At 43.2% G+C, this 144,179-nt stretch overlaps 5 protein-coding genes across 10 annotated transcripts; all 5 read right to left on the minus strand.

Moving 5' to 3' along the window:
- Positions 1–17,376: 17,376 nt before the first annotated feature.
- LOC133906234 (cystinosin homolog) lies at positions 17,377–22,562 on the minus strand. The gene is made up of 8 exons (XM_062348072.1): positions 22,184–22,562; positions 20,326–20,458; positions 18,995–19,084; positions 18,788–18,912; positions 18,618–18,660; positions 18,056–18,173; positions 17,913–17,962; positions 17,377–17,783 (listed from the first exon to the last, which is right to left on the minus strand). The coding sequence occupies exons 1-8, from the start codon at positions 22,303–22,305 to the stop codon at positions 17,637–17,639; spliced, it is 828 nt and encodes a 275-aa protein (XP_062204056.1). The 5' UTR covers positions 22,306–22,562; the 3' UTR covers positions 17,377–17,636.
- Positions 22,563–24,338: 1,776 nt separating this feature from the next.
- Positions 24,339–38,935, minus strand: LOC133905763 (uncharacterized). Of its 5 annotated transcripts, none has more exons than XR_009907687.1 (5): positions 38,364–38,935; positions 35,954–36,078; positions 34,328–34,514; positions 32,069–33,215; positions 24,339–24,483 (listed from the first exon to the last, which is right to left on the minus strand). XR_009907687.1 is itself a non-coding variant. In XM_062347525.1 (2 exons), exons 1-2 carry the CDS (start codon positions 38,621–38,623, stop codon positions 24,414–24,416), a joined length of 330 nt encoding a protein of 109 aa, XP_062203509.1. In that variant the 5' UTR covers positions 38,624–38,935; the 3' UTR covers positions 24,339–24,413. The 5 variants fall into 5 exon arrangements, 1 of the variants encoding a protein (XP_062203509.1); XR_009907686.1 differs by having other exon boundaries at positions 32,372–33,215; positions 33,289–34,514; XR_009907685.1 differs by having other exon boundaries at positions 33,289–34,514.
- A 13,865-nt stretch (positions 38,936–52,800) lies between these two features.
- On the minus strand, positions 52,801–69,548 carry LOC133905842 (zinc finger CCCH domain-containing protein 65-like). 2 transcript variants are annotated; one of them, XM_062347617.1, is made up of 10 exons: positions 68,969–69,548; positions 68,668–68,742; positions 61,889–61,939; positions 61,250–61,309; positions 60,760–60,828; positions 60,428–60,487; positions 59,729–59,854; positions 58,874–59,179; positions 53,550–53,825; positions 52,801–53,340 (listed from the first exon to the last, which is right to left on the minus strand). In XM_062347617.1, the coding sequence occupies exons 1-10, from the start codon at positions 69,371–69,373 to the stop codon at positions 53,185–53,187; spliced, it is 1,584 nt and encodes a 527-aa protein (XP_062203601.1). In that variant the 5' UTR covers positions 69,374–69,548; the 3' UTR covers positions 52,801–53,184. The 2 variants fall into 2 exon arrangements, with proteins under 2 accessions (XP_062203601.1, XP_062203600.1); XM_062347616.1 differs by having other exon boundaries at positions 60,428–60,496.
- A 24,707-nt stretch (positions 69,549–94,255) lies between these two features.
- On the minus strand, positions 94,256–95,281 carry LOC133906644 (uncharacterized). The gene is made up of 3 exons (XM_062348596.1): positions 94,860–95,281; positions 94,576–94,788; positions 94,256–94,377 (listed from the first exon to the last, which is right to left on the minus strand). Exons 1-3 carry the CDS (start codon positions 94,959–94,961, stop codon positions 94,345–94,347), a joined length of 348 nt encoding a protein of 115 aa, XP_062204580.1. The 5' UTR covers positions 94,962–95,281; the 3' UTR covers positions 94,256–94,344.
- A 14,140-nt stretch (positions 95,282–109,421) lies between these two features.
- On the minus strand, positions 109,422–124,568 carry LOC133906093 (lysine-specific demethylase JMJ705-like). Its single transcript, XM_062347877.1, has 7 exons — positions 123,507–124,568; positions 122,059–122,137; positions 121,891–121,958; positions 115,198–115,348; positions 113,771–114,462; positions 112,267–112,908; positions 109,422–111,705 (listed from the first exon to the last, which is right to left on the minus strand). Exons 1-7 carry the CDS (start codon positions 124,549–124,551, stop codon positions 109,796–109,798), a joined length of 4,587 nt encoding a protein of 1,528 aa, XP_062203861.1. The 5' UTR covers positions 124,552–124,568; the 3' UTR covers positions 109,422–109,795.
- Positions 124,569–144,179: the final 19,611 nt, after the last annotated feature.

Raw genomic sequence — 144,179 nt, forward strand, 5'->3', positions numbered from 1 at the left:
CCTAATCCATTGATCTTACTAACAAGAATATTCAAACATGAGTACATGTCATTAGCACTTTCATGGGGTAGTTGCTTGATGCCATTAAGCTTAGTAATAAGCCCAAGATATTTCTCATTGTGCACATCCTTTGTGCCTTCTTGTATTTCGATGAGACTATTCCAAATATCATGTGCATTGGTGAGATAATAAACACAATTGAATGCATCAACACATATAGATAATAAAATGATATTGCTTGCCAATGCATCTAATTGCCTTTCCTTATTGGTGATGCTAGGTTTCATCCCTTCCTCGGTGACTCTTCAAACATCTAAGCCTCTAGCTTGCAAATAACAAGACCTTAGAATTTTTAAACACGAGAAATTTGTGCCATCAAAAAGTGGAGCACTATGAGAATCCATCCCAACCCCGGACGTCACAACTCTAGGATTTTAGCCTATCAAGAGTACGAGACTCTAATACCAATTGTGAGGACAGTGACATCCTAAGAGGGAGGTGAATTAGGACACTTAGAACTATTTTGGCTCCAAAAATAACACAAGACAAACCTATATCAATTTCTATCTAAATATGCTTTAGGTTTATCTAGTGTGTCTACTCTACTGATCAAAGCGCTTGCAACCTATCTAAGAAGGTAAATTGCAAGTAAATGTGGAAACGTCAATAAGGTAGAGAGAGCAACTCGGCACAAGGATTTTTTCCTGTGGTATCGATAGCATGAATACCACCCCTAGTCTATGTTAGAGCTCTACAAAGGATATGCTCCCGATCGGCACCCGGTCACGGCCTTTGAGCCACCAAGCCACAAAGACAAGGCCTTCACCTGGATGAGCCACCAAGCCACCAAGGTAAGGTCTCATCACTAGCGTCTCTTTCGATTCCTCGCCATCGTTATCACTTCGGAGCTTAAGCCACAAAGCAAGGGTCTCTGCGTCCCCACACAATCGCCTTGCTGCCGCCACACTAAGTCGGAGGGTTAACAAGCTTGCCGGGGAGTCACCAAGACTCCAAGGTGCTGGCGTACCAAGAGGTACACTGTTGGATCACTCCTTGATCCACACTCTAGGTAGTAATCACCTAGCAACTCGCTCTCTGGGCCTATAAGCACTAATCACTCACTAATCTTGTGCTTAATTGCCTTGGATGATCACTCTAAGCACTTTGGTGGGTTGGATGTCTTCTCAGGTGTACATGAACTTCTCTGGACTCCAGTACCCCCAAATTACTGAGTGGACGGGTATTTATAGCCTCAAACTCGCACACTAGCCGTTAACCCAACGGCTCTAAAAAGTTGTTAACATCGGATGATTCAGTGAGAATGGTAGTACTAACACCGGATCATCTAGTGAATACACTCTCACAAACTAGACATTGGAATCCCACTCAAACCTCTGTGAACATCGGATACTCCGGTGTATACTCCACCTTCATCACTGGACTTTCCGGTGAGTATACCTTAGCCATCCGAGCCAACATCTTCTCTGTGTAAATTGCTCTGATATATTCTCCGATGCACATCACTTCATCACTGGACCATATGGTGCATTATCCTCAGCCAGCCGAGCCAATGCAACCCTCTCTAAAAAATATGCTTCGGTGTACAAATCTTTAGAGCACCGAACCTTCTGGTGAGGTCACTACATTCTCCCCTTTGTCAATAATGCTCTGGTGCAATCCTCAGGTGAGTTCAAATCAATCACCGGACTATCCAGCGGGGTCTTTTTTTTCTTTGTCTTTGCACTGTTCATTGTCCGGTGTATTGTCCGGTGCACTTCTCTTCGTCACCGGACCTTCCAACGTGTTGACCTTCGATCTTCAACCGCTACAACCATCTCTGGTGGAAATGCTCTGGTGTGTATCCTCCTCTGAGCACCGGATCATCCGAGGTCAAATGCCTCTGGATACAATGCTCTAGTGTGTTCAACCATGTGAATACCGGATCATCCGGTGAAGTCATTTCTCCTAGGACTTTTCTAATTCAACCAAGCTTTGTTCCGGCGGCTTCGATGTCTTCTTTATGTATTGCATCCATAAGAGCTACTAACATATATTCTTGACAAACATGTTAGTCAATGACTATGTTGTCATTAATCACCAAAATCATAATCATGACCTAATAGGGCCATTTTCGCTACAACGAACTCACGTATAACTGTATACTTAGGCTAGATAACATCACAACCAAGTTTCACATGGTCGCGAAGGCGCTTAGCACGATGGTCTAACCATCAGGAGTTTGACTCCGGTCTCGCACTGTTTATTCTTTCAGACAACCTCAAGCGTCTATGGACTACAATGGAAGGACGACGTGTTCATCGTTTAAGAACCTGAGGCTTTATAAATCTCTTAAGTAGACATATATGTATAAGTTGTATATTTAGCATGCGTCTTAAGATGTGTGGGTGTGCATGTGTAGAGTGATGTATGTTCAAATGTGCGTTCAGATACTATAATTTGTATCAGTGTTAAGGCTTAAAAAAAGTTTTACATCGTCAGCCCATGTCAAGTTGAACCTTGGCTACTCCAAGATGCAGGCTAAACCAAGTTATGATCAAAAAAAAATTCGATTTAACTGTTCAACATCGTTGCCATTTGCTTGTGTACTAAAAATTGTGACTTATGAAAATTAAGATGTGCTTGCAAGATCGAGCATGCCACCGTGCAAACTGCAGTCTGCACTGTAGTACATTCCTTCTGCAATGCCCTTGCCTGCACAGCTGCAACTGAACACCGTAAACTAGGGGTGTAAAAAAAATTAGTTTAAGTAGGAATGACAATTAAACCTGTTTATCTAATTACTCATAGGTAAATATCCTAATAGGGTCAGATATGGGTCAAATTTCGTACCCATGGGTACGTTCGTAGGCAAAAAAAATACTACCTAACAGTTATATGAGTACGTGTATGGATAAAGCATATTCACACTTGTGACATCCGTTTAACTGTATATTCTCTCTGACATGTGGGACCAATCATCAAAACCCTAATCCCGACTCAGATCCACTCTTCCACATTCCACACTCGACCACCCGCAACCACCCCTCACCACTCAAATCTCGCCCTGCCGCAAGCCCATCACAGCCCGGCTATTGTCATCCCTGCATCGTTGCCTCCCAGCACTGCGCCACTCTATCACCACCGTTGTCGAGCCCTCCCCTTCTCCTCCTCATTGTTGGGCATCTCGACCATCTCTCTATGTGGCAGTCCTTGAACATTTTGCACCTATTTTTATAAAGTTTTGTTTTACAAATTGCATGCTCGTCAAACATGATATCTCATTGTTAGGGTTTACAATTTTTTCATAACCTTCCTTGTAGCCGTAGTCTGGTTGTCATGTTCTAGGTAGAAAATGCTTAGTTCTGCTTACTCATCGGTAGCATAGGAAAAATGGGTTTTAGTTAATAATGTTGATTTTTGGTAAAATGCATAGACTTGGAAAGTAGGGTTTGGGCAAGTTGGCATATTGGTTGGCCTGTAGATATGTTCTAGGCAAGAATGTTGACTTTATTAGATATTGGTTATCTCCTTGTGTGGGATTTTGGCGGTCTTCCCCAGATCAAGTTAAGGACCAGTTCATGAAGTGACCACCCATGAAAATAGTACAACCATAAGCCTAGTATGAGATGGGCCTACCCGAGTAATTTGCTACCCTCTCAACATTGTGGAGGTCATTTGGTGGTATGGGAATGGAAGGGTGTACTTATGGTTGTGGTCATGAGCAGCATGGTCTGCAGAGTGAAAACTAATATATCAGCCATGCTTATGGTCATGAGCAGCATGGACTCCTCACATGATTAGTCAAGTGGTTCATGGGTTGGTTTTGAGTTGGATTTGGTGGATCACAGTGGAGGAAAATGTGATTCAAGTTAGCTTTGTTTAGAGGTGGTTAGAACCTCAGTTGTGGAGCAAGGTGGTCGGAACCTTGGCTCATGTCGTATAGAATCATTCACATAGAAATAGGTCACTTCTATAACTGTTTTATTACTAAAATGACATTTATGCAAACAAACCCCTGAATTAAGGCTATCTTGACTTTTAGCCTCCATGTCATATTTTTTCCACACTTGATGAGTATTCTATATACTCACGCTTGCTCTCTCTCCCTCTCCTGTAATCTTGTTGCTACTTAGAAGGCAAAGCCTACAAGGATTTCCTAGAAGATGGAGCCGAGTTCTAGGCAGATGACTTTTCGGTCGATTGCTTGTGGAGTTGGACTTCATGTTATGTTTATTTTCTGCTGCTTTGTAATCTTTTTTAGACCCTTGAGTCATTGATGTCATTAAGTAACATTGTAATAATGGATGTTGTGTCTGCTACTCACTTGTGATGTCACTACGTGTATGTAACTTAATCATGACATAAATGTAGTTTACATTCGATTTGGTCTTAAAACTGAGTGTGACAGATGTGGTATCAGAGACATATCAATTGTAGGGCGCAAGCCTAGATAGAAATGGTCGCGTATTAAGGATTTAATTTATATACATAAAATATATATTTGTTTATCCTTGTGCTTTATTTCTGTTGTTTTATTTTAATAGAAATTTTTTTACCGATACTCTCCTGTTTTCAACTTGTAGATGGCCCGCACCAGGCAGACTGCCTGCAAGGTCACCAACGGTTACGTTCCTCGTCGTGCCCCTGCCACCTTCGTGCCTACTGCTTCTGCTGGACCCAGTCATGTGGTCATTGTTCCCCAGCATGATGAGAAGAAGTTATACCACTCTATGGGATTGGATGTAAGAAAGGCACCAATGATGCTGGTGGAGATGCTACAACGTCTGGGGTACACCAAGGCATCGGTCTACCATGATCTTTGTTAGCCTCATCCAGGATGTGAGGAGTGGGTTGTTGAGGTATGCATCTACAGTTGTCCAGAAGGCAACGACAACTATGAGATTGAAGGAATCCACAAGGCAATGGCAGTCCAGACAAGCTTCAAAGCAGGGATCCGAGACGCAGCAAGTCAGGCATTGGCTCATGTCTGTGAGCAGCACAGGAGTACCTTGAGGCGGGCTTCCTACGACTACTTTCCCTGTTGGGAGCGTGGAAGCAGGTTCATCAAGGTGAAGTCAACCATGCACGAGGAGAGTGACGTGGTTCATGAGCAGGTACTGCTGGCTACAACACTGCATGAGGACTTGGATGAGGCCCTGGATGAGCTTTAGGACACACACGAGTGCCTTATGGATGCAGAAGAACCGATCAGGGAGTTACAGAAGAGCTTTAATGGGAAATCCAACTCTTCAAACTCTAAAGACCAATACGTTCACTCGCCCTCTCGCAAGAGGCTGCGTTGTAGTGACCTTTCTAGCTCAGAGTCTTCAAGGGACGCTGACCAGTTAGTTGATGAACCAATCGCCAGATCTCGTGCTTAGGATACCACCATGAGATAGTTTTAATAAATCATTTAGAATTGGTTTCCTTGCTATAATAAGTGATGAACTGTTTGAGTGATAAGTTTGCTTAGTTGTGTGTGCTCAATGGGAGCTGTGGGTCACCCTTAGCACCTTGTCCACAGTCGTATCCCCTTTATCATACTTTGAGTTCAATTTAGTTGAATATTTTCCTTCTAATTCTATCTTGTATCCTTATTCAGCTTTATCACTCTTGTTTCTAGCCTCTCATTCCAATCTCCAATAGATAGTGAACACCTACGCCAAGAGGAACGCTGGTAACACCAATGCCAACAACAGCAATAACAACAACAACAACCAATAGTTGTCGAACCCACCTCCACAGGTCAACGTGGGGTAGTTGTTGAAGATGCAGACATAGATTCTGTAGGGCATGGCTTAAACTATAGCAAATATGCAGCAGGCCCCTCTATGGATGCAATCTCCTCCTCCACTGTAGAACTAGTTGGGGGAATTCATGAGGACCAAGCCACATATGTTCTCTCAGGCCGTGGAACCAATGGATGCAAATAATTGGTTAAAGGCTACAGAAAAGAAACTTCGGATAGCTCAATGCAATGACAGAGAAAATGTCTTGTTTGCCTCATATCAACTCTCTAGACTAGCAGCAGATTGGTGGGATGCTTATACCAATGCACATGAAGATCCTAAAGCCATTACTTGGGCAGAGTTTAGAAACAGCTTTTGGACTCATCGTATACCTGCTGGAGCTATGAAGATCAAGAAGAAGGGATTTCATGAGTTAAAGCAAGGATCAATATCTATGAGTGAATATGTGGCCAAATTTACTCAATTATCGATGTATGCCCTAGAAGATGTGGATATAGATGAAAAGAAGCAGGAGCACTTCCTGGAGGGACTGAATGATGAGATTCAATATGCATTGCTTCCTCAGGACTTTGCTAGTTTCCAAGCTATGGTAAATAAAGCATTGGTGGTGGAACACAAACGCTGCTAGATGGAGCACAAGAGGAAGATGTCTTCTCAAGACTAGGGTTTGAGCAGTCACTCTCGTCCCCGTTACAACCCACCTCAGCAAGGACCCATCTTCCGCCAACAGAACCAGAGTAGGCCTCGTATGCAAGCCGCGCATTCGAGCTATCAGGCCCCTTGTCAGGCACCACCACTAGCACCTCAACGGAAGAATGGCAACCAAGTTTCCATCACCGGAAAGACATGTTTCAACTGTGGTGAAGAAGGGCACTTTGCCAACAAGTGTCCGAAGAAGCGCCCAGTTATCACGCAAGGGTAGTATAACAGTAATGGTTTCAATCAAGGTCAAGCTTAGAACCAGGAATGCAATGGAAATCAGGCTCCAGCCCAAGGCAATCGTGCACAACAAAATTTCATGCATGGAAGAGTCAACCACATCACAGCTAAAGAAGCCCAGGACGCTCAGGATGTTGTGCTTGGTATGTTTCTTGTTCAAATCAAGCCCAATCTCAATATTATTTGATTCTAAAGCCTCACATTCTTTTATCACTACACAATATGTTGCAAAGTATAATCTGCTAATTACATCCATGAATCAACTAATGTTTATTAGCTCTCCAGGAGGAGAAATGAGGGTAAAGTATATATGCCCCAAGGTATGTCTGAAAATAAGGGGGTAGACTTTCCAACCAACCTTTAGTTTTGAAATCCAACAGCATAGATGTTATTCTCGGAATGGATTGGTTAGCAAAGTTTAATGGGATGATAGATTGTGCTCAAAGAGTAGTTCAACTGATCAATAAAGAAGGTACCAGTATCGAGTTCGTAGCAACTATCCCATAAACTAGAGAATGTGCACTCAATAATTTGAAGGGTGTTTCTATGGAAGCGATCAATGTGGTGTGCGAGTATCCGGATGTCTTCCCTGATGACTTTCCAAGTATGCCACCAGATTGAGATATTGACTTTATCATTGATCTTGTACATGGAACTACCTCGATATCTAAACAGCCATATAGGATGCCTGCAAATGAATTAGTGGAACTTAAGAAACAAATCCAGGAGTTAGAGGATAAGGGATTTGTGTTCCTGAGTTCGTCACCATGGGGAGCCCAAGTTCTCTTTGTCAAGAAGAAAGATGGAAGTCAAAGAATATGCGTGGATTATAAAGCTCTCAATGAGGTGACCATCAAGAACAAGTATCCGCTACCCAGAATTGAAGATCTATTTGATCAGTTAAAAGGAACATGTGTCTTCTCCAAGATGAATCTTCGTTCAGGTTATCACCAAATAAAGATCCGAGAGTCGAATATACCCAAGACAGCTTTCAGTACTCAATATGGTCTTTATGAGTTCACGGTTATGTCCTTGGGGTTAACCAATGCTCTAGCTTACTTCATGTATCTCATGAACAAAGTATTTATGGAGTACTTGGATAAGTTCATGGTAGTTTTCATCGATGATATCCTCATATTCTCAAAGGATGAATAAGAACATGAAGAACACTTAACGCTTGTTCTATAGAAGCTTAGAGATAACTAGTTATATACCAAGTTTAACAAATGTGAGTTTTGGTTGAAACAAGTCCCTTTCCTTGGCCATGTTATCTCAGCAGGTGGAGCAGCTATAGATCCAAGCAAAGTTAGTGATGTTTTGAATTGGAAGCCACCTCAATCTGTCTCAGAGATCCGGAGTTTTCTTGGATTAGCTGGGTATTATAGCCGATTCATAGAAGGTTTTTCCAAGACAACCAAGCCACTCATGGAGTTGTTATAGAAGGACAAGAAGTTTCAATGGTCCGAAGCATGTCAAGCCAGTTTTGAAGAGTTGAAGAACAGATTGACTACAACCCTGGTACTTATCTTGCCGGATGTTCGTAAGAATTTTGATATCTATTGTGATGCTTCTCAGCAAGGTCTTGAATGTGTTCTTATGCAAGAAGGAAAGTCGTAGCTTATGCGTCAAGGCAATTGTGAAATCATGAGAAGAACTATCCAACTCATGATTTAGAGCTAGCTGCAGTCGTTCATGCTTTGAAGATTGGAGACGTTATCTTGTCGACAATCGATGTGAAATCTATACAGATCACAAGAGCCTGAAATACATCTTCACCCAAGCAGACCTAAATCTAAGGCAGCGCAGATGGCTACAATTGATTAAAGACTATGATGTAGTGATCCACTACCACCCTAGGAAAGCCAATGTAGTCGAAGATGCTTTAAGTCAGAAGGTGTATTGCAATGCTATCATGGTATAAGAATCTCAACCAGCCCTGTACGAAGAGTTCCAGTGACTCAACTTGGGATTTGTCACGGATAAAGGACCTATAGCCATGGAACTTGAGCCTACCTTAAATGAAGATATCCGTAAGGGATAACGGGAAGATGAGAAGATCAAAGAGATCAAGCAGAATATAAAGGAAGGCAAAGCCCCTGGATTTTCCTAAGATGGTCAAGGTATCATATGGTTTGGAAAACACATTTGCGTACCGGATCAAAAAGCGCTTAAGGATATGATTCTGAAGGAGGCCAACGAGTAAGCCTATTCCATCCATCTAGGTTGTACCAAGATGTACCAAAATTTGAAAGCATGCTATTGGTGGTATGACATGAAGCATGATGTTGCATAATATGTAGCTCTGTGTGAGACATGTCAAAGAGTAAAGGCAGAACATTAGAGACTTGCTGGATTACTTCAACCCTTGAAGGTCCCCGAATGGAAATGGGAAGAGATTAGTATGGATTTCATCGTTGGGTTACCCGCACCCACTTTGGCTATGATTCAACATGGGTTGTAGTAGATCCTTTGACAAAGGATGCTCACTTCATCCCAGTCAAGACCACGTATACAAGTGCACGACTAGCAGAGTTGTATATGTCACAGATTACTTGTCTACACAGCGTACCCAAGAAGATCGTGTCAGATCGAGGTACTCAGTTTACTTCACGATTTTGGTAGAAGCTTCATGAGTCCATGGATACGAAGTTAAACTTTAGCTCAGCATATCACCCTAAATCGATGGATAGAAGGAAAGGACAAATCAGATTCTAGAGGATATGTTGATGGCATATGCTCTGAAATATAAACACGGTTGGGATAAGAGTCCTCCATATGTAGAATTCTCTAATAACAACAGTTATCAAGCCAAACTCAAGATGTCTCCATTTAAAGCCATGTATGGTAGAAAGTGAAGAACTCTGTTATATTGGAATGAGACCAGAGAAAGTCAAGTGTTTGGACCAAAAGTATTACAGAATGCAGAAAAGCAAGTCCAAATGATCCAAAAGAATATAAGAATTGCACAATCAAGGCAGAAAAGCTACACTAACAACAGACGTAGAGAACTGACTTTTGAAATTAGAGATTTCATGTATCTCAAAGTCTCACCTATCAGAGGACTTCGAAGGTTCAAAGTCAAGGGAAAGCTAGCACCCAAATATATTAAACTGTTCAAGCGGTTGGACAGAAGAGGAGAAGTGGCCTATCAACTAGAGTTACCACCTCAACTCTCTGATGTACATGATGTCTTTCATATCTCTCAGTTGAAGAAATACCTATGAGTTCCCGAAGAACAGTTGCCTATGGAGGAATTAGATGTTCGAGAAGATCTCATATACTCAGAGCACCCAGTCAAGATTCTTGAAACAACTGAGAGGGTAATAAGGAGAAAAGTGATTCGCATGTGCAAGGTACAGTGCAGTCACCATTCTGAAGATAAAGCTACTTGGGAAAGAGAAGAAGATACTAAGGCAGAATTTCCCCAGCTGTTTGGAGATCATCTTGAATCTCAAGGACAAGATTCATCCTAAGGGGGGTAGGTTTGTCATGCCCATTTTTTATCCTCCCTCTGATCTCTCTCTCTCTGTATTTGTGGGACCTGTGTGTCAGCTTCTTCTTCTCCTCTCCTCCGAATCCCATCCTTTCCTTCTCTGTCGCATCACCTGCATGCGTTAACTCCCATCATCCTTGCACTCGAGTTAAGGAAAGGGAGCACCCATGCAAGCTAACTGACACCCGTGTTCAAGACCATCAAGACAAGATCAATTCGTGAAGGAAAGATGACGAGAGAAAAGGAAACCACACCCTAATTCCTTACCGCCGCATTATAACTCTGCCAGTCTCGTCGATTTTCCCTCCTCCATCTATAAAACCCGAATCAAACCTTCAGTCGAGCCTCCCTTTGATCCACCGCACTCAAAGCCCCTTTCCCCGTCAAGTTCTCCTCACTAGATAGCACTCGTGACGTTGCTAAAGCTCCACTTCAATCTGCTGACATTGTCGAACCTCTCCACACCTCCTCGAAGCTGTCTAAGCCTTCGACATCGTTCTTCGTCCACATATCATCATCCTCGACCACTAGCCGTTGAGTTCCACCACCATCATCGAGCTCCCGATGTCGCCGAACCTTCGCCGTTAAAGCACGACGCCGCCAAACTGTATCGGTCTTCCCCGACTCCATCCAAACCCTCAAACATGCTCGTCCTCGTCACCTGGCCGCACTCTGCCACTCTTTGTCGAGATCGCAATGACCTCTCCATCCTTCTCCAGCCGTCAACCACCGCAGAAGTCGTGGCCATCGCCGCCGAACAGCCAGAGCCGAGGTAGCCCCACTCTTCCACCGTTCGATCTTAGATGTACAATGTAGATTAGATGGTGGATACCCCTTCGCGGTAGATAGATCTCGGTTGTCCGATCGAAGCATGCGGCGTAGATTTAAATAGAATTTGGTTTAGTCAGTGTGCCTCGTTAGCACGCCTCTCATCATTTTTGTCATACATGGTAGTCCAATCAGCATATCAGAGCTGCGTCAGCATGCCTAGACAGCCGCTGACATCAGCGTTGCGCAATAATTCGAGTTCCCTTTAGAAAGATAATTCCCGATAATCTAAATATTCCAAAAATAGGTTTTTATGTTTAGAAAATTTCTAGAAAATAGAAAATGGTTTTTATAAAGGTTTTTTCTTTGTTTTTATTTATGTAAACATTATTTAATATTTTCTAGTGTTAAAATCATTGCAAAATGTTAGAATAAACGTTTTATTTTGGAAAATGATTTAGAAAATATAGATTAATTCTGATAAAATTTTAATTATGTTTTATTTTGTAAAATAAATTCTTTTAACATGTTTTGTTGCTTATAAGTTTTATTTCTAGAAAAATGTAAATAAATTCTATAAAAATGTTTTAATCAGTTTTATGCTATAAAATAATTGTAGAAAATTTTGAACATATTTTAAGCCTTTTAAAAATTAGGTTTAATTCCAAAAATTAGTTTTTATCATTTTTAATTGGTTAAAAATTTGTTTAGTCGTAGTTTTCGCATCGTTGCTCTAATTTGGGCGGTTCTTGCGCCTAAATTTTCCTAAAATCATGCTCTAATTTGTTCTAGTCTTTATTTTATGTGTTTGCTTCATTTAGTGTTTTTCTTAGTGTTGTTTGTTTGCTCGCTTGTAGAAGAGTTTGTCCTGGAGGCGTTCGAGAACATCCAGGATCAAGACTTCAAGGATTTCGAGCAACTCAACAGAGAAGGCAAGAGTCCTTGAACATTTTGCGCTTATTTTAATAAAGTTCTGTTTTGCAAATTGCATGCTCATCAAACATGGTATCTCATTGTTAGGGTTTACTAGTTTTCCATAATCTTCCTTGTAGTCGTAGTTTGGTTGTCATGTCTGTGTACAAAATGCTTAGTTGTGCTTACTCATCGGTAGCATAGGTAAAATGGGTTTTGGTTAATAATGTTGAACTTTGGTAAAATGCTTAGACATGGAAAGTAGGGTATGGGCAAGTTGGCATGTTGGTTGACCTATGGATGTGTTCCAAGTAAGAATATTGGCTTTATCGGATATTGGTTATCTCCTTGTGTGAGATGTTGGCGGTCTTGCCCAGATCATGTTAAGAATCAGTTCGTAGAGCGACCACCCATGAACAATAGTACAACTACCTGGAAGGGTGTACTTTCTGGAACCGTAAGGCGCAAAAGGAGGCTTCTAGGTTGGAGGGTGTACTCAACTTATGTACGACGGTGAAATCTCAGTGGGTTGACACGTGCTGAGAGAGGTGTTGGAAAAGCTTTGCAGTGGAATTCTAGCCGCACACCTCAGAAGGGTGTAAGTGTTTGATCGACAAAAAGGAGGACATATCTTGTGGGTAAAGTGTACGACCTCTGTATAGTGAAAACTGATATATTAGCTATGCTCACGACCATGAGTGGTATGGACTCCTCACATGATTAGTCGGGTGGTTCCATAGTTGGTTTTGAGTTGGATTTGGTGGATCACAATAGTAGGAACTATGATTCAAGTCAGCTTTATTTAGAGTGGTTGGAACCTCAATTGTGGAGCAAGGTGCTCGGAACCTTAGCTCATGTCTTGTAGAATCATTCACATAGAAATAAGTCACTTTTATAACTGTATTATTACTAAAATAACATTATACAAACAAACCCCTGAGTTAAGGTTATCTTGACTTTTGACCTCTATGTCATATTTTTCCCACACTTGCTGAGTATTCTATATACTCACGCTTGCTCTCTCTCCCGTAATCTTGTTGCTGCTCAGAAGGTGAAGACTACGAAGATTTCCCAGGAGATGGAGCTGAGTTCTAGGCGGATGACTTTTCGGTCGATTGCCTGTGGAGTTGGACGTCATGCTAAGCTTATTTTCCCCTGCTTTGTAATCTTGTTTTTACCCTTGGGTCATTGATGTCATTAAGTAACATTGTAATAATGGATTTTGTGTCTACTACTCACTTATGACGTCACTACGTGTATGTAACTTGATCAAGACATACATGTAGTTTACATTCAATTCGGTTTTAAAACCGGGTGTGACAATAAGTTATATTCATATAGCAAATATCTCTAAATGGATTTATACTTTGAGGCACACCTAATAAATTTTATTAGACAACTCAATTCTAGAATCAACATTCTAGAATTTGAGATATAAACTGTTTAGTTTTCTAAATCTTGTTGAGGGGGTTAGGATGCTGGATTGATAATACAAGACCATGCAGTGGTGGATCCAGCCAGCCAAAGGAGCTATGGCGCAATTTAAGAGTTGATCAGAGAAAAATTACCTTAATTAAGCTAATCATCAAGCTGACGGCTGCTCCACAGGAGGTTGAGCTTTTGTCGCATGTAAATTGGGCAGGAATTTGGCATCTGCAACATGTAATTGAATTGAAAAATTCAGAAAAAAAGGAAGAACCCTAATGGCCTAAACTGATTCTAAACATGAACAGAAAATTAGTAATTAGGGGACCTCTTGTTGCCTTGTTGGGAACCTCTTGTACTCCATAGCCAAAATAAGGACCATGCATACAATTTGCTTCATAGCCTGAATAATGCACATATTACTTTCGTCTTCTGCTATTCTAAATCTTTTCTGCTACCTTGATTACTCAACTGAAATGCAGGTGGCAAGTTCACTTAATTCCTCACATTGTTATATTCTGCAAGACGGTGGTTCTTTCTTTACCTGGTTAGGAAGCCTCTCTTCACCAAGCGACCATAATCTACTTGATTGGATGATGATCAAGTTGTGTGTAAGTAGAATACTTCAAGCAAATCCTTCTGTTCATCTCATTGTGATGAATATTCAAAATTGTGGAGTATCCCCCACTTTTGAACTACTAGCCTATCAATGAATAGTTAAAGTTCATGAAAGCATAGTTCTTAATTCGCAATGTTTGGGTTTTAGAAGATAGCTAGATCAAAAATTCTAAAATTCTTAATTGTATCTTCATCTATACTTTTTTAGTTTCCCAGACCTGATAGTACATGAACAGCCAGAGAAGAACTTGAGATGACAAAGATAATAACACTCCTCTGCTGATTCTTTTTACATGCCATGATTTACTTTTGCTTATATTGACGACTAACATTACATTTCCTCTCTTGTAGATTGAACATGTTTCACCATCGACAACACTGGCGTGAGAATCAGATATGGGATAAAAAGACATCAGCTTTTTTAATCCTACAGGATGAACATACTTCTATAACATATATTTTGGATGTGATATATGTTTGAAGTTGTTTCTTAGAACTACTAGACTAATTATTTAGCTGTCATATATGCAATCCCATAACTGTGAATACCTGTGTAAATAACTATATATGCATGGCACTGTAAAACAAATGGTCATCGACCGAATTTAATCATGCATGCGCGCCAACGGCGTGCTTCTTTTCTGGTAGATTACGAAGCTTTATCCGAAGCCCAACCGATGCCTGGGTACGCTAGCTGAAGCTGCTGAGCTCGTGTATCGTTCTCGTTGCCTGCCTGCTCCGAGACTGATTGTGTTTTGTTCCTGTGTTTCCAATTGGGACCGCCTATCCTAATGCCAATCATGTCGTGCACTTGCACCAACTACGATGACGCTACACATCAACTAATCCCTCTGCCCCTCAAGTCTTCCCAAAAACAGCCCTCCGTTTCCCCCAATTCCAGATGTTACCTGCTGTACTTGATCCCCCTTGGCCTTTGCATTGGATGGCAGTGCGGCGGACTGCGGAACTGCAGTTTGGGCTAGGGCGCAAATTAAGGGCGTGTTTAAATTAAGGCCGTGTTTGAATTGTGACCCATATATGCCAAGTTAAATTTTAGTCAGACTGATAATTTGGCCTGCATTTGGTTCCTAGCCAAAATTTCGGCCAACCCAGCTACAGTAAACTAGCACGCGGGCGAGGGAAACGCTGGCCCGTGAAATTTTGGTTGGCCGAGAGCACGTGGCAGCAGCTCAAAGGGTGGCATGGATTTCAAAATTATAGATTAACAAGTTTTAAATTGCTATATCTACTAAACTGTATATCTAAATTACGATCCGTTTGCACCATTATATTCCTTACAATTAAATCTACAAAACAAGATCTTACTTAATATATTTCATAAAAAAATAATACATGGGTTTCATATGTCATACAGTGTTGCCCATAAATTGGCTTGACTACCATCCAAACACCATCCTTTCTCCCCATATTTGGCCCTGCCTAGATTTTGTCACCGCCAAAATTTGGCTTGGGATACGGAGCCTATGAACCAAACAGCCCCTAATTAATCTAAAGGTGTCACCAACTCTTTTAATTTAGTCAATAATTTTTAAAAAAATAATGTTATTGATTGGACTAAAAATGATCGGTAGATATCCTTAGATCAGGGAAGGCAGTCGAGCGTAGCAGGCACGGGTAGTACTCCCCCATACCCATACTTGCCATTTTTTTCACCTGCGAGCATACCTGTGAGCACCTACGGGTGAAGAGCTGAGCACATATCTATCGTCCGCGGGCATACCCATTGTAGCAAACAAGATCCTTTTAGGGAATATATATAATTTTGATGATTAATAACAACATAATCAACAGGACTAACATATTTATCAAGTATATGTTTTAGTAGGTCTCATGGATACTATACATAAAGAAGCCACCGAAGCCAAATTCAAGAAAGATTGAATTAGACAAGTTCAGAGAAGATTGCACTCACCGAATGGTCCGATGCTCAGAAAAGATAACACAACGGATGATCTGATGCTCAGATAAGTATACATATCGGATGTTTTGACACAAAAGAAAAAGTTGAAGAATACACCAGATGGTTTGGTATTGAGGTGATGTACACACCAGAGCATTTTTCATAGATGCATTTTCGTAGCAGAAGAGTTGTATACACTGGATGGTCCGACAATAGAAAAGGAGTGTACATCGGAGGCTTCAGAGCATTTTCTGAAAGATTTCCAGTGAAGAGAGGAGTTGTACACACCAGATGATCTGGTGATCAGAAGATTATACACACCGAACAAATACACAGTGAGATGTGACTCGGTTATCTCAAGTATACACACTGAATAGTCCAGTGATGAAGTTCAAGGTTATATCGGAATATCCGGTGTTTGCAATGAGTTTGAGTGCGGGTCTAATGGCTAGTTCCAACAGCTAATTTCTACTGCTATATACACCAGATTGTACGGTGTTTGTACTGCTGTTAATGTTGGATCATCAGATGTTCACAGTTTGTTTGAGTCGTTGGAGTAATGACTAGTTCGTAGGTTTGAGGCTTTAAATACTCTCACTCGGTTATTTGAGTGGGCTGAAGTTTAGGAAAACTCATAGATACTTGAGAAGACATTCAAGCTACTAAAGTATTTAAAACGATCATCCAAGGCAATTAAACATAAGATTAGAGAGTGATTAATGCTAATAGACATAGAGAGAGTTGTTACTAAGTGTTACTGCCTAAAAAAGTAATCAAGCAGTGATCCTAACTTGTACTGAGAGGTACGTCAACGATTTGGAGTCTTAGTAACTCGCCGGCACCGTGAACCATATTGACTCATACTTGTTGACACTTTGACTTGGTATAGAGTGATAGTAAAAAACCTGTATGGAGACAAGAAAACCATTGTTTTGGTGGCTCAAACTCTGAAGTGAAGATAATAGCAAATGCACAATAAGAGCATATAATTTTAAATGAGCTGGTTAATTGCCAAAAGACCTAAGATGTTTTGCTTAGTTGAAAAAAAAAAGAACTTGATACTTCGTGAATCGGACCACAAAGTTATCCATAAAATGATTTGTAAGAATCGCGAGCCATTTTACATCAATCGCGAGCCATTTTACATCGTAAAATCACATGCATATAGTAAGAATCACAAAGTTATTAGCATCTGAAGCACAGATTAATCATCAACTATCCGGAAATTAGCCATGTCTACTAGCATTGTCGAACATACATAAATTGAGCCGTACCTTGCAAAATTAGCCATGCCATATTTGGTTTCAAATGAAAAAAGAAACGAAACAAACCGTGCCATTTGCGGTTTAAATATCATGACTAGTCATAATCGAAAACAAAATCTATGTCCCAAACAAAACATTTGAACAATTCTAGGTTAAAATATCCCATATGTATTCGATGACCAGAATAAATATCTCTGATGATTTAATAATGATGAGGAACTTCAAGCGAACAACAAAAACTGTAAGGTCCAAGTAAATAGCAAACCTCAAAAGGTACAAAAAAAATTCCTAGCCAATTCCCATATAAAATACCTGTGCAAGTAATCAAACATTTACATATAACGTAAATGTTGCAAGATAAAGACAACAATGTCTGTCGAACTTTTACAGGTATCACGGTAATCCATAAGCAAATATATACAAGAGTTAGTTGGCAATACATGAAATCTGTTTGAACAGATAATCCCAGGACCCTGAAATGATGTAGTTGTGGCTTGTGCCCACAGCGTGTGTGATGCAAATTGTGCAATATGACTACAGCTTTATCATACATTATCTTCATCAGACTTGTCTGAAGGCCTGATAAGAGGAGCTACCCTTTCAGAAATGATAGTATTACCATTCTCATCTCTTTTGACAGGGTACAACACGTAGTGCTGAATTATGAATATAACATCGAAGAAAACAACTTCCTGCAAATAGTAGATTTTTATAAGTCGAATTTAGCAAGCGTGAAACTTTTACTTAGAGAACAACGTGCTGTCAAAAATCAACAGATGACGGAATAATGTTGTTAACATAAAATCAGAAGTCATGCTCACCAATGAAAGAAGTGTTTTCCCGATATTTCCATAGAAATTCACTAGCGTATCTGCAACACAATTTGTTCAGTCAGGAAACAACTGCAGTTTTTATCACAAATCATGCACTAAAAGTCTAAAACCAAAAAGTAAATGCAGCTTACGTTGATCTATAGATTGCACGCCCATCTGACCAAAGTTTAGCACCCCTCCTATAAGATCAAGTAAAATATTTCCAATGCTCCAACCAATTGTACTCTTCCGCCTGAAGTTCATGATGGCCTAAGGCAAATAGAAAGAAGAAGAATAAGCAGCAAATATATCTACAAATTCACAATATGACGAGGTAAACTTCAGTAGTTTCAAGTTAGTTCGTATAATTAGAATAGACTCCAAAACTTCTTTTTTTGTTTTGGGTAGAATCTGAAAAAAAAGGAAAGAAAATGTAGAAAGCTACACTGTTAGCCTGACTTCAAAGTATCAAATGCATAACAGGAACTGCTGCTGACTTTTGTCAGGGGTGTCCATGTTCAGTAAAAACTATGTAGAGTAGTACTCCCTCCGGTCACAAAAGAGTTATCTTTTCAGATACATGAGTGCCAATTATCAGCTATAGATGCATTATGTTGAATTTTGATTTTAGTTGACCTTGTACTCTGTCGTATCAAAGATATCACAAGTTCCCAAATATTGAATAACTAAAGTACTGTTAATAATTATCAGTACCTGAGGAATGTACTTGATTGCTGTCATGCCAACCTGTATTGAACTGAAATTCACATGGCATGAAGGGGAGATGAGTACCACTTTTACCAAGAGGATCAAAATTTAGCTAGCTGCTACCCTAAAGTCAAAGCTAATAGGATTTTCAATTAATGAGGACAAAGAAAACTTACTTGAACACATCAATAAGCCAAAGCCAGTCACTTTTTGACCAAGCAATAATGAGGCAAACAATAGCGGCAGTCCAGACAGTAGCAGAAATTGATATGCAAACTTTGGAGACTTTCTGGGTTCCTCGCTGTATGTTTGAAAATTCAACACAGTAAGGAGCCGGCAAAAGCTAGGAGGTACCTTCATGGTCTTCAAGGTAATAAACTAACCTCATATATGAATACTTGAAATATGGTAAAAGCTGTCAATGCAACCGCATGTAGTGAAAAAGCAACATCATTTGCAGCAACAGGAATCATCTACAAAAAAAAAATGTTAATTGGCTTGTGGAATATAATGATATAGTTGATAGCTATACAGAACAAGACCAAGGATGCACTCGTATGAAGAAAAATGTACTAGTACAACATGAAAATGGACATGGAATTACAGTGTCTGTACTCAAAAGTTAGTGATGTACCTTTGTTTGGCTACCAACTACATTATAACTTTGTTTGGCTACAATTTGTAAGGTTTGGTCTTACAAGTTTTTTAATTTCACTATGCAATTATAAACCCAGTGCTCAGGTGAGAATATCTTTTAAAATATCAACTTCGCATTCCCTTGACATGTATCTGCAGCTTACCGAGTTCAGCATAGTTCCAAGTTCCAACTCATGCCAGTGTACTAATGCTACATCAGTTTATGGTGTCTGGCTGTACTATTATTCAACGTCAGTATGACATGTTAACTCTGTGGTCTGGAGAATCGATCCTATAAATAAAAAAAAGTTGGCACTTGTCTGATGCTGTGATGCATCAGTAGCTTACATGACCCCCAGAACACAAGAACACTACCAACTAGCTTGAAAGAGGAGTTGATCTGCAATCATGCAATAGTATATGGAGTGGCAATCAAATACTGAAAGAACCAAGGACCGAACAACAAAGATACTGGCCACGCGCAGAAGTGCCAGACATGTTGAGATACTGATGGTTTTAAATGCAAAAGAACAACAAGATGGGCCCTGCTGCCCTCCTTGTCACAGCCAAAAGCAAAACACTCATTACATAAGAGTATAGTCCTCCCTCCCTGTACCTCTCCCACCCACATAGGGAACATACATACATAGGAGCATAACAAACCAAGGATAGAAACTATACCATGTAACGCATCAAAAATTAAGCTGGGCCAGTTAGTTGTGTACTTCTGTGGTTGTGTACTATTCTAAAGAAGTGTAAAGAAAATGCCAGGATAATCAGGAGTAAATATGTTTCTTGTACGCACCAACATAGCAGTCCTATTTGGCTTTGAAAATTCTTTGGAATGCAGTCCCATTAAGAAAACTCTATTATTACCAACTTACATTATTAAGTTATTTAAGAATTGCGAAAAAAAAGTCAGGACAAAGATTGTTGACTGTATGTGATGCTAAACTGCAAATAAAATTCTGAACTATAAAATTAGTTACTCATTTCCAATATGAACTATAAAATTCTGAATCTAAATTGTGACATTCATATCTGAATATATACTGTACAAAAAATCAGTGGGACAAACCTCTTTGTCACCATATTTGTCATGATACTGTCTCTGGATGAATGGGCTAAAGAATAGAGCCGTGTTGTATATGAGGTAGGACGAGTGCTTTGTCAAGTTCAACACCAGAAAATCGAAATTCAGGCCCACGACACTGGAATAGATTGAAATCAATTAAACCACAGAACAAGGAATTTCCATTTAAAAGTGCATATTTGGACCACATCAGACTCAATTGTTTGGGACCAAAGCAACAACATGAATCTTTAAACGCATTAGAAACCAAACAGGATAAAAGGTCTGACATTTCATACTGCAAATAAATGATGAATAAGTGTTAAGGTGTAAACTGAGGGAGACATGCCAAAACGCCAATGTTGGGTGAGGAAAACACTGGTAAAACATTTGGCAAAGTTATACTTTTCCATAACTGTACCAGAAAAACAGGATAATGAGAACGCGGACAAACTAAGAACCAAGTTATTAAAACAAAAGAAGCAACATAATCACCGACAAAAGCACACATGTTTTCAGCTCATAATTGAGTAGGATTCAACTGTAACCAAAATGCACACGAATCAAAAACAAGAAAAGAAAGGAAAACAAAGCAAAAGGGAAGAAATGATCACACATGATACAACGTAGATGGAACTAGTTCATCTTCTGCTGTCAATTACATTCTGGCCATATCAGGAATGTTCCAACTGCTATTTAGATACGCTGTGCGACAGAATGCCATATAACATAACCTTTTATAAAGGCAAAATTGGATACGCTACTTCAAAAGATGTCTATTATGTGCCACTAAGAAAGAGAAAATAATATGCCATTCGGAAAGGGCTTTGCTAAGGTTTATGCAACTCTAACCTCGTTGGGGACAACATTTTACCTAGACCACTCTAAAATTTTTGTTTATACTTCAAATTTGAACTCAATCTCGATATTTTCTAGACAGACCATAAGCGGCATTTCAAGCTGCCATGCTAGATAAGTATGTCATAACAGATTCTTTAACACATTCCAGGAAGAGGACCCACCTAGGACCCATTTGGAACACAGGAATGTTCTCGATTCTGGCAAGAAATTAATCATTTCCCTACATAATTCCTGCAAAATTCCTATGACACTTCTGCATTCCAAACAGGCCCATAGTTCAGGAAGAACAGACTCTGTAAATTACACCGTAGGTTATGCTTTCACGCATCTACAAATAAAGGATGCATGAACTTCAGCGTAGTAGCTTCACTAAAAGGACAGTTTCAGACCACAGCAACTTTTGCCGTCAAACTTTTGATCTGACCATATTTGCTTTGACACTAGTGTTCATTTTGGTTGAAGCATGAGGAATGGTTGCTTAAGAGTCATTCGAAGCACAAATGAAGTTTAAGTGCTTAGCTACCATATGTCCTGCAACCCGTAAAAGATTCATCTTATACTATCATCTAACATCCCCCTTCTGTTTCCTTCCCAGAAATTTACATTCACCTCACAATGTAATTGGACTAACATCTGATCGCACCAACAATGGGACCGAGACAATTTCCGGGAATTACTTCCCCACAGCATCAATGGAGAACTGGATACCTGTTTTACTGTGCCTTTCACGATTTCCATCTAGTAGGGCTCAAGTCAACCCATACAAACACCCACTGCTATCTGCAGCTTGCAGAGAAACAACACAGCTGAACGAATCGAGCTTTCGTAAGGTCACTGATTAAAGAAGGGTGAATCACCCCCAAGGCCCCAAATCAAGGCATGCGTGCGCACGGAAAATTGAAGCCCCTCTAGCACAATTAGGAGAAAAGAAAAAGGCTCCTCAACCAGAACCAACCCAAGAAATGGTCCAACAAAAGAGGGGCGGAATCAGGATGGTGCTGACCTCTTGCGCTTGTAGTTGAGGAGGACCTGCGGGTAGAAGCTGAATGACCAGGCCAAGAAGGCGACCCACCCCAGCACCTGGTACAGCACCTCCAGCCCCACCGAGTTCCACGACGACGACATCGCCGCCGGCGCCTAATCCCCTCCCTCCCCTCTCGGTTCGTCTCCTTTTTGTGCCTTGCGATCTCGATCTCTGGAACTCCAATTTTCCCACTGGCTGCTCCGCTCCAATTCTTTCTCTGTCGCGCCCGGATTTTTTTTAGTGCGGGAAAGTGAACCCAAGCCCACCAATCCGGAGGAAATGGAGGCTGGGGAAGAAATGGGTGGCGTTGAAGACTGTCACTCCGGTTTACGGTTTACTTACGGCTCTCTGGACGTACACGGAAGGCATCCCGGCGACGTGCGTCGTCCAGGGAAGGTGGGAAACGGGGTAGTGCCCAGTTGTGCGTTGCGGCGGTTATCGGCAACGGAAGTTAAGTTAAAATTTGATCTGTGACTTAAAAATTTGGTCTTGGTTTGTGGTTAAAATTTAGTCACGTCTTCGAACAACCAAATTATTAGTTAAAATTTTTAACTGACCAAATTTCAGCTTAGTCTTAAACCAAACACTATTTTAACAACTAAAATTTAATACTACACTAATTTAACCTCTAACCAAATTTTAACTTAGCTTATTAAAACCAAAAACCAAACAACCCTATACCACTTCTGAAGCAGCTAAATCGAGAATAATGCGTGACCGCAGCTTGATCGGAACAATTGTTGGGAAGGATTGAGATACTCGTCGAATGCCCATGCTTTGATACGAATAAGCAAGTCATATATTATCATCTTTTTGGCACCAGTATTATCTGATACTCATATTCAATTTTTTTTCCTAAATTAGATATCCTGAATCCGAGTTGTATTTCAACATCTATATCGGATTCTAAGCTGTATTTTGCATATCCAAATTTTCTTTACCAAATTGAACGTCCAAATCCGAATTAGATTATGACACACATCCATATCCAAATAACACTGTTTTGCACTAGCTTGACTTGTGCCACGCCCTCAGTTCTGCCGCTAACCGAGCTTGATTGCATATAGTCACACCTCACTCAACTGCGACGACTAAGGTACTGTTTGGTTGCTTGAATAAAGTTAAACACGTATGAGATGGTTTATTTGGATGGGATGGTATAGGTAGAGTGTTTAGTTGTCTCTACATAATGTTGTATGTTTTTATTTGATTAGTTGTATGGTATGATACAAACTTATACAAGATCAAGTTTGATTAGATGAATGTATGTTGCTATGGTTACCTCCTCCCTATATAGGGTAGCTTTACCTCCCTACCAAAGTCTGCTCAAAATTGACAAATTGTGAGCCAAATCAAACAAAGGGTCTGTCAATTTATTAATGGTTAACAGTTGTATTAGGGCCTAATACACAGTACGATCTGTGAAGCTCTCTTGGCACTGAACTGCATGCAGCTGACACCTTTCCTCAAAATCTTGCTGCCAAATTAGATTGGAACTGCACCATTCATCCAACCTTTCCTCAAAATCTTGCTACCAACAGCTGATTGAAGTGTTGTTTCAGCTTAGAACAAAACCTGAACTCGTGTTCTGCCTTCCAAACCATGCAGCACATAAGCATCAGAACTAAATTGCTTGCAGCCGACATGTTTCTCGAAATCTGGCTGCTAACTACTGACTGGAGCATTGTGTTATGTCAGCTTAGAACAATCAAAGCAGAGCATTACCTCAAAATCACCTATTTGAGACAGTCCACCAAATCCACTCTTACGATCAGGCAATATACATCATAGCAGAGAAGTATCAAACTGACACCTCTGATAATTAACCACATCTGATAAAAGTGTTTGGGTATTACACAACAATCTTGAAGTAACTACAATTAATATTTCAAGCTTACCTGAAACTCTGTAACATCAATCTCTGCACATTCATTACCATGCGGATAGACTAACGCTCAAAGCAACTCTGCTGAAATTGTAACCAAAGCAACTATGCGGATAGACTAACGCATGCACCAAACAGACCAAGCTTAGATTGCTAATTAATGTCTTCAGTCCTCACTGCAGCAAACCACTAGTCCACTAGTAATCTGAATTTATGACCATCTGATGAAGAGACTAATCGAGGACCCCTAGTGATTAATCCAATACTATTGGCACCTGAAGAACTGGGGACAGAATTAACATTGGAGCTAGTTCTTGCTCTTGTTCACTTGAAAGGTCTTGGAGACGATGTCGTCGTGGAGGCAGAAGTGGTCCGGCAATGGCAGTAGCTGTACCTGCGTTGTGAGATCACGTGTTAAAAAATTAGTAAATTAGTGTTATTGTGAAATTAGATGCCAAGTGATTTATAATTTCATTTCATGTGATGATATGCATGCGATGATAACATGTTACTGAATATGCTCGTGATAGCATAATTATTGTTGATATGTATATGATGCTGCTGCTCATGGTAACATGATAATTGTGTATTTGTTTTATGCAACGTACTCGTGTGAGCACCGTCAAATTTGTGAAACTTATACTCGAAGATGTTGGTTTTGTTTATATGCAAGTGCCATTCTGAGGGCGGACGTGATGAGTGATAGTACCGAGACTATGTTCAGAAAGAAATTAAGGAGTGATAGTACCGAGACTATGTTCAGAAAGAAATTAAGGTTAAGATGGTCAGAAGTCACATGAGACATTCAGGCTAAAAAGTGGTGTATGCGAAGATGAGAGATGTATATAGAAGATATATGAGTTATGATATGATGATAGATTATATCATATGACACGCATGGAAGATATGGCATGTGGCGCGAAGAATTGGGTCACGAGTATGGCGCAAAGTTTTTATTCCATTTGCATGCATGCGTGCGCGATGAATAAAGAAAAGAATTAAAAAGGGTTGTACTCTGTTGTTGTGCTATTGTTTGTATGTGGGTGACTTGGCCGTACAGGAGAAAAGTAAAAGTGCATTGTGCACTATGTTCATTGGCTGGCTCAGCATGGTGATTGAGTGAGGTCCAGTGGACAGGCCGGCAAGGAGTTTTTTTTTATTTTTATATTTTTTACCATAAAAATTTATTTAAATATATTTCGGATAAAATAATTTACGAAAATAGACACTACCACCCTCTCATACCTGTGCATAAACAGTACCCCGCGGTGAACAATACTCCAAATTTCAATTTTTTCCATATCTTATCTATTCAAAATAGTAATATTCTGTTGCTATAAAAATCCTAAATTTTTTTGTATATGTTCCATAATCCATGTGCAACCCATTTTAATTGAATTTACCCCAAAATCATGTGTAGAATTTAAACTCAAATTCTCCAAAAAAGTTTACTTTTATAACTTCTAACAATTGTTAGTGCCTCAAATAAATTTCTAAAAATCTGGTAAAATTCACTAATATTCTTCTTATGTGATGTGATAATTTCTAAAATTATTTGTTCTTGTTCGTGATTTATCTAGGAATTAAATTAAACCTAAACATGCATATTTTTCTAACAATCCAAAACCCTTACTTGTAGGCACTTTGGTTTAGCTATAGGCCAAAAAAATTTTCTAGTATGCACTTTAAGAGATGGTAGGTTAAAATCACTCTGTGGATTATAGTTATGAATGTCTACTGGGTAGTGTCCGGCAAATATGAAGGAACACTTACTCTAAAAAGGAAAAGACATTTGAAAATGCCAACACACTCTTTGTAGGATGCATTCTTAGTATTCTTAATGATCACCTTTGCAATGTGTACATGCACATAAGCTATGGGCTGCACTCGATACTAAATTTGGTGTATCAGATGCAGACAGTGAACTGTATATGGTAGAGCAGTATCATGACTACATGATAGCGATAATCATTCTATAGTTGAGCAGGCTTTTGAGATACAGTCCATTGTAAAGGAACTTAGTTTCCTTAAATGTACATTACCCAACATGTCTGTAGCTCGGGGCATCATTGCCAAATTACCTCATTCATAGAGGAATTTTTCTACTACTCTAAAACACAAGAGACAAGAAATTTCTGTTGAGAGTCTAATCGTGTCTCTTGATGTTGAGGAGAAATCTCGGGCTAAGGATGTGCAAGCAAAAGGGGACGAGTTACAGTCTAGCGCCAATGTGATGCAACAACTCTCCCTCATGGCAGGTTCAAAGGGAAACATTCTAAGGCCAAACAAAGAGAAAATTTCAAGAAGAACAAGATGAACACAAATGATAAACCTTGCTTTGTGTGCGGTGAGCTTGGATATTGGGCTAAGAAAGGTTAATCAAGGACAGACTTCAAAGGTTGTTAATGTGACTATTGGTAATACTAGAGATAGAACTATAAGGTATGGTAGTTTACCTACTGTTTTTTCAGTGAGTCAGTTTACCGACTAGTGGGTTGATACTGACGCCAATGTACATATGTGTGTCAATATCTCAATGTTGACTTCTTATTAGACTGCTAGAGATTCTTCTGTTCCAATGGGGAATGAGTCTCTTGTTTCTGTTCATGTTGTTGATACGGTAGATCTGAAGTTTACTTCATGAAAGATCGTGCAACTGAGGAATGTGCAACATGTCTCTTCAATAAATAAGAATCTAGTTAGTGCTTCCCTTCTCTGTAGAGACATTTTAAAGTATTGTTTCAGTCCAATAAAATAGTTGTGTCAAAATATGGATTTTTTATTCGTAAAGTCTATGAGTGTGGCGGTTTGTTTTATTTTTCCCTTTATGATTTCTGCAAGGGGTACTTTACTGGATACCATCACAAAAGTTAGAAAATACCATCGGTGTGAGGATGGCATGTCATCCTCACACCGATGGTATTTTCTAATATGATCACTTTTGCGATAGTATCCACCTAATTTTGCCTTTCTGCAATAAATCTGTGAACCATATTTGTGGCAATGTTAATGGAGATGAGGCTAATAATTGGTAATCATGTTTATGTCACATAAATTTTGGCTGCATGTCTCGGCTTTCTAGATTGAATTTAATTCCAAATTTTTCTTTTGCCAAAGGCTCTAAGTGCCAAAATTATGTGCAATCTAAGCCCTCGTAAGCCTCATAAGGCTGTTGAGGAAAGAAATTTGGCAACATTGGAACTCATACATTCAAATCTTTGTGAAATTAATGGTGTGTTGATGAAGGATGGAAAAAGATATTTCATTACTTTAATTGATGATGCATCTAGATTTCGTTATGTGTATTTGTTGACATCTAAAGATGAGGCTCTAGACTACTTTAAAATTTATAAGGCAGACATTGAAAATCAATTGGAAAGAAAAATCAAAAGACTTAGGTCGAATCATGGAGGAGAGTATTTCTCTAGTGATTTCAACTTATTCTGTAAGGAACATGGAATTATTCACGAGAGAATGCATCCCTATTCGCCACAGTAAAAAGAATAGCTAAAAGGAAGAACCGCACCCTAGCTGACTTGGTTAATTCAATGTTGGACACTGCAGGATTATCTAAGGCATGGTTGGGGAGGCTTTGTTGACTTCATGTCTTGTTCTAAATAGGGTTCCTACTAAAAAAAAGGAGAAAACCCCATATGAAGAATGGGTAGGGAGAAAACTATCACTTTTTATTTGCGCATTTGGGGATGCTTGACAAAAGTCAATGTACCAATAACTAAAAAGCACAAGCTGGGACATAAAACAACGGATTATGTCTTTCTAGGGTATACTCATCGTAGCATTGCTTATAGGTTTTTAGTAGTTAAATCTGAGGTACGTGACATGTTTGTCGATACAATTATAGAGTCTAGATATGCTACTTTCTTTAAGAAAAAATTTCCCATGAAGGATATACATGACATTTCTAGTCAAACCTCTGAGATAATTCATAAACCTATCACGCCACTTGAGCATTCTGAACAAACACATGAGCTAGTTCCTGAGGAGGATGATAGTGAGGCTCCAAGGAGAAGTAAGAGACAAAGGTCAATAAAATCATTTGGTGACTATTTTACTATGTACCTTGTGGATAATACTCTCAAGTCTATTTCAGAAGCATATGCATATCCAAATACAGATTAGTGGAAGGAGGAAGTTAGTAGCGAGATGGATTCTATTCTCACCAATGGGACTTGGGAAATCATAGATCGACCTTATTGTTGTAAACCAGTAGGTTGCAAGTGGGTGTTCAAAAAGAAGCTTAGGTCTGATACTACTATTAAAAAGTATAAAACTCAGCTTATGGCTAAGGGTTATAAAAAAAAGGTGAATATTTCTTTGATACTTATTCACCTTTTGCTAGACTGATCACGATAAGAGTTCTACTTTCCTTGGATGCCTCACATGGTCTTCTCATTCAATCAGATGGACATTAAGGCAGCTTTTTTTAATAGAGAGTTGGATGTGGAAATTTATATCGATCAACCTGATGGGTTTGTAATAGAAGGTTAGGAGGACAATGTATGTAAGCTATTAGAATCTTAATTTGTATGGTCTCATACAAGCTCCTAAGCAATGGCATGAGAAGTTTAATAGAACTTTAATATCTGCAGGCTTTCCAAATAACAAAGCTAATAGATATGTGTATTATTGCCATGGTGGAGGTGAGGGAGTTATTCTGTGCTTGTATATAGATGATATACTGATTTTTGGGACAAATCTTGATGTGATTAATGAGGTTAAGTCATATTTGTGTAAAAAATTTGATATGAAAGATCTAGGAGAGGCTGATGTGATCTTAAACATCAAGTTGATTAGAGGTGAGAATGGGATTACACTTTTGCAGTCATATTATGTGGAAAAAATCTTGAGCCGCTTTGGCTACATCGACAGCAAGATCTCTGCAACACCTTATGATACTAGTTTAATATTTTGAAAAAATAAAAGAATTTCTAGGGGTCAACTAAGATACTCCTAGATAATCAGATCACTCATGTACCTAACTAGTGCTATAAGTCCTAATATATCATTTGTTGTGAGCAAATTGAACCGGTTTAATTCTAACCCGGGTGATGATCATTGTGGTGCGCTTGAACAAGTCTTACGCTACCTACTAGGTACTATGAAGTATAGAATTCACTATACTAGGTACCTATAAGTACTGGAGGGTTATAGTGATTCAAACAAGATATCTAATGTTGATGAGATCGAGGCCACAAGTGAATATGTATTCACTTTTGGTGGTGCTGCTATTTCATGGAGATATTACAAATAGACCATATTGATGTGGTCAATGATAGAAGCAAAACTGTTGAGGTAGAATGGCTACGCGAACTCTTAATGGATTTTCCTGTGGTTGAAAAACTAATGCCAGCTATCCTTATGAATTATGACAATCAAATGGTTATTGTCAAAGTGAACAGTTTTAAGGACAATATGAAATTCTCAAGATACGTAAAGAGACGATTGAAATACATTAGATAACTGAGGAACTATGAAGAGATAGCTTTGGATTATATATCCAAATGACTAAGAATCCAGTAGATCAATTTATAAAGGGACTATCATGGAATGTGATAGATAATGCATCAAATAAGATGGGTATAAGACCCATGTGAGTTATACCATAGTGGTAACCCAACCTATGTGATTGGAGATCTCGTGAATTAAGATCTATGAAATAAGTTATTGGTTATCTGAAGAAGAGTACCACATAACCCACTCGAGTGAAAATGCAATACTCTAGAAATTTGCGATGCGGATTGTCTATTTCCTTAATGTGTTTTGTTGGCTTTAATTAGCGACTATCCTATAAAATATTTTTGAAAGAACACACCTATATGAGCCTGACTATTGATCGCAGTCTATGAAACATAGGTGATATCTAATAAATTCATGAAGAGACTAAGAAGTAGGACTTATATGCTCCACCTGAGGGGTAGTCTATTGGCAGCCTAGTGTCATTTATGATTTTAAGTGAAACTTGTTTACACAAAACTTACAATTTAAGGCATAGTCTATTATCCAAGTTGTGAATCAGTGTAGTTTAATTCTCTAGGTGAATGTTCAACCCTAACAGGTCTCCATCGAAATACTAGTATATCAAATAGTATTGAGAAAAGGTAAATCTACATTGGACTTTTAGATCTAGTGGGGGGTTGTTAGAATATATGGGCTTGGTCTACTATATTTGTGTAATTCCAAATAAATCTCAACGGTCCAACATGTGAAAGGAGGTTGTAGTTCTTTAATCCCACCTTGCAAGTGGATGTGGAGAGAGACCAACTTAAAAGGAATTGTCTCTTTCACCCATATATGGTTAAGAGGACTAGAAGAACACACGCATGCACTTACTCACTTCACATCGTGGGGCCTGGACGAAGGACACTGGCACACGATACCTGCGTGAATGATCGGCTGAAATTGGGTCTAATTTCTTGTATAGGTGCAGCATTCTTTTGCAATTTTATTCTTTTGCTATGTGGGATAATGGTCAACACGATTATATATATAGAAACCAATCGTGGCACGTCTGTGCTGATCAGTTGTCTATATATATTCTTGTTAGCCACCACCACCACGAGAGGATACAACACGTTAGAGTCTTTGCTTTCCCCCCTTCCTCTCTCTGTCGCGTCGCCACAAATAGGTTTTTCTGTCCCACTCCACTGGCATGCGCTGGTAATCAGGAGAGTAGTTCTCCAGAACACATCGTTCTACGGATCATGCATCGGGAGAGAGTGAATAAGGTTTTTGGGAAGCGCTTTGCGCGACTACTCGTGATCTGCTCTTTGTCACCATCAACTGTTCGCGCGATCAGCTTCCTGTTTGTTGTCACCTTCTGTATCATCATCACAGGGGTTTCAGCGCCACTTGCTGCTGATCGGTATGTTCACTATGATTAATCTGATTTTAATCATGTTAAGTACTACTCTGTCGTTCATATTATGAAGTATATTAGATATGACATGTTGTGTTATATAATAATGATGATATATATGTTCTTGTCTATGATTTATCTAGAAATTAAATTAAATCTAAAAGTATATATTTTCCAACACAGTCTTCCCCTTGAATCATGTGTGAAGTTATGGGTAGTCGGTTTGGCCGGTGGCACAGCTAAATATCTTAGAAGTTATTGATATTTAAAGTTTTAAAAGTTTGATCAAAACCTTTGAGAACTGAGCTTACTGATTCTGGCCTTACATTAGCATTTATCATGTACAAATGAGAAGAAAGTGTCCAGTATAATAGCACACAACCAAAAGACGAAACCGAGATGGTCTTCGCAAGTTTGGTACTTGTCGCATGGCGTGCCAGGGATTCCTGTTTCTTCCAACATCCGTTAGCTTTGTGTATTATTGGAGCATCGTGCTTGACATCTACAACTCGAGGTCGATCGTCAGATGTGACTCTATATCATAGCCTCAAGCCCCCAAGAGTGCCGAGTGCCCGTCCCAAGATGTTATTCTTCCGAAGCATCGGTCACAACGCCATAACCACATATTAGTAAGAGAATAACTATTATTAGTAACGGATCACATACTACTCATTTCGAAAATGTCACTAATGATAATTTAATAGTGACAGATGTCTACTCATCACTAATGACAGTTACCAGTGATAGGTCATAGTTGAGGCCCGTCACTAAGGTGTGTCTCATATGCCCTGAGCAGGTTTGTTGCCCGTCACTAATGATGCTCATCGGTGACGGGTGCATTTACCACCCGTTACTAATGACCGAGTCCCAGTGACAGGTTGTAACCTTACCTGTCACTGTGACTTGATCATTAGTGACAGGTGGTAACCGTACCCCATCACTAGGACTCGTATTATTAAAATGCACTCATCGTTGTGACTTGGTCATTAGTCATGGTGGCAAATGAACTTGTTATTATTGATCGTGTCCCAGTAACGAGGTGTGGTTACAACCCATCACTGATGACCTTTTTAGTGACGTGTGATCTCCCAAAGGGATTTACCTGTTTTCTGGCTGCATCCTGAAGCAAAATCAGGATTTGGCAGCCGTCTTCTCTAGCAAACATATCACACCAAGAAATGTATATATGCATCATATCGACCACATCGATATCAGGTAACATATCAAACATATCACAGTAGTATATCTACCATATCGACATCAGATAACACATCAAGATCACTCAAGTTTAAATAATAATGTACATAAGTCGCAAGTGTACATCGAGATAACTAGAAATTACATAAGTCGAAAGGGCAACCACAAATTACACATTAGTGTGCCACCTCCCTACAATAGAACTCACCTTTCGAAGAGATGACTTCTGTCATTATAAACGAGGTGATCAGTCCTCGAATGTTGAAGAGTGCATACTTCTCGATGTTATCGTCCGGTATGCTGAATTCTTGCTAAATAAAAATAGTAATGGAAAAGTATGCAATTAACTTGAGAAAAATCATTTTATTATCGGATATTAAATAAATGAAAGTAGTTATGAAAAGACTATATGCATTATCTTACATCTAGGGATTTCATATCCTTTGCTGCCATGGCTAGCAGCATATGACGCGCAACGTAGAAGCCGTAGGTATTACCCGGTGGTTGTTGGTGGCACTGGAGAGAAAAGAAACCGTCAATTCGAAAGCAAATGATGTAGTAGTAGAGTATTTACAAATTTGTCTGTTGGCACTTACCATGAAGATGGTCTTATGTGTCAGTATACGGGGCTCATTTGGATCACAACGCATATAAATGTCAAAAGCCCTACATGCAAAGAGTGATCCATTAGTCAACATTTGGAAAAAAGTTTGAGAAGTTCAATATGTAACCTAGGCCATGAAGAACTTACTCGTTGAGGATTTGTTTGACCAAGTATAGTCACGTACTCCCAATTCACTGTTACGTCCTACTACTAGTCTTGTTGAATCGAGGTACCAGATTAAGTTCTACTTGGGAGTAATGGCAAGTAAGATCCAATGGCTACCTGTGTTGTTAGCAGCCATTAGGTAGTCCTTCTTTGAAAAGTGGCTCATTGCCCTAGCCACATATCCCAGACAGATTCCCTATCTTTTTTCATCACAGAAATTGTCATAATTTGAGGGTCATTGAATCTGAAGGGCTCCTTCTTCCTCGTTTATTGCACCAAGTGTCTACAGATAAGAAGTTAGTTAGATTGAAGAATAATGAAAATAATTAATGAATGTCTAGCTTGAAAGGGCTTACAATGTAAAGCATCGTAGTAACCCTATATCTAAACCATCAAGGTTGAAGAGATCGTATAAGTCATTGAAGCCCATGAAGAAGTAGTCGTCTCCATTCAAGAAGTGACGATTTTGGTACTGGACGACAACAGAACTCTTCTTTGCTTTACAACCTTGCAGGTAGTAATTACGCAACTCAACACAAGGTTGTCCCACCCTTCACAGTGGATCTGCCATCGGCAAGGGCTTCCCAAGCTAGAATTTTGGTTTATTCTTAGTCCAAATTGCTCCTACCTCGCACTTCCCGGCGCTTGAGACCTTACCAGAGGACTTGGACTTCTTCAGCAGCTGCTTATTGGACCCTGGCTTGGACTTCTTCTTCTTCTTCTTCTCTAGGCTACCCTCAAGTTTCCTAGATAGAGATGGTGGAGTGGGCTCATCTCCAGGCTGAGGTGGGGTAGGAAACTCGGTGCACTTGAATGTCCAAGCAGATCGCTCCTAGATAGTTCGTTGTGCACCAAGATTCCCCTTTCTTTCATTGGATCCTTTGAAAACGAGCTTGATCTAGATTTTGAATCTCATTATTAGGGGGTACTCACAAACCAGTGTCCATGGTATTGGCATGTAAAAAATCCATGAATATCACGACATAACCAGGGCATATCGAGACTGTATATAACACCTGGACCTTTGGATGCACCTGGCCCTTTGCAACCTCAATTTGGTCGCCGCCAAGACTTATGACCAGCGAGCATGGAAAGTTGGCCAAGAAGGCGGTCAAGGCAGCATCTCGAGCTTTTGTGGTGGTGCTCAGCGATATCAACACTTCCTCAAGCTAGGAGGAGAGCTCGAAGGAGGAGGAACCACCCTTGAGAAACAAGAGAACAAGGACTTCACTAGTCTTTACTTCATGGCAGATGACAACGACAATGTTAGGACCCCGAACCTGAGTTCCCCTGTGCCTCCTGTATCAGTCCCTGGATCAAGTAGCTGATACGCACATAATTCAACAAAATGATATCAAATACATACTTTGAATAAAACAAAGCAAAATAAAATACCTGAAAAATAAAAAGATGGTCTGGTGGACAAGAATCCACATCAGACCAGCCAGGCAGAAGAGCCTATAGCACAGTGGAGCGAAACGATGATGCAACCCAATGCCACAGGGACCTCGAGTGCGAACGCAACCTTAGACTTCTTCTCTTTGACTTCAACTGGGTTAAGGCTGATCTCCAACTCAACAAACTGAAAGCAACAAGATTGAGTACGGAAGGTACTCAATAAGTCATATACTACTTCAAGGGGTTGATAGATGCATAATGGATATATCAAGGATAAGACTTTACAGCATAGTTTTAAGCGTAAAGTAGATTTTTATAGAGGTATCCAGTTATATTTTCCACTGTTAACCTTTTAAAATAAATGTAACAAAGCTTTTGAAAACAGTTTTAAAAGTAACAACTGCAGACATCTTCTATTGGTACTGAGTATCACCTCAAGTCCCCAACGTATTAGAAGGTAACCTAGTAACAAAGCTGTCAAAACGGTTTTAAAACCAGAAACAAGGTAACAAGTTATATCTAGAGGTTTTCGGTCCTGGGAGGGGCTATACCTCATTCCGCAGTCCCTTTTATCACATCTGGTATACCTCTAGTACCACACAGCTTCTGGCGGATTGAGCTAAGAACCTCATCACACGAATATCTAGTCCACACACTCACTCATCAAGACGCACGCACTCGGAGTCTAGTCATCAGGGTTACTGCTTTCGCATGTCCATGACCGTGGACACGGCTATTCGAACAGATTTATACTCTGTAGAGGTGGTACGACTTTACCCATGCGATATGCTCAGCCTCCAACCGTTGCAAGCGGAGGAGCGAATCATATCGAGATCCTCCAAACACCTTTCCTGCCGGGTTTTTCTACGTGATCCATCAAGCTCTTCAGGTCTCGTATAGAGGGCAGACCCCCAATGATCAATTGGGGCGGAAACTCCTTCGTGCAGAACCTGAAGACACTTGGCTCAATGTTGCCTCTCATGCCTCTTAGTATTATGCCCAACCCAGTTCGGTGAAAGAAGAGTCAAGTCCTGCCCATTTAGGACGCATGGTTGCACGGGGGTAGCTAAGCATGACGGCGCAATGACTCGGTCCTTAACTGACCAGAGCAGGTATCTTCTAGCAATGAACACCACAAAGGTGACTCAAGCCCCCAGGAGCATCCTCGTCCAAAGTACCACTCCACCTGCCCCCGCCAAAACAGTTTTCACCCATTTTTACACATCTCCCACCATATCCCACACGATGTCAAGGATTTCACAACCATCATGGAATTCATAACCATCAAGGATTCATAGTATATGAGTTAACATTGATAACAGTAAATCTTATCTTCAAGGAGAAATGTTTTAAAAGTGACATCTTCGAGGAGACGTATTCCATACTAAGCATGCTAGATATCAAGGCATCGCCCATCGTTAATATATTTAACAACAGGTATCCCTAGGGTGATATGTATTCTAGATGATGACATGTAAGGCATGGCAGTGTTGATAGGATTAACTACTAGTAGTAGTTTGAAAGAAAACGAAATATATAGCACATGTGATAATAAGTCTGGTTTTAGTTGATCATATATATTATTTGAAAATCATAGGTTCAGTATGATCAAAGAGACAGGACTTGGCTTCCTGAAGGGTCATTTCACGATTGGTCTTGTCTCTTGAGTTTCCCGGGGTTCTTCTTCATCGCTGGATCTTGCCTTCAGTTCCTTCCTCACGTTCTAGCTTAGAACCTCGACTTTGAGCCTACGCATATTAACGACAAAAAGTGCACAATGACTAAGCAAATGACCACCAGAATAAAAACCAAGAAATACCAAAGTGAAAGAAGAATGATTGAGGGAAAACGACAAAAGCTAACCTAGCGAAAAGACGATCGGCAACTCTAAGCAATACGAAGCTAATATACAGAGAATAACAGGATAATCTAGTGAAGCTAGGTTAAGCTGTTAACTTAGTTATTTTATTAACCTAAGAGACAGCCTAAACAAATCACGATTAACTAGGTAAGCGTTTATTAGATTAACTGCCGGAGACGACAATTAGAGATTCTACGTGTAGGTGAGTACACGGGTACCGACATAAACGTATGTGTTACTTATGTCTATATGTATGCGAGCATGTATACATATATATGTAAGTATAACTCTAGACGATTATCTGTGTTTAAGTGTGGAAATTAATTACCTAGTGTTGTTTAATTTCCACACTAATTAAGTTATATTTTATTGCTATCATAAAAGCATGCATATAATTAATTAATTAGATTAATTTATTCTTTGAATCTACTTAATTAATTATCAAAAGGTTATTCAATTAATTAATTATTAACATTTCAATTATTGCATCATATTCTAATGACTAATGTCTATTTATTTATCAGTTACACGGGTTAATTTATCATTAAGTATACTAAGATTAATCATATAGCTTAACGCATGAAATAACAATCCACTCCAATTAAAATAAAAGCAATCTTTAGTTTATTCTAAAAACCATTCTTTAATTAATATGATGATTAAACCTACTCTTAAGCTAGATTAATTAAGATAAGAAATTTATACATGATTATATCCTAATCATATTTATGGAATTATCTAACTCACCTTATTTATTAAAAGACAAAATCTAAATCTAGATTAAACGCCGCGACACGAAATAATTATTGAACGAGAAAACTAAATAAGCTCCAAAAATTATAAGATTTGGCATGGAGTTAGATTATGATTTTAGAGGAATATCGGTGAAAGAATCACCAAAATCAGAGTTGAAACAGATGAGTTACGGACATCAAAAGTTTTGCTGAAATTGGAAATATCTGGAAAAAGAAAAGGGTTTACTGTTTCATAAACTTGATCCACGAGACTGTGAACCGAAGGAGGTTTTGTGTGGGAGTTCACGGTGGACCGGGGAGAGTGGTGCTATTGGTGGGCATGGTCCACGATCGTAGACTCGGTGGATCGGTGGGGAGTTTGACTGGTCGGTCCACCATGGATCGGTGGCATGGACGGGCCGGACCGGCCTGTGGGCCCCACAAGGTGAGGATAAGGCTGAGCTAAGGATAAGGCCGGTCGGGTGGCTCACGGGTGTGTGTTGAGCTCAGAGAGAGAGAGGCGGAGGGGGGAGAAGCGGCGGCGCGGCCGGGAGGAAGTCCGGTCGAGGGAGAGGCCAGCCAGAGGGATGGGGCTCGCAAGAGAGAGAGAGAGCAGAGCGGAGGGGGTTCAGCGCGAAGGAGAGCACCGAAGGGAAGGAGGTGGCCGGAGCGGCGCAAAAGGAGGCGGCGCCAGGAGAGGTGAAGACCGGAGGAAGGGAGCTGGCCGGAGATGGAGGCTAGCTCGCCGGCAGCGGTGGCCTCGGCTTGAGGCCGGGCGGAGAGAAGGGTAGGCTGGCATGGCGCCATGGCGCGGCGTGAGGCTGAACAGAGAGGGGGAGAAAGGAGCAGAGGAGGAGTGCCTACCGTGACAAACGGTGATGGTGCCGTTACGGTAAGTTGCACAGCGGCAGCAGCTCAAGGCGTGAGCAACCGGGAAGAAGCAGCCCGCGGCGGTGTGGCGCACACGGCTGCACGCTTGGCGGTGTAGCGCACTGCTGGGTGGCACGGCACAGCGCACAGCCGAGCGGCGAGACCGGGCGGAGCTCGGCCGGGATGTGTGCCAGTGGCGTGACCCAGCGGAGATGGAGGCTGGAGTGGCGGCGCAACGCCGGTCAGTGCGGTGTGCAGGCAATCTACGCGGTGCGGCCGAGAGAGAAGAAGTGGAGGCTGGCGGACTCCTTGGACGAGCAGCAACGCGGACGGCGGCTAGCGGCAGCTCGGCAAAGGGAGGTCGAAGAGGAAGAGATGGTGTGCGCGGCAACCAGCGGCGCGGCCAAGGCAGTGCCTGGGCGCCTGGGCAAACCGAGCAGCGCAACGCGCACGGCGCGGAAGGAGTAGGCCGACTGGGGCAGCGGCGGGAAAGGTGGCGCGAGCTAGCAGCTGTGCGCAGAGGGCGACGCATCAGGAGAAGAGGAAGGGAGCGCGGAGGGAGGCTCACCAGTGGAGGGGCGCGGTTGGGTCGGTGCGGGACGACACGACGGCGCGGGCCTGAGCGCGGCACGACGCACAGGCGATGAAGCGTGACTGGGCGCAGCACGGCTGGATGGTGCTTGGTCCGGCGGCGCGGAGTGGCGAGCGGCCGAGCGGCTTCGGTGGCGGCACGAAGGAGCAGCAGAGGCCGGCGGCGAGCGGTGATGGTGTTGTTGCTGTGCCATGGTTGTGATGCCTGTGTGTGCGCTCTAGTGTGTATGTATGCATGTATGTGTGTGGAGGAGGGTGCTTGTTTTGTGCGGAAGAGAGGAGCAGAGAGGGGAGCTGCTGTGTTGTGCTTTGTGTGCTCCATATGCATCCAGTGGAAAGACCAGAGGCAGGCCATGGGAGAGGATCAACATGAGAAAGAATAGAGAGAGTGTGTGTGAAAAGATCTAAGGAGAGAGTGTGAGGGCTGGTTTGGCTAGCTGTGAGGGTGAGAGAGATAAGAGGAGATCAGTTGTGAGATATTTGTGTAAATGGATGTATTTGTATTTGTAAAGATTTAATTTGAATAAATTGAATTGAATCGTATTGGTGTAATTCAAAATGAGTTTGAATTAGGAAAGGATTCATGATAATTCGAATAATGGTATTCGAATTTGAATTTGGATTGCATGATGATTCAAATGAATAACTTGAGATTGAATCGATCGGTAGGCAATTCAATTTGGATTTGAATTGAAAGTTGTCATGACATTTGGATTGAGGATTCGAATATGAAATGAAAACTTGAACTTGATTCGAATCGAATGAATTTGCGAAGTGGTTGAACTGGAGATCATTCGAGTACGGAATCGACGAAGATTTGATTGAAACTAGATTTCAATTATTTGGGATTAAATTCAATTAAGAGTGTTTGAATTTGGATCTGAATTATAAATTGAATTTGACATTAATTCCAATAAGGGTGTTTGAAGTAGGAAAATGGTTTGAACCGGAAACCTTGGTATTTGAGAGAGGTTTGAATTCAAAGGAATTGAATTCAAATTGAATTTTAGTTGAAAAGAATCTAAGAAATAGATTTGAATTTGAGAGACATTCAAGTTCATGTCGATCAAAATTAATTGGGGATTATTCAATTGAGTAATTGAATTATAGATTTGGGTTGGATTGGAAGATCAATTTTCACGGATTGATTTGGAAAAGAAAGTTACCGAAGTAACTTAAACAGATTCGAATTTGAGGGATGTTCAAATTCGAATCGCCACTCAAGGAACCATAAGAGCAAAAAAACCACAAATGCATATGATCAATTCAATGCAAGGATTTATTTAGAAATTAACTTGGTGCTATTTGGAATACTTAGCCCAAATAATATATTTGAATATATACATATGAGTATATATACATCAAATACATATTTCTTTGATTTTATACTAGTTTAATAATTAGAAAAAGTTTTAATTTGGAGCAAATTTTGCTATATATTTATATGCAAAAATTCAAGGTGTTACAGACAGCGACCCCAAGCTTGATCCTTTTAAGGTATCACCTTCCTACGATCAGCTTTCTGTTCAGGTCAATACCTTGAATGATGCTCTAGTTAGCTAGGATAGGTTGCTTATGAAAGTTGTTCATGAGTTGAAGAAAGTCAAGTCTAGTTATGTGTGTGTGACAACTGAGTTTGTCTTGTTTAAGTCTAGGGCTAAAGATGAGGAATGTGATAGTTGCTTAGTTGTCATGAGTGAGCTTGTCGAGCTTCAAACTCTGCATGCTCAAGTCACCAGTCGGCTTGAGATTGCTGAGAAAAAGCTCCTTGACGAGGAGTCTAAACCTAATCTCTTAGGCGCTTCCAAGAATTGCCCTTTGCTCACAAAGGATGTTGAGATGAAAGTTAAGCACATAAACAATCTAGAGTCTAGATTAGAGAGTGCTGAGTATTCTAAGGATGTGCAACCAAACTATTCTACCTGCATTATCTTCAAGGACAAGCTCAGCTGAGTTAGTGGGCAAGTGGAAAAGCTCATGGGTGAGAATGAGTATCTCCTTTCTCTTGTGGAGAAGTTCTCAGAGGACAACGACAAAATGGATTTGATCTTGGACAAGACCAATATGTGTGTCGATAAGGCGAGATTAGCTTTATGGTTGGGTTTTGAGAGGGTAGATTACAATATGGATGGAAAGACTATTTTCACCATACCTACTACCCTTAAGATCAAGAAATCCAAGATCAATATCCCACCACAACCCACAAAGAAGAAACCCACATCACAACTCACAAAGAAGAAACCCACACCACAACCCAATAGAGCTCCACAGTCAAAGGTGGAAGTCCCTGTGGGAGAGCTTAGAGTGACTGGCAGTCTAGTTTTTGAGAGATATTACCACTGCACTTACTGTCAGAGAGAGGGTTATTTAGTTAGGTTTTGCTTTCATCGTAGGAGGAATGAGCGTCGTGAGCGGGAGGGGAGTGCTTAGGACATATACCACCCCTCTCTTAGTGTATATGAGCATTTTCCTCGCTCGTACTCATGAGGTTTTGATGCTTCTCAGTCTCCTCCTAGAGGTGGTGCCCGGTGTGGATCTTACTATGATTTATATGGTTTTGGTTCACGTGTAAGAGGCTTTGAGTTGTAGTATTTTGGCGGACTAAGTTTTCTCTATCGTGGCACTCACCCTCAGCGCACTAGTGTTGATTTGCATGCACCTGCTTCTACTACTTCAGGGAGTATGACCTAATACCGAATTCCCAAGAGGTTTTTGTCTAACCCCAGTACTAAGCCATCCACATATTATTCTTCTCATATGTAGGTGGCAGGCGGAGACCTGGAGAACAAGTGGTTCATTGACTCCGGTTATTCACGCCATATGATCGGAGATGCATCATGGTTCTCCAGCCTTACCCCGATAAGACAACATGAGTACATCACTTGTAGGGATAATAGGAAAGGTCGAGTTAAGGCCAAAGGTATGGTAAGAGTGAGTGAGAGTTTCACTCTTAAGGATGTGGCTTTGGTGGAGCATCTGGGATACAACTTGCTTTATGTATCTCAGTTGTTGGATAAGGACTTGGAAGTGCGCTTTAAGCACAATGTTTCTCGAGTTCTTGATTCCTCAGACGTTTTGATTTGTTGGATTCTCTAGTAGGGAGAGTTTTTAGAGCCAATTTTTCAAAGCCTTTTAGTTTTTCTCGATGCTTGATTGTTTAACCCTCTTTTGAGCTTTGGATGTGGCGTAGGAGACTATGGCACATGAGTTTTGATTTATTTTCTCGTTTGAGTGCCCTAAACTTGATCTGAGGATTGCCTAAGCTCAAGTTTGAGAAGAACTTTGTTTGTGCTCCTTGTCGGCATGGCAAGATGGTTTCCGCCTCTCACCCTCCAGTTAATCTGGTAATAACTGAACGACCGGGAGAACTTCTTCATATGGACACTATTGGTACGTGTGTACTCCGTCTTGCAATCTTGACTGCCAGCAAGCTCCATGTGTTCCTTAGAAGCAAAAAATTAAAGTACACACCAGATGGTCCGGCGATGGGCACAGTGAACGCCAGAGCATTTTTTGTAGAGAGATTGCAAATCGGCTCTGGAGGACTTACATGCGTCGGATGGTCCGGCGATGGAAGATGTGAACACCGAAGAATACACTGAACCATTTGTTGCAGAGAGATTGCAAAATGGTTAACTGGTGGAGATGAACATGCTGGATGGTCCCATGATGAGCAATTGTGTACGTCGGACCATTTGTTGAAGAGAGGATTTCAGAAGGCTGGTCTGGCGAGTTGAACACACCTGATGGTCCCGTGCTCAGGAGGTGTGGACACCGGATCATCCAGCGTTCATGATTTTTCTAGGATGTGTCTTAAGCTGAGGATTTTGATTTGGATCTAAATAGAGATGGTTTGGAGATATGTGTTTGCTTGTCTTGTGTTGTGCAGATGAGGGTTGCAACTTGGTGGCTGACGGCGGGATGATCAGGGCCAAGAGGGGTGCTTGGTGCCGGATGATCAAGGAAGCAAGGGTGAACCTAGTTGTGCACGTGGAGGTCAAGCAAAGCATGTGATGATGGATGAAGACGGTGTGTTGATAAAGTCAAGAGAAGGGGATATCGGTGGCCCAAGGGATCGAGAGCAAGAGAGTTACCAGCAGTCAAGATCACAAGACAAAATACACGCATCGACATCGAATCGCTTGCTTGAGGTATAAGCAAGTGGCGGTGAGTGACGCTTTGAGAAAGGTGCAAGGAGGTTTCACAGTTTGGCCTCAAAACCGTGGAAGGGTAGAGTGCATGTGGCATCATCACGAAGCTTGCTTCGAGGCAAAGCTAAGTTAAAAAAAAGTCACGGCCGTTCAATGAACGGAGAAAAAAATGGATCAAAATGCCTCGGTGGTAGGTAGGAGGCTATCAGAAGGAAGGGGTATTTTGGAAACAAGAAAACTTAAGGGATATGCTACCTCCTGAGGCCTATAAATAGAGGGGTAGAGCTGTGTGGGAGGCTTGAGCCAGCCATTTCTGTTTGTATGCTAGGGTTTTAGATGAAAGGAGAGGGGAGTGCTTAGCCTGTGTGTAAGTGAGAGCTTTTGTAAGTGAAACTATCTTGTAATCTGTCCAAAAGAGGATTGACCTTTGCAACAAATGAAGTGGTTGTTTCATCCGATGCTTGTATTCATCTCCTTCTAGTTTCTCTCATATGCTCCCTTGCTTTGTTGCAAGTTTTTCCCTTTTTGGTTGTGATTTTCATTTTGGTTAATGTGCTGAATTTTTTTCCACCTTATGAGGTTGTTCTTCTTATTACTAGAGGCATAAAATTCACATACAAAGTTGTTCTTTAATTCCCCTACTCTAGATCATCAACTTGGAGAATATCTTCTTCCGGTGATCTTTCTTTTGGAGCAAAGTGTTATTCCTTCAAGTTAAAATCTTTTTGTGGCTATGATCCATGGAATGAGTTTCAATGGAATCTAGTGTTCATCTACATCCATAAGAGCCAAGCCTTCTTTGAGAATCTTCTATTGCACTATCTTAAGTTTTTGCTTCTGCTCTTGGTTTTGAGTTCCGTTGGGTGACAAAATAGGAGAAGGCCATCAAACAAATTTGTGAGGCGCCTATTCACCCCCCCCCCTCTAGTCACCATTCTCGGTTCTACAGGTACTCATGTTACTGGATGGATTCATGTCATCTGTGCTCATAGCAAACCTAATATTTCTTAATTCTTCAGCGAACCAACTAAATGTGGAACCAATGGTTCACCACTGAGCTGAGTCTGTAGGGTGTCGTATCGTTGTGTCGTTCTTACAACCCTCATTGAGCCACCGTAGCAATTGGGACTCCTTTTCATTCGTGAACAAACACTTCAAATAGGGAATTATAGGAAAATACCACATCACCTTTCTAGAGGCTCTTTTCTTTTGTTATCTTCCTTCACATCGTCACCATCATTTCTATGCTTGTATCGATGGGTTTAATAAATTGGACATTGATCCAGATCTACATACTCTCCATGAAATAGGACATAATCCTCCTTATATGCATGTATTTTTTCTATTTCTAATCCCAGAGGACAAATTATCTTCTTCACGTTGTAGACGGTCGTGGGCACCTTGTTCCCCTCTGGTAGCATGTCCCTTAGCAAATACAACTATGCTTTGAAACTCCTATCAGACCAATGATGGGTTGCCTTCAATTACAGAAGCGTAAGCACCGCAAATAGCACCGTGTATTTCTCCTTACAACCAAGATAAAATGGTTTCTTCAAGTCTCACACCAGTTTCTGAAATTTGGCAAACTTGACATCACTATACTCATCATGCCCCTCAGCATCGCACACTATTTGGTCCACATTCTCCACCAAATCTACATAATCATCATTGAATCCTAATATGTCTGTGTACCTGAGATAATCATCCATATCGCCAGCTTGCGGGAGACCTTGATCCATACTGTCATCCGGGAGGACCTGATTCATTTCCCCTGTGTTAAGGCCTTCCTTGCCGTGTTTGTTCCAAATGTGATATCTCTTTGAATCCACACCTTAACAAGTGATAGTACACATTGTCAGGTTTTGGGAACTTCTTCTTATTCTTGCAATCATAGCATGGACACCACATTATCGTTTTACCCGACCTTCCATATCCACCACCGCGACACTCATGAAAGGCTTCACCCCGCTCATGTACCCGTTACAAGTACAGTAACTAAGGTACATCCAACTTCAGTCCACCATCTACAAATTGAAAAAATATTCATTTTTAATAGAAATGATAGAGTAGTTAGAATAAGTATAAAATTTATAACTCAATTTAACTAAATTAAGTATGTACGTGTATTCTAGTGAGATTCAAGCCAAAATTAACATCCAAAGGATCCTAGCTAATTTCTACATAGGCAAAGATAGGTCATAATCCCATCCGAGAATATGTGGTCCGAGTAGGTTTCTATACTCTTTTACGGTTCTAGAGAAAATTTCTGCAACACCTTCCCGTTGTTCTCCAAATACATGTCTCGACAATGAGCCAGGAGGGTGTGTATCCGAAGAATAACAGGAAGATGTCATTGAAATTCTTTCTAAAACCATACAAGAGCACAGAAACCTACTACTCGGACCACATATTCTCGAACTGTCCAAAATTCGTGAACAATTCGAGAGCATCTTCTTATAAATATGATGAGTTGCCAAGTCATATGTATAATCAAACACTCCCGAGCGGGAGACGTAGGTTACGCACGTACACTAATTCACTTTTACGAATACAATTAATATAATTGTGTCATATACATATTAAGATTTGAGAGAAGGAGCAAAATTGTTTATTCCAACTCAAACCCTAGAATCCACCATGCATATATGAGCACGAGGAGGAGAGGGGGAGGCAAACCTACAAAGGCCAAGGGACAATCCCAACATCAAATCACCAAGATTTTATTAGTCCTCAACAGAATCGTCAAAAAAAGTCGCTCCTTTACCAAGCAGTCGACAGACAGATGTAGGGATCAGTGACGTCCTAAGAGAGGGGGTGAATTAGGACACTTAAAACTATTTTGGCTCTAAAAACAATACAAGATAAACCTATATCAATTTCTATCCAAATGTGCTCTAAGTTTATCTAGTGTGTCTACTCTACCGATCAAAGCGCTTGCAACCTATCTAAGAAGGTAAATTGCAAGTAAGTAAATGCGAAAACGTAAATAAGGTAGAGAGAGCAAACTCGGCACAAGAATTTTTTTTCACGTTAGAGTTCCACAAAGGATTTGCTCTCGGTCGACACCCGGTCACGGCCTTTGAGCCACCAAGTCACAAAGACAAGGCCTTCACCCGGATGAGCCACCAAGACACCAAGGCAATGTCTCACTACTAGCCTGTCTTTCGGTTCCTCGGCGCCGTGATTACTTCAAAGTTTTAGCCACAAAGGAAAGGGTCTCTATGTCCCCGCACAATCGTCTTGCCATCGCTCCACACCAAGTCGGGGGATCAACAAGCTTGCTAGCGAGTCACCAAGACTCCAAGGTGCTGGCGTACCAAGAGGTACACTGTTGGGTCACTCCTTGAGTCACTCTCTAGGCAGCAATCACATAGAAACTTACTCTCTAGGATTATAAGTACTAATCACTCACTAATCTTGTGATTAATCACCTTTGTTGATCACTTTAGGCACTTTGGTGGCTTGTATGTCTTCTTAGGTGTATATTAACTTCTCTGGACTCCAGCGTACTCAAATGACTGATTAGAGGAGTATTTATAGCTTCAAACTCACGCACTAGCCGTTAACCCAACAGCTCTAAAAAGTTGTTAACACCGAATGATCCGGTGAGAATAATAGTACAAATATCGGATCATCAGGTGAGTACATCCTCAGAAACTAGCTGTTGGAACCCCACTCAAACCTCTATGAACACCGGATACTCCGGTGTATACTCAACCTTCACCACCAGACTTTTCGGTGAGTATACCTTAGGCATCCGAAACAACATCTTCTTTGTGTAAATTGCTTCGGTGTATTCTCCGGTGCACATCACTTCATCACCGGACCATCTGATGCGTTATCCTCAGCCAGCCGAGCCAATGCAACCCTCTTTGGAAAATATGCTCCGATGTACAAATCTTCAGAGCACCGGACCTTCCGGTGAGGTCACTGCATTCTCCCCTTTGTCAACAATGCTCTGGTGCATTCCTCCAGTGTGTTCAAATCAATCGTCGAATTGTCCGATGGGGTCTTCTGCTTCTTTTTCATCTTTGCACAGTTTATTTTCCGATTTATTGTCCGGTGTTGCCTTGCTTCATCACCGGACTATTCGATGAGGCTTTCATGCCTCTGTCCCCCTTTGACAGAGATGCTCTGATGAGTGCAAATACCCTGAGCACCGAACCATCCGGTGTAGTCATTTCTCCTGTGACTTTTTCAATTTAACCAAACTTTGTCCCAGCTTCGATGGCTTCTTCATGTATTGCATCCATGAGACATACTAACATATATTCTTGATAAATATGTTAGTCCCAATGACTATGTTGTCATTAATCATCAAAATCACAATCATAGCCTAATAGGGCCATTTTCGCTACAACAGACACTATCTAGTCATGCTGCTCGGCGTAGAAAATAACATTAAACATCACTCATTAGTGATGGGTGATAAGGATACCAGTCACTAATGACTTTCACATTAGTGACGGGTGATAAGGAACGCGTCAATAATGACATTGGTCGGGAGGTTATCTCGACCAGTAACAGCACATTAGTAACAGGCAACAACTACAACCCGTCACTAATGACTTTCACATTAGTGATAAGTTATAGTTGTCACCCATAACTAATAAGGAGGTCACATCATTAGTGACGGGTTTTGAGGTGACCTGTCACTACTAATCTTGAACAGACAATTGAAATTTTCAGAAGAGAACGACTTTTAGAAAAGAGGCATGCAAGAGTACTTCAACAGAACTGAACTTCGGTCCCATTCAATAGATCGCATTTAACAAACTAGAGTATTTATCAAATTAAACTAGAGTACTTAACCCTAACTATATAGCAAAATACTTCTCACCGCGCACGCAAAATACTTCTCACCGCAGCATCGCAAAGAACATCCTATCCTAACTAAAGTCCTACCACCGTCATTGCCTGTTGCGCCTACATCATCGACGTCTAGAAGTCATCATCGAGGCCTGTGTCATTGTTGTCGTTGTCGAAGTCTTCCCATGCATCCCACTCGTCGTCATCATCCTCCTCTAGCTCCTCCTCCTCCTTCTCCTCCTCGTCCTCCTTCTCTGCCTCCTCCTCCTCCAAACACCGCCTCTTTAGAGCTGGCTCATCGAGGAAGTGCTCCCAATCAAGGTCGGAGGCCTCTGATCCGCCAGAGCTAGCGGAAAACACCCCATTGTCCGACAACTTCAGCGCTGCATCTACCTCATCATCGGATGAAGGTGGAGTGGGAGGGATAAGCGGAGTTGGCAGTGGCGATAAAGTCCGTGGAGTGGCCAGAAATAGTGATGGCGTCAGAGTTTCCATGGCTAGGACAAGAGTGAGTAGAGTGAAGTGGTTGAGGGCACGCAAAAGTAAGTAGTGAGCCATTAATTAGTAACCGGTGTTCTTATCACATTAGTAACAGGTCTTCTCACAACCCATCACTAATGATGAGGCTATATTTTAATGACGTGTGCTCTCTCTACCCGTCACTAATGATGTAGGCTTTGAGGTGACCCGTCACTAATATCTTTAGTGATAGGTCGTTCTCTCGCCGTCACTAATGACTCCTCATTAATGACGAGTTTTGGTTGAATCTTAGCTCGAGCCACATATTAGTGATAGGTCATCACTTAACCTATCACTAATAGTACATTAGTAATGGGTTTTGATCGGCTCACTAAAGACATGTCTCTTTTGATGGTTTCTTACCTAGTGTGTTCAAGCATGTTAGCAACCCTGGCTAGGTTTGGCAGCTGCATTTTACACTCGGGAATATCACACACGCCAAAGTAGGCACACCGTACACACAAACAGTTGCAGAGGCCAGAGATAAACCCGTCAGTTGGAGAAATAGGATTTGAACTATAGTTGACAGATTTATGCACTCATCACTTCATCAACCGAGTATAGTACGAAACTGAGACAACGAACCCCAGCTGGTTGCATGCACATTGGTTACATGAAACTGAGAGAGCATGTACTTAAGGAGCGGCGAAAGATATCACTATATCATTCTCCCCTTAATTAGAGTTTAGAAATCATGTTTCATTATATTATTTTCTTCTTAATTAGAATTTAGAAAATGATATATAGCACTATATCATTTTCTCCCTAATTAGAATTTAGCTCGCGCCTAAACGAAGCAAGGGCCAGACAGCAGAGAACAATGAAGAGGGAGATTTTTGTCGAGCATAGGTAGCTGAGGACTTTGGATCGATAACCGAGCTCCACCATGCTTCACGCGAAGCCTGCACCAACAAGAAAACGTGTGCGCTCTAGCAACGGATCGATTCAGCTCCATATATATATCTTGCAGGAGAAACACCAGACCAAGAAAACACTCCTGGATACCATACTTACGGAGAAAAATAAATGCGCAGCTAGATCAGGCTACACGCGAGACCCATACGAATACTAGTCGTCCTAGGATGGATACGTATGGTACATTCAGGCAAATGCCATTGCTAGGATGTGGATTCCTGTGGCATGCCTTTCCCTGTTTCCTTTTTCTTCTGTACGTATTTCCACAAACAGAAATTAACACCATTATACTCTAATACCTCATTTTATATATTCAGGTCGGTTTTGTTAGATACAGCACATGTGTGCACGGTATCAATAACAAGCCAGATGAATCTTGTAAAGAGAATCAAAATAAGAAGGCTTCAGACCTGAAGAAGGAAAGTAGATGGGAGGTGCAAAAGTGAACCTGGATGGTTCCTTTGTCGAACAAACCGGAGAGGCAGGTATTGGGCAATTGCCAGAAATCATAGACCGAAGGTTCTGCTGTCATCCTGGAGGGCCTTGTTCCATTGCGGTAGCATTGCCGAGGCAGAGTTGTTGGCGTGTGTCACGGGCTTAAGGTTGGTACAACAGTGGGTGCATATGCCAATGGTTTTTTTAGAGAGACTGCGCGAGGATGGTGGCTGCTTTGAACAAAAAAGAAGAGGATCACTCAGAGATTGACTTACAAATAAGACAGGCAAAGGAACTTTAGGGGCTTTTGTGGTTGATATACTTTAGAAGCAATTATAGGGATGATTGTATCATATCTAAATTTATGTACTTTTAAATAATGTGTTATTTTATTTTATGGATAACTATTATTTATATTGATTGATAAGTATGTGATTTGTTCGTGAAGCTCTTTATTTATATTGTGATGTTATTCTGAGTGATCCCTGCTCTCAAATTATTATGTGCGACAATGATGATTCATAGACTAGTATATATATTGATTGATTATCACGTTTCACGGATAATAGGTATAGAGATATCAAATCAATAATTTAGACACAGGTTAGAGAACATGGTGTTAGATAAACCCACTTTGAGATACTTATGGGATTGTTATATGATGTGTTGTAAGTTGCAATCTTAAATGGTATACTGCATATGATGTGTCATCAGTTGTAATATCAAATGGTATACATACAGGATGCTTAGACCTAATGTCGTCATTAATTTCTACAATGTGTAATGACACATTTTATGGCTACCAAACATCACTTCGTAACTGAGTAGTCATAAAAGTAGTTTTTTTATTTATCATGAAAAATATCATCGGGTGTGAGCGATCAAGATAGAATTTGCCCTTCCTATATAACGGGAGAGATACCTTTAGGACCCTCATTGTGGTTGGATTAGAAAGTGCATAGTCGTGCCAATGTAATTAAAGATTTAATCACGAGTTTAATAATCCAATATAAGATTAAGTGAATGGTCAAACTATCACATAGATGATATGTGTCTCGTCTTGAGTTTGACTGGTATCATGAGGTAAAGGGATCGGCGCATGTGTATATCAAGATTCAGTCGATACGATCTTTATGTATACTCGAGAGTCAATATATCTTGCTAGGGACAGATGTCGATTTCGATTTGGAAAAGGATTTCCGAGTCGTGTCATTTATACGTGAACCTAACGGATCACACACTTAGTAGGTTGGAACATTATGTACGGATTGGATCTGTTAGTGGGTTTAATTGGATTGTGATCCATGAGGTAGTAGAGTTATAATGAGTTACTAACGTAAACCTATTAGTGGGCTCTATATAAGGGGAGGCGTGAGGTGAGAGCGTGAATAGTTTAGCCACTCCAAACCCTAGCCGCGTCCCCTCCACCCGACCTCACGAAACTCGCGCGCACGGTGTTAGAACACCGGCGCATGACGTTCCACTACAAGACGTGTGAATATCGTAGAGACGCTACTATAATTACAACACTGATTGGCTTGATGACTTAGAACTCAAAGCTATAGCTAATTTGACTTCCGATCGTATTCAACTCAGAAGTCAAAACATACCAAACTAGAAAGTCAATCGTCTATATCTACTCAAGTAGGAGATCGCGTAGAAATGATGATCAGCCTAGTGAGTTCGGCTAGTTTCTCTACATCGGCATGAATGATATTAGACTAGTTTATTCCAGTTCTTCTTTCGCTGTATTGCGTATCTCTAGTGGTAACGATCTATGATTCCCTACTCGCATAGTTTTTTGATTAAACACGATAAAAAAATTTATTTTATGTTAACATAATCTACCTGTTCCCGAACAACTTTTGCAAGAAATGGAGGTCGTCGTAGAGAGGTCAACGTTGTAGCGCATGGACTTAATCAATTAGCTAGGAGGAAGTCTGGCTGCAGCAAATGCCCACTTGTATTGGCCCAGCTAGTGAACAATGATTGTAATCCTCTATCCTTGTTAATGAAACTCTCTTTTACCTCGAAGTAAAAAGAATCAAAATAACAGCGATGAATCGTCTGACAAGAAGAAATTACAGATTTTTGTAAAACGAAAGCAATTATGCATGGCCTCGGAATAGCGACGGGCTTTCGTCTCTCACAACCTCTAGAACTTTTATGAGCCGCAGACTATTGCTTTCTTTTTTCTTTTCGGAAAAGAGAGTTTTATTAATTTTCATCGTTACATCAATATAATATAAACATAAGAGTTTATCCTTAGCCTCTGTATAACTACGATACATACAACCACAATTTTAGCAACAGCAAACCAAAACATGAGACCCAAAACTAATATCAATCTAGCAAGAAAGAAATACATCTCCTCAACTGAGGTAAAATCGACCTCTCAAAAAAAACTAAGGTAAAACGATCAAGCTTGGATCCGGAGTCTAAACTGTTATCCAAACTTAGTAAAAAGCTCTCTAGCCGTCCGCTCCAATTGCATACATGACGCAATAACTATCCCGCGATACTCTTACCGATATAATACAGACCACGTACAGAGTCAATATGTACTAGCAAAGATAATATGTAAATGAGACACATATTTCTTCTTATTAAAGACAATATTATTTTTGTATAGATATAGTGACCAACAAAATGTGATTGTTGCCGCTAAAATATAGCCTTTTAAGTATTTATTAAAACCCCAAAGCCAGTTCTCCAATATGTTTTGAACACTTCTACCTAAACTATTAATCATGTAGAATGTACGAAACGGCAAATAAAAAAAGTGATGCTTATTTGTCCATGCTTATCACCATGATATTATCTTTCACTTAATTATCTTTCGTTAATAGAACATCCTTGTTTAAATAACAATGAAAGAATTTCATTTTTTAGAGGAAATTTTAATTTTCACATTTGACTATTCTAGAATTGCTTTCTGCACAAGAATTTAAACAATTCAGCTCTAAAGAATAACCCAAACTCGAAAAACTAACAAACCAAACACTAAGCTTGTACTAGTTCTTAAAGTCGAGGAACAAGCTTTTATGTAATTCAACCACAAGGATGAAATTAATCCGAGAGAATCAAACAACTAAAATTAGAGTTTTTCAAAAAGCAAATGCTATCAAGATAGTCAAACATCAAAGTTCTAAAATAGCAAAAGAAAAAAAGGAGCAAGATCACAGTGTTCGCAAATTCATGGCTAAATCCACTGTATATGAGTACGGCCAGAAAAAAAAATCCCAATTCATAATTAGCCACCGAAAAAGTCTGCCCCACTCTCTATGCCACCCTAATTTCAATTTCTTTCACTCCATGAAATTTGAAATTCAGGTGGCAGGGAGTAAAAGGCCAACTTATTCGATAGCTAATCATGAAACCAGATTATTCGATGACAAATAATCGATTTACCTCCAATTTCTTTCAGTAATTTGTTAAAAATTTTAAAGGTAACCTAGTTTTGGCCCATTAGTTCAACCAACAGCTAGCGCCAGGAATGTCGGATGAACCTTGGCCAGAACTAGCAGTCTAGCAGTTGGTGTATGTGCACTACTGTCACTGTCATCAAAACGTACGCACAAGAAATTTTCCTGCACAAATTCAGTTTATTATCACAACCATGCTATTATAAAATCCCCGAAAATCCATGACTAACCCACCAAACTTGTAGTACGAAGCTTGTTATGCAACCAAAACATGTACTACGAAGCAGCGAGGATTTTAAGTCCAACGGCAGTTATGTACGAACTGTAACTGCTGTACAGCGTCAAGGTTCAGTACTGCTACAGGTTTGATTGGTTTAATGAATACCATCGGCAATGTACCCAGCTTCATGCAACTTCGTTGCAGCTTGCGAGCCGGATCTCTACCGTCAACCACGTGCAGCTTTTCAGCTACGCTATTTTACAAGTCGAAGTTATTAGAGCATCGCGGCGACCTCCGAAAAATCGCTCATCTCATGCCTGCTTGCTAAACGGCAAAGTTTCCTGGAGTGGGGTATTGGCCAGGGAGAGGCGGTCCGGCTGCCGATACAGGAGGACCGAAATTGAAGGGGTGGTTGAACATGCAAGCTGGCCCATACTTGCAAACACCGAAGCGGCCATAGTATGTGCACACAGGTTGATCCTGTAAGAAAATAACAATGGAAAGGAAAAAAAATGCTTAGCAAACCAGTGGCGACGAGCTTAAACATTTCGTTCAGGAATAGTATGCATGTTACGTGGTCAACCAAAAGGCAACTCCCCAAAAAAAGTGATGTGATGTTCCCAAAACATATGGAAGCCATATCTTCTTTTCTCTCATAAGTCAAATAAACTGATTGGATCGGAACTTACTGGTTTGATAGGCAAGCCGAGAGGGCTAAGACCTCCTGTTAGTGGTGCAGGCAGCCGCGACCTTGGATGGTGAAATCTGCATTTCATCCTGTATTTGCAGAAACCACTTCTAACAAAATGCTGACACTCAGGTTGGCCAGGTCTCTCTGGATATTCATCAGAAGGCAGTTGCTGATGTCCCGGTATATCTGCTACCTTGTACATCGGATGATTCATATGAGCAGCAGGAAAATGCTGAAAAGGAACTCCAGGAGGGTAATATGGACTCAAAGTAACCTGAAAACAATGTTTGCATATCGAAAAGTTATCCAAGAGAAGGCATCAATATTAAGCATAGTGGAAAATTATTCAATGCACTTAGTGACAGAAATTGGGGAACTGAAACTGAAACAGAATACAGAATCACATTTTTCAGCGATCTCAACCAGAACATATCTATTGATGTCATGTGTGGCATCCAGTACCGTCGTAAGTGGCTGCAGGCACAGGAGAATGCAGCTCTCGATCAACCATGATCTCTTATCTTTAGGAATTGTTTTCCTAGTTTCCCCTTCAGTTAGTTTGGTTTGTTAGTTTGGTTAGTTTCCCTTCAGTTGGTTTGGTTTGTTAGTTTGGTTAGTTTCCCTTCAGTTGGTTTGGTTTGTTAGTTTGGTTAGTTTCCCTTCAGTTGGTTTGGTTTGTTAGTTTGGTTAGTTTCCCTTCAGTTGGTTTGGTTTGTTAGTTTGGTAGCATCGGAGGTTAGTTTGTTGCTCACATATTGTAATTGGCTGGCTGTAAGAGCCGATGGGCATTGGGATTAATGCAAGCAAGAAATCAATCTGTTATCTCATCCCCTTTCTCTACTCTCTCATCTCCCTGATGGCTTGACACCGCCTCCGCGTCAACACCCCAACCACGGGCAGGAAACCGGCCAAAGATCGGCCAGCGACCTCCCACAGCTATGCAATCCAGTCACTACCTCACAGTCGTGACAACTTGGTATCAGAGACCATGGGATCTGGGACTGCGCAGGACCAGTTCAAGAAGCTCCTGGCCGAGCAGGAGGATTTGCTGTGCAAAGAATTCCAAAGCAACTTCAACGACGTCAACGACAACTTGGTCGGTGCCACAAAGGCCCTAGGCGACGTCACCAAGACGATGGCCGATGTCATGGACTGGCTGACAAAGCTCGAGAGGTCAAAAGGGGTGCATGCACCACCACTTACGAGTGATTCCGTGGCGTCCGCCGCTAACCCTGACACAACACAGGAGGACACCATTTCGTCCAAGCCCAACGTTGGCATGTAGGCACCACTGGCGGCACCCCCTGCCGCAAAGGGTTCCCCAGCATGCCTCCTTGCCGGATCGGTTATCTTGCAGCACGATGGTATCTTGCGCCATGGCGCGGATCTCGTGCCCAAGAAACCGTTCATCACGCTATCATCCACCACCGGGGGCAACCTTGATGACGACAAGGCGGGCGCAAGCAGCGGAGTTGCGGGCGGTGTACCACGGTTCTTAAAGCTGGACTTTCCGCACTGAGGGGAAGACCGACCCGCTGCCATGGCTCAATAGATGTGAGCAATTCTTTCGCAACCAAAAGACAGAGAAGTCCAAAGTGTGGCTCGCCACCTACCACATGGAGCGATGCACACCTCTGGTATGCTCATCTGGAGCGCTCCCGCGGTGAACCGCCATGGGCAGAGTTCCACACCCTCTACAATACCCGTTTCGCCCATCCGTAGCAACTCGTTGGGTGAACTGCACCATCTTCGCCAAACAAGCTCGGTAGAAGACTACCATAGCTGATTCCTTGTCCTCCTTAGCCGCGCTAACCCTATGAGCAATTGTTCACGTCAGGGCTAGCTGAGGACATTCGCGTCGACATCTGATTCCTTGTCCTCCTTAGCCGCGCTAACCCTATGAGCAATTGTTCACGTCAGGGCTAGCTAAGGACATTCGCGTCGACATCGAGCTTCAAGACCTGCAAGACCTCAAGATGACCATGAGTTTAACCAAGGCATACGAGAAGGTGGCGTGTTCTGGCAATGCCTCGCGCAGCAAAGCTGCACGCGTGTTCCTGACACCTCGAGACTCGTCCTCTACGCCTGCGACAAACTCCTCCATTGTCGCAGGGCACCGGTACAGATGGGGTCGCTTCCCGTCAAATTCATCGCCTCACGCAATCAGAAATGGCAAATCTCCAGCACAATGGCCTCTGTTTCAACTGCGACGAAAAATTCATTCGCAACCACAAGTGCACTCACCTCTTCTTCATCGAGTACGATGACACCATGACGAACGACCATGACTTGGGAGACAAGACAACTCCCACGACGATCCGTGTATCTTCTTGTACGCAGTGACTGGCGTGCATACAGCGGACACGGTACGCTTTAAGGTCTGTGTCCAGGGGCACGAACTGGTCATCGCACAATTTTATCCAGGAAGACATTGCAATGCGCCTTGAGTCCCACTTGGAGCTAACGGCAATCCCATAGGATGCTTGGGCGCGTGTCCTACTCTAGACATGATAGTCGGCTCTGAGCCGTTCCAGCTAGAGTGTTATGCGCTGGCCCTTAGCGGATACGATCTCATCCTCGGCACATACCATTCTATGGGACTTCACGAAGCTCACAATGTCGTGCTCCATAAATGGGTGGTGCGTCACCTGGCACGATGAGCAAGGCCCTTCGTCACCGGTCTGCACGGTGGTTCACGACGACAATCTACTGGACAGGCTGCTCGACTCCTTCACGGATCTCTTCGGAGAGCCAAGTGGTCTACCGCCAGCACGAGCGCACAACCACCGTATCCACTTGGCAACCGGTGCTCAGCCTGTGGCGGTGCGACCCTACCGTTACCCCCAGCTCCAAAAGGATGAACTCAAGCGGCAATGCGTCGAGATGCTCGAGCAAGGCATCATCCGCCTGAGCACCTCCACGTTCTCTCTGGTTCTGCTGGTCAAGAAGCGCGACGGCACATAGAGGTTCTACGTCGACTATCGCGCCCTCAACGTGATCACGATCAAGGACAAGTTCCCCATCCTTGTGGTGGAGGAGCTCCTCGACGAGTTACATGGCGCGTGCTACTTCACCAAGCTCAACCTCCGCTCCGGGTATCACTAGGTGCGAATGCACGCCGCTAATGTAGAGAAGACATTGTTCCACACGCATCAGGGACACTATGAGCTCCCCGTCATGCCATTTGACCTGGCGAAAGCACCGGCAACTTTCCAAGCACTAATGAACGACATCGTCAACGATACCTGCGTCATTTTGTACTTGTATTTTTTTATGATATCCTCATATACAGTTCTTCGTGGGCGGATCACCTTCGTCATGTGCGCGCAGTCTTGGAAGCGTTTCGTCAACACAAGCTCATACTCGAGATCTAAGTGCTCTTTTGGAGTACCCACAGCCTCCTACCTCGGCCACGTGGTGTCAGCTGAGGGTGTCACCATGGATAGCCAGAAGGTGCAAGCGGTCAGTGAGTGGCCAGTACCCCATTCGATGCGCGCCGCTCGCGGGTTTCTCGACCTCACCGGATACCACAGACGCTTCATCAAGGGCTATGGCACCATTGTCGCCCCTTTGACACGCTTGCTGAAGAAGGAAGGCTTAGAGTTGACGAATGACACCACCCACACATTCACGAAGCTCAAGCAGGCTCTTTTGTCACCGCCAATGCTACAACTTCTAGATTCCAGGCGAACCTTCATCGTGGAATGCGACATCTCTGGTTCAGGGATGGGCGTGGCCCTGCATCAAGGAAGTGGGCTGGTCGCTTTCTTCAGCAAGGTGATGGCTCCTCATCATGTCGGTCTGGCTATCTATGAGCACGAGCTCATAGCACTGGCGCAAACAGTGAAGCACTAGAGGTCGTATCTTTGGGGACATACTTTTGTTGTGCGCACAAATCATTACAGCCTAAAGTTCCTCCTCGACCAGCATCTCTCGACCATCCCCCAACACCGGTGGATCAGCAAGTTGATGGGCTTCGATTTCTCCGTCGAGTACAAGGCCAACAGCACCAACATAGTCGCAGACGCATTGTCTCGCCATGACACAAATATCGTGTCCACCTGTGTCGTGTCTATTCCGACATTTGAAATTTGGGACGAGCTCCGACGGGAGCTGGATCAGTCCGCATATATCCAGTGGTTGAAGGACGATGTCGTGGCCGCTCGTAAAGGGCCGCAATGGGAAGTCCGCAACGAGCTCGTCACGGTTGGGCACCACATCTTCGTTTCGGCCGTGCCTTCCACGCTTTCGATGCTCCTGGCGCAAGTGCAATCCACCGGGCATGAGGGCGTGCAACGCACTCCATCGGCTCCGTGCAGACTTCCATATTCCTAATGATAAGGCACTGGTGCAAGACTATGTGCGTGATTACGCGGTGTGCCAACGTAACAAGACAAACCATCTGCACCCAGTAGTCTTGCTTCAGCCACAGCCCATGTCGGCACAAATCTGGAGCGACATCGCTATGGACTTCGTTAAAGGACTGCCCCACGTCAACAACAAATCCGTCATTTTGGCGGTGGTGGATCGTCTGTCCAAGGCGACGCACTTCATTTCCCTCAGTCATCCGTACACAGCAACATCGGTGACTAGGGCATTCTAGTTTCCATTCAGTTGGTTTGGTTTGTTGGTTTTGTTAGTTTCCCCTCAATTGGTTTGGTTTGTTAGTTTGTTAGCATCAGAGGTTAGCTTGTTGCTCACATATTGTAATTGGCCAGCTATAAGAGCCGATGGACATTGGGATTAATGCAAGCAAGAAATCAATCTGTTATCTCATCCCCTTTCTCTACTCTTTCATCTCCCTGCTGGCTTGACGCCTCCTCGACGTTAACACCCCAACCACGGGTAGGATACCGGCCAAAGATTGGCCGGCAACCTCCCACAGCTATCCAATCCGATCACTGCCACACGATCGTATATTTACTATCTTCACTGAAAGCTAATCAAAACTACTAAATAGATAACAGGAGTTAGCATGCATTAATTTTCTCTATTGGCATAATCCTAACAATTCAATATAAGTTAATATAAATACAAATGGCTGCACTCTTTTTGAGTTCATGTAACATAATTAGCAGTTGAACTGAAAAAAACACCAAATGGAATAAATATCATACAAAACTATGTTAACCAATTTCGGTCAAAACCAGTGTACTTTTCCCAACCCAAGAAGTTGTAGTACTCAAAAACAGCTGCGAACACACACCAGCAAAATAGACTACATGTTCAGTTTTCACTCCACCAAAAAGCAAGTTTAGGACAACAAAATAAATTCATGGCAACCACTGAAGTGAAAGAAATATTTTATAAGAGTATATTTACCTGGTGATACCCACTCCAGTCAGGAGACGGATACATTCCTTGAGGTGGAATTATTCCTGCACTGTACGATTGTGCTGGGGCTAGAAAAGGAACATGCTGCTCATTCAATGCTCTCTGGTCGGGCCATATTGGAATACTTGGCTGAGAGGGCCCTTGGATATTTTGCTGTGATGTATCCCCATTCTCATGGTCCAACGCCGGTTCTTTAGAAGGCTGTACGTTAGAAGGATCTGGATGGTGAAACTTGCAGTTAGTGGCATATTTGCAGCTCCCAGTGCGCATATAGTATGGGCACTCCTTTGCCCCCTGCAAGATTATAGTCACCAGATTATCATTTCAAAATCTTAATTAAGAAATATCAAATGCTTGGTAACAAAAAGACATTTCTGCGACTTCTCAAACGGAATTTAAGAAACGACTGTCAATACATAGGGAAATATCAAGCGCACACCAGTTATTCTTTTAATTTCAACTTCAAAACTAATTGGTTCAGAAGCAAGAAATAAAATATGTTCACTGCGAATAGTATATTTTGTCCTTTACTTTCTATTTCCTTTTCTACTTGATTTACCATTTGTCATAACTTTATCTATGTATACCTTTCAAAATGGATTGAACCTTAACTTTTTAACTTTCATACCAAGGTAAACTAGGTTGAGAAGTGCATCCACAATTTTTTTCAGAACTTTCATGTTAATTTGGTGCCTGAATTGATGATCTTTTTATGATTGCACCTAGATAGTATTTTGCACTTCACAGTAGTATGCTAGAGTGTGAGAACATAACATAAACCAGGGAACTTTACGAGACATGAATGGATGAGGATACAAGCTGTATAACTAATGAAAGACTTACTGGGCGCAGTGGAAGACCAAGAAAGTTCAGCTCAACCTTTTCAACCTCTGTTTTCCCTTCTTTTCCCTCGCGGTGAAGGTATTTGCACACTTTCCCAAATTTGCATCCTCCTGGTGTTGAATAATACTGGAAGATACATTATGTTAAAGGACACACAGGATAAAAACATCCTTGTCATTGAAGATCTAATCCCTAACTCGTACCATAAATTTAACACTAAGATATGTGTGCATGAGTTTGTGCTGTGTGTTACTATCAACCGATTATGGTGCTCAGAAGAAACTAACTTGGCAAATAATGGGACAGAATTACTCAATTAGAAAAGCATTCATTGAGGTCCACATAACTGCAAATAATGTACACAACAAGGAAACTTCTGAAAGCCATGGTAGCTACGCCGGTGGGGGGACTATGCCAGCCTGAGACAAGAGTTGTTTTTTCAGACAGGCATCTAGTTTATTTGATCCCAGTTGCAAACATGGGTCGAGACAGCAGACACCAGTTGGCTCATGACTTCAGGGAGCTGGTCCTCAGCCCAAATACCAATTAAGTGAGCATTAACATGTGTTATTATGGAACTAACAAATCAATTTAGAAGAAAAAATGTTCAAAAAAATACAGAGTCAAAAGCTCAGTGCAGGTTGATCACAGAAAAGTCAATCAACAACTTATCAACATGGTGAAAAATCACAAACAAACCTTGCATTCCTCCTGGGTACTACCTTCTGAAACGGTTTCCTTTCTTTTATCTTTGGCACCCTTCAGAATCTCAAAAGTCGGAAAAAACACAAAGAATAATCAGCTAACAATAAAATAAGGCTTCACATAACACACAAATCATTGAAAAGATTATCAAGTTATGCAATCCTCCATGAGGACAGGATGATCACGAATGTATCTTATCATGCTAGCATGGTAAATATATAATTTTGTTGGCAGTTGCTTGAAGTTTCAAAAACTTGCATGTCCCTCTGTGTGAACTGTGGACGATCAAGACAAAGCCAAAGGGCTTTGATATATTAATTCCTTACCTTGTGATTTGTGGAATTCGTCTCATCTAACTTCTTGAAATAAATTCCTTTCTCAGGCTCCTGAGCAATCTGCCAACATAAGATATGAGAATTTAAACTTCAAATATAATTTCATGTACTAAGCAATCTCAAGCATCGTTCACATGACAACAACAACAGCACCAGCAGCCATTGTCCTAAGCAAGTTGGGGTAGGCTAGAGATGAAACCCACAAGATCCAACTAAAAAGATGACGTGAAAACAATAATGATAATAAAGATACTAGTAACTTGATAATCATTCACATGATAAAGCACAAATGTAAACATCAAACATGGACAATCTTTAAAAAGAGGAAGCAGCAGTGTCTATTGAAGTTAGTTATCACAGAAAAAAACTGGCATTTCACTAGTTCAACAGCATGCACAATGTAATCATGCTAATAACAAACCTAACTGACAGAGATAAGACAACTTAAAAATTAAATAACATGCTCAAAGGCGATGCTGACCTCGTATGATGTCTTCCTATGATTTTCTGAGTTTGATGCACTCCCCTTGTCATCAAAACCCTACGGAAAATTTAAAAACAAAATTCAGTACTAGCATTTTACAATTCTACTACGGAAACCAAAAGAATACGTATCAACCTGTACATCAAATAACTAATCCCAAAAATGATGAATCAAGCTGTTTGATTCATGATCAAAATTAATCGCACACAGGGTGGCATCCTATCATTTCAGTTGTAACAGATTACGGAGACATGCCTTTGCAGCTGCTTCAAAGCTTAGTCAAATTCATATAGCATACATTGTTTTGTCGGGTATAGAAAACAACGGATGAAGGTTGTGTTATAAACTTCAAATACCCTTCCTAAGTTCCGCTTAGAGACAACAGATTAACGGGAAAATCCATTAGGAAAATCTATAGGTCAATCGTCCCACTACTCTTCTCCATTTTATACTGTGCCAACTGAAAGGAACCCTATTATAATGGGCCAAGTCAGCCACAAAATACCACATTAGACTGGCATGCAAAAATCAACTGTATATCAATTTGCATGCATCCATCACATTGGCTAGTGATTTATCATCAATTATGTATTATACCTTCACATTGGCATGTACAAACAAGGAAAAATGACTCACCACTGAATCTGCAATATCTGGAACAAGATCTTCATATTCGTCTCTAGGACCCTGATTGAAAAAATAAATAGAAAATTAGAAGCAGCAACCAAAGCTTGCTCAAAGGATTATATGCAACAATGTAGAAATAAATGCAGGTGTTGCTAATTTACAACAAAGAAAAATAATCATCATTCAACCTTACAAAAGTAAACTACAATTTGTGTCTTCAATTATCTTCATGCAGCACTGGTTGTGAAAGGCAAAACAGTAAGCACATTGAATAAGCATAGCACAGTACAAAGATTGAAAGGAAACATACCAACCGGCAACCTATACGATACAACCTAAGCATATGATAGATAAAAACAAGAAATAGAGCTTATATTGCAGTATAGGGGAAGTAGTAATGACCTCTCTTCTTTTCACAGGCAATCGATTATTACAAATTCAGGGATCTTATGTTGCTACTATGATCTTTTAATTTCAAGTGGTTAATCCAGAATTTGTTGGCAATTTTTGAACCAAGTACAAAACGCCCAATTAGTTGGCGATTTGCGGTTGTGCTACGGCGCTGGCGTTGCGGTTGTGCTACGGCGCTGGCGTTGGGGAGATAGCAAGGGCGAAAGTAGCAGGAGGTGGGATTGCGACAGAGAGCAAAGTGGATATCAGAACGAGGGCAGGTTCTTGTTGCCGGCAGAAGGAATGTCCTCAGCCAGCGTCAAGATCGGTCGCCCCCCCTCACAAGGAGCTTTATTCACCGATGCCTAACACAATGTCTACTATGGCCTTTATAAGATCAGGCACTGGGCCACACCTCACAACTAACAAACTGAATAACAAAGAAATCCTAACTCCTTGTGTTGATCGCTTGTCACTGCATCGGTCCTCAGCCACTTCTGGGCGCCATTTGCTTTGGTCGTCTCTTGTACACGCGGCCAACAAAAGCATCGATGACATTCCCCCTCGCCCCGAAACAGCTCGTCCTCGAGCTGAAAGTCCGGGTAGGCCGCCATGAAGGGCTCCAACTGCTCCCAAGTGACATCCATGGATTCCCGACCAACCCATAGAACAAAACTGAACACTTGCAACCGAAGCCACAACCAATCACCAACGTTGAACTCCACATCTCGGTGCCGGCGATCATATTGAAGCTTCATGGCATCCTAAGCTTGGCCGAGGCGTTCGCAAGTATCATCGAGGAACTCATCTCAGGCACGCATCTGTAGTTCAACTGTCGGAACTTGTGTCGCCCCCGATCGAAAAGAGGTGATTGTTGGTGGATCCCGACCGTAGACCTTGAACGGCGTGGTGCGCAATGATGACTGATAGGAAGAGTTGTAGCAGAATTCCGCCCATGGAAGCCATTGCAGCCAAGAACACGGCCGATCACAAGCCAAGAATCACAAGTACATGGTGATGACGTGGTTAGTAGCATCAGATTGTCCAAGGCGATGAAGTGAGTGAACTTCGAAAACCAATCGACAGCAGTCAGAATGATCGACTTGCCGCCAACCTTCGGAAAGCCTTACACAAAGTCCATCGCTATGTCACCCCACACCTCGGATGGCACCGGCAGTGGTTGTAGAAGGACAACCGGATGCAAGTGTTCAGTTTTGTTCCTCTGGCACACCGAACAGCTGTGGACGTGATCGTGGACGAGGCAGCGGGTGTGGCTGTTGAAGAACACAGAGCACAACTAGTGGAGTCTCTCAGAGCCCTCATGCCCCATGTGAGCGTCTTATAGCAGGGTCGGCCGTAAGGCCGAGCCATCGGGAACGAACACTTTGTTGTTGAAGAGCAGGAGATCATCGAACTCAGTCCACCCCTGCGCCGCCAAGCCATCAACCAGAGTAGCACGCACGGTCTGGACCTGGGCATTTGATGCGTACTCGTGACGCAGATCATCAAATACTGAGAACGACGGCCCAAAGAGCGCCATCAGCGCCAGCACACCCTCCTCCCTCCTGGACAGCGCATCGACCGCCGCGTTTTGCTTGCCTGGTTGATACTCCACCGCGAGGTCATAGCCAAACAATTTACCGACCTATGTGTGTTGCGATACCATAAATGATCGCTGATCTAGAATGTATTTGAGGATGTAATGGTCCGTGCGAACTATGAACAATCGACCCCATAAGTATGGCCGCCAGTGTCGCACTGCCTTGACGAGGCCAATGAGCTCACGGTGGCGTGATGTGGCGCAACAGCTCGACTAAAGAAGGCGATTGGGCCATCACCCTGGTGCAGCACGACGCTGAAGCCTACGCCGGATGCATCGCAGTCGACAGTGAAATGCTTGGCGAAGTCTAGAAGGTGCAACACGAGCGTCGTGGTGAGTGCTCGCTTGAGGTCGAGGAAGGCACTTGTGGCGTCGGGCGTCCAGGAGAAGGAATTGCGCTTGAGGAGCGCTGTCAGTGGTGCCCCCTGAATTTGCAGTAGTACCCCGTGAGGCCAAGGATGCCCCGCAGCGCCAGTACTGAGCGTGGCTGCGGCCACGCTTGCACCGCCTCCACCTTCATGTGGCCCATGGCGACGCCGCTAGTAGAGACGACATGGCCCAAGTATGCCACTTGTTTCTCGCCGAAGAAGCATTTGGAGCGTTTCAAGGCCAGGTGGTTGTCACGCAAGACTTGCAGGATGGCTTTGACATGTCTCAGATGATCCGCCCACGAAGAGCTGTATACAAGTATATCATTGAAAAAACGAGGACAAAACGGCATATAAAGGGACAGAGGAGCTTCATTCATCAATGCCTAGAACGTGGTCGGAGCGTTCGTCAGTCCAAAGGGCATGACCAAGAACTCAATGTGGTCATGGTGCGTGCGGAAGGTCGTCTTCTCAACATCATCTGCCCACATGCGTACTTGATGGTACCTGCTGCAGAGGTCCAGCTTGGTGAAGAACTTGGTGCCTTTTAGTTCATCCAGGAGCTCGTCGGCGACTGGAATCAGAAATCAGTCCTTGACGGTTTTCTCGTTCAGCGCCTGTAGTCGACGCAAAATCTCCATGTGTCGTCGTGCTTGCGAACAAGCAGTACGAGAGATGAGAAAGCCGACGTACTTTCACAGATGATGCCTTGATGTAACATGTCGATGCACTGACGTTCAATCTCATCTTTGAGTAGCTGTGGGTCTCGATATGGCTGAACCGCAATTGGCGGCGTACCAGGGAGATGGATGCGGTGATTGTTTCGTCGTGACAGCGGAAGGCCACGAGGCTTGGCAAAGATGTCGGCGTAGTCGGCGAGCAATGCGTCCATGAGATTGTGTATGGCGGTGAGGTTGGCGCTTGGGCTTGGTGTAAAAGTGGTGTTGATCCTGCACCATTTGACAGCATGTTGCCCTCGCCAAAATGCCATGGAGAGGTCCTGAAGTCCCAAAAAATGGGCCTAAGGATGCAGAGCCACGGGACCCTGAGCACGAGGTCGAAGCCGTCCAAGGGTATGATGTAGCAGTCCATGTGGAATAGCTCTCCGTCGGTGTCCACCGACGTCTGTCGACAAACCCCCGAGCTGGCCACACGGTCACTGTTGGCCACCTTAACACGCAGACCAGCTCAATGTCAAACGGGAAGACCCAGGTGGCGCACCACATCGTCATGTATGAACATTTGCGTCGAGCTCGAGTCAACCAATGCTGTCAGTGCAAGACCGCCAATGCACATAGCCAGTTACATTGTGTGCGCCGCTGCAATTCAAGTGAGCGCATGCAAGGAGATTTGCAGATCCTCTGTGGTGTGCACGTCAGCGATCGTGTAGTCATCCTCGATTTCTAGCAAGAACACACCCTTAATGGTGCAGCAGTGTTTCCTGCTGAACTTCTCTATACAATAATAGCAGTCCCTTTAGGCGTTTCTCGGCCATCTCCTCGGCGGAGTCTCTGGAAATGGGCTCGTGGTGCCGCCACGGAGACGGCTTGGGGCACTGTCAGGCGCGCTCTGGCTATGGCTGGGGTCGAGGCAGAACGGTCGATGCCTTGGTTGTCGCCAATTGGGGAGCCGCACGTGGTGTTGGTGTCAAACGTGCGGCCGTGGCCCTGGTGTCCTCTACCGCCACTTGTCACCGATCATAAGCCCGCACGAGGCTCATGGCCATCTAGAGATTAGATGGCCCTTGCAATTCGACATCGATCTTCAAGGGCTCGCCCAAGCCAGCGGTGAAGAGGGCGACTTGATGCTTGGTGGTGAGATCATCGCAGCGGCAGAGCAACACTAGAAATTGTCACTAGTAGTCTTCGATGGAGCCTGTTCGACGCAGCACCTTGAGCTCGCCCAAAGTGTTTGCTCGGATTGGCGGCCGAAACGCGTATTCACGAAGTCAACGAAGCGAGGCCAGGATATGACGCCGAACTCGTGCTCCAATTGGTAGTACCACAGTTGCGCAACGCCATCCGAATGAAAGGAGGCCCACCAAACCTTCTCCATGGTGCGGTTGCCGTGGAAGAACGTTTCACACTTGTTAAGCCATGGTAGGGGATCTTCTTCCCCGTTGAAGTGAGGGAAGGAGAGCTTGGCGTGTCGCGCGGCACCCCTATTGTCGTCGCTGCCGGAAGGTCGACGTCGCGGGCCACCCGAACAAAAGTCATCAACACGTGCATCACTTGCGCTGAGTGCAGTTCATCAGCTACCTTCGGTATCATCTTCTGGCGTAAATGACGACTCACCGTCATCGAGCTCGCCCACCTGGAACTTCTCCGTGCGTGCCAAACGAAGATCATGGCGGTCAAGACGGCTTGTTCATGGATGCCAACTGTGCCAGGATTTGATCAAACTTTGCATTGGTGTCAGCGGCGGCGGCGGAACCAGGATCTGCAGGGCCGGCCATGGTCGGCAGTGACCTAGGCATCTCTGATACCAAGTTGTTACTGCGCTGGCGTTAGGGAGATTGCAAGGGCGAAAGTAGCAAGAGGTGGGATTGCGACAGAGAATGAAGTGGATATCAGAACGAGGGCAGGTTCTTGTCGCCGACCGAAGAAATGTCCTCAGCCAGTGTCAAAATCGGTCAGCCCCCTCACAACGAGCTTTATTCACCGATGCCTAACACAATGTCTACTGTGTCCTTTATAAGATCAGGCACCTGGCCACACCTCACAACTAACTAACTGAATAACAAAGAAATCCTAACTCCTTGTGTTGATTGCTTGCCACTGCATCAGTCCTCAGCCACTTTTGGGCGCCATTGCTTTGGCCGTCTCTGGTACACGCGGTCAACAAAAGCGTCGATGACAGGTTGGTTGAAGAATTAGTATGCTGCATGCTTTAACTTGAGGTGCTGCAGATTCATGAGGTCTCGAACCCTGTTCCCTAGATTCCTATGATGTGAGGATCAGAATACACAAGGTACTTATCAGAAGAACACACAAGGTGCTTATCAGGATACCAAGAAATTTGGGGGAAGACAGCATGGAACAAAGTATTTGGGGAAAAAGCACAGAACAAGACCTAGAAGGCGACCACATGTAGATCCCAGTACTATTAAAGGAGTAATAGTGCAATACCAGAATTGTTACTTTCACAAAGACTAGTAAATGTTATTCAAGAAAAACTAAGCATTGCCCCCTTAAAGCCTATGGAAGCAGAGTGAGTTTGATACAGTAGGGACAACGCAACCAAAACAGCTATTCATCAAGCAGACATCCAAGAAGGTGCTCAACTAGATTACGAAAAGAACAAACAGCTTTTTCTAAGGTGAGATTTATATTTTGAATTACACAAACTTTTCTTCCATATTGTTGTACAGTAGGCACCCCCCCTATTTTGCCATCAAATAGGGGGGGGGGTGTTGTCGAGAGGGAAGCACTGAAAAGACAACAAAACCTTTCATCTACAGAAGTTACTTCAGTGGATGATCTTTTATAACACAACCATGATCCATTGTATAGTGAGATGAGGGACAAGACTAGCCCGTAAATCTTGAGAAAAAAAAAAGTACCTTGTGGAAGAACCTTGTGTTTCTTTGTTCAGTATCATGGACTAGAAGAGCTATTGAGCTAAGCTTGGTCAAGTCATTCAACAGATATATGCACAGATGTCAACCAATTCCATTCGAATATGCCATTTCCGATATAATAAAAGAAAAAAATAAGGTGCACAAGGAACAAAATGCTATCTTATATGTGCCAAATCATATTATTTAAACAATCAAAATTGATGAGAAGATTAACTTGATTGTATATTGCAACTTTAATATGACGATGCACGCAGCAAAAATATTAGGAAGAGTAGCATTTGAACACCATGAAGTATGCACATTTATCATCACCACCAAAAGACACATTCAAGGAACAATGACGCCAAATTAGGAAACTAATCTACTTTTTGAGATCGATTGGGAACTGGATGCACTTGGGAGTAAAAACACCAGAGGATGTGGTACAAGCATATGCATATACTATGTCAGGCACTTATTTACCTCACTAAAGTGATGAACACTCATCAGATGGGTTTAATACTACTTAGTATCCATCAGATGATTGAATGGATGGCAAATCCAATCTCGAGAACATAAAGAAGTTGAAGTGCATCCGGGACATCCCCCCCCCCCCCCAAACTTGTGTTATGGGAACAACTACATGCACATCACACACTCCAATTACTTCCCTAACCAGGTTGTGCATTTACCCACTCATGACAACCTAACCACCAAAATTGCTACATTTGCAAAACAAAACAAAAAACAAGTCTCCTTCACTCCGCCCAACCTCTTCCGTAGTAGCTTCGAGATGCCAAATTTAGACAGACATGCAAGCGCAAAGAACACCAGGCACACATGCAGAAGCAAGCGTAAAAGGGCCAATCACCTGATCATCATCAGGCGAAGATGCTTTATTACTGCTGCTGTTGCTCCCGCTCCCGCTGCCCCCACTCCCTTTCACCTGCACATGCATACAACGAAAGCAACGCGTGGTCACAAACACATGGAGAAAACAAAAAATGCAGCAAAAGCCGCCTCCTTTTCACCCCCTCCGCAAACCACCAAACCCTAACTCACCATCACCAGAACCAGATCAAAACTCCTCCCAGAAAAACCCCCAAAATCACCCCAAAAAAAGTTAGAGCTTGATTACTAGCCCGGCCCAAGTCCAAGCCGCCGCGACCTACCCTATTCTTCTTCTTCCGAGTAGGGTGGTTGAACTTGCACTTGACCCCGAAGCGGCAATTGCCGAACTTGAGGTAGTAGGTGCAGTCCGGCTCCCCGGGTCGCCGCGGGAACCGCGGCCTCGCATCCGCGCCCACCGCCGGCGGCGATGAGAGCGGCGGATGCAGATTCTCGCCGGCGACCTCATCGCAGCCGCCAGCGATGGTGAGGGGGACGGGGCCGTCCTCCCACCCCGACGGCTCCGGGAATCCTCCGCCGCCGGCGACGGCGAGTCCGAGGCCGGCGAGCTGCTTCTCGATCGCCGCCGCCGCCGCATCGGGGTCCCCGGCGCCGGAGGAGGGGGAGACCGAGGCGATCGGGGAGGAGGAGGCGTCGGGAGGCGGGGGCTTGGCATCGGCATCCGCCATTGGAGCCGAGGCGAGAGGAGAGAGAAAGGGAGGGGTAGTGATGGCGACGGTGATGGGGACGAGAGAGAGAGCAAAAGTGGGGAAGCGAAGCAAAGCGAAGCGGAAGTGGGGGGGAACCCTAGAGAGAGACAGCGAGGCGTGCGCGTCGGGGGAGGGGGTAAAGCGGTAGAAGCTGGTAAAAAGAGCAGATCTTTTACAGAGTCCTACATTTCTCAGAAAGGCCCTATATATTCCTTTATTTACATTTATAGGGTACAGAATCTACGAACAATGGCCTTGAAGGATAGTTTTGCGATTCAGATAATACTAGGGTTCTGGGTGTAAGAGTGGGGAGGGACGGGCGGACATGGGTGACTGTTTAGGGGCGCATGTGACGGACGCGCAGTGTGCCTTGACTAACGTGCGACCGCGCTTGGGAAGTTGATGGGCCCCACTGGGCGGTCAGACACGGGGAGACCGGCGGCAGTAGGAGAAGACCAGGAGGAAGCGGGGCTGGGGATGGGTCTCTCCCTCGCTGGGGTCCACCGGTCGGAAGCATCCAAGAAACCGGGGGTAGCAATAATAATATGTTAAAGCTAATTTCCATCGCGCCATATCCTTGTTATCAATTTTCTACTAGTTAATGTTGTATATATATTACGTGCCTAGATATGTATATATATTATGTGTCTAGGTTCTCTAGTTAATGTTGTAACATCTTCAGTTAAAATGTAAGAAATAATAGAGTTATAATCCGTAAAATATAGAGTTACAACTAGATATAAATAAAAAAATTGAATTAAAATTGCGTTATGGATGAGCGTAACTCCTAATAAATTTCTTATCTAATGAATACAACATAAGGAGCACGGTTGTAATCGTAGTATAATCTAAAACGTAACTAATTAATTTCTCGTAATACAATTATGTATTTTTAGACGTGTGGTTATAACTGATCTACATATTAGATTGTAATTGATAGTTATTTAAATTATAATTTGAGAATGACACAATAATAAATTATAATACACCTAGACGTAGGATATATATATCACTCTTGAACTAAAGTACCGAATATGATAATGTGGATGGTGGAATATGGGCACGTAGGGCCTATGAGATAGCAAGGAACTTCTCCCTCGTTTTCTATCACTATGTCACCAGATTTGATGTTAGAGAGGTATAGTATCCATCTCTAACAGAGCCTGTATTTAGTAGTACAGTGTTTAAAAAAGAAACACTCATCCTCTAAATTTGTGAATTACTATAGCACCCATAATACTGATCATAAAGATTGATTGTGTGCTCGAAGGAAGAAAGAGAATAATAAAAGATAGAAAATAAGGTAGTTGATGGAGATAAAAAAATAAATAGTATTATAATAATATTAAGAAATACTATAATAATATTATAGAGAATAAAGTTTTAAAGTATCTATAAAATAATTTAATAAATAAATATTGACAACGGGTGACCAATGAAAGGTGCATGGAGGAGATGGCTCCCCTTCTCAACGTCGTCTCCAATCTTTAGAACTCATTTGAATCTTCTCGAAAATAAGCACATACATAAGACGATGTAGAATCTCAAACAATGATTGTGACGTTGGCAGCTTTGCTAGCTCGTTTAGCTCAAAAGCGCTTCATGGCACCACGCGAAATATGAGATTGCTACCATAAGACCACTTCTAATACTAATTTTTTAAAATATTAATTAAATGTCCATAAAAATGATATTATAAGTAATTTAAAGATGAAATAGAAAGAGTGTGTTTCTTATGAAAGAGAAAAGGTAGTTGTTTGAGTAATCCTAGATGATTGTGAGATAATAAATTGCTTTAGGATACCTTAAGAAACTAGCAGACACATATATGTATCGGAAGCTTATTTATTAACATTAATTTCTTACTCTTTCTTCTTTTAGCATCACCAAAGAAACAAAATATTATGAGTGACCTAACCTTATTGTTCCTCTACTTTGTTGCTGTGGTGGTGGCGTCCTCCTCATTTTAGCAAGATATATATGTATATATATATATGTATGTATGTATATGTATTGGAAGCTTATTTTGTAATATTAATTTTTTACTCTCTACTTTTAGAATGAGTTTTTTTAGTTGGATGCATCTAGGTGACAATCTGTAGAGATAACTTTGCATCTATATGATTGTATCATGTTCTAAACCGTGTCAATTGTCAATGTTATATGATTGGGGTGCATCTTGGACTGCTTGGTGCCAAATATTCTAGAACTACAACCTGATTTTTACCTGTTGAGTGATGAAAATTGAAAACTTTATTACATGTTGATTAGCTGAAATCCTAATGAAGATTCTTACCCACTGATCACCTGATTAGGGTGTATCTTGTATCATGAATGCTTGGATTGTGTCAACGTTATATGATTAACTGAAATCCTAAATTGATTATTACATGTTGAGTTGTGAAAATTGGAAACTACAACCTAATTGTTTTCCTCCTGGTTTATGCTGATATCTAGAATTGGTTACTTGAAACAGTGAGTGCTAAAGAAGTCGTTGATATGCTCATACAATTATAATGAATCCATTCTGAATCAAGTGCCCATTTTTGTTCATTTATCAGATTGGAAATGTCTATTGCGGGTTCAAGTATGTCACATGTTATGGGTGATATTGCTTCTGCTAGTACACAAGCAGCATCATCTTGGCCCTCTAGCTAAGATCCTAATGCCATTGCAGGAGATCCTACACAACCAAGTGAAGGAATTAACGATGTGTTGATAGATGATAGTATTACTGTTGGGAATAAAAAGAAAACTTAAATTTGTTGTATGGGGGGTATGAAAGAGTAAAAATAGTGGACGTTTGAAAAGCTAAGTGTAATTGGTGTAGTAAATTGCTTTTAGCTAGATCAAAAAATAGGACTACATACCTGTGTAACCATCTCAAGGTTTGTAAGTCTCGTCAGGCAAGATATGGCCTAAAACAATCTACTTTGAAATTTTCTTCAAATCAAGATGACACAACTATTGTTGAGAAATATGTCTTTGATCAAGATCTTTGTAAGAAAGAACTTACACTAATGATGTGTGTCCATGAGTAGCCATTATCTATGGTTGATCATGCTGGATTTTGCAATTTTTGTACTGCAATGAGACCATCATTTAAGTTAGTGTCAAGAAACACAATTAGGAAGGATATTTTGGATATGTATGACGTCCAAAAGATCTCAATGCTCGAGTACTTCCGAAAATGTGAATATTGTATTGCCATGACTACGGATATGTGGACATCGAATCATCAAAAGAAATACTACATGGCAGTAACATTGCATTTCCTTGGTGATGATGGGAAGTTAAAAATGTTCTTGTTAGGTAGTAATGAAGATTCTTATGCATAGAATTCCCTTATTTCTTTTGGTCATTCAAATGCGGTAATAATGAAGATTCTTATGCATAGAATTCCCTTATTTCTTTTGGTCATTCTAATGCTTTTGTCGCATTTGATCATTATTATTTTGCAGGTTCATTTATATGCCAACCTCGCATACTAGTGGACTTATTAGTGATGTTGTTCATGAGGTTTTCATGGATTGACAGATTGAGAGGAATGTCAGCAATAACTCTTGGCAACTACACCACCAATGATAATCTTATGGCCAATATGCTTGATAAGTTGCCTATTAGCTTACTTCTTTTAGAAGGTACATTGTTGCATATGTGTAATGCTACACATATCCTAAATCTGATTGTGAAAGACGAATTGGAGGTCATGGAGAAGAGCATTGAGAGGGTTCATGAGAGTGTTGCATATTGGTCAGACACTCCAAAAGGGCATGAAAGATAAATAGCTTCCTAAATGAACATTACATAAAACAATAGAATTGGCTTTGATTGTAAAATTAGATGGAACTCCATTTTTATCATGCATAAGAAGTCTTTGTTCGTCTTGCACAACGCGAAAAGCTATTCACTCCTATTTGTCCAACTAGTTCTGATTGGAAGTTTAGTATATAGCTTTATGATAGATTGAGGTTGTTCTTTGATATAACTGAGCTACTGTCAGGCCTAGTTATGTGACAGCTAACTTTTTTTTTTCCTGAGGCCTATTTATTTGTCTATAAAGACACCGTGAGCTAGTGATGATCCCAAGATAGAAAAAATATCAAAAAAAAGATGAAATTGAAGTTTGAGAAATACTAGACTGATGTTCATGGTCTTATGGCTATTGCTACTATTTTAGATCCTAGGTACAAACATTGTCTCTAGAATGCTCTTTTTGATAGTATTTATGGACCAAAAATTACAGTTAGTAAGTTGCAGAAGTCATAAATTTATTGTACAACTTGATGGCACAATACAAAGACTATGAAGGTTGTTACAACAATACATTGTGCCCATGCTCCTAGTACTAGTGTTGCTTGGAACTTAGGAGATGTTTAAGTCAATAGCATACATGATAAATATATTTTTTCAGAGACAGATGTGTCATCTTCTTATACGCGCATAGAGTTAGTTTTATACTTAGAATCTAGATGGCATTCATTGGTGGCAATATATAGGTCTCAAATTTCCTACTCTATGCAAGATTGATTGAGATATCATGGCTATTCATGTCACCATAGTAGCATCTGAATTAGCCTTTAGTACCGATGGGAAGATAATTAGTCCACATCATAGCAGACTTTCACCAAAAATGGTAGAAGTATTTATGTGTATACAAGCTTGATCTCATGCTGACATGTTAGGTAAATAGTTTACTTGAAGTTCAATATTTTAGTCTTTTTTTCATTTCTTTCGATTACGATAGCACTAACTTTTGCAATATTGAAACTCTATGTTATTAGGCCCTGAGCCCTCCTATATGAATGCATTGATGACCTGTCTAGAGGATGAAGAGTAAGAAATGGCACTGTTCTACTATCAATCATTTATCTTTGTAACTCCCTAATATTTATAACTCATTGTATATTTGATGTTTCACTATTTTAGGACGACATCGAATCTACAATAATTGAATGATCACTTGAGCAGTGATGCTTTTATTGGATATTGTTGGTAACTTGGTATTGTCAATGCTAACCTGCTGCTATTGGAGCCTTGGAGCTGGACAAAGGACAATCCATGCCTTTATAATATGTTCTACTTATTTGGCATGCATGAACTTGTAATAAGTGCTTACTTGTATTGTTACTCAATGATTGTTGGCATGGTGCGTATGCATGAACTTGTAATATTTGAGTGTTGATGTTTGAACTAAACTTTGTGTTGAGTTGACTGTTGAAGTTGAACAATTGAACTTGTAATATCTATCGAAGACTTGAACTGTTGTTAGTGCTGAAATAACACTTGTGCCTACTGTAGTTCCTGCTGAAATTGAAAGGACAATGATGTCATCTAGAGGGGGTGAATAGCGTATTTTTTTTGCAAAATTTCATCCTATTTTAATATTTGGCCGAAACTTATAACAGAAATAAAATAATAGATTTTTCACAAGTGAAAAGTCTAAATATGTTAGGCTCAATTAGTGCACCATCACCTTAAACAAATGTGAAGGTTACAATTATAGGATGACAAAGATTATTCAAATCTAGCAGGATATGCAAGAAACTTGAATCGGATGTTTTGATTTTACTGTTTATCGGATGTTTTGATTTCACTGTTCATCAAATATTTCGATATTGTTCATCGTAACATCAAATCAGTTCAAAATAACATATTTAAATATTATAAAATTAACTCAATGTACATACAAGCAATTAAACCAATGTAATACACAAGAGTAAGAAAATACGAAAATAAATGATTTATTACCGAAGTTAGAATATCCACCAATATCATACGTCTCCATTGAGTAAGCTCGGTCACTCTTGAGTCTGATCTTTTTCAACCATTTTCCTCATAAGGTTGCACACATACATTCTCGTCTCTACTATAGCCAACTCACAATCTTAACTTAAGGAGATCACTGACAATCCACCACCTAGCTGTCTAGGAGACAGTGGTCTCTAAGAGTAACAAACTTCTGAACTTGTGCACGATCAAAGTCGAGTGCTCAAACATACGCAACTAATATGACAAGTGCGAGCAACTCAAGCTCCACACACCTCACTCTATCCTCACTAAGCCACAAATACTTGATTCTCACAAAATTTTGAAATAGATGGGAGAGGAGCACTCAAAGATGGAACATCAAGTTCTAACACCTCTTCTCAGCACCACAAAGCCAGCTAAAAAGCCCCCAACAAGCTAGGAGGACAAGGGGTATTTATACCCCACTCTGAAGAACTAGCAATTAGAAAGATTCTACCTAGATCGGAACATCCGATCTTTCAAATCCCAATGGTCGAGTCTAGGCGAAACTCACTCCCAGATCTGCTAAAAACCACACATCAGAACTTCTGATACTAGGATCGAAACTTTAGATTGAATAAAAAACAGGAACCCGAGAACCCCAAGTTTCTGAAATTGAAGGTTCCGACACATCAAACTTTCAATCTACCCATCGGAACTTTCGACACACCAGAACTTCTGAAAACAACACAACGACACTTTGAAAAATGACGATAACTTTTGATCCCAATGCCCAATTTCGGTGATCTCAGACTCTATGGAAAACGTATTCAGAGGGCTACACATTCCTATTAAATTCATGATCTCAGCCATATTAGATCAAAACTAGAAACATTTCAAAAGCCAATTTGGACACTTTCACCTATTGTACAAAGCTTAATTCCCAAGATTAAACTACGTACCACATGGAACATGCCAAACACAACTAAGGCTTGGCCACAACCACTTTTCGCCACTAAGGCCGACAATAATAAAAGGGTTAAATCTAAAACACCTTTTAGATACCCTAGACTCGTAAACCTCGGACTCATAAAACGAACTAAGCATAGAAAACAACAAATCGAGCAACAATTTCGGCAACCCCTCTTGAAGTACGGCTATCGGTCCTATAATCCGATCTTCCACGAAACTCCTTGAGACTAGTAAAACTAGAAAACATATTCTATTTATACCTTTACCTTAAGCAATCCCATCGGACTTGATGAGCACATCATCCAAGCCATGACGCTTCTCATAGCTCTTAAAGGCTCGTCATCAAGAGAGCTTCTTTAAGTTTCTGGAGATCGAGTGAAGATCAAGATGTACTTCCCCCGCACAATGCATAAAAAACTTCACTCTTCGTGTTATCTTCATTTGGTTCACCACAAAGGTATGAACCGCAAGCATCAAGCATATAAGTTGTCTACTAAGCTTGTCTTAATCTTGCTCTTTCAACTTATCATATTGAATATCTCAATTCAACTCATGCCTTCTTATTGAATCTAACCCCAACTCACTCTTAAGTACAAAGCATATGAGTTAGTCTATAAATCTAATTGACAACTTTCTACCTTAAGTCATTTGATCTTCACAAGTAACTTGGTCCTCACTCTTATTGTAAATCTTCACATAGAACCTAATTCCACTCACTCTCAAGTACATAGCACATGAGTTAGTCCATAAAACTCAATTGAAAATCTCATACATTTAGTTACTTAATCTCCATAAGTAACTTTGCATTCATGGTTATTGTCAATCTTATCGAGCCTCTCCTTCATCTCATGAGCCTCTCCTAGAGCTCAATCATCTTGATGTATCTCTCTTGATTATATGGCATTCCTCACAATGAATCCACACTCAAACTTCAATGCATCACCTATGGAACACCATACTAACAATTTTTAATATAATTATTAGTCCATATGTATTGTCATTAATTATCCAAATCACACTTAGGGGCTAGATAAACCTTCAGAATAACACATGTACTACTGTTGTTAGTGTTGAAATAACACTCGTACTGCTACTATTAGTGCTACTATAAGTGTTGTTGTTAGTCCTAAAATGAGTGTTGTTGTTACTGCTGATTCTGAAATGTGCTAAAATGAGAGTACAAGGCACTGCTGAACTAAACAGGACGGGCACCCGATGAATTTAGGTTCGGGTTTTAGTTTTTTCCCATTTGGTAATCTGGGTTTACGTCAGGTTGACACTAGCGGGTTTTGGGTCAGGCTTGGTTTTGCTCCACTTAAACCTAACCTGACTCATTGCCAGCCCAACTCCACAATAGAGGCTCCCTCTTGCCCTAGATAGTTCCGAGAAACACACTATTCCATCCCTACACCACCAACTGGCCCACACTATGTTGGGAAAATATCTAATTAATTGTCCAGGCATGTCTCATACCATGCTTATGGTTGCATCGTTAACTCAAAATGGTCACTTCACGAACCAATCCTTATGATTTGAGAAAGACTAGCACCAACCCATCTGTGCAACCTGCACTTGTCTCATCCAAACCATTTGCTCAAATCCCTATTCCATGTTGCAAAAAAATATTATTCCACCAATTTTATCATCATTGCATAAGACTGTTATTCGGTAGTTGAAATTATGATTACCACCATCCCATAGCAAAGCTAAGTATGATCTACCCTTCTTTACCCACCAAAATCATGGTAACAAGGATGTTAAAGGAAAACTAAGGCATAACATATCTTGGGATTCTCGACAGTATTATTAGCATGCAATTTTGTAAAACAATATATTTGAAAACATGGGATCTGTTCGTGGATGAACACAGCAAACGGGGATCCTGAGGGACCCCCTTTGGGATTCGGCCGAGGGGCTGATTCTGGATCTACCTCGTACGTGGGGTTAATGCGTATGTATGGGACTTAGGGGGGACGAATGATCGTCGACTAGTAGGAGTAAATGCACCAAAGATTTAGACAGCTTCAGGCCGCACGGAGACGTATTACCCTACTCCTGTATGTCTGGTGTGCTATTAATGCTCTTCGAATGCCTTTCTCTGGATCTCTAGCTCTATGTGTTACAAGGTGCTCCTATTCTATCAGCTGTGTGAAGTCTTGAGCTTCTTGTTGTCTCTTGTTAGCTTGAGCTTGTCTTCGGGTTTTTTTGGTTGGTCTCTACCAAGTGGCTATCCAGTCCCCTTCTACGAAGTGCTCCCCCCCCCCTTTTATCTACTGGGGGGAGGCCCTCCAGGGAGTGCCCATAACGAGGGTATAAGTTCCTGTAAACAATAAATGGAAAACAATCATCATGGGTCTACAGTTGATGTTACAGAGGGTTGAAAATACGCCCCTCGGACGATCCCGTCGGTCTTTACACCCCAACTTAGCAGGTGCAGGGGGGGCCCACCGGCCAGCCTCTGAGTACACTTTTATGCCCGTCTGGTCAGAGTAGATCTAACACGGTCTGATGCAATGGGACGATAGGCGATAAGCCTTGAGCCTATCGAAGATATCTTCGAGCTGTCTGTCTCCATGGGCCCCGTGAAGGGACATGCGATGGGACCCGCCGCATTAATTGTTCCCACGCCTTTCTGCCAGGCGGTGGCAGGGACTGACGTACTCAGTACGACAGGCGTGGGAGGGGAAGTGGTTGGATGTGACTGGCCACGCTCCCCCTTAAATGCAGCATCAGACCTCCCACCAATCGATACCTCATCGTGGAGTCCTTGTGGGGTCCACCGGCAAGGGGTTTCTCGGGTCCTCGGGGAACTCTGGGTACTCGGGGACCAACTGTTCTTGGCTCCGAGCACCCCCTCCCAGGCCTAGCCCTTCTCGGGTCCTCGAGGAACTCTGGGTACTCTGGGACCAACTTTTCATGGCCCTGAGCACCCCCTCTCGGATCTGGCTCTTCTCGGGTCCTCGGGGAACTCTGGGTACTCGGGGACCAACTGTTTTTGGCCCCGAGAACCCCCTCCCGGACTTGGCTCTTCTCGGGTCCTCGGGGAACTCTAGGTACTCGGGGACCAACTGTTCTTGGCCCCGAGCACCCCCTCCCGGACTTTGCTTTCTTGGGGCCCCCTGAGGGATAACGCCATGTGGCACTGCGCTGTCCTGGCCTCGGAACTCGGGGATCCCCGGATCTCATATCACCGACAGGATCAATATGGCCAATGACACAACTTGCCTTCCTAATACTTCGTGGGGTCTTTGATGAAGTCTTGGTCCTATAATCCTTCTACTTCTTCCTCTGGAACTTTGGCATATACTCACAAAAACAAACAAAAAGACAAGCAAATAAATATCAAGAACAAAAAGAACTAAATAGCACACATCAATCAATGAACTAGATAGATTAAGATTTTTTTTGGGGGAACTTTGGTGAAGAAATCGATCGAATCAGAGCTACGATTGAAGATAGGGCTGACGAAAGATTAAAACAGGGCAAAAGGGTTAAAGATAGGAGAAGTTAAGTAAAAAGGAATTTTCTGGAATTTTTCGGAGCGATCTAGGGTTTTTTGGGATTATCTTGCAATTTATTGCAATTATTTTACTAAAGATAAACCATCATTAAGCTATTATCAAATTAATTACTAATTACTAAATTTTATTAAAATTATTTTACTATTGAAAACCTAATTATTGTGTCATCACGATGCTTATTAAGGTCAATCGAAAAATAAAATAAGAAAGAAAAGAAAAGCTAGCTGTCTAATCTACTAGGCAAATGATGGTTGAGGTCTTATATAACGGAAAGGGTATGTTGGATCTATTCGTAACCCTACGATTTAGATTGGACGGATGGGGTCTCACCTGCCTCTTCTCCAGTACTGGCAACAACGATGACGGTCTAGCACGGCGGTACGCTTACCGATAGCTGCCTAATCGACGCTCTGGTGCTCCCCTTGCTCCAACGAGCAATGGACATGATCCCACGGAGACAACGGGCTCGTTTAAGGGAAAACTGGGCAACGAGAAGTTGTGTGGTTCCTTGATGACAATGCGAGGTTTGCAGAGGCTGCAGAATTCGATGTGACGGCTCTCGTGCGGCGGACTCGTGCGAAGGAGTCGTGGAAATGGTCAAGAAGACTGTATGATGGTCTTGCAGAGGTTAGGGCACCTATTTGTAGCCCAAGGAGGGGTAGACGAGTTTCGCTAGGGTTTACTGAATTCCCGGTGGTGGCAGTGTTGTATCCCGAATCGAGCTGTGCGTTTAAACCAGGGATACTTTGAGATAAGCTCGCAATCGGATGAGGAGCCCATCCCGATTATATTGAAACCGCATCTAGACAGTCTTTCCATCGATTTTGCCATAGATTCAGTGGTGGATTTCATTGCTGATTCGGTGTTAGATGTTGAACATGCTGCGCAAGGTTAAAGAAGCTCCTGGCACCTAGGTCCCACTAGCATGGAGAGAAGGGAGGAGAGAGGGGGCTGGCTCATGGAGTGGGTTGCGCCTGAGGAAATTTGCGCATCACTAGGCCTCCTCGTCTTGGCCCTCGGCCTAAGGAGAGTGCGCGTTGCTAGGCAAGTGAAAGAGAATTTTTATTTTTAAAATATTTTATTTTTCAATATTTGCAAAATTACACAATTGTTTCAACAACTTGCAAGAATAGGCTCGCCCGTTCATCGGGCGAGACCTTGTGGGCCCAGCCAATCAAAAGATTAAAAAATATGAAAAAAATGCTATCAGAGCATGTCTCGCCCATCTAGCGGGTGAGACCTTGCTCTCGCCCCCTGGACGGGCGAACGACAAGTCTATCCTAATGCTTCGTGGTGGGTTTGTACGTGTCTATTTCTTTTTTTCATTTAACCTATGATTTTACCTGAAAGTATATGAGTGGTTAAAATTTTTTAAACATTTTTATGAGCAAACTAAAGATCACTAGCAACCCATTTTAATTGATTTGATGCAAAAAGCCTAAGCCAATATTTAATTAAAATTCTTCAAAAAACCTACTTTTATAACTTCTAGCAATTTTTAATACCTTAAATAAATTCCCAAAAGTCAGGATAAATTCACTAATATCTTCTCATGTGATGTAATAATTTATGAAAATATTTCCAACCTGTCGGGGGTAAATCCTTGAAAATGATTCTGGGGTATGCTGGACAGTGGGCGCATGGATGGTTGTCGGAGGATGAACTCCGCAAGCGGGGATCCTGAGGGACCCCCTTTGAGATTCGACCGGGTGGATGATTCTGAATCTACCTCATACATGGATTTAATGCGAATATGTGAGATGTAGGCGGGACGGATGATCGTCTGCTAGTCGGAGTAAATGCTCGAGGGATTTTAGACAGGTTCAGGCCGCACGGAAAATAATACCCTACTCCTGTGTATATGCTATTATTGCTCTTGGGATGCCTCTCTCTGGATCTCTTCTGTTACAAGGTTTTTTGTCTAAGTCTAGGGCTTCGGTCTTCCTTCGAGCTTGGTGAACCTCTGCTCCGCTTCTCAGACTTGTGTGCTGTGTCTCTCGCTTGTTCTTGAGCTTCTAAAACCTGTCCTTCTCCAGAGTGCGCCCCCCTTTAATCCTGTTGGGGGAGGCTTGGCGTGCCCAGAAAGGAGGGTACGAGTTTCCATGAACCATAAATGAAAACAACCATCGTGAGGCTGCAATTTGATGTTACAGGAGGTTGAAAATGCGCCCTCGGCCGGTCCTGTCGCCTATTACGCCAACTTCAGCAAGTGCAGGGGGGCCCATCGGGCAGCCGCCGGGCAACCCCTCATGCAGGTCTGACACAGCAGGGCGGTATGCGATATGCCTCGAGCCCAGCGATGATATCTCCAAGTCGTTTCCCTTATGGGCCCCGCAGGGTGACGTGCGACGGGACCCGTCGCATTAAGTGTCTCCACGCCTTCCTGCCAAGAGGTGGCAGGGACTGACGCACTCAGTACGACAAGTATGGGGAGAGTGGTTGGAAGTGACAGGCCATGCTCCCTCTTAAATGCAGCATCAGACTTCTCAGCAATTGACACCACACCGTTGAGCCCTTGTGAGGTCCACCGGCAAGGGGCTTCTCAGGTCCTCGGGGAACTGTGAGCGCTCGAGGACTACTGTTCATAGCCCTGAGCGCCCTCTCCCGGATATGTCCCTTCTTGATCCTCGGGGAACTCCGGGTATTCGGGGACCACTGTTCGTGGCCCCGAGCACCCCTCCCGGAACTGGCTCTTCTCGGGTCCTCGGGGAACTACGGGTACTCGTGGACCACTGTTCATGGCTCCGAGCACCCCTCCTGGAACTATGTCTCCTTGGGTCCTCGGGGAACTACGGGTACTCGGGGACCACTGTTCATGGCCCCGATCACCCCTCCCGGAACTGGGTCTTCTCGGGCCCCGGGGAGATGGTCCCCGAGGGAAGGCGCCACATGGCATTCTGCTGTCCTGGCCTCGGGACTTGAGGACCCCTGGTTTTCATGTCACTGACAATGGTGTTTTAGGAATCAGATGTGTGTGTGTGTTCGAAGAACTAGGGGACACCAGGAGTTATACAGGTTTGAGCCTCCCAGAAATAATGCATGTGCGTGTTATGAAGGATCTTAGTTGAATTACAGATGATGTCTTTGCCCCTTTCCCTCCTCCTCCTCCTCGTCCCCTTATATATGGCAGGGGGAGGAGAACTTACATATGGGTCCAAACAGAAGACCTATATGCATCCTAATATCTAACCCAAACCATCATTACAGAGGACCAGATATACCCACTTGCTTTGAGGGTCCCATGCAACTTGTGCCGTGCGCCGCCGTGATGGCCTGCAAAGTTCCGCCCCGTAGCAATTAATGCTACGATAAAGGATAATGTCCTTTTGCGTTGACTCCATCTACTTGCCTGGTCGGGCAGCTGATGGTGTCGCATCCATCGTGCGCCATTGTGCTGGCCAGCAAAGTTCTATCCCGCAGCATTTAATGCTATAGTATGGGACAATGCCTTTCTCCGCTGACCCCGTCCACTTTTCTGGTCGGGCTGCCAACAACGTCCCGTTCGTTGTGCGCCACCGTGTCGGTTAGCAAAGTTCTGTCTCACAGCATTTAATCTATGGGATAGGACAATGCCCAACTGCGCCGTCCATAACTTTGTCCATTGATGCATGCGCCTGGGGAAAGAAAACACTTGAGTGATTTATCAGAAAAAGTGTCATGGACAGGTTGCGTCAAATCTGGCCCTGCGACCAGTGAGGCTGCTCGCGGGTATATGCGATTGTGTAGGGAGATTGGTTGTGCGGGTGTTAGACTAGTCGCTATGGCCGCACCCTGGTCGTACGACCGACCAGACTTTGTGTAGTATGCTCATCTAGTTGCTAGGTCTCCTGTGGAGTCTATTTAGCCAGGGTACACCGACAGTAGCACCCATGCCTCCCCATGACTGTGGTCCGACCTGGTCACGCCACTTGGGTCCTGGGCAAATGTAGTTTGCCTAGGGAGTTGTCGTTTGATGTCGTTAGTTCCCGAGGTTTGACTCCGAACTTCGTGTCATGTGGGGAGGCTTAAGTATCCTGAGAGAGAAAGAGGGAGGGTGAGAGAGAGGCATTGATTGCCATTGGACCTGAAGGATTCTTGGTTCTGTCAACGCGCCCCCTCGGGCCTCAAGTGTTTTGAACGCCGGGCCGGTTAGGGTGCCGTTGTGGCTTTTTAAAAGGCAAGAGTTTGATGGCCTTCCGATCCATTCCCTTGTCATTCTTCCTCCCATCAGGTCTTCTAGTGTGTAGAGCCCTTTCGTCTCTATCCTATTTCACGCTCCGCTCTGAAGGGTAGGTGGCCCCTAGGTCACGGTGTACTCCCTTGCTTCATCGCTAGAGGGGCCGATGATCTTGGATGACTCGGTGGAGGTGGAGCCACCTCCGCCTCTGGATTCACGTGTCGAGACGTTTCTGGAGGCGGCTTTTCGTCGCAGAAGCGATCACGAGTTTGGGTCCAGTGCTTGCAAGACTGGAGCCGGCGACCATCAAGCTTCCGCTCTTCCAAGGAAAGCCGCCTTCTGTCGGCCCTTCTTGCTCTCCCGCCCGGGTGGATCCCTCGGCCGAGGTCATCGATATTTCTGATGACGAGGAGGGGATCGATTGGGACCTTCTGGAGAACGAGATCGATGAAGAGGAAGAGTTGAAGATGAAGAGGAAGAGAGTCCTTCAGCGCGTGCTAGGATCGATCATCAGCTCCAGCAAAGCCTCTGCCTCGGCCTCCCTTCCTGGCCCTTATGCAGGTCGTCGCCCGATCCCTAGAGCGGTGAGCTGTCTTTCCAGGGAGGAGTACAAGAGGTTTCTTGACTTGTGCAGAGGTAAGTAAAGGTGAGAGTCCGGCGGGCTCTTTCTGCCAACCTCGCGTAAGTTACTTGAGCAAGGAGGATAGGGCAGGCATGTATCAGGATAGTTGGTCCAATTTGATGTGACTAGTCGGCTTGTAACCCTTCCCTTTTATGAATGGAACATGTTGAGGTTTCATGACGCCTATCTTTATCCCATCCCGCTTGCTAGTTGGATTCTTGGGGCATAGAACGGATCATAGCTCGATAAGCTCGTCGGTGGTGACCAGCACTTAGCCCGAGTGAGGGTGTGTGGCTTGTTGTCTAGTGGATCCCATAATGGTCGTTGAGTGTGGTCGGAGCATTAACCTGTCGGGAGCTCGTTACTGGTCGAGGAATCCTGCAAAACAGTGAGTTTGGTTTCTTTTGTTTTTGAATCTTAGAACTTACATGTCGTATTCCACGCTCGTCCGGAAGGCCCTGCAAAATAGAAAAACTAGCCTGTTTTTGAGCGACCCTACACATAGAACTTGAGCAACAGAGCGATGTTCGAGGAGTTGTGTAATTTTCGGCCGTCCTCCGTGGCTAACCTGATCGCGCCAGGCTGGGTGACATCTACCACCTTGTAGGGCCCTTCCCACTTAGGGGAGAGCTTGTTCTGAACTGCTCTATTCTGAATTTGCATAAGGACGAGGTCACCTACAACCAGTGTTCGTTCTCGCACCTTCCGATCATGGTAGAGTCTGAGGCTTTGCTGATATCGGGCGGCTCAAATTAGAGCATGATCGTGGAACTCTTCAATCACGTTTATGTCATCCTTTGGCAGTGCCACCTGGTCGTCCTTTGAGTAGTTGCTCACTCGAGGCGACTGGAGGGCGATTTCCAAGGGGAGCATGGCCTCCGCGCCAAAGACCAAGAAGAAAGGGGTTTCAGCCATAGGCCGAGTGGGGGTCATTCACAGTGACCAGAGTAATGTGGGGAGTTCGTCCACCCAATGCCTTGAATAGCTTTTAAGTAGGTCAAAGACCCGGGTTTGATCTCTTGTAGTACCATCCCGTTTGCCCTTTCGACCTGTCCATTGGTTTAGGGGTGAGCCACAGACGCAGTGCAAACCTTGGTCCCGATTTCATCACAATAGTCTTGGAAGGCACTATGGTGAATTGAGTTCTGTTATCCATAATTATGCAGTTTGGACTACCAAACCGCACTACCTGCCCTTGTATGAACTTAATCGCTGCTGTGGCGGTGATCCTCCTAACGGGTTCGACCTCGATCCACTTAGTGAATTTGTCAATGGCCATGAACAAGAATTCAAAACCGTCTGGGGATTTAAAGAACGGTCCCACGATATCGAGCCTCTAGACAGCGAAAAGCCAAGAGAGTGGTATGGTTTGCAGTGCCTAAGCTGGTAGGTTGGTATTTCGACTGTGGTATTGACACGACTCGCACCGTTTCACCAGCTCGTAGGCATCCTGGAGGGCAGTGGGCCAATAAATCCTTGCCGAAATGCTTTTCTGACCAGAGTGCGGTACGAAGCGTGTCTACCACATATGCCTTCGTGGATATCAGAGAGCACTGTGCTCCCTTCTTCCTGAGTGATGCATTTCAGTAAAGGGCTGTTGCTCCCTTGGCTGTAGAGGCATCCCTCTTCCAAGGAGTATTTGTGGGCTTGCCATGAGACCTTTTCTGCTGGCACATCATCGTCAGGGGCTGCCCGGTTCTGAAGGTAGTCCGAGATTTGATCCATCTAGGTCGTACCTGAACCGAGCAGGGCAACCACATGATGGCCGCCCCAAGGTCAATGGCACCAAGGGAGGTGTTGCCTCTAAAGGTATTGCCTCGGGTGTTCCGTTTTTTAGCAGAGCATCCCCTTCACCCTGGCCTGAGATAGTGGTGGATGGTCATGAGAGTCTTTCTTCAAAGACTCCGGCCGGGACAGGTTAACGAGAAGAAGCTAGACGGGCCAACTTATAAGCTAGGAAGTTGTCCTTACGAGGGATGTGCTTGACCTCAAAGCCGATGAAGCGTCGCTCTAGTATTCTAACTTCGGCGAGGTATGCCACCATCGTCGGATCAGAGCACTGAAACTCCTTTTTGCACCTGGTTCACGACTAGAAGCGAGTCCCCTATCGCTAACAGTCATTTAATCCCAAGTGTGGAGGTTGCTCGCATTCCGGATAAGGGACCCTCATATTCAACAGTGTTATTAGTTGCGGGAAAATATAATTGAACTATGTACCTGAGGATGTCACCGGTGGGTGAGGTCAGAACCACTCCTACCCCGACTCCCTTTAGTGTGTGCATGGTCCAGTACTCGTTTGTCTCTGGTCACTGTACCTACTCGGACTCGAAGGAAGACCACTCGGCTACAAAATTGGCCAGCACCTGTGACTTGATAGAAGTTCAGTGGACGAACTGGAGGTCCAATCCCCTGAGCTCTACTGCCCATTTTGTCGTTCTTCCTGTCACATCTTTATTATGGAGAATTTCCCTAATTGGGAGCGAGGAAATCACCTTGATTTTGTGAGCCTGAAAGTAGTGTATGAGCTTGTGAGAGGCTATTAGAATGGTGTATAACAGTTTCTGAGCCTGTGGGTACCGTGCCTTCACGTCGTGCAGGACCTCACTGACATAAGACACTGGTCGCTGGAGGCCATCCCTTTTGACGACCAGGACTACGCTTGCGACCTGTGGTGTTAAGGCAACATAGAGCAAGAGCTCCTCGTTGGGCCAAGGCGTGATTAGTTTGTGAGGGAGGAGAGGTACCTTATTAGCTCTTGAAAAACTACTTTTGCCTCTGGCATTCACTGGAAGTGGTCATTTCTTTTAAGGAGTTTGAAGAGCGGCAGTCCCTTTTCTCCTAGCCTCAAAATGAACCTGCTTCGAGCAGCAATGCACCCTGTTAGCCTCTGAACCTCTTTTTTGTTAACCTAGTCAGGGATCGCATCTGGTCGATAGCCTTGATCTTATCAGGGTTTGCCTCTATTCCCCGCTGGGATACAAGGAATCTGAGCAACTTCCCTAACGGTACCCCGAACGTACACTTCTCCGGGTTCAGTTTTATGCGGTACTTCTAGAGATTGTCAAATGTTTCTTGCAAATCCACAATCAGGTCTGTCTTGGTATTGCTTTTGACGACCACATCGTCTACGTATGCATCGACGTTTATTCCGAGCTATGGTTGGAGAACGAGTTGAATACATCGTGGTAAGTGGCACCGGCACTTTTTAAGCCAAAAGGTATTTTTGCATAGCAAAAGACCCTAAAGGGTGTAACAAAAGCTATTTTTTTTCCTCATCTTCCTTATACATACTAATTTGATGGTACCCTGATCGTGCATCTAAGAAACATAACAGATCGTTGCCGGCAGTTGAGTCAACCAGCTGATAGATTCGGGGAAGTGGGAAGAGATCCTTCGTGCATGCTTTGTTGAGGTCGGTGAAGTCGACACACATTCTCCACTTACCATTGTGCTTCCGAACCATGACTAGGTTAGCCAACCATTCTAGGTACTGCACCTCGCGTGTGAAGCCTGCTTTGAGGAGCTTGTCGATTTCCTGACGAAGTGCTTCTTTTCGGTCGGCTGCGAACCAACGTACCTTCTGTTTTACTGGTCGTGCGTCAGGCCGCATAGACAGCTTGTGCTCGATCACACTCTTGGGGGCTCCAGGCATATTAGACGAACTCCATGAAAAGATGTTCGTGTTTGCCCGGAGGAAGGTGATGAGCGCGAGTTCCTATTTGGGGTCCAGGACAACCCCTATCTGGACCGACCTGGTCGGGCTGGTGTCACCCAGGCTCACTGCTTTGAGCTGATAGTCAGGGGTGGCGACGATATGGACTTTTTTCGGTCGCCCACTGGATTCTGTGGTCACAGGCTGCAACCTGGGAGTCAGTTCGACTAGGTCAAGGCTCCTCTGGTCGCAATGCAGGGTTGTCTTGGTGTTTCCAGCGACGGTGATGGCCCCTGTTGGCCCAGGGTTTTGATCGCCTGGTATGCGTAGTGGGCAATGGCCATAAACTGGGCCATCGCTGGTCGGCCTAGGATTGCGTTATACGCCGTCCCGAAGTCGGCCACATCGAAAATGACCCTTTCAGTTCTGAAGTTGTCTAGCGAGCCAAAGGTGACGGGCAACTCGATTTGTCCCAGTGGCTTGGTCAAGGAGCGCGGAGTGATCCTAAAGAAAGGTGGAGACAGCCTCAACGAGCTTCTCGGAATTTGCATGGCGTCTAGTGCATCGGCGAAGAGGAGGTTATCGATCTTCTGCCGTCGACGAGCACGCGGCTCAGGCGGATGTTCTGTACTGTGGGTTCGACCATGATGGGGTAGCGACCAGGGCATCGAACGGACGCGGGGTGGTTGGCAAGGCTGAAAGTGAGCGAGATCTTTGACCACTTCAGGCGTGGGCTTGGGTCTGATGCGGTTTTCCATACCTCCTGGACCACCGACTTGTATTCCCTATTAGATGAATATGTCACGGTGCCTCTGAAGATGTGATGGACCATATGATTGGCCTGTTGGTACCCCAGTGCCGATTGGTCAGGGGCGGCCCTGTCCTTATCGTCATCGTCGTGCTTGTACTTGCGCTCTCCGAGCTCCTGGTCTATGATGTCTCGCACGACCTTGCTTTTAATCAAGTCGTGGGCATCCGTACGGTGGATCAGGTAGTAGCCCCAACCCTTTTCCTGTCCTTTTTTCGAAGTGCCTGTGTGTTAGGATGGTTTGCTCTACCGCCAAGACCTCGGGAGGTCTGGCCTTGCGCTTGCTCTACTTTTCCTTCCGGTCGACCCCTTTGACAGGGGTGGGTCGTTCGGACACAGGTCACGGCCTGCTGCCGATCTGTCGATCCCGAGCATCGGTGGCCTATGCGCACTTATCCACGAGCTCGAAGAGCCCGATTGTGCTTTGGATTACCCAGGTGGCCTACTTCTCGACCATTTTCTGGTCTTTGACCCCACGTTTAAACGCTATAATCACGGATTCTCCCGTGATCCTTAGAATGGTGTTCTGCATTCAGTGAAACACCGGATGAAGTCTCTCAACGACTCTCCTTGTTGCTGTCGGATTTGATATAGATCATCCTCGACCCTTGGTCGAGCATAGGTCCCCTGGAAGTTAATGACGAACTGGTTGTACAGATCCTCCTAGGAGTGAACCAACCCGTGGGGGAGGTTCATCAGCCAACACCGGCCAGAACCGGTCAAGGTAGTAGGGAAATATTTGGCCATGACCTTCTCATGGCCTCCCGCAGCTTGCACCATGGTGGTGTAGATCTACAAGAACTCTTCCGGGTTGGTAGAGCCTTCATACTTCTTGGCTAGGACCGGCTGGAACCTGTCCTGGCAGTGCACTTCACGTAACCTGGCGGATAGGGCGTTACACCCTATCCCTTAACGGGGAGCCACTCGTTGTTGGGCGGCGGCGCGCACTCGGGGTGAGAGACGATGGTCTCGGGGTCCCGGCCAAGGGGTGGAGCCGTCTGATGAGGTGTGCGGCAGGGCTGCTTGCCCTTTTACTGCTCGTGCCGAGCCTTATCCTCCTGCTCTCTAGTGGCCACCTAGCTCTGGATCACGCCTCGGAGGTCACGTTGGAGTAGAGAGTTACGTAGGTCGGAGGGTTGCCTGTCTTGACATGAAGGTGGTCCATGAGTACTCCTCGTGGTTAGGGGAGCACGGGACCTATTCCGTCATGGGCCCTGTTGTGACCCTTGGTGACCATGACCCTCATTGGCCCTTGCGATAGGCGCGGTGCATGTTGACGTGCTCTGGCGCCGGGCGGTCTCGACCAGAAGGGCAAGATCACGTAGCCATGGTGCCACAGGCAAGCCCTCCGGTACAGGTACCAGTGGGTGGAGGTTCCGTATGGTCTTTAGATTCTGCCCCAGCGTTATGGTCTCGTAATCGAGACGTTGGGTGCGGAGCGGCGATAAGTTGTGAGGTGGGGAGCCCCCGGCGTTTAGGCGGTGTGATGGCCTAGGCGATGACACCATCGTAGACTGCCTCAGGACGGTGCTGGAGATGCGGAGGTTTTCTTGAAGCACATGCCTGTCTGGCACCACCTAGTTTCCCTCTAGGCGTAAGGCCGGGAGCTCACCACTGGCGTTTGAGGCGTTCGAGCCTTCAGTGCCTCCCGCTGTATGATCCGCCATGTATACCTCGCTCTGGGTCTCGACGCTCTTGGACTCCAGCTCGGTGACCCAAGCCGGGAGCACTCTGGGTTCATTCGGGTGGTATCCCATGAAGAATACCTCGCGACAGCCAGGGTCCTCGGAACGGGACTCGGCGGTTTCCGTGGATTCGGCCATGGGTGGCTAGGTCAAGTTTTCTTTTTGTCAAATTTGTTGAAACGACGAAACAAGCCCCCTACCTAGCACGCCAAATGTCAGGGGTAAATTCCTGATAATGATTTCAGGGTATGTTGGACAGTGAGCGCATGGACGGTGTTTCAGGAATCGTATGTGTGTGTTCGAAGAACTAGGGGACACCAGGAGGTATACAGTTTCGGGTCTCCCGGAGGATAATAACCCTACGTCCTGTGTGTTATGAAGGATCTCAGTTGAATTACAGATGATGTCTTCGCCCCTCTCCCTCCTCCTCCTTGTCCCCTTATACATGGCAGGGAGGAGGAGAACTTACTTGTGGCTCCAAACTTTAGACCTCTGTTCATCCTAATATATAACTTAAACCATCATTAGAGAGGACTAGGCATGTCCACTTGCTCTGAGAGTCCCATGCAACTTGTGTCGTGCGCCGCTGTGATGGCCTGCAAAGTTCCGCCTCACAGCAATTAATACTACGGGATGAGATAAGGTCCTCTTGCGCTGACTCCATCCACTTGCCTGGTCAGACTATTGATGACGTCCCATCCATCGTGCGCCACTGTGCCGGCTAGCAAAGTTCTATCCCGCAGCATTTAATGCTATGGTACGAGACAATGCATTTCTCCGCCGACCCCGTCCACTTGCCTGGCCAGGCTGCCAACAATGTCCCGTCCGTCGGGCGTCACCGTGCTAGTCAGCAAAGTTCTATCCCGTAACATTTAATGCTACGGGACGGGACAATTCCCAACTGTGTCGTCCATAACTTCATCCACTAATGCAGGTGCCTAGGGAAAGAAAACACTTGAGTGGTTTATCAGAAAAAGTGCTCTGGACAGGTTGCGTCAAATCTGGTCCTGCGACCAGTGGGGCTAGTCGCGGATATATGCGATGGTGTAGGGAGACTGGTCGTGCGGGTGTTAGACTGGTCGCTATGACCGCACCCTGGTCGTTCTACTGATCAGACCTTATGTAGTATGCTCCTCTAGTTGCTATGTCTTCTGCGAAGTCCGTTTAGCTAGGATACCCCTTTACTTAATACACCGATACAACCCTAAGTTATTTGGTGAAAAAGTGAATTCCTTTTAATACTTTATTTATATGTATTTTTATCATTTATGCGATATTCTCTTTTTTAATTCAATTTGAATTCAAGCATGCACAAATTCATCCAAATATTGCATAATTAAGGGGTAAGTTCACTAAAAGATCATCAATGTAATGTGGTATAAACCGATAGATAGTTAAAGTAGATACCTAATAGACATACATTTAGAAAGTATAATCACGAAAGATAATTGATATGTCTTCATAAATCGCAAGTTTGTAATGTAGGATAGAGGTAACTTATACATATAATTTACATAAATAACTAAAAGGACAAAGCTAAATAAAATAACTGAACGGATTTGGATTCAATGCCTAGCTTATAGTTGGATTAAAAAAAATTAAGATAGATATATATCACATAATAAGATGCAAATATAATTACATGAATAAACAGTAAGCTCCTTACTATTGTTCAGAACAATCTCACTACCTACAAACGCTATGTTCTAATCATAGAAAAAGTTTAACTAACAATTTAAAGCTTGTGCGGGCTATTATTATACCAATAGAGGCACACACTCTTGTTCTTTTTTTTCACTGGGAGGGATCAAGTAGTGATGATTTTTTTATGATGATCAAATAAACTAGGATAAGTTTACTAAAAGATTATCATATGAAATGATAAAAATACATATAAATAGAGTATTAAAAGAAACTCATTTTTCACCAGACAACTTAGGGTTAAAAATATTTTTATAAATTATCATATCACATGAGAAGAATATTAGTGTATTTTTTTGATTTTTTGGGAATTTAGTTGAGGAATTAAAAATTTCTACAAGTTATAAAAGTGAGGTTCTTTAGAGAATTTTAATTAAATATTGGCTTAATCTTTTTATCAAATTAATTAAAATAGGTTACCAGTGAGCTTTAACTTACTCATAAAAGCATTTAGAATTTTCAGACCACTTCTGTACTCTCAAATAAAATCATGAATTGAATAAAAAAGAAATAAACATGTACGAACACAACAACGGTACAGTGTGCAAGAGCAAGGTCTTGCCCACTGGACTGGGCAGGTGAGACGTGGTCTGATCATTTTTTTTTTACTTTTTAATCTTCTGATCAACTGGCCTACGAGCGAGATCTTGATCTTGTCCGATGAACAGGTGACAGTAGACTATTTTTTTAATTTATTAACACAGTCGTGTAATTTTCCAAATATTGAAAAAATAAAATATATTAAAAATAAAAATTCAGTGAAAGGAGGGTAGCCGAGGAATGTGGGTCGCGGGGAGTAGAGACGGGATTTATGGATTGAGGTAGTAGCGCGACCCAGCTGAGGAAGGTGGCTCGCGCGTGGCCTTGACATGGGGAAAAGAAATGGTAGCCCAACGCGGGATAGCAGGGGATTGACGCCCCAGGCTAAAATGGGGACGGCGGCTTCAGCCCAAAAAAGAAAGGCTTCAGCCCAAAAAAGAAAGGAAGGCTGGGCCAGCAAAGGGATAATGGTCTGAGTAAGAAAGGAAAGAGGAAGAGAGAGAATGGTTTGGGAGATGGGCTTCGTCCCAAGGGTATTTTCAAGGTTTTCTCTATTTATTCTATTCCTTTTCTTCTATTTTTTTTTCCTTTATGCTGATTAAATAAAACAGAAACTACAATAAAAACCTGGGAAAAAGGCAAACCACTATAGACAATTCTAAACAAAAACTAGCACAACAAATAGAGCACAAGACAACTATTACAATTATATTTATCCTATGGCAATTTCTCAAAATTTAATTCTAGGCTACTTTAATTAATTGGTTTTGAATTCCCTGCATTATTGTTGCCAATTAGTTTTTGCTATTTGTTCTAAAAACTTAATCGGATTGTTGTATTTGCCCTTTTCTAACTACCGCAGGCCTACCTCCCGGTGGCCTAAGTGGCTAAGCCCAATGTAACAATTCCCAACGACCCAAATGCAATGCAGTAAGCCAGCAACACCCCTAGTGGCCCAATGTACAATCCACAATTGCCCAAATGTGCAACTACCTCCTGGTGTACCAACGCCTAAGCACACGCACGAGATGGAGAGCGACGGTACTGAGCATGGCGACGGCACAACCACAACGGGGCGACGCGAGTGTGACCACGCCTATCGAAGTCACTTCACTTCTAAAGGAGCTACAAGTTGCAGAGCTTTTATCCCCTTAAATATATATCGTCAGTTTCTCACCATCAATTCTTCAATGATGTTATTGCTAATTAGTTTTTATTGCTTTAATCATAATTTCTAAATAAAAGACAAATTTCATTCCTTGTATTTAATTTATATGATCTTGTGTCATGTTGTACTTTAATTTCTTTCCTACTGAGTACTTATGCATGAAATGAAAAGAACAATGTGATATTGCGATCAGAAAAGGTGAAAAAAATACTGAAATGATATCTTATTTATTTTACAATCTACGTTTTCATACTAATAAATCGTACAGTACTATTTTTTCTCCAAAGATTATTGAACAATTTTTTTAAGCTAGCTATGTACACACATTGTTAAAATAATGCACCCGCCATTGCTACTTGCTAGGCCAACCATCATCTGCATCCCATCGTGGCCAATCATGTAGCAAGTAAATACAGACTAGTAAACAACTGCAAAAACAAGATACATTGAATTTCGGGATAAATTTAAGAGCTGAAAACAAAAGGAAAGAATACAGGCTAGTATAAGAAAACAACAATAATTGAGGGCAAAGCAAGACATTTTAGAAAAGATAAGAGAGTTTCGAAGCCACCTTGTAGGTGTCAAAAGACTCGAGCCGGAAATCACGGAGGCAATTTGACTCTTACCGTAAGGCCATCCGTCATGCACCTCCCGACAATGCCCCGGCAGTGATGAGCTGACCGGAAGATGACGACGAATTGGCCTGTGAACGATGGGGTTCGCCGACGGCTCACACTGGCCCCGGCTCCCGCTTTGGATCTGGTCTCGAAGCCACCGACGAGGATGGCAAGAGCCTCAATCCCGAGGAGATCGCTTGGGGGATTGATGGGCCGCCTACACTGACAACAAATCGAAAGCCGTTAACAGAACAAGAGATGATCGACGAGTTCTGGGAGAGGATTGGCCTTACGGTAAGGGGTTTCTTGCAGGAATTTGATGAATCGGCCGACAAAGCTGCCGAGGTTGACGCCGCTGCGACGAAGTTCGATGGCGTACTTGGGATCGGGGGCATCAGACAGGCCACTGAAGTAGAGCCGGCACATGCCGGTGGTGGCTCTGGCTGATTTTATAGTGGATAAGGAACTCTCACCGAAAGTTGGAAAGCATGATTAGTCGATTCCGGGTTCAAGCCATTTTGGAAAGCTTCTCCAGCCGGTCACAACCATTGTCATGCAATCCCCGGAATACCAAGGTTTGGAAACCAATCCATCTGATCAAAACTTGGTAAGCCAAAATGAGGAAACAATCACGGGCCTTGATCTTGCTAATTAATTCAGTAAGCGTTGGGCGCCGAGGTGCTCTCCTGTTCCAAATTTTCCCACCTTTTTCCCTTCCTGCTCTCTTCTGTAAAACTTTGTGCAGGTGCTAATGGTGGGACAAGGGTTCGGCATCAGTCAGTTAAACTCAACAGCGCCTAAGGCCCTCGGTACTACGTCGGCTGAGGGCGATGCCAGTGGTCAAGGGCCTGGTGATGGCGGCCAGAGAGAGCTTGCCAGCGGCTGGGCTGGAGTTAGACCGGTTCAACTGCTAGGCCCGGTCGAGCTTCAGGCCGAGCTTTAAAAAACCTGATAGGAAACCCGCAAGCCTGAGTTCAACCCGGGCTAGGTTTCTAAGCCTGAGCCCAGCTTGAAACCCACTACAGGCTGGGTCGGGTCCTGGTTTTTTCGGGTTGGGTCATATTTTCTCAGGTTTTTCAGGCTTTGGATCCGTTTTTGAAGTCTAAGCCTAACTCAAAACCCACTACAGGTTGGAAGAGTCAAGCCAAATCTTAGCCCGTGGACTAATCAGGTTAGGCTATTTCGGGCTGGGTTAGGTCGAGTTGCCGAACCAGGCTACCCATGACTAGGCCTAGCTAGAGTTCAAGGCGACCAGGTTGGCAGCCAAGCTGTGATGCCATGGGAGTTGAGGTCGGGGGCCTTGGTGGAAGGTCTGGTCCTTTGTCTTGGGGGCAATCCCTCTCGACACAAAGCTTCAATCTCCAGATGAATGAGCCAGCCTTCCAGTCGTTTGTGGATGCTAACGTGGTTGGAAACCTTGGCAGCTTTAGAGGTCATGCAGGCCCAGGCGCCACCGCTGGAGGGAAGTTCACCTTTTGTGTTCGCCCCTCCTCATGCCCTAGGGGGGGATGTACTTGTCATTTGGAACCGCTTCATCGGCTTCGGACGGGGACGCAGCAGATCGCCATCCCCTTCGGTGAGCATGGTGGTGGGGAACTGTCACACTCTGTTTTAATGAATAAAATCAGATGCAACTTATACATGTCTAGAATATTTAACACACATAAGAATGTCATAAGTGAAATAATAGAAATAATATCCGTAACTTAAATGTATCTCTGATCTTACAAAGGGACCAATAGGGGTCAAAAAGCAAAGATACTACAACGGAACTAAGCATAGCTTTCATCTTCAACTGGGCGTCTTCATAGGCAATCGACGAAGAACACACTCTAGAATACGACATCTTCCATGAAGTCTTCAATATCTTCCCCGACTGAGCAATATTGTTTGGATATAGTAAGTATAAGTACATGAAATACTCAACAAGTGTATAAAAGCATGACATGAGGTCAATATCAAGAATGGCTAAACTCAAGGGTTTGTTTGCATAAATATCATATATGCTAACGTAAGGGTTATAAAAGCATCTTATTTAACTAGATGATTCATCATATTATTACTAATATCTAGAAACTTCTCTACATGTTTCCTAACTACCAGAAATCCACATCAGGTTCTCAACCCAACCATTTTGATACCCATCGTAGGTAACCAAGGACCAGCCACTATTACCCATTACAGGTAATCAACCATCCAACTGCTACACATCACAGGTAACGAACCATCCAACTGCTACCCATTATAGGTAACAACCATCCAACTGTTATCCATCACAGGTAACAAACCATCAACCAAACCAAAACCAAAACCCAAATCAACTAATCAAGTGAAGGGGCAACGCCACTTCTTAACCGTAAGTACGACTGATATATCAATTTTATACTCTGCAGGGATTGTCCAATTTTACCCACGAGTTGTGATTCCCGTATGCCCATACCATTCCAACACTCACACACTTTCAAGGTGTACGGCTAGATTTCACTACAAGGCCATTACAAAATATTCTCCTAACAGAAATAAGCCCGCTGAGATTTGACCACCATCAAAGAGGCATTGCACCACCCAGAAGCCCCCTCTTGCGCCTTATAGTTCCAGAAAGAATCACTCTTTCCTTCCTACACCATCATTGACTTATACTATGTTGAGGATCTACTAATTAATTGGTCAGGCTATACCTATATAAGCCTCATGGTTGAACTGTAAATCAAGGTTACCCGTTCCACGAACTGGTCCTTAGATACTGAGCAGACATTACCACCAACCATAGTGCTTTCAAGCGCCTGTGCATTCCCGCACCATCCTCATCTAACCTTCAGCTGAACATCCATATGTTCTATATTGCTACAACAATTACCAGTATTCTTATAATAGACTATTAGTCATGTTTAACCAATAACCTAACCATACCCTTGTGCAAGGTTAAGCATAAGCTACCCAATATAACCACTACTAACAACTAGGACGACAAGGGATTTATGGGATTTAGAATTAACAACATACATATTTGAAATAAAGAACACATTTGAAAAATTGGGATTAGAATGTTCAAGGACACTTGCTTCCTTCCAATGTGTTGCTCAGTGTTGTCAAAATCTTGATCTTGAAATCCCTTGAACTATTCGGGAACGCTATCGACTAATCATGGGAACTACATTCAAACAACACAAAGGAAATACTAAGAACATCATACCAAGCATCATCAAAACACTTTAAAGATACTATGGTTGGATAAGTTATGATTTTAGAAAATACACAAGAATTGCCTAAATCGGAGTTAAGATAAAGGAGAATGAATTTTTGGAGATGGATTAGGCTGAAAAGGAAAAGCTGATTTACCACAGTTATCTTCCTATAGCAAAATTTTTTATTATGCAATCATTCTGTCAGGCTTGATAACATCATTGCACAAGGTTCAAAAAGTATAGGGTTGATTAGACTTTGCTGACTAGGCTAAGGAGATGATGTGGCACTGACTTGGCATGCCATGCAAGCGTCGCCTTAGGTTAAATAAGAGGTATGCTGAGGTCTAGTCTCGACCATCCATGATGGATTAAATGGTCGAAGATTGCATTTTTAGGTTAAGGATACTGCGAGCAACTCTGTGTAGCGGTGGCGAAGGCTCAGGATCGTTGAAGATGGTGATCAGACGCATGTCCACTAACATTGACGCTGGGTTTCAGTGGCGTTTAAGCAAAACGAGGGAAGCATGATGTAGAACGCCGAAAGTCTAACTCATATGTATGGTTGGTTTTGGAAGGGGTCTTTCGAGGTAGTGGCGAAACATCGATGAATGCTACTAGGTTTAGAGGTGATCGCGAACAGATGCAGCAATGAAGATGCTCACATTCCCAGAGACTGGCTATGAAATTTAAGAAACCATCTGAAAAGAAACATTCATACTTTCTGTAAACACAATGCTATGGCACAGGATTGGGAATATCATCCCCTGAAAGGAAGATTGATCGGCGAAGATGAGATGGGTGATGGCTACGACAAGCTGTGGTTGGCGACCATGTTCCAGTCGTGTAGTTATACAACTGGTGAGGGGCTCCTAGGTTCCCATATAAGGCTCCATAGAACACGCTGTGACGCAGTTGGTGCATCCATATAGCTTATGGATCGACGGGGAACGTGAATACAAACTGGTGTGCGCACAGAACGCGACCAGACATATTGTTAGGCAATCATCGGTGTCGGTAATTTTGTTAGAGTTTTGATAATCAGAAATATAGTTTTATGGTATTAACATTGGATATATTTTCGGATGTTTCCAGGGATGTTAGATAAATTATATTTTTAGATATATTATGGTGAAGGTCAAATTTGTTATGGTCCTAACGGTGTAGATCTCTCTGGGTTTCAGCATGTCGTTAAGGGACTTAGTAGAGCCAATAAGAGGACTATAGTGGGCGTGTGCAAGTGGCTGATGGGCCATTTCCAACTGGATCCCCAGCAACATGATCTTAAGCTGAGAGCTGTGCTAAGTCGTGCTAATCAGGGCTACTTTTGGGAGCTCGTCCCGATCAATACGACATCTACTTGGAGGCAGTATGTTAATATATCGTGTGACTGTGGTCTCCCTCTGGTTTTGTTAGCTGAGGTGTACCGGAAGGATCGAATAGAGATAAACTCAGCGGAAGCAGTAGCGGGAACAAGTCAGACAGTGGTAGATGAATCAGACCAGGTAAGTGTCGGGGACAAGCAAGATGTTGGGGATGTGCGTGAGATGCAACTGAGTGGTGTAGTCGATGAGGGGGAGCACATCCCTATCATAATTGAAGAGATGGAGATGGAGGATCAATATCTAGAGGAAGCTATTGCCGATGAGGATTCATCCGACGAGGAGGGAAATGCTCCTGTTACTACAACATCAAGCATTACCCCTCAACTGATGTGAAGTATAGCAGGAAGCGAGTATTGCAGAGTGCTTTCTTTGTATTTGCGATAACCATCAAAGTATTTAGGCACTGTCAACCCATCATTTTCTTGGACGGGACGTTCCTCACTGGGAAGTATAAAGGACAGATATTGTCTGCAATTGGGGTCGACGGGAACAACCAAGTCCTGCCACTGGGGTTTGTCTTCGTGGAGAGTGAGAACGATGACAGCTGATATTGGTTCCTTGAACGGGTGAAGCATGCTATTGTTCTGTACCGGCCAGATATTTGTTTGATTTATTATAGACATGCGGGGTTGTTGCAGGCTTTGCTGGATATGCAATATGGGAGTGTTTGATGGTGTGTTACAACAAAGTGGCCCGACTTGAAGAGCAGGTGGTGCATGAGGCATATGTGTGCAAACTTTTACAGAGAATTCAAAAATAAGAACTTGATGAAGCTTTTTAAGAAATTATGCACCTAGAACTAGCAGAAAAAGTTCAATGCCCTATGGACAAGACTAGATGAACTAACCATGAAGCAGACAGGTGAACTAGAAGCCACAGGTGATGAATCAATTGTTCTTGGACCTCTCCCAACAGATACTCCTCAGATAGTAAGGAGGTTAGAGTCAGCTATCAGGAACTTTTTGCAGTGGATACAAAATGAGCTAAAAGAAAAATGGGCTTTGATGTACAACAGTGGTGGGGCAACGTATGGGATAATGACAACTAATCTTGCTGAGGTATACAACTGGGTCATGCGAGGTATGAGGTCCCTCCCACTTGTTGGAATTGTAGAAGGTATTATGCATGAGACTTACAGATATTTTATTGATCGCTACGCAGCTGCTTGGAAGGCAATGTAAGATAACCGTATGCTATATGGATCGATGCTATGTGAGTACATGGAGGAGGCCACAAAGAAGGCACATATGCACCGCACTAATCAGGAGGGAACTGTGGAGCACATGTTCAGTGTCTTGTGCCGTGATAAGGGTCGTAGGGGTGGCAGACATGAGCGGCATGTGCAAGAGTGCGTGCTTAGGATTGGAACATGCATCTGTACGTGCTAGAAGCCACAATTGCTAAACATGCCATGTACACACGTTATAGCTGCATATGCGGAGCACAATATGCTTCCCAGGCAATTTGTTTCTAAGTACTTTACGAAGGATCATATACTAAACATATCGAACCATGAGCTGTATGGCTACAACATTGTTGATACATTTACAAGTAATCCAGGTCCCTCACGAATTTATGTGCCAGACTTCGAAAGGATGAAGAACACACCAGGACGTCGACAAACTTGGCGGATTCGAAATGATATGGATGAATCCGAGGCGGTTCCAAGGGTGAAGTGATGCAGCAAATGCAACGAAACATGTCACACATACAAGTACTATCCGAAAAATGTACCTGTTGTGTAGGTGGGGGGTATGACCGTGGTTAAGTGTGAATGTATTTAGCGTATCTCGATGTTATATTTGTAAGGTATTCGTCTTAGTTAGCTACATTGCATTTGGACGTTACATTTGCACCTGATTGTGTACCTACATGTTGTAATATATTTATGTAACTTTGTGTACGTGTATGTTATAAGCTGTTCATGTAACTATGTGTATATTTTCATGTAACAGACTGTTTATATTATTCATGTGTATGTAGTTGCAATATATATTTGGTTTCAATACAGATATGACGCACTCACCGACCCTTGAGCTTCTTGACCTGCAATGGATAAAAAGCACCGCAACTTCTTGTCTACCGTTCACCAGATGAAGTTAGGGGTTTTCTAACCACGTGGCCCTGGGGAGCTACTTACGATCGACGATCGTTGGAAGCACCGGTATGTTGCTAGTTAGCTACGTATGTGCCAATTTATTTATTTATTGCATACCCTACATTCACATTATATTCCCAATGGTGCAGGTTGGTAGTATCTGGACTCCTACCGCTGTGTCGTTTGGTGGAGGCTCGAGCGATAGAGAACCCTGAGGTAGTGGAGAGACGATTCTATTTTGACTGCTCGCTGATCGCTGCACTGGTTGACCAATGGAGACCTGAGACCCATACTTTCCACATCCCCTGTGGTGAGATGGCTCCGACGTTGCAGGACATAGCCTACCTGTTAGGCTTACCTTGTGTCGGAGCTGCCGTTGGAGTCGTCGACATGGATGAATATTGGATGAACTTCATGCATCAGCGGACTGACGACGCACCCGCCTACGTGCCCGAGTTCCTATCGGATCTACGAGGGCCCATGAAGAAGTGGATCCTACAGTTCTAGGTATCTTCCCAATTATTTTATGATTTTAAAATAGTTTACTCATCATCATTTGAATTACTTGTAGCTTGTATACATGCACCCGGATGCCAGCTTGTACTCGGTCTCGAGGCACTTGGAGACCTACCTGCTTTGGTTGTTTGGTTGGGTTATGTTCACCAGCGGTAAAGGCCACCTGGTGTCGAGGATCCTTACTCCGTAGGCGAGGTGGATAGCAAATGCGGAACTCGATGATGTCCCACAGTTGAGCTGGACCTTTGCTGTCCTTGCTACAAAGTATCGAGCCTTGTGCGACGCGTGCACGAAGAAGGAGCCACTAGCCACATTTGCTGGGTGCCCACTACTGTTGTAGTTGTGGTCTTATGAGCGGTTCGCGATAGGTCAGCCTATTGTGGACCAGTCCCCTTACCCTGAGAAATGGTATGGCGAGCCCGAGGAGGACGGGCCCACCATGGCCTCGCTGTGGTTTCAACGCCGGGTACGTACACAATATATTAATGCTTTATTTGTCACATGTTTTAGTTATGGATTCTTACTATGTTTCTCCACAGCCACACTGGGCGCATGAGTAGGCCCATAGCGTGTACGAGCTTTTTAGGTTGTAGTTCGACCGTCTTCGTCCAGACGACATGGTCTGGACCCCTATAGCTACTTGTTCTTCCAAGCCCGTGCGCGTTTTGGTCTGTCTCCGTTGTGTAGTCGCGATGAGGAGTACTGGCTTACGAATAAGCCGCTCATCTTCGACATCTACGTCGAGGAGTACTCACCTCACCGCGTCATGAGGCAATTTAGACGCTTCCAGGATTTCCCCCTCGTCAACGTTCGCACGGTTCTAGGCCATGTCCACATGTAACTAAAATCAAGTAAATAATCCATAGCATTTGTCACTTTAACAGTCTATTTAACGTGGTTGACTTGCAGGTATACAGGAAAGGGACAACCGGGTAGCAACCTCTGAGCAAATCGCTTGGTGCCATACATCTCAGCATGGTCCCATGCCCTTGAGGATGTCGTGGAGGAGGCTCGTCCTTTTGACAAGCCAAGCTTCGAGGAGTACCTGCGGTGGTACGTCTCGCGTACACGTACACGTGTCACCTACACCCCAGAGACTATCCGGCAACACGTCACATCGACTACGAAGGCCTACCCGGGCCATTGGGACGAGGATGCTGCATTAGCAGTATGTGTAATTAACATCTCATTTATTTATCATATAATCCCATAAGAACGACTATAAACTGAAATTCTCATTTCTTGTTTGTTTTAATAGGCCGATATCATTTAAGATATCCATAGGGATGCGGCCACAACCATGGACCACCTTAGGCAAGGGATGCAGCTAAGTGCGGCGGATGTAGCGGGGTTTGTCAAACGGGTTTTTGACAAGACCACGCGGGCCCTAAAGCTTACCTCTTGCCGATCCACTGCAGACGTCGCCAGCGCTCTTGCCATGTCGAGTGGGGTCCATACAGAGTAGTCCAGGAGGTCTGATGTGCAACGGCGTCCACTGGGACCGGCACCCACACGACCACCTGGACCACGCGCTACATGCCCGGACACAATAGGTACGGATATTTCATACGCATTGTGTTTAGAGATATTCTTTTGTTATTGATGCATTAATTTCAAACAAATATTATGTGCACCTACGCACGTCTCGATGCTACCGCCTAGACCAAGCCCGATGCTGACACCCTCACCGCTTGCAGGCCTCTCAGGTAATGGGTGACACTAAATTGTCATATTCAACATATTCAATAGCATATCTAATATATTCTACAGGTTACTACGGTGATGAAGCTGGGCCGTCTTCAGCTGCACCTCAACTGGTCGCACCTCCACCGTTCGTCCCCTACTACGGCACGCACGCCTGGCCATCTACTACTGCGCCTGCATACCATATAGGTACAATATTGCAATTTATATAAATACTTTCATTTGCACATTTTCTGTATCTAATAAATTCATCTATTCATAGGCCCCTCCAGTCAGTACACATGGACGACGGTGGAACCTTCGCAGTCGTCATAACCGAGTCAGGAGGATGAGCCTAGGCCAGACCCCCTGTTCGACCTTGTGAGAGACTTCTTCAGGGCCACACTGGACTACCATGTTGTCGCGCAGTCCCAGCTGCCAGTGCTCCACTTCGGACACAGCACACCCAGGAGGAAGCTTCGACACCTTTGATCCCTACTAGGCCTACCAGGCAGGTTGGTCCACCAGACGCCCTGACCTATTCTAGGGGGCACGTGAGGACGAACCAGCGGTAGCGGTTCTGGGACCGTGATGGTGGGACCGGTCGACGGTAGCGAGGGAGACAACAGTAGGATTGTACCTTTGCTTTTGTAACTTACATGTCTGTTTCATGATGCATCTTCGATTAGCAAACTATTCTTACATATTTGGACGTGTCTACTCTCTGTCGTCTACTTACCATGTCATAACTACATTTTTTATTCCAACGTGACCACACGCTACATTCTATCATCATCGGCTTTGTATGAACCGTTCACGACAGAGCTAGCAAAGCATTTCTTACAAAGCTACTTATACACGAAGTGACCGCTCGAAACCTCTATCGGGAGTCTAGCTTTAGACACAAAGTGACCACACGACTCAGCTTTAACCATGAAATGACAACACCTCTGTCCTGACGTAATCTGTAGACACGAAATGACAACACATGTATCTTGACACATTTGTAATGTCTTCCTCAGCTCCACCAAACCCACCCAAAAAACATTGAGGGATTTTCATCCCCTATGGGGCGAACCACCGATGTGCTTCTATGGCGACCTTTGTAGGCTTCGTGAGTCACAGGATATCTCCTACACTTATAGCCCACACTTCTTCATATGTGCCAACTACCAATACGACAAGCCTCAATATGGACCGTATGAGTACCCACCGGTATAGCGACATAGAATAGTCATGTGGCACTTTTCATATCTTGTTCCTGATTTCACGCACTACTCTACTAATCTCTCATCTTGGTGTATTTATCCAGTCTAGTCTACCTATTTGTGACTTCATTGAATGGCTCGACATTAAGCAAAATAAAGACCAGAAGCGGTGGGTCGACATGAGCATACGGTGGAGGAGGGAAGCGTATGCACACCGGGAATACGAGCAACAGCAGGAGGAACTACAACTGAAGCGGCAGGAAGAGGAGCACACGAGGAAGGCAGCGCAGGACCATACCGCGGCTCAAGTCCGCGAAGCTGAGAGGGCAAGGAAGTGAGAGAGGGTTCGTCGCGCTAAGATAGCTGACCCCGATGCCCCGAGAAAGGATAAATATCCTAGGTGCACTCAGTAGAAAGCATCTAATATAACATGTTATATTTTCACTCACTAAGGCATGTTAGGATTAGCAGTAGTATGCTATTAGGTAGATCTTTAGGTGTACCGTACATGCCACTATTTTTTGTCATCGTGTCTTCATGGTTAGGGTCCCATGTAATGTTTGCCACCATATGTCCTATGTAATGTTTGTCACTATTTGTAACCTCCGTGTCGGGTAATATGCTAAGAGTGTTTCACATCTATAATTGTTCATAAAATTAGATTTTATATCCTCCTAACAATATGTCACTAAAAAAATTATTGATACAATTTTACATCAAATACATAAACAAATATCGACAAATTTACAACGATCCACAATTTCCATAATATCACTACTCCATGATGCCCTATTGACCGCTTTTTGACCATTTTAATCCGAAATTTGCAGCATATCAATTTCAAATATTTTTCACCGAACGAATGTGCACTATTTTTCAGATTGAGCTATACAAACGTTAAATTAAAAAAAACAAATAAATTTCACCAAAGCCGGATAGAGTCTAAGCCTACCCGCCCTCTGAGAGGGCAGTTAGGGCGGCAGGGGTCCCACCCGCCCTCTGAGAGGGTGGTAAGGGGCCATGGCCATCTTTACCGCCCTCTGAAAGGGCTGCAGCAGCTCTTTTAGAGGGCGGTATGCGTCTATTTCGGAAAATTTTGTCACCAAGAGTCTATTTATTTAAATATTTAATAGAAAAAATATAAAAATATAAAAACTTGTATATCGGTGGTTGCTGGGTTTAGTGATTTCGGCCCGTGAGGAAATGTAACAGGAGTGAGCTGTAAGACCATCTCCAACCATATTTCCTTCATTTTGTTCCCTTTCCGATTCCCTTTCCTGTTCTCATTCCCTTTATTTTTTCTCATCTCCAACAACTTCCCTTCGAGGGGAATTGCGAAGGGAAAGGAGAGAGAATCCTGTCCTGAAGGGAATGACCCTGGGATCCCGTCGTGAAGGGAAACCGTTGGAGCGCTAAAGAGAACGAAAATCCATTCACGACGAAATTTTTGTCCTCGAAGTGAAACCGTTGCGCGTAACCTAATATAAGGAGAGGTACTATGAAATTCAAATAGGTAACATTTAATTTTGTTACGAGTCCCGCTACAGAGAGATATAGGGTGATGCTAACCACTGCAAGGAAAAACAAATCTAGCGCGTACGTGACATGGCACCAACAAGGTGAAATTTCTAGCTTTATCTACACTGTGAGCGCTCTTAGATACAAGACACGATTGAAGAGTGAAACCAACTTCTATCACGACTGGATTTTTTAGCGAGGAAATCATTACTCGATTTGACAGTAGAGGATAACAATATAGTATTAAGCAGACCTGATAATGACATCAGATACCATCAGGTTGGTACAGCATAGCATCGTGTCAGCCAGCACCAAAATTTGGTGAAGTGAGCAGCGTCGACGGGTGCATAGAATTCGTGTACATGTCACATGTCAAATAACAACAACAGTTAACTGTGAGGAATAACGATTTGTATTTAATAGTAATCTCTATGAGCAATATATAGAGTATATAAAAAAATATATGATAAAAACTTTAATAATCTAACACATACGTAATGAATAATAACTATTCTTAACACATTCTCAAATACAAAACGTATGAAATATCATTGTATTTGAAAGATATAACACTAAGTAATAAATTTAGATTAATATATTAAAAAATTCTCTTCAAAATTATCGTAGAGTGGAGTCTTGATAATCCTATCGAATCGAGCCAAAAATGTGCTATATGAAGCACACATAGAGTTGTGATGATGACAATAAAAGAGTATCTTTGATCAAGAATCGCAACAAAGCGATAATGAGTAGCAAGACAATAAAAAAAGTTGTCACTAAAGCTACGAAAAGACTTAAATGACACAATTATACCAAATAAAAATAGCAATAGACGACAAACAAAGTCACCACAAAAATTACAAAAAGATCTAAATAGCTAAGTTGCATCTATAATGACCCAAAAAAATCGACTAATTGATGAAAGGATATATATACTCGCATGACATAGACAAACTCAAAGAGAGACTGAAACTTGGATGGATACAACGAAAATGCAAAGACTCTAATACGAGACTAAGACACTAATAAAGCAAGCAGCAGATACTAGTAGCACACAAGCTAATTATATCTTAGAGAAGCTAAGCAGAGGCCTAACAGAAGTAATAGGAGCAGTACCAATGATGTACAGTAGCAGCAGACATCGAGGATATCAGCAACCAAATATCTCTAGTAGGCCTAGAAGCAGAGATCACAACTAGCAATGCACCATCCATTACTAGTGTGCATCGGAGGAAAACACAACACCTCCAAAGCAGCATAAGAGACCTGCACAAGAGGCACACAAGCTGAAACACGATGCCGTGGAATCCCGAAGACGGGTTGATCCGAGGCGCGAGTAGAAGTGGCCTCCAATGAGCTCTTGCAGGTGAAGCCACCAACGATGAAGATTCGGCTGCCGAATTGGAGTAAATGGTGGATCGAAGTGGTGACCCCCAAACTCGAGGTGGTGGCGGCTGTATCCCACAGCGCGGAGCCATGACATCGAACGACGGCTAAACAAAACAGGGCGGCGGCGGCCCGACACTCGGCAAATGTGAAGATCGGTTGGCAGATCAAAGCCTTGGCCTTGCTGAATCCGTCCTGGATGTTGGAGGCGCTGAACAGATCGATAGACTTGTTGGGTAAGTCGGAGAAGTCAATCTCCTACAGCTAGTTACCCAGGAAGTTCACCAGCATGAGCACTCCGACCCCATGCACCGCGACCCTCGCAAAGAGCCTAATGCTAAAGATGAAGATGCGGACGAAGACCACGCCACCCATGAACAGAGTCGTTCTGTGCCCCAAACTGGATCGACGGGTCGATCTAGGCGAGTTGGCGGCCCGAGTCGGGTCGAATCGGGAAGAGACTCTGCTGGACGGGCGGATTCGGCCCCGTCCGCAAATGGCAGGACCCTGGGTGGCACAGATCCGGGGCGAACCCAGCTTGGGCGGCCCGAGTTGACCGAGGCAAGTGGCGGTGGGAGCACACCGAGCCAAGGCGGCAGCCACACGACGCACCAAGCAGGTGGAGGCGGCGGGTGACATGGCGAACAACCACCACAAGCATTGCGGGCGCACGTGCAGAACCTCGGGTGGGAGGGCGAGGTGCGAGAGGTCAGGTGCAGCAGGGATGGGGCCGGCCGATGAAGGTCGACGATCACGGGACCTCAAGGCGCAACAGGGGAGTTGTCGTGGTGGTGGTTGATCCGACAGATACATTTGGAATCCACCAAGATCGAAGTCGACGGTGGTGGCGGCTGCCCGAGCACCGGATTCGGCCAGGTCAGAGGCGCGATAAAGCGATGGTTGGCGAATTTGGCCGGGGCAGAAGCACGGGCGGCGGCCAAGGACGAGCAAAGGAGGGGGTGGGCTTGCGTAGGAGGCGCGGGCCGCACTACGGACGCGAGGACCCGACGTGTGGCCATACGGCTAACTTCCTTGAGATGCACAGATCCACGCAAAAGAAGAGCGTCGGACGCTCAAGCATGGAGAAGAGCTGACCAAACCGAGGAGAGGAGAGAGAGCCGATGGGAAGGAAGTCGACGGGAGCTGGTGGAATCGATCATCAAGACGAGTTGTGGTGTTTAAAAAAGACGTAAATATGAATATCATACTAGAAATAATAACTTTGTTCAATAATAATCTCTCATAGCAATATATAGAGTATATAAAAGAGTACAAGATATGAACTATAGTAACATAATCTATACATAATAGATAATGATTTTATATTCCTAATATTAACAACCTGTATCTGTGTGAATAAACTTTCATATGGAAACAAAATTACAGGAAGCTCATAAAGTATTGTCTAAATCCAAGCACACAAACTGCGGAACTTTTAAGAGATGGCCGAATTTTCAGAATTAAGTTCAAATTAATTAGGATCCTAACCGTTTATCCCAAGATGCCTGGGTGAGCGCCAGAAGACCCGAACCATATGCAAGGAACCAAATACGAGGACAATTCAACTACATTTTGAGCTGGGCATTGCAGCAGATTATCAATACAACATACCATATTCGTCGCGCTCCCACAAAGAATGGGGTACAGGAGACTTCTGTAGTTGCACATGTGATTATTATCATGAAAAACATGTAATTTTACCACAGAAATTGGAAGTTGTGAGGATGAAAATCAAGAGTAATGCACATCAATAACAAAAAATCATCGACATGAGCTTTGAGATCACATCAAACTACAACTTACTTTAGCTGAACCTTCCTACTCTTGCTGAGATAGCATCATTTTTCTTTTTTTTGCCAAACCAAACTAGTGTGAAGCATGAACATAATTCTTACTTCAGGCTGCCATTTATTTTTCATCATTCAAAAGCATTGAACCACAGATTATCACGCATTTTAATGACAAGAGAAGTACACTAAATTTAACCATACCGACAGAAGAAAATTCCCAATTTCTCAGGATGAACGAAAGAGATACAATTGACTTGGAATGACCCCAGTCAACAACAGGTCAGTTGGACCTAAAGCAATAGAAAATCGGCTGTTATGCAGAGGTGGTAAGCAATGAAATGAATTAGATTCCTAATGCGGACAAATTCTGGAACCAATGGAATCTGATGCAATTATCCGATTAGTATCCCCCTTCAAATCATCGTCAGATAAGAAACCTGTACTTGTGCATAGCGGTTAGAAGTTATGTACTGTACTTCTTTTTCTTATCACAGGAATGGCCAGTCTTTCTCTTGTGACGGCTGAAGTCTGACACAAAGCGGAATGTCTGAGTGCAACCAGGTTCCGTGCATGCATATGGTCGCACCCCCGTGTGCACCCTCATGTGCTCTGTCCTCGCCCATGGCCACTTGAATGTCTTCTTGCAGCCCGCAAATGTACAAACGAGTGGCCTTTCATCCAGGTGCACTTTCCGGTGCTGAAGCAGGTATTTATGGCAGAAGAATTTCTTCTTGCATCCTTTTACAGGACAAATGTCTCGCTTGTGCAACAACAAGTCCTGTTGGGTGCTGAAGCTCATGTCGCACCCTTCTATATCACAAGAAAATTTTGCTCCTTTATCTCCATTGCGCAAACCATCACTAACTTGACCATTGCTGGCTTTTCTTTTACGACTTTGCATCTTGCCTTTAGATTTCACTTTAAGATCATCATTTTCTTCTTTTGGAATTCCATCCCGGTTGTCTATCGTGGCTTGATCTGCCGTATTACACCCTTCTATGTCAGAAGGAAATTTTGTTTCTTTATCCTCATTGCGCAAGCCATCACTTGCCTGATTTCTGCTGGCTTTCTTCTTACTACTTTGCATTTTGCCTCTAGATTTTACTTTCACATCATCGGTTTTTTGTTTTGGAATTTCATTCCAGCTGTCTTGCGTGGCTTCATCTCCAATATCTTCATGAAGCAGATCCACATTGTTATCTTCGTTGTGATTTTCTCGAAATTGCCTATTTGCCTTACCATTCTTTTGCTTCTTAGTACTTGCTTTCTTGCCCATCTTTTGCAATTTCTTGTCTACATTCGACAAATCATCACTTGCCTTGCACTTGCTGGATTTTCTCTTACTACCTTGCAATTTGACACAAGATTTCACTTTTACAACATCAAGTCCTTGTTGTGGATTGTTATCCCAGTTGCCTATTATGGTGTTTTCCATGCTACCTATGTCAAGCCCGCAGTCAATGCCATCAGTTTCATCGTGTAGCTCACACAAATTGTTTTTTCTTTTATCATCCTTTCGCCTCTTAGAACTTGATCTTTTGTGCATGTTTCGCAATTCATTTTGAATTTGCCTACCCCAACTTGCTTGGGACAAAGGCTGTTGTTGCTGCTGCTGCTGAGTGTTCAGTGCTTCCTCACTTTTATCTTGCTGCTGCTGAGTGTTCAGTGCTTCCTCACTTTTATCTCCATCTTCATGTTTGTCATGATCATCAAAGTTTCTAGGCTGGTCATGGGTGGCTTCAGATATCATCACAATGCCAGTGTGGTGCAAAGAAGCTTCATCAGAAGCAGTGCATCTCTTCTTTTTGGCTGTAGATTTCTCAACAGAGTCCCCTTCTTTTCTTCCAGATATTCTTTTTGATAAGCTTCGGTTGATCAAGGTAGTAGATCTTGTCGATGGTTCTTCTCGCATTTTGTGAAAGGATTTAGCACTGAACATTGGTCTGCTGTGAGCCATGTCATGATTCTGTTCTTCACGCTCACGAGCTAAAAGCAGATGAACTTGGTTTGACATCCAAACTTTCCCACACCACCATCCAGCCACCCTTTTCTTTGTTGTGCCTGATCGTTGCCCTTCATCATCTGTCAGGCTATCTGGATTTTCTTGACCAAATGCCTTGTAAATGATAGAATTGTATGGTACCTGCTTGCTGTAAAGTGGGGATTTGCTCTGTTTGGCACTGTAATATATATTGATACCCATTTTTACTGCCCAGTCACTGCTTGTGGGTTCAGCATCTTCATCCTGCAGAGCCAACTGAATTCTTCCAATGTCTTCATCTGTTGCTTCTTTGAAAGTGATATCTTTCCAAGCATACTTCATACCAAGTTCTTCTGCTATAACTTTTGCTGCCGATTCTGCTCTAGGGTATTCTGCAAATGCATTGTGAATTACCAATGAAGAAATTTCATTTTGCAAAATATTGCAGGAGTAACCCATATTTCCCACAAACAAAGATAAATTTGACTATTTCAAAACAAGATCTGGAAGCACAGAAATTTTGATGCATTGTCTCCTTGCACCATCATGGTGTCCCTAAAAAAGACCTAAGCTTCAGTCTCATCTGCTGGGTGCTGTTGATCCAAATTCTTTGTTGTAACATGTAAATAATATGTACATACTACATATGCATCTTTTGCAATGATCAAAACAAAACAAAACAACATATAAGTCATAGTAAATAATTTTTTCAATGGAATATCATCCTATATGATTATTTTATATTTTTTGTTCTGTTATTGCTCCACCTTTTGTGCCTAAACTGATGTTTACTACCATATAATTGACAATTTCAATACTTTGTCATAATCATTAATCAGATGTGCCACTAATAATTCAAACAAGTAAACAAGATACTAAGAGAAATACTGAAGGATAAATAACACAGGAAATGCCCAAGGAACTTCGTGGAAATGAGTAAACAATGTAATTACCTGGATGGCACAAAAGCGTGATATTAGCACCACCAATTTGTTGGAGTTGTGTCCATGTCTCCAAAGCATGTTCTAGACAAAACACATGCATTCTGCAAGAATCTTTGTTGTACTTGAGCATGGCCAGCACATCTGGTTCCATTGAGCCTTTAGCTGTGCTCAAACTAGTATCTGAAGAGGCTTTTACACCTGATGCAGTTAGATCATCATCCAAATCAAGATATGCAGACCACTCCTCATAGGAAGTTAGTGGCTCTCCCAGCCCTGCACGATGGCTGATATCTGTTTGCCTACTAGCCTGAGTCATTGGCATACTCTTATTCTCTACTGGTTTCATCAGAGATGCTGTTCTGGCTCCACATTCATCTTCATTCCAGTGCAAATTTATCTTCTGAAGCTGAACCGGTGTTCCTGAAGACTGAATATTTGTGAGTCCGTTTGCTGCATCATTGTTTTCACTGTCATATGATATATTGCCAGGTGCTTCCTCATCCGAATCTGATGAGTCATAAGCAGAAGCCAGAAGCCCAAGGGCAGAAGTGCATCCATGGGGGCAGCTGCTGTATAGCTGTGTACACCGATCAGACACTTGGGCTGAACCTATGCTCTGTATCATATTATCATCTGTTCCAGAAGCATGTCCTGTTGAAAAGACATGACATTTACACCATGGCCTCCAAAGTATGCATAAAGAAAATGAATTAATTATAAGAAAATTCTCTTTTTTATTCGCATTCAGGACATGAGTATTGTAATCAATGAGACATATGATTGATGCCATTTGGACAAAGAAGGTATTAGAACATCATGAAAAACATAATAGAAATATATAACAGTAGAGTCTGGAGCATCGCGGAGGAAAGTGATATTACAACTGGATGAAACTCATTGAAAAGGATAAATACTTCAGAAACAAGTAATACAGTTCACTAAAACATTCATCCTACAATTTGTTACAGAACCGAATGATATTAGGTAGGTTAATTCAGCACTTACTAAAAAGAAAATCGTCTTTAAAATAAGGTGCAGTAGAAATATGCATCAGCCAAACCATTTTAACTTTGAGCAACAATATTTTTATGATTATTTAGACCAGCCATATAAAAATGATATTAGGATTTAGTAGATTTGTCTGGAAATTACTTTAACAATACTCTAATTTTAATAGGTTTTATATCTTCTTTGTTGGTGACTCTTGTTGGGTTTCATCTCTAGTCTACCCTAACTTGCTTGGGATTAAAAGGCTTTGCTGTTGTTGTTGTTATGAATATATTACAATAGAAGCTGGTAGTCAAAGTAATGTCTTAAAGACCGTGTCAATGTCGAAAATGACTCTGAATTCTGAGTTGTGACTAGAGGGGCTACTGAACTAGAAACATTAGCAGATTGATCATCTTTCATAATGCACAAGCGTATACCAAAAAGGCAGTGGAAGCTAGAGAATGCTATAAGGTAAACACGACTTAGGGATTAATAGCAGGAGAAAGATGCAAGTCTTGCTAACCTTGTGGAGGAACTATCTCACGATTTTCTGCTATGCAATTTGAGATGTCATCTGATTTCATAATTTTCCCATGGTTTGCATTTGATGAGATATTCTCTCTCAAAATGACAAACTGAGCTGCTGCTTCTTTAGGTTGAATGATGGCTACACAAGCAAAGCTTAATATGCCACACTGAACACAGGGCAAGCGCCCTTGATCTAAGAGCCCACCTCCTTGATGTGATCTACCTTTTTCAATTACTGCATTCTGAATCTCTGAAGTTGATAAGCAGAAAGCAGTACTATTAACTTTTCCAAATTTTGTTTCATAGAGCTTCCTTCTGTTACATGCAGAGGAAGTGGTTGCACTAGCTGATTGAGACTCACTCATGTTCTCAACCCCTCTTATTTCGTCTATCACATAACCATCAACAAGCATATCTTCAGCTTTTTTCTGGCTAATACTACAAGAACCAGCAATCAAGCCTTGTTTAACAGTATCTTCAGGTGCCATCATCATTGGAAAGGATGGAAGGGGAAATTCAATCTCCGGGATAATTATACAAGAACTCTTACCAAGAAGGATGCTAAGAAAATTGTTGTTTTCGATCACACTCCCAACAAATGTTTCTTTGACCATTATTTCACCTTCATTCTTCTTTTTGTCCCTTAGACGAGAGCTTCTTGGTACACCATGGAAATTCTTAGGTTCTCTATAAAAGGAAATTTTCGTTTCAAAATAAATTCAACTCAAAATTGATATGATAATTCTGGGAATTACACAAACAGAATTGCTATTTGACATCCAGTTAATAGAGGCTGTGCTGTAACTGGTGAGACTAGTTTAATTATACAAAATAACAATGTACATCATGAATTTTTTGAAGTAACAGAAGATGTCTAGTTATTTTGTGTTATCTATATAAAATGTCTAGTTATCTACATAATGTGAGTAAAAGCTTGTTCAATATTGGTTGAGATGGTTTGGACATATCCAACGGAGGCCTCTAGAGTCACCCATGCATAACGGGATACTAAGGCGAACTGATATTGTGAAGAAAAGCAGGGGTCCACCAAACCTAACATGAGAGGAATCTATAAAGAGAGACTTGAAGGAATATAATATTCCCAAATAATTATCCACGGATAGAAGCGTGTGAAAGTTAGCAATCCACGTGTCAGAATCATAACTTATGCATCAATCTCCTTGTACGGTTAATACTTTTTTTTACTAGTACTAGTACCTTTATTATCATTATTGTTTTCATATCATCTTTTTAGTTGGATCCTGTGGGTTTCATCTCTAGCCTACCCTAACTTGCTTGGACAAAGGCTTTGTTGCTGTTGTATATAAAATATATAATGAGGATGCCATCTTGTCCAATATTCTAACACAATCCAAAAGTTCAATAACAACAAATATCGAGATCATATTTACTGCAGCACACCTTGGACGTAATGACAATGCTAGCTCATAAAGCAGCTGATAATGAGACACCATTGGGCCACAATTTGTGGAAGCCCTCCTGATCGCAGCTTCTTTAGCCACTTGCAACCAGTGAGGTGTTGCGATATTTGTTGCTTCTCCACAATTAAATCCTGTGCAAACGGGGTAGTTAAATAAATTAATTGTTCCATTCACAGGAGTGGAGGTCTCTTTACTCCAAAACAAGAACTCATACACTTAACTGTACAGAAGAACACACATCAAAGTGGCATATAAAACACAATAGTGATCTGATAGCTTGAATGGACATGTCATGGGCCTACTTTAGATGGCCCTGAACCCAAGCAGCGTGACCATTGCTGATACCCGGTGGCCGTGCCACAAGGGCAGGGATAGATGAGATATTAGGAACTCTGATATATTTCTTGCTTCATTGAATGAGGAAACTACCGTGACCTTTATATAGGGCCGGCTCTAACAAACAAAGCCAACAAATCCAATCCTAACACCAACTAATTGGTCTAATCCAAACGCTAACTTAGTTCTGAAGTAAATAAACTAACCTAGAGAGCGGCTGTTGCTGTTCGGTGCTACAGTACCCGCGGTGCTACAGTACCGCGGTGAACTAATGGGCCGCCCCATGCCAGGATAACATTAGCTTGATGTTATGGCTGTGGATGGTGGAGCTGGGCTCGACAGGAGGGTGAAGTCTGGCCTCGCCTCCCCGGAGAAGATAGTACAGAAGATAGAATTTAACTTTCTCTTTGCTTGCCTTTATTCAATCCTGCTGTATTTCTTTATAGGGTGAATCGGCTTACAATTCAAATCCAAATCCTAACAATCAAATGCTAACAACTCCTAACAAACTAACTCCTAATGACTTATCTCTAATGGCAAGCAACTAACTACTGGCGGCTGGCTTCGACGCGACTAGCTGAGGCTGCTGGCGTTACGGATTAGGCCTCCGGCTGTAAGTCCTTCCCCACATGACATCTCTCTCCCCCTCGATGATCAGCTTGTCCTTGAGCTGAAAGGTGGGGTAGCGCTGCTAGAATGAAGCCATGTCCTCCCATGAAGCCGCGGAAGCCGGTTGACCCTGCCATTGGACGAAGAGCTGACGAACCCCACGGCAGAGGCGCACCTTCAGAGCTCGTTACGGTAGAGGTATAGTGGCACCATAGTGTATTGGCGGCAATGATGGTGGCGCCGATGGGGGAGAACCAACAAACTTCTTGAGGAGGCCAACGTGAAAGACGTCATGTAGTTTGGTGTGGTTGGAAGTTCCAAGCGGACTACCACCGGGTTGATGTGCTCAATGATTTTGTAGGGACCGTAGAAACGCCGGGGCACCATGTTGGAGTCGCAGCCAAACCCACTCGCCCACCTGGAACGAAACGTCATGGTGACCATGATCATATGCACGTTTGGCGAGTTGTTGTGATTGATGCAAGCAGTAGCGGACGTCCACCAAGAACTCCTCACGTTCTACCGTTGTTTGCGCCATTGCTACCACCCGGATGTCGCTGGGCTCGTTGGAACGGATAGTTGGCGGGTCCCGTCCATAGACCACCCAGAACGGCGTGTTGCGCAGTGCCGAGTGAAACGAGGTGTTGTAGACGTATTCTGCCTAAGGTAGCCATCGAATCCAATTGCGCGGCCGATCCCCTATCATGCAACGGAGATACAAGATAATGACTTTGTTCACTGCTTCGGACTAGCCATTGGCTTGAGGATGGAACGCCATCATCATATGGTGTTTGGAGCATGTTGCCATGAACAAAGCCTTCCAAAATGCTGAGGTGAACACTGGGTCGTGGTCTGAGACGATCAACACTGGAACGCCATGCAGGCGGACAATGTCGACGAAGAAGGCACGGACCACCTCCGCGGCATATGGATGCGCCAGCGGAATAAAATGAGCGTACTTGGAGAAGCGGTCCACCACCAGCAAGTTGACCGATTTGACACCGGCCTTCGGAAAACCCTCAACGAAATCCATGGCAATGTCAGTCCACACATCCATCGGAATCAGTAGTGGCAACAGCAAACCACTTGAATGAAGATGGTCAGTCTTGTGGCAAGGTACTGGTACCTTGCGCAACTTCTAATGTAGTCCTGCACCACAGTGCGCACATTTGGCGTGTGGAAGTCACGGCGTAAGCAGTGCAAGGTTTTTTGGACTCCCTCATGACCGTCATCATGGACTGCGGCGAGGATGTCCAGCAATATTGGTGAGGATGGCGGAACGTAGAGGCGATTCTGATACAGAACGAGACCATCCACCACAAACCATGGTGCTGCCAGACGTCCAACCACTATGTTCTCCCGCAACACCATCAATGCAGGGTTAGTGGAGTTAGCGCGACGCAGATCAGAGAGCAGGTCGAATGAAGGTTCTGAGAGTGTCATGACGGCACCTAGCTCCGCGTCACGTCATGACAGGGTGTCGGTGACAGTGTTCAGGCGTCTTGGTTTATATTCCACCACGAAGTTGAAACCCAATAATTTGTTGACCCAATGATGTTGCGGGATCGTCGCCAGTCGTTGGTCGAGGAGGAATTTGAGACTGTAGTGATCCGTTTTGACGGTGAACAAGCGTCCTCAAAGATATGGCCGCCAATGGCGCACTGTGTTCACGAGGCCAATCAGTTTGCGCTCGTAAGCAGTGAGGGCGCGATGTCGAGGAGCCACTGGTCGACTGAAGAAGGCGATCGGTCCTTGCCCTTGGTGAAGCACGACGCCAAAACCTGATCTAGAGGCATCACATTCTACGATGAATCGGTGAGAAATATTCGGCAGCTAGAGAACTAGCCCTGTTGTCAGCGCTTGTCGGAGGGTTAGCTCCTGTCGCAGAGATCATGAGGGACCTCTTTTTAAAGATTCGGTCGGGGGGATGATTCTGAATATGTTTGCTGGAGAAATAAATGGATGTAAATGCGATGGCAAGTGGGGTGGAATGATTTAATGCTGAAAAGAGTAAATGCGCTGGGAGGATTTTTAGACAGGTTCGGGCCGCACTGCGCGTAACATCCTACTCCTGTGTGGATGCTATAAATACCCTGAGAATGTCTCTCAGGAATGTGCTAGTTACAAGAATGTCTGTCTATCCTAGAGCCTTGAGCTCCTTGTTCTTCGGTTTCTATGTTCGTACGAAGGTGTTCTTTGATCTCTAAGCAAATGCCTGAGAGTTCGAGCGCCCTCTGTTGGTTCTGTGTATGCTTGTCTGAGCTTCAACTTCGACTGACTTTGTCCGTGCCTGCCGGCCGCTTTAAATACCCGCCGGCGGTAGCATGCCCCGAAAGGAAGGGCACGAGTTCCAATGCGCCATAAATGGAAAGGGCGTCATCATGGCCTCTGCGCGAAGTGACGGGGGTTGAAAACGCGCCCCACGTCCGGTCTTCAGTCGTCATGATAGCGCTGGCAACGGGTGCCGCGGAGAGGGCCCATCGGGCAGCCGCAGAGCGGCTTGGCGTGCCCGCCTGGTCTTGTTCGCCTGCCACAGCAGCGCGGCAGACGGAACGCCTCGGGCCTCGCGATGCTATCCCGAGGCGCGCCGGATGGCACGGGATGGGACCCGTGCATTAAATGTCCCCACGCACTTCTGCCAGAGGATGGCAGGGACTGACACTGAGCGTGGCGGGAGCAGTTAGAGGTGACAGGCGTGGCGGGAGCAGTTGGAGGTGACAGGCCACGCGCGCTCTTAAATGTGGCATCGGGCTTTTCACTGGCTGACACCTCATCGCTGGACGCCTGTGGGGGCCACCGACGGAAGACTCCTTGGGCCGTCGGGGAACCGGGTGCTCGGGGGTCACTGTTTACCTCCCCGAGCACTCTCTCCCGAGAACGCTCTCTCTTGGTCCTCGGGGAACCGAGTGCTCGGGGGCCACTGTTTATGGCATGAGCACTCTCTCCCGGACTTGACTGTACGGATCCTCGGGGAACCGAGTAATCGGGGGCCGCTGCTCGCAGCCCCGAGCACTCTCTCCCGGAACTACCTTCCTTGGGTCCTCGGGGTACTCGGGTGCCCGGGGGGCCACTGCTCGCAGCCCCGGGCACACCCCTCCTAGTACTCGGTTCTCCTGGTCGTCGGGGGACTTGGGTGCTCGGGGGTCACTGTTCACCTCCCGAGCCCTCTCTTCCCGGTCACTTAGTCTTCACAGGTCATCGGGGAACCTGAGTACTCAGGGATCATTGACTGTGGCCCCGAGCGCCCTCTCCCGGGACTTAATCTTTTTCACCTCGCGGAGATGACCCCCGCGGGATGGCGTCACGTGGCGGATTGCTGGTCTGGCCTCAGGATTCGGGGACCCCTGGTTCCTGATTCACCGACAGCGCTGTCTTGAGAGCTTGAAACGCCGCATCAGCCTCGGGCGTCCACGAGTACCCCTCCTTCAACAATTGTGTCAAAGGAGTTGCCATCGCTCCAAAACCATGGATGAACTACCTGTAGTACCCCGCGAGGCCAAGGAATCCGCGAACGGCGCGAGCCAATTTGGGGGTAGGCCACTCCGAAACGGCTTGTACCTTGGAGTTGTCCATGGCCACGCTAGAAGCCAACACCACATGGCCTAAGTATGTGACTGATTCCTGGTCGAAGGAGCACTTGGATTTCTTGAGATAGAGTTGGTGCTCGCAGACTACTTCAAAGACTGCTAGGAGATGGCGAGGGCGTGTTGTAACAGAGGCCTAGCCTATGGCGTTCTTCCATCTCTTCTGGAGCAAGTTGTCAAATGGTGCGACTGGCAGCCGAGGTGGCTGCGGCGGGTGCTGCTCTCGTTATCATCGGTGTAGCTGGCGTGGTGGGCTCCTGTGGAGTGCTGGGCGTTGCCACTGTGGATGACGCTGGCAGATGCAAGGCCCAGGATGACGTGGCTCGAAATGAGCGTGACCCCGCCTGGACGGCTTGTTCCCGGCGCTCGAAGGCACCGGCGAGATTCATTGCCACCTCCAAGGTCCGTGGATTCTACATCTGCACGTCGAGGCTCATAGGCTCTTGCAGGCCAACCGAAAAAAGCTGAACATGTTGGCTCTCCGTGAGGGGTCCGGCGCAGGCCAACAGAGCGAAGATGCGTTCGGAGTAGTCCACGACCAAACCCGTGCGGCGACAAGCCGCCAGTTCGCCCAACGGATTAGCACAGAGCGATAGGCCGAAGCACAAGTTGACGAGCTTGGCGAAGCGATTCCAGGACAGTGTGCCCAGCTCACGCTCCACGTGCATGAACTCATTATGTGCTGCGTCCGTCAGATGATACGACGCAAGCCAAACTTTCTCTTCTTCCAGTGTGCATTGGCTGCGGAAAAATTGTTTGCAACGGTTGGTGACTAGAAGTGGGTCGTCGTGGCCATCGTAAGTGGGGAAATCGAGTTTGTGGAAGCAGGGTGGCCGATCCGCAACAGATCGATCGTCACGGTGCGGAGGGAAGGAGCCGCCGGGGCGCCCGTGTTCCAAGCGATTGATCGCGAGGTGATGGGCACGTTGCTGGTGGTCGATGTCGGAGAGCTTGCCCTCAATGGCCTCGAGACGATCTAGCTTAGCCAGGATGGCTTTCATTAGTGCCGACGTGTTGTCAACTTCGTTGGTACCACTTTTGGCCATGGCGGCAGGCGCAGGAGGTACCTGATCCTGATACCAGATGTTATGGTTGTGGATGGTAGAGCTGGGCTCGACGGGAGGGCGAGGTCTGGCCTCACCTCCCCGAAGAAGATAGTACAGAAGATAGAATTTAACTTTCTGTTTGCTTGCCTTTATTCAATCCTGCCATATTCCTTTATAGGGTGAATCGGCTTACAATCCAAATCCAAATCCTATCAATCCAATGCTAACAACTCCTAACAAACTGACTCATAACGACTTATCTCATGGCAAGCAACTAACTAATGGAAGCTGGCTTCAACGCAGCTGGCTGTGGCTCCTGGCGTTCCGGCTTGGGCCTCCGGCTGTAAGTCCTTCCCCACATGACACTTGCAGAAATGAAATAGTAAACCTTACCAATGGATACTCTAGTCACATTTATTTCAACAATTTTGAGTGATTCTCTTTTGTAAAATTGATGTACCGGTCATGATGTGATTTTTTTTAAAAAAAATTATGGGTGCGAAGAGTGTTACCTAGACACAGACATAGGTGTAGAAATCCGACTCGGATTCGGGTGTCCGATTCAGCAAAGAAAATTTAAACACGTGAAAAACAACTCGGAATTTGACACAGGTGTCGGATTTCAACTCGAATTCAGGGTGTCCGATTCGGCAAAAAAAATTTGGACACAGGTGTCCAGGTAACATTAATGAATTAGGTTGTAACACAAGGTTCTCCAACTAGTCAACAACTGGAGAAGACTAGGTTATTTATAATGTGACCCAAGACCAACAGCAAGTTTAGCTGCAAACAGGGAGGCCAGAGGCCCACATTGCAGATATGTGGGGATGTGAGTGGTTTCAATTGCACATTGAAACTACTATTTTCCACTATAATTAACAAAGAGAAGCTATGCACACACATTGTATCATAGATCTTGAATCGCAAGGATAGCATTTCACTTCTTAGGTAAATTGAAAATTACAAACCTTCTTCACAATAATCAATGAAAGGACTGGACCACGCTACACAGACAGGAGCAAACAGATAGATTCTCCAAGGAAGATCGTATTAACCCATAAGTGTGCTATATTAATATGGATATGTTAGATGGCTTACCATGGCTAAAACCAGAATGATAAGCTCCAGGGAACGTGATAACGAATTCTCCAGGGTTTTGAACCAATCTGCTTTGGAGAAGTATATATCAATCATTATATCCAATACTCAAAATAATGGCCAAGAATGGATTTCGCCAATGAAAAAAACTAACAAATGTATTAACACCTGCAGCAAGGAACTCCAGCAGAAAGAAGCACTTCAGGAGACAAGACAGTTGTCTTCTCATTTAGCGTTTGAAAGGCCACTGCATAAGATAAAATAAGCAATCCATTAGCATAATTTTCTCTTCAGAGTTAAGAAAATCAAAGCATTCATATTTAAATTCTACATAACCTAATTCTCAGAAAAAGGAACTAAGAATTATGGCCATCAAGAATATTGGTAATCAGCAATTTGTTTTAAAATGGCGCATACCCACCACAAGTTTGAAGAAGACATATAGGCTATGACATTAGTTACCAGACAGATAGACCGAAAATTGGTACATTTTTCTGACTGGATCAAAACGCCTCAGCCCAAAATAGATATGTTCTTATGTCTAACAAAGAGAAAATGCTCATAATTTCTTAAACCTGTTTAGTTGCCTCACTTAACCTCCTAAATTTTAGCTTAAGTTGGGTAGGGTGCCACTTAGTTTCACCCATCAGTTAAGGACAGGAAAGAATGGCATAGCAGAAGCCTAGGTGATGCAATTCATTGTAAATCCCAGTTTAGCAACTGGAAACAAGCGGCCCAAACATTGTGGCTTGAAGGGGATTAGGGCAATGGAAAGAGAGATCAACTGTAGGTTGGGATTATTTGGGATCAGAAACTTTTGGGTCAACAAAAGATCACTTCATTTTTTATTGACTCTACAGTGCGTAGCATTTTACAAGGCTAAGTTGTCTTGTCCCAAAAGATAAGAACTTTATCTCTAACAAGTCAATTTAAACAAACCAACTATCTGAGATAGGATCCTGAGTCTACCTCAAGTCCTAAGTTTAACTGCCAAATCAAACTGACAAATCAAAACTTGAACAAAATACTTAATACACAATCTAATCTGCTGCTGCTGCTGCCTTGCCCCTGTTCACAAAACAGTTAGATGGCTAGGGAACTAAACAGCACAATAGAAACTAAATTCAGGGACCTCAACATGGTATGCTATGTTAATTTTGTATCACTCTACCAATTCAGTTTTTCGTATTGAATATTCCTATTTTAGCACAGTGCTCCATAAACAACGGTACCGGGTACCCTGACCAAAAAGTTGACTTTTGACTTTGCTGATCACAAAGAAAACCCAAAAGTTCATAAATTTTCACCAAGACATAAATTTTCATAATAAAGGGTATTGATTTCTGCTTGATTTACATGCCATTGTAATGTCAGAATGCCTCGTTTGGAGTTCCTGACATGATAACAATCAGTTCACCTTTTCCCATTGGAATTTCCTTTTTTGGCAGTGCTATCTATACAACGGTACACTAAATAAAAAGTTTTGACTTTGCTTGTAAATAAGAAAGCCCAAAAGACATTTGGAGACTAGTCATGTGGGAATGCTACACATCCACGCAAGAAACCACGGCACAGTAAAAGGAGCAGGGGGAGGAAACAGGGGAAGGCACACTCACTGATGGCGTTGAGGTCGTCGGCGTAGCCGTGCACGCGGACGGCGTCCTCGAAGGCGAGCATGGCGTCGCGGGGCACGCCATACCAGGTCTTGGGCTTGCCAAAGTGGAGGTAGTTGAGGCTGTGCAGCTCGTGGTCCTCCACGTGCCACGCGAACCAGCTGTAGAGCATCGCCACGTACAGCATCGGCGTCGTGACGCCGGCCACGTCCCGGCCCATCGCCCGCAGCAGCGAGCCTCGCGCGCGCGGCGCCAGCCGCATGTTCCACTCCGTCTCTCCGACGTCCCTCGGCGCCGGCGCCGGCGGCAAGGCCGCATTGCCGCCGTTGCCCAGGTACAGGTCCAGTTCCTCCGGCGCGGCGAAGCCGGAGCCTGGCATGTCGTTGCCGTACTCGACGTTGAAAGGCCGCGCGGCGCAAGCACCCCAGAAGAGCGCCTCGAGCTGGAGCGGCGTCGCGTGCTTGGGCGGCGCCGCGTACCTCGGGAGCTCGAAGTCGCGCGCCTTGGCGCGAAAGGCCTCGAGGGTGTAGCGCTCGCCGCTCTCCCAGACGCGCCGGCTTGCGGCGCGGCGGTTCTTGGGGGAGAGGCCCACCTGCTGGAGCCTTGTCGGGAAGGTGGGGCCCCAGGCCGCGTCGCCGGCGGCGGCCGCATTGGCGGTGAAGGAGGCCCTGAGGCGCTCGAGCGTGGCCTCGAACGGCGGCGCCGGGAGCGGGGGCACGATCTTGCAGATGCCGTAGCGGGAGGCCTCGGGCTCGATCTTGAGGATGTAGGCGATGGGGTCGGCGAACTCGGCAGGGGTGGGGCGGTACTCCGGCGCCACGGGAAGGGTGCGCAGCCACTCCGGCGGGTCCACCGCCGGCCGTGACATGGCGGCGGCGAGAAGGAGGAGGAGGTTAGGAGGAGCTTCGTCAGGCGAGGACCATTTGGGAGAGGCGATTTGGGGAATTGACTCTCGCTGCTTGCTTCGTGCTTCCTGCTGCTGCTGCTGCTGCTTCTTCTTTGGGGTAGTGAGAGAGAGAAAGGGGACTGAGGGAGGAGAGAGAGACATGGGAGGAAGAGGGGATGGGGATTTTGTTGGGTTTTTTTTCTTTGAAGGGGTAGAAATGAAATTTCTGGTTTTCTTTTGGAAAATTTTGGACAGGAAAATAGAGAAAGATAGCAAATAGGCGAAAATTTTGGTGCGAACTCCCTGTTGTGTGTAATCGGGCAAACTCCGGATCTGAACAATATGATATGATTCGCATCCAACGGCTCCACGCAAGCCTACCATCCCGCCATGGCTTTTTTGCAGAAACCCCCTCACGTGTTTTTAGCTATTCACGATTTGGCCCTGATTTGAGGCGGCGATGGATTGGACGGCGTTGGGCTCGGGGATGGGCATAGCGACGGAGGCTGGTGCGGCAGGAACAGCCTTGGCAGCCATATGCGTGGCGACGGATATGCCCTGGGCAGCGGGGTGCCTGATCGCGATGGGCTCAGTGAGGACGGGTGTGACGACACCCTGGACGGCATTGGTCATGGTGATGGATTTGATCGCAATGGGCACGGCGATGGAGGCTGGCGCGACAACAATGGCCTCGGCTGCCACAGGCGCGACGGCCTCGGCGGCCACTAGCACGTCGATCGATACACCCTGGGCAGTGACATTGTGGACGACGATGGCCTTGGCAGAGACATGCTCGATGGTGACCCCCTGGACGGCGACGGCCTTGGCAGCGATGACACACTGGGCGTCAACCTTGCCACCGCCAACCTTGCACGAACACCACCTCGGCGACGAACTTGAAGACCACCTTGCCGCATCAATGTCGTTCGCACCCACATTGTCCGAGTCGACGCCAGATGGTTTTCTAATCAAGGATGATGGGTGCAACACTCCACGAAAGCACATAATTCCATCGTGTGTAAGTGCAGTTAACATGAGCATAATTGATCGTAATACGTGTGTCATAATTCCATAATTTGTGATTTGTATATTTAGCGCATTGCTGATCGCAATACGTGTCATATTGTAGGGAGTAACATGTGCACTGGAAGTGCCCGATCACTTCATTCCAGCTATGAGGATGGAGTTTGCTGATGTAAAATCAACTGAGAAGTTTTACAAAGACTATGCCCATGAAGCTGAGTTTCTAGTTCGGATTGGACAACAGAAAAAGGTCAACGGTGACCTAACGTGGAAGCGATTCTATTGCTTGAGAGAAGGATTTCAATGTGAATGTGAGAAAAAGTCAGATGACCACTCCAATTGGTTGATAAGAATAAGAAGAGAAATCACATGAGGACATTGACTAGGTGTGGTTGTGAGGCCATGATTGCCCTAAAACGTACTATGGAGAATAGATACAGGTTTCAGATGTTCCAACATATCCATACACACATACTTGTCTCACCTCGCTCGTGTCACTTGTTAATATCAAATATGCAAGTAAGTGAGAAAGCTAAGGTTGCATTATTTGATTGTCATAAAGCTAGCATCGGAACCTCCTTAGCATATAGATATCTTTGTGTCAGTGAGGGGGGGGGGGGGTTGAGAATGTGGGATGCTTGAAGAAAGACATTTAGAATTATCATAGCAGCCTAAGGAATTTGATAGAGACAAGGAATGCACAGATGTTTGATGACACTCTTGCTAAAAAAAACTCCATCAATTCAGGGTTTTATTTTGACTATGTTGTTGATGAAGAGGGTAAGTTGGTACACATATTTTAGGCAGATACTACTTGCAGGAAGAACTACTCATATTTTGGGGAGTTGATCTCTTTTGATTCTACATACAGCAAAAACGAGTACAACATGAAGTTTACACCATTTACTGGAGTTAACTACCATGGAAGTTGTGTATTATTAGGGGCTGCATTGATTTTGATGAGACAATAGAATCATATATATGGTTGTTCAATACATTCTTAAAAGCAATGGGGGGTTTGCACCCAAACTTATTGTAACACCCTGATTTTTAGCATATAAAAATATAGCAAAATTTACTCTAAATTAATTTTTTTTCTAATTATTAAACTAGTATAAAATCAAAGAAATATATATTTTTATATGTATATACTTATATGTGTGTATTCAAATATATTATTTTGGCTAAGTATTCTAGAGATCACTAAATTAATTTCTAAATTAATCGTTGCAATAATGGATTATATGCAATTTGGTTTAACTGTTTTTATGGTTCTTTGTATGGCGATTTGAATTTGATTGTCTCTCAATTTTGAATCCGTTTAAGTTACTTTCGGTAACTTCCTTTTCCAAGTCAAACAGTGAAAATCAACCTTCCAATCCAACTCAAATCTATAATTCAATAATTCAATTGAATTATCCCCAATTAATTTTGATCGACTCGAATTTAAATGTCTCTCAAATTCGAATCATTGTTCCAAAGTCATGACAAATTTCATATTCAAATACAATTTGAATTACCCGATCCAATTCAAATTCAAGTCATTTATTTGAATCATCCAAATCCGATTCAATTCAAATCACTCAATTTGAATTATTACAAAATAATTTCAAATACAATTTATTCAAATTGAATCTTTATACATCCAGTTTACAAATCCATTTCAATTTGAAATACATCATTTGAATTGTCATTCAAATGCTTTCTCTGACATCTCATCTCTTTCTCTCTCTATCTCTCACACAAACACAGAGCTCCACCAGCTCCATCGCACTCTTTGCTCACTCTCTCTCCCTAGGCAAAAGCCATCGACCACGCCATGTGCAACTCCTCACCATGCCATGCTTCTGGCCCTGATCTTTTCAGCAAAGCAGCACAAAGGAACTTCTCCTCTCCCTCGCTGATCTTTCATCGAGGAGCCCAAAACCAATTTCCTTTCCTCCTCTCCCTTCCCTCATCTGCAAGGCATCCTCCACACCATACATACACACAAGCATACACACGAGCATGCACCATCACACAGTAGAAGCCCAGTCGCCGTTCTGCTCCTCCTCCCCACCTGCACAACCGGACACACACATGCACATCGCTGCCACACCTTACTCCCTCGTTGCTCCAACCGCGCGTAGCCTCCTGCTTAGCTAAGCTGTCGCTCAGCTACGCTGCTATCGATTCCGGTTTGCTGCCGCTAGTCTCCTCCGCACCCATGCATCCTCCGTGCTGCCCGGCTCCGAGCTCCTTGCCCTGGCCTAGCTTCCTCTTCAGCTTGTCCGCAAAGCCACCTCTGGCCTCCATCTGCTCGGTCGTGCCGATCCAACTGCATCGTCGCCATCGCCATCTCGTGCACGTTGTCACCGTCGTCGTTCGTCCTCGGTGAGCCTCTCTCTCCTTTCTCTGGTCCCTGTCGAATCGCCACATTGGCCACGCCATCCTTGTGCCACTGGCCCGAGCCACTGAACGCTCCTCCGTGCCACAGCTGGTCTGCCCAGGCGCGCCATTGCCACACGCGTAGCAGTGAGTGCCACGTAGCCCGGTCGCCCCTTCCCCTCGCATCGCTGGCTTCTGCTGCCCGTGCATTCCATCGGACCGGGCTCCGCCTGGAGGAGACCACACCCAACCATGCCATGCCGCTTGCACACGCGCAGTTGCACCACGCCCTTCCACCGTCGTGCACACCAGTACGTGTCGCACCGCTTGTGCACACTATCCTGAGAGCCACAGACGCATGCCATCTCGCGCACGTCGTCACTCGCTTGTGTGCTGAACGCCTCTTCTCCTTGTGACGACGGGCCACCACTAGTGAGCGACACCAGAATTCACCCCCCTCCTGCCCGCTTCCATTCCGGCCACCTTCTCCCCCGGTCGCTGCGCTCCCTTCCTCTTGTGATGCTCCAGTCTCCTTTGACTGGCTCCCTCTCTCTCCGCCACCGGTGAGCAAGCCTTCCGCTAGCCATCTCCTCCCTCCGGTCTTAACCCCCTTCGATCGCTTCCCTCACTCTAGCACCCACACCTCCCTCTGATCCCCTTCTCTCCTCTCTGAGCCGCTCGGGAAAAGCACCGGTCAGCCTTATCCTCTTCTCCCTCTATCTAGCAAGTGGGCTCCACCACATTTGGTCCATGGCCGATGATCCATGGTGGACCAGCCACCTAGGGCTCCCCCCGGTCCACTGGCCCACGAGCTGAGTTCACTGCGCAGTACTGCTCCAGTCCACAAACATGGTCCACGGTGCACCACCCTCACAGCTCACTTTGGTTTACAAATTCATGCACCAAGTCCACCAAAATAGTGCCACATTTCTTTTTCCATGATTTTATTTCTTATAAATCTTTCGAGCATCATATCTCCTCCGTTTCAACTCCGATTTCAGCGATTCTTTCGCCGATATTCCTCTAAAATCATAATCTATCTCCATACCAATTCTTGTAATTTTTGGAGTTGATTTATTTCTCGTTCGATATTTAATTCATGTTGTGACGTTTAATCTAGATTTAATTTTCATCTTTAGTATATGAAGTTGAGTTAGATAATTCGATAACCATGTTTAGGTCATAATCATAGATTAGTTGCTTATGTTAATCTAGCATAAGTATATGTTTAATCATCATGTTATTTAAAGAATAGTTTTAAAAATAAACTAAATAATTAATCTTTTAATTTAATGTTTGGATATAGATTGTCATTTAATGCTATAGGTTATAGATTAATCTTAGTTTAATTAAAGTAATAAGATTAACCAGTGTATCTGATAAATCCATTGCTACATGTCATTATAATATGATATAATAATATAATGTTGACATTTAATTAATTGAATACCCTTTTAATAATTAATTAATTAGTTTTAAAGAATTGTTTAACCTAGTTAATTAATTTCATGCATGCTTTTGCAATAGCAATAGTTTATAGCTTAATTAGAGTAGCAATTAAGTAACACTAGGTAATTAAGATTAATTGCTTAGATAACCATAATTTAGTGCTATATATTAGAATATTAATCTCGATACTTAAGCACATATAATCGTCTAAAGTTGTACTTGCATATACATGTATACACGCTCACATGCATATAAATGTAAGTATCATACATACGTTTATGTCTGTACACGTGCACTCACCTACACGTAGAAATCCTAATTATCGCCTTCCGGCAGTTAAGCTAATAAATGCTCACCTAATTATTAATGGTTTGTTTAAGATTTCTCTTAAGTTAATAAAACAACTAGGTTATTAGCTTAACCTAGCTTCGCTAAATAATCTTGTTAGTCTTTGTATGTAAGTTTTGCTTAGCTTAGAGTTGCCGATCATCTTCCCGCTAGGTTAGCTTTCGTCATTTTCTCGGTCGTTTTAATTTCGCTTTGGTGTTCCTTTGGTTTTGTTCCAGTGTTCCTTTGTTTAGTCGTTGTACGCTTTTCGTCGTTAATCTACGTAGGCTAAAATTCAAGGTTCTAAACGAGAACGCGAGGAAGGAACTAAAGGTCGCAAGGCCGATGATGAAGAACTCGGGATGCTCGAACGACAAGACCAATCGTGAATTGACCTTCATAAAGGTAAGTCCTAATTCCTTGATCCTATTGAACCTATGTTTGCAATATAATAACATGATAAACTAAAAACATGGCAGTTATATTTGCATGTTATATAAAGATTTCTCTTTAAAATTCTGGTATTAGTTATAACCCATTTACTGAGCCATACTACAACCACTACTCTCAATATTCAAATGATAACCCTAGATTGTTCCCAATACCTGATATAATGATATTGGATGAACCCTTGCTAACTAGTATGCTCAGGACTAGATACGTTGCTCTCTTCGGCGACGTTTGATCTCTCCTCGGAGAGTACTTAATCACTTTTTATTATGATCATATGCTTTGCAAATGAGTGAAATGTGTTGAGGTATTTGATGGTGTGAGTAATGGAAAATGGTGTTGGTGTTAAGAAAAACCATGAAAACCGCTTTGGCGGGGGTGAGTGGGATAGTCCTCTAAAAGATGGAGGCTATCTCATGTGGGTATTCCTTTGGGAAGGATGCTCTTGGGAGGCTTGAGGTGATACTCAGTGCCAATGTTGAAGATGCTTGCTCCGGCCATGTAAGGACCGAATCAATTGTGATTTGTGCAACTATGTGTCTTGTATGGGTAGGACTTGATCTCACACCCCATTAGCTGAGCTCGGTACCCACCTTGGAGGCTGTAGTGCAACGAGAGCCAGGAAAAGACTTATGGAAATCGAAATTGGCTGGTGATATTGAATTGGCCGAATTCGAGCCATTTTCAAAAGGAGGGTGAGGCTTTAGGTCCCTGGTAAGTAAATCCCTGTGGGTGGTTACCATGTGGCAACATGCTCGATGGGTACGGGATCTCGGTATGATTCGCTCCTCTGCTTGAAATTGAACATATCGTGTGGGTAAAGTTGTACAACCTCTGCAAAGTGTAAACCTATTCGAATAGCCGTGTTCGTGGTCATGGATATTCGGAAGTTACAAACTCACAATAGTTAGTTTTGTGGTGTGTACCCCCTTGACGTGTGAGTGGGCAATGTGCCCATGTTTTGTAGGAAGCTGCCTATATGCCATTGGATCTGGTTGGACTAGATGTCAACCAGCTAAAAGATGGGAATTATGGGGAACGAATAACTTTCCCCTAGGGCCAACAACCATTATCAATCAAACCTGGTTTTTGTTCAACTGGTTTAAAACTAAGTGTTACACTTTAATTCACACTGCATATAAAACTAGCTTTGCACTCAAACTATAGCCCTATGGCTTTTATCTTTGGTTACCTCGCTTATGCATCTACTCAACCCTGTGAAGTAGTATTAGAACTTGTTGAGTACCTTCCATACTTAGTCTTGTTACATTCAGATTATTGAGATGGAGATCAACCTCAACCCAGATGACTTAGTCTTGTTACTTTCAGATTATTGAGATGGAGATCAACCTCAACCCAGATGAAGTTGAAGAGAAGCAGTCTAAGGTCGCGTTTGCACCCGAATTGCCTGTGGCGTTGGGTTGTCTGCTTGTTTCGCTTCGCTTTGCTGTAAGCTCTTCTGTCTAGCTGGTCTACCGTGGATCCTTATCCACAAGACCATCTTTTACTCTTTTTAAGTAATTATTTTACTTTATTTTATTCGAAGTATGTATTTGATATCATTCTGGAGAATTCTGTGTGTATCAGCTATTTGATCCAAGGACTAATACAGGAGGCACAGGGGAACCCGATGTCGGGGTCTTGACACTTATCATACCCGATGAAGATGCCAGCATGGAGGCGACCATCACCAACGTGTTCCCAACTACTGTAAATAGATTATGCATGTGGCACATATTGATGAAGTTTCTGGATAGTTCGCCTATGAGGGAGGACAAAGAGTTTTATAAGCATGTGAACCATTGCATATATTCCTCTGAAACAACTAAGTAGTTTGAGTCGGAATGGGCTAAAATGATTGTGGAGTACAGACTGGAAGGCAATGAATGGCTAGCTCACCGGTATCACATTCATGCATCATGGATACCAGCTTACTTCAAAGATACATTCTTGGGTGAAATTTTTAGAACAACTTCTAGGTCAGAGAGTGCTAACTCCTTTTTCAAATGTTTTATTGGTTACAAACATACCTTGGTTGAGTTCTGGGTTCGATTCGATACTATAGTCAAAGAACAATGACAAAAAGAGTTGATACAAGACAATGGTAGCCTCCATACAGAACCAATATTGAAAACTAGATGGTCAATTGAGAAGCATGGAAGTGAAGTGCTAACATATGAGATATTTTTGCAGTTTCAGAAGGAGGTGTTGGCTTACAGGGACCATTATTGCATTGTTGATAGCATGAGATAGGACGGTTGTTTCAAAATATATTCCATAGTTGATGACGGTCCCAAGGTAAGAGAAGTCAACCTTGATTTAACCACCATGATTGCTAACTACTCTTGGATGTTATTTCAAAGACTTGGTTATCCTTGCCGCCACATTGTATATGTACTACATAGTGCAAAACTGAATGAGCTACCTAGTTACTATGTCCTAAAAAGGTGGATGAAAAATTACAAGCGAGAGGTTGTATATGATGTAGATGGAAAATTTCTAGAAGAATAGGAGAGAACTTATGAGGATACTAAATTTAAAAGGATGGCTTAAGAGATGCACAAGGAAATGGAACAAATCTTTCAACAATCCGGAGGTTCCATTAACACCATGCAAATCATCAGAAATAAATTTCAAAAGTTTATGGATGAAGTCAAACAAAATATTCCTGCCAACGCTGAAAAAATTGAAGGTTCAATTGGATGTGCTATTCCTTCCTAAATAAACATATTGCCACCAAATGTGATTCACTCTAGAGGGAGAGTCAAGAGAATTAGGGGACACTTTGACAAATGAGAGGGGACAAGAAAAAGGAGGATGCTAAGAGAAGGAAAAATGAGAGGATCCCATGCTTATGCGGTTCATTCAAGGAGCTTGTGCTACATGATAAACGTACTTGCCTGAAAAAGAAAACACCTACGTGAGATAAGTATATACACCTCTCAGATTTGTGGGATAGGTATATACACCTCTCAGATTTTTGTGATTATTTACCCTACAGCTCTAACAATCTCATGTATTTATCTTGCTAAAAATAATTTCGCCAATTTTGTATGATTCAGGTTGTGATCAGCTTTTGTATGAAAGTGTTGTAGGGATGATGTTTTGGCAAACATATATTTTGCTACTTTGTTATGTTCAGTTGGACATGGTATGGTGTTTGATGAAATGAAGTCATAGAAGGTGTTGAACTGGTGATACATTCAGTCTGGAGAGGCATAGAAGGTGTTGAACTTCGTGAGAAGAATGCACTCCTTTTTGGGAAGTTCAATACTATTTATGTTCTGTTCTGTCAATTGAACATTATATGTTTTGTTCTTTTCTGAATTCATGTTCTGTTATATGAATCGAACAATATCAACTGCACTATAATTTATATTGACAACATGACAATCTTAGCTTGACAATCTGCAGTAAACTGGAAATTATATTGGCAACATAATCTTGACTTTAGAGATTATCGAATTATAAAGCGCTACCACACAGGGAAAAGAAAATAAAAACATATCAGCTAACCAATTTCCACTTCCATATCAAGTCTATCAAGCTGCTATATCAAGGCAAGCGTCCACTTCAAAGCATTAGGCATCATGAATGCAGTAAATACAAGTCATAAGAACATAGTGTATACATCCTTTACAGATTGGACTAGTGGTTAACTAACCAAAAACATTAAGTTACACAATATCCATGTATTGAATTGGTTGGCAGATTTTCCATCTCAATACACGTTCTGCACCAACAATTTACAAGCTATTTCTTTCAAGCTTCTGCAGTGTCAACAGAATAGCAACTCTGCCATGATGCACACCATAGTAGCTGCAGCTTTTGTTCTCTGACTCTTTGCAATTGAAGCCCAGTGCTCAGCCACAACCGCACAATATCTCCTCCTGCGCCCACACGCCGCTCCTGGCCTCCAAGCAGGACCTGTAGTGAGCCATCCTATGCACTCACAGCAGATCGCTGGTGATCCGCGTGTGCAGCAGCGGCCACAGGAACGAGGGGCTGTCATACACCACGGAGAACCGCTGAGGGGAGCCAGGCCCGAGGGGGGAGCCGCGGAGGAGCATGGCCAACAGGGGAGCCCCGAAGGGGGAGGGACTGATAGGGGAGCCGTAGAGGAGCAGGGCCGATGCAGGAGGAGGAAGGATCGATAGGGGAGTCACGGAGGAGCAGGGCCAACGGCGGAGCCACTGAGGCACTCAAAACCGTTGCTGGTGGCACACAGACCCTAGCACGCAGAGTGGAATGGGGGAAATTTGGCTACGGGTGGGTAAGGAGGAAAACCTAGGCATGATAATTTCAATTTGTGTAGGGGTTTTTTTTTGCAAAAAAGCTATGGCGGGATGGTGGGCTCGCGTGGAACTATTGTATGCAGATCGCATGGTCTAGATCGGGAGTTTGCACGATTGCACACAGTAGGGAGTTTGCACCAAAATTTTTGCCCATCAAATAGGAACTGTGATTTTGCTATTTAGGAAAAACTTATGAACCCAAAATATATTATGATTAGTTGGAAATTGAGTACTTGCTCTTTTTAGATCCGTAGCACTCAGTTTAGTTGCGGCGATGCAACTGCTTGGCTATGTTCCATGGAGGCAATGACCAACAGGCTTTGTTTGAGGGTGAGAGGTGATGCAGTGAGGCGTCCATGGTGGCAGTGTTTCAAGGCTGAGAGATCCACATAAAGTGGAATAAAAAAGATGCGAGGAGAGTACAAACTTAGATTGAGAAGGATGTGTAGATGGATCTACAGGGATGTGTAGATGGCACTAGGGCTGTTGTATTGAGAGCAAGACAAAAGAGATTGTGAGTCAAAGCAGTGGGATCATTGAAGGATGAGGCACAATCGCGACAACAAGCAAGGGCTAGGGTCCAACAAAGGTGGCGGCGATGGCTATTTGGAGGTTGGACGGAACATGTGTTAAATAGAGGAGGAATGATAATGATATCTTTCTGTTGCTTAAATTAATAAAGATTAGGGAGGCGCAAATGAATAAGCGACTAAAAACAAACGTGTACAATTGTGATGCGTGTTTGATCGATCTTCTGAAAGGTAATATGATAAGTCGATTGGTGGAGCTTCAACGTTGATGATCCAAAGGCTCCGAATAAAACAGATTGAGAACCCTCGCAATGACTATACCACTACTCCGTGGTTATCAACCGTGCCAAGACACGGTCGACCTCGCCAAGAAGACTTTTCCTACAAACGAATCGAGAACACAAGTAAGAACAGGTAGATGCAATCTGAATATTGCTAATTACCAATGAAGTACCCGAGTTGGGGTTCAACAAACCGATAAACACCGATACTGTCTAAAACAGAATAATCTAAGCTAAACCCGAACCTAAACTATGATGGCTACTGTGTATATATAGGAGGGACATAAGGAGGTCGACCTAAAGTTGTGCAGCCGTGGAACAGGGCGTACACAACCTGGACTCTGACCCCGACACAATTACAAGACCCAACAGGGTCCGATATGGTGGCGCAACACCTTATTTCTTTGACTTTGACTAAACTATAAGGAATATTTGGTCAAGCTCATATCAATTGGAAAGGGCTCGTCGTAAGCTTTCCAGAATGTTCAAGATTGCCTAAAACAGACTTCGTATGAGAGAGTTATACTCGTTTTACTGACATGCTATCCTGAGACTCGACCATGACCACGACCTCGACAACGACCACGACTAGAGCTCAGTCTTGAGTTCGAGTAGACTTGGCCTTTGAGGGGTGACGTTGGGGTAAGGTTGTGGTGCTTTTTTCATGTTCCTAAACAATAAAACATCACAATAATTTAGTAGTAATCCATCCAAGGAAGCATGAATAGCAAGGAACGGGTTCACCTAGTGGTCTAATTGTCGTGCAAGTGCTCTTGTAATTGGACATTCTATAATTTGAGGATTATTGGTAGTATTGATCATATCTGAAGGAGCCATGAGCTCATCATCCCCCCTCTTGAATTGGAGTCGTCCTCGACTCAAGCTAATCTTCTTCTCCCAAATATGGCTTCAAATCTAAAATGTTAAACGTGAGACTAATCACAAAATCTGCAGGTAAGTCCGATTTGTATGTATTGTTATTGATTTTCTCAATTATCTTAAATGATCCATCAGATCTAGACATCAACTTTGACTTTCTTAGTTCTGAAAACCTATCTTTCCTCAAATCCAACCAAACTAAATCACCAGGTTCAAATTTTATTTCCATCCTACCTTTACTTCCAGCAATCCTATACTTTTCAGTCATGCTCTCTATATTCTTTTTAGTTGTTTCATGCAACTTAAGAATAAATTCAGCACGTTTCTTAGCATCTAAATTAAGTCTTTCAAAAGTAGAAAAATATAGTAAATCACTAGGAGCACAGGGATTAAATCCACACACTACTTGGAACAGACTTACCTTGGTGGTGGAGTATACCAACCTGTTGTAAGTAATTCAATATGTGGTAAGTACTCTTCTCACATCCTCAAATTCTTCTTTATAACTGCCCATAATATAGTCGATAATGTGCGGTTGACGACCTCTATTTGACCATCAATTTAGGGATGACACGTAGTAGAAAACAACAGCTTCGTCCCCAGTTTATTCCAAAGTGATCTCCAAAAGTGACTCAAAAATTTTGTATCACGATCCGAGACAATAGTATTAGGCACTCCATGCAATCGAACGATTTCCCTGAAAAATAAATCAGCTATATTTGTAGCATTATCGCTCTTGTGACAAGGCATAAAATGTGTCATTTTAGAAAAATGATTCACAATTACAAATATGCTATCCCTCCCCCTCTTTGTCATAAGCAATCCTAAAATAGAATCGATAGAAATATCCTCCCAAAGTGCACTAGGAACAGGAAGAAACATGTAAAGACTATGTGGATTTAAGCGAGACTTAGTTTTATCGCAAGTGGTGCGACGTGACACGTAGCACTCGACATCATATTTCATCTTTGGCCAAAAGAAATGAGCGGCTAGCATATCTTTAGTCTTCTTTGCTCCAAAATGTGCCATCAATCCTCCTCCATGCGCCTCCTATACCAACAAAAGACGAACAGAGCTAGCTGAAATGCATAGCTTGTTAGCACGATAGAGCAATCCTTCATTCAACACATATTTATTTCATGTCTTCCCTTCTTTACAATATTCAAGCACTTCTTTAAAGTCTAAATCAGTAACATATAAGTCCTTATTGATCTCTAAACCAAAAATCTTATGATCAAGTTGAGATAACATAGTATAACGCCTAGAAAGCGCATCAAAAATTATATTGTCCTTTCCTTTCTTATGTTTTATGACATATAGAAAAGACTCAATAAATTCTACCCATTTAGCATGTGTTTATTCAGTTTAGCTTGACTTCTAATATGTTTCAGCGATTCATAATCAGAATGTATAACAAATTCTTTGAGCTAAAGATAATATTGGCAAGTTTCAAGCACATGAACTAAAGCATACAATTCTTTATCATAAGTGAAATAATTCAGACTTGGCCGACTTAATTTCTCACTGAAATAAGCAACATATTTTTCTTCTTGAATTAGCACACCTCCGATTTCGATCCCACTAGTATCACATTCTAGCTCAAAGGTCTTACCAAAATCAAGGAGTTGGAGCAATGGAGCATGGGTGAGCTTCTCTTTCAACAACTTGAATGCTTTTTCTTGTGCTGGTCCTCATTTAAAAATTACTCATTTCTTTGTCAACTCGTTTAATGGAGCAGCAATGGTGCTGAAATCCCGCATAAATCGTCGATAGAGACCCGCAAGACCATGAAAGCTTCTCACATGTATAATAGTCTTAGGAGTTGACCAGCTCTTTATGGCTTCGATTTTTTACTTCATCCACTTCTATTCCCTATGGGGTAACAACATAGCCAAAAAAAGAAACCCAAAGTGTAGTTCATAAAACATAAGAAAATGCACTTTTCAAGGTTACCAAACAAACGTGCATCTCTCAAAGTGTTAAAAACAACATGTAAGTGATCAAAGTGCAGTTCATATGACTTACTATAAATCAAAATGTCATTAAAGTATACCATCACAAATCTCCCGATGAAAGCACGTAAAATTTAGTTCATCAATCGCATAAAAGTACTAGGTGTATTAGTTGACCCAAAAGGTATTATTAACCACTCATACAAACCAAACTTAGTTCTAAATGCAGTCTTCCATTCCACTCCAAGTTTCATCCTAATTTGGTAGTATCTACTTCGCAAGTCAAGTTTAGTGAAAATTATAGAACCACTCAATTCATCAAGCATATCATCTAACCTAGGGATAGGGTGAAGATATAGTAATATTATTGATGGCTCTACAATCAATACACATACGCCAACTACCGTCTTCCTTAGGAACCAAATGAACAGGATCAGCACAAGGGCTAAGACTTTCTCGGACATACTCACGGTCCAAAAGATCTTAAACTTTTAGCTGAATTTTCTTAGTCTCTTCCGGGTTGGTCCTATATGCAGCACAGCTTGGCAAAGTTGCTCCTGAAATCAAATCAATTTGATGTTCAATCCCTCGAATAGGTGGTAATCCCGGGGGTACTTCAGCTGAAAATACATCCACAAACTCCGGCAAAATGTTAGCAACAGCAGGAGACAAAGAGCTAGATATATTCTCGAGTGAAACTAAAGCATCTTTGCATATCAAAGCATAGCATGGCAGCTCATTATCATAAATTTCAGCAAGATCAGATTTAGTAGTAAGCATAACACACCTTTTTAGTCTAATTTCATTGGACTTAGAAATTATTGTTGCTTTCTCCTTTTTGGGTGAAAAAACTTTTTCCGCTACTTGCTAATTTTCATATTCATTCTCAAACTCTTTTCTCTTATCTTCAGCTATCTCTTATTCACATTTTACAATTTCAACAGGAGTTAAAGGTAGAAAAGTTATTTTCTTTCCTTTATGCATAAGAGTGTACTTATTACTTCGACCATGATGTGTTGCATCAGTATTAAACTCTCATGGTCGTTCTAACAAAAGAGAGCATGCTTGCATGAGAACTACATTGAAATCAGCACAATCATGTTATGAACCAATAGAAAAATGCACCTTAGCTGTTTGCATTACCTTCAACTTACCACTACTGTTGAACCATTGAATATGATACGGGTGAGGATAGTTTCTTATCGGCAAGGCAAGCTTCTTGATCATATCTGAACTTACCAAGTTGTTGCAGCTTCCTCCATCAATAATGACTTGAACACGATAATCCTTGACTATGAGGAACATTTGAAACAAATTGTGGCACTGTAACTGTTCTGCTTGCTCCATTTGAGTACTTAACACTCGCTGCACAATGAGTGTCCTATAATTCTCCATAGCAGTTGTACTCAATTCTTCCAAATTGTCGATATTCATCTCATGTTCATCCTCATCGCCTGCATGGTTAGCTGCAAGTGCATATTCATCCTCAACATCACTAGCACGTATATATCCACCGTCTTCTGTTGCAATGTATACTCACTAACTTGGGAAATCTTTCATGATATGTCCCATTCCCTTGCATCAGTAGTATACAATCCCGGTCGATTGACATGTAGAAGAAACCAAAAAAGAGCTCTTGGCTCGACCCTCACACTTACGGATTTGCTTATCTCGAGAGCATGCGATAGTGTCGAAGGTATTGATGAATGCGCCCTGCTCAAGAAGGGGCAGCAGACCGTGTAGCTGAATGTGGGGCTATTTTGACTTATCCCAGTGTTGATTTTGAAGTGGTCATGCTTCCAAAATTGCTCCTTGGCCTCTGTTGTCGTCCCTGCAATTCTTTTTCTGCTAGACATACAAGTTGGTACAATCTAGGAACACTATTATATTCTTTGTAATCAACTATATCCTGAATTTCACGCCTACCCTCCATAAAAACGTGCCATTGCAGCCTCTTCATCCTCAATAATATCACAACGCAAAATACTAATTTGTAGCTCATGATCATATTCTTCTACGGATCTATCACCTTGGTTTAAGCGCTACAATCTCTTACGCAAATCACGTTTAAAAGAGGGTGGAACAAATCTATTACGCATAGCAATCTTTAAAGCATTCCAAGTAGTAGGAGCTAATCCGTCGATGTATACCCTATTCCACCAGATGATTGCAAAATTTTTAAATTCACTGGTGGCTTGCCTAACTATTTGCACTTCAGGAACTAAATGAGCATTAAACTTCTGTTCTACCGTCATCTCCTAACCTAAATACCTTTCAGCATCATAAGCACCCTCAAAAGATGGTATAGTAAACTTATCCTTAGCAAATGAATCATCATTAATACATGGGTTTGAAAGGACAATAATGTCGCCTAGAGGGTGGGTGAATAGACGTTTTTACAAAAATTCGTCCCCTTTAACCGTTGGCCTAAACTAGCAGCAGAATATAAATTAACGGATTTTTCACCAGTGAAAAACCTAAATATGCTAGGCTCAACTAGTGCACAATCACCCTAAATAAGTGTAGAAGTTACAATCCTAAGGTGATAAAAATTATTCAATTATAGCAAAAGATATGCAATAAAACCTAAATTGAAAAAGCCTGAAAACACTGTTCATATAACTGAAATTACTGTTTATCCAGAGTATCCGGTGTAGTCCGGATACTCCGGTGTGTAAAAGTCCAGAAACTCCGGTAAAGTCTGGATTCTCCGGGTTATGTACAGAACTGAGCTCGAAACTGAATATAAAGGATAGGTAGAGAGTTCTAGCTCAAACCAAGTGATGTCGTGTGTTTCCAGAGATGATTCCAAGTAGATTCACGGAGAACCTACACTCAAATACACACAAACAAGTAGATCGAGCAATATGCACAAAGATTTGAGCAAGAATTCAAAAATAGAGGAACAAAGAAGAGACACAAAATATGTTTCCCGAAGTTCGGAGTCACCACCGTGAATCCTACGTCTCCGTTGAGGAAGCTCCAATGAGTCGGGTCTCTTTCAACCGCTTTCCTCGATCCACTAGCTTTATGTCTTCCCTTTCGGAGGCGAGATCGACCTTTACAAACTTTCCCGCGGCTCACCACACGCGCGGGAGCTCACCGAGCAACACCTAGCCGGCTAGGAGGCTTCACCTCTAAAAGTAACAAACGCTTCGAGAACTTCTTGTCAAGAACTCAAGTGCTCAAGATTGGATTTTAGCTCACTTGCACTCAATCTTCCAATCTCTCAACCCAACTTTCTTTTCTTCTCAAATCACACACTAGAATGGAGTAGGAGGGAGTTCTTTTGGCTCTAGAGGATGTTCTTTTCGTGCCCTTGCAGCAGCCCCAAAGAATGGGGTGAGTGGGGTATAAATAGCCCACTTTAAACAACTAGTCATTACTGTTCTAACATACCTACCCTGGAGTATCTGGTGAACACCGGAGTATCCAGTCTCAATTCCAAAAACGACGTCAGAACGGTCACAGAATGTGTCAGAACTAGCCGTTATGCCTTTTTTGGACTTTTACCGGAGTATCCGGCCTACACCGGAGTCTCCGGTCGGCACTTAACACAGAAAACAGCCCCGGAGACTTCCCGGAGTCTCCAGCCACTCCAGGTACCGGAGTATCCGGACTTCACCGGAGTCTCCGGCCTTTCCAGGTACCGGAGTATCCGGCCTACACCAGAGTCTTCGGTCACAGCACAACTGACCTCCGAAAAACGGCGATAACTTTTGATCCTGGAGTCCGATTTCGACGATTTTAGACTCTATGGAAAGATTATTCAAAGGGCTATACATCCCAACTAAATTCATGACCTAAAACACATAGGATCAAATTAGAAACACTCCAAAACCCATTTTGGACACTTCCACACTTTCTGCTCCGGACTCTTAACAACAAACTCTCACTTTGGGTTTGGTTGGGAACTCTTGAGCACTGAGACGTGACAATTAGCTCACGTTGCATCCTTCTTAATAGTGCGGCATACCTAGACTCAATTTCGAAGATAAAACACATTTGAACCCATTTGAGCCTTTTGAATACTTTCAAGTACCACTTCTTACTTTCAAACCTTTGAGGGTTGCCAACTTTCATATATTCTTCACTCCATCTCTTCTTGATTCTTCATATGATTGATGTGAATCATCCATAGCTTCACATGGCCTCGCACGGTCCATCGGCGCAAAGCCTTTACTCGCTCTTCACCACCGCCTTGGTCCTTTGGCGCCAAGCCATTTGCTTGCCCTTCACCACGGATGGTCCATCGCAGCCGAGTCTTGCTTGCCCTTCACCGTCTTGCCATAGAAAACCACTTTGTGTTCGACATCTTCAAGGAATTCATTTTATCAAATATGGAGTCCACTCTTATTCTTCACTCTTGGCATATATGATTTCAATTCAACTTATACCTTCTTATGGATCCTAACCCCAACTCACTCTCAAGCACAAAGCACATGGGTTAGTTCATAAAACCTAAATGACAATATTTATACCTTAAGTTACTTGATCTCCACAAGTAACTTATTAGCCTTCATGCATATTGTCAATCTTCATATAGAACCTAACCCCACTCATTCTTAAACACATAGCACACGGGTTAGTCCATAAAACTCTATTGACAAGTCATATCTTTAATTACTTGATCTCCATAAGTAACTTAGCCTTCAAGCTTATTGCTAATCTTATTGAGCTTTTTGTTTTTCTTATGAGCATCACTAAAATCTCAATGACTTTTGATGCAATTCTTTGGACTCATGGCATTTCTCAAAGAATCCATGCTTCATCATTTATGCATCTCCTATGGAATAACCTAATAGCAATTCTCAATATTATTGTTAGTCTATAGATATTGTCATCACTTACCCGAGAATCACCTAGAGCTCATTCATCTTGATGCATTTTCAATCTCCCCATTTACCTAGAGCTCATGCATATCTTTCATCCATGCATCACCTATAGAACAACCTACTAACAAACTTAACACCATTGTTAGTCCATAGGTATTGTCATTAATTACCAAAACCACACATAGGGGCTAGATGCACTTTCAGAGTTATGTTGCTGAAAATTATTACCTCTCATACCTTGACGGTTGAAGTTCAATCGGTTCCTTTATCGTTCATCAAAGGCGTCACGTTCATGTCTCAAAATTTCATCATCTGCGACGGACTCCTCTTGTTCATAGGCTGCACCATGAGGATCCACTCGACTATTGTTCGGTAGTGGATTAACCAATCGATCAAAGCGTGTATTGAGCATTGCAATGCTTTCATTGAGTTGTTGGAATGCGGTATTTGTTCCCGCAAGCTTCTTATCAATATCACCATTAATAGTTTGTCTATGATCATCCAACAACATTGTGAGTTATTCCCTCAAAACACACTATTTTGCATCCGATACTTCTGCTGCCATGGTTAGTCAAAGATAAAAACAACGAAAGATAAATTATCCCTATCAACTACTAGATGGCGAAGGTGGAGTCACATACTCTCAAACGTCCTACCACGCTCTTGCAAGTGTTCTTACCAATCACCACAGTTAGCATAACCGGTGGCTAGTTCTTGATATCTTATCGGGTGCGAGTGAGGTAGTTGCAAGGGGAGAAACCATTTTGATCGAGAGAAGGTGTAGCTTGGACAGATAATATTTAGTAGTAAGGAATGGCAATAATTGAAATCAGATTAGCAAAGTTAAATAAAAGTCCACAATACTCATCATAGTTGCTGGTCCGAACACGTTACTAGAACTAGTTCAAGCAAGCCGAAAACTATAACAGACATAAGTACAATAAAACAAAATTTGCAATGCAAACTGATTCTTTTTTTTAATTCTCTCTCTCTCTCTCTCTCTTCTTTTTTTCACTCTTTACTTCTCTTTTTTTAGCACTCTTTGCTTCTTTCTTGCCTTTTTTTCGAATGTGACACAAACTCAAAACTCTTCTACTGCCTTTTCTAAGACTAGTGAGGTATGTGGGTCATAAACTTTTTCCGGAGAGCAGGGGTATAAAGGTAATAAGAAGATACTCTCTCTCTCTCTCTCTCTCTCTCTCTCTCTCTCTCTCTAAACTTTGGCTATTCCGACTAGGTGGTCGGAGGGATTGGTCGGGACCTCGATTGAGTGGTCAGAGTGACTGGTCAGGACCCTGAGTGGGTGGTCGGAGTACCTGGTTGGACCCCGAGTGGGTGGTCGGAATGACTGGTCGGGACGAGTGAGTGGTCGGAGTATCTGGTCAGGACGAGTGGGTGGTCA

Source organism: Phragmites australis, chromosome 23 (assembly GCF_958298935.1).
Source record: "Phragmites australis chromosome 23, lpPhrAust1.1, whole genome shotgun sequence".
Taxonomy (NCBI): domain Eukaryota; kingdom Viridiplantae; phylum Streptophyta; class Magnoliopsida; order Poales; family Poaceae; genus Phragmites; species Phragmites australis.

Bases quoted from the DNA above. Each gene is read 5' to 3' on its own strand.
- LOC133906234 (XM_062348072.1), bottom strand. From the start codon at position 22,305: ATGTCGTCGTCGTGGAACTCGGTGGGGCTGGAGGTGCTGTACCAGGTG. The intron at 19,085-20,325 runs GTTTGTCCCACT...TTTTTTTTGTAG, and splicing joins ACAAATATGGTGACAAAGAG to ATGATTCCTGTTGCTGCAAA. The intron at 17,784-17,912 runs GTGAGCATGACT...TACTATTTGCAG, and splicing joins GGAAAACACTTCTTTCATTG to GAAGTTGTTTTCTTCGATGT.
- LOC133905763 (XM_062347525.1), bottom strand. From the start codon at position 38,623: ATGCATACATACACACTAGAGCGCACACACAGGCATCACAACCATGGC. The intron at 24,484-38,363 runs GTGAGCCTCCCT...CTCACAACGCAG, and splicing joins CCAACCGCGCCCCTCCACTG to GTACAGCTACTGCCATTGCC.
- LOC133905842 (XM_062347616.1), bottom strand. From the start codon at position 69,373: ATGGCGGATGCCGATGCCAAGCCCCCGCCTCCCGACGCCTCCTCCTCC. The intron at 61,310-61,888 runs GTGAGTCATTTT...AATTTTCCGTAG, and splicing joins CAGATATTGCAGATTCAGTG to GGTTTTGATGACAAGGGGAG. The intron at 59,855-60,427 runs GTTTGTTTGTGA...TGTATCTTCCAG, and splicing joins GTACCCAGGAGGAATGCAAG to TATTATTCAACACCAGGAGG.
- LOC133906644 (XM_062348596.1), bottom strand. From the start codon at position 94,961: ATGCCCCCGATCCCAAGTACGCCATCGAACTTCGTCGCAGCGGCGTCA. The intron at 94,789-94,859 runs GTAAGGCCAATC...ATTTGTTGTCAG, and splicing joins CCTGCAAGAAACCCCTTACC to TGTAGGCGGCCCATCAATCC. The intron at 94,378-94,575 runs GTAAGAGTCAAA...TTGTTTTTGCAG, and splicing joins GCATGACGGATGGCCTTACG to TTGTTTACTAGTCTGTATTT.
- LOC133906093 (XM_062347877.1), bottom strand. From the start codon at position 124,551: ATGTCTCTCTCTCCTCCCTCAGTCCCCTTTCTCTCTCTCACTACCCCA. The intron at 115,349-121,890 runs GTAAGCCATCTA...CCGTTTGCACAG, and splicing joins TCATTCTGGTTTTAGCCATG to GATTTAATTGTGGAGAAGCA. The intron at 112,909-113,770 runs GTTAGCAAGACT...TCTTTTCAACAG, and splicing joins TGAGATAGTTCCTCCACAAG to GACATGCTTCTGGAACAGAT.